Raw genomic sequence first — 130,669 nt, 5'->3', positions numbered from 1 at the left:
CCGTCTGAGCCACCAGGAATTCAGGCAATGGATTAAACAATGAGGGGTGTGGGGGTGTGTGTGCGCACGCTCATCTGTATCTGACTCTTTGTGACCTCCTGGACTGTAGCCCGCCAGGCTCCTCTGTCCATGAGATTTTCCAGGCAAGAGTACTGGGGTGGGTTGCCATGCCTTCGTCCAACTCCCCTACATTCACAACGTGTGTGTTCGTGAGCCTCTGCTCCACCCCAGGAACTGTATCTGTATTACTTGTTTCAGATTTTACTAAATCCAAACAAACTGGATGGACTGTATTTGGTGAAGCTAAACCATCAGTTCCGCTCATTCATTCATGGATTTATTCATGTAGCAAATATTTGTGGGCTGACCATTCTGTACCAGGCTCAGTTCTAGGCACCAAGGGAAAAATCAGTAAGCAAAGCAAATTTGAAAAATCTCTGCTCTTTAGGGGGCTTACATTATTGTTGAGAGACATAACAAAAATAAATAAGGAATATATATATTTATTAGAAAGTAATAAGCACTTATGGTTTCCCAGATGGGGCAGTGGCAAAGTGCCAGTGCAGGAGATGCAAGAGAAGGTTTGGTCCCTGGACCAGGAAGAGCCCCTGGAGTAGGAAATGGCAACCCACTCCACTCTTCTTGCCTGGAAAATTCCATGAACAGAGGAGCCTGGTGGGCTTTGCATGGGGTTGCAAAGAGTCAGACACAAATGAGTGTTTGAGCAAACACACACACATAAGCACTATGGAGAAAAATTAAGCACTACAGGGAAATAAAGACCATAGGACAAGGCCAAGAAAGTCAGGCCAGAGAAGGCCTCATCAAGAAGGTAACTTTGCAGCAAGGACCAAAAGAAGGTGAGGGCCTGAGCCATGCGCACAGCTGTAGGACAAACAGGAGGAGGGAATAGCAAGTGCAAAGGCCCTGAGGTAGGAGTGTATTTGGTCAAGGGAAGGCCAGAAGGCCAGTGTGTCTGGAGCAGAGTGAGACGGGGGACAGTAGTGGATGAGGCTAGAGAAATAAGAGAGTGGAGGACCTTGTCAGTCCCCACCTGGGGTGACTCGGGGAGTCCATGGAGTTGACAGATTCTTTACTGCTCAGCTACCTGGGCTCTGCAAATTATGCAGCTGTCTGGCTTGCGATCAGATAGTGGCTGGGACTGGACCATTCAGGATAGCTTTATTCACAATCTAGCATCTTGACTGGGAGGCTGGGACTCTCTCATTCTCTCTGCATGATTAGCTTGGCCTTCCTCATGTAGAAGCTGGATCCCAAGAGCGGGCACCCAAATGGCAAAGGGAAAACTTCAGAGTCCTGCCTCAGAGGTTACACAGTGTCACTTTCTTCATATTCTACTGGCGAAAGCAAAGTCACAGGGCTAACCCAGATCCAGGAAGAGGGGATGAGGAAATGGCAAGGCCTCTTTGCAACAGAGCACGTGGGGAAGAAGCCTTCTTTGAACACATACCCTCCCATTCCATGTTTGCGGCCTCTGGGCCCACAGGGTGTGCCTGCAGCTTTTGCTGCTGCCTTCTCCCTACCTCTGCCACACCTGCCAGCCGAAGCCAGTTGAATTGGTTTGTCTCAAGTAGGGTAGGGGGTCTATTTCGTCCACTTAAGCTTCGAGAATGACTAGAGGACTGGCCTTGGCCACAGAGGCTGTGAACTATGTTGATCGCTTAACCAAGTAAGGTGGTGAGGAAAGGGCAGGCCGAGCAAACAGGTGCAGTAAGCTGGGGCCATGGCTCCACCCCCTTCCCCTGACAATAGGAATGAGGAGTGCAAAGCATGTATAGAGCCTTGTCATTCAAGGAATAGTGCCCAGACTAGCCCCACCATGTAGGAGTGCGTTGGAAGTGAAGAATCTAAGCACCCAGCCCAGACCCACTCTGAGGTGGATCTGCAGTTTAACTAGACTCCTGGGTGATGTGTACACACACTAAGGTTTGAGAAGCTGGTAGACTCTAGAACAGAGTTTCTCACCTTGGCCCCACAGTGGACTCACTCGGGAAAGCTTTACAAGTCTCAGTGCCCTGGGCACACCCCAGGCCAACCAGATCAGCATCTCAGGGTGGGAGCCTGGCCTTAGGATACTTTGTTCCTCACTAGGCCCTTCCCCTGCTGAGTGAGGAAGCCAGGCTCCACACCCTTCCTGGCTTAGGACTCCTCACTGGGCAAGCCCCGCATGGCTCCCCTCGGGAGAGCCGGGAGCCGGGGCAGAGTTTCCAGGGGCATCCAACCCTCCCTCTCCTCATCAGGAGCTTGTAGACACTAGTTTTCCCAGAGCACTCTCTGGACCCTGGGGGGAAGTGCTCCCACATCCCACGCCTACCCCTTCGTTTGAAGTCAGGACCCCAAGGGGCAGCTCTCCATGCAAGTGTGAACAGCAAACAAGTCAGTCTGAACACAAATACGGCTACTTCCTAACAGGAATCTCAGTTCAGTGCTAAACAAACAGGCAGCCAGAGCGCCCCCCACCCCGACCCCTAGACCTCCAGCTGGTGGGAAGGCCCAGCCTCTGCTCCTGGCCTGGACGTGAGGTTTCCAAGGACTCCAGTGCTCCTTTCCACCCAGTTCTCTCCCCAGTCCTGGACTCGGCCTCCCGGGCCTTAGTAGGCAATGGCAAAGGCTTGCTGTCAACCCCAGAAGCCCACTTGTGGAAGAGCCTTAAAACAGCTACAAGGGCACAAGGGAAGGTCTGGGCGGGTATGAGGGCCTGAGACAAGTCTGCCCTCTTTTCCCTGCCCAACACCCTTCACGTCTGCCTGTGACTCACACGCACACCACCACCACCAAAATGATGACCTCTGTTTCCCATTCTTCTGAGCACAGAAACTGCTTTCTAGGTCTTTCTTTCATCTTCTCCCCCTCCAACTCCACCTGCTTACAAGACACTTAGAGAGGTCACACACATGATAACCCAACTCCTCTTGGGTTTTTCCATTTCATCAACACCCCTGAGTTTCTGGACCCTCGGACCAGGTTTGAACATGGTGATGCAGAGACGGGCTCAGCCTGACTGGCAGTGACTTTTTTTAAAAGACCCAATCCCTTTGTTCGCCCCTTCTAGTGGTGTTGGAAGTTCAGTCGGTTATGAGCAGTTGAAACAAGCTGGTCTTTTAAAGGCTTTACTCTGTCTCTCACACACACTCTTCTACTATAACATCATCCTGCAGTCACCCCCAAAGGGAAAAAAAGAATCCTTCCCTTTTGAAGGGGCTTCCCTGGTGGCTCAGAGGTTAAAGCGTCTGCCTGCAATGTGGGAGACCTGGGTTCGATCCCTGGGTCAGGAAGATCCCCTGGAGAAGGAAAAGGCAACCCACTCCAGTATTCTTGCCTGGAGAATCCCATGGACGGAGCTGCAGTCCATGGGGTCACAAAGAGTCGGACACGACTGAACGACTTCACTTTCCCTTTTGAAGGACTATGAAGCAGAGAGAAGAAATTAATCAATTCAATTAAATTCAATTTCAGGACTTCCCTCGTGGTCCAGGCATTAAGAATCCGCCTCCCAGTGCAGGGGACACAGGTTAGATCCCTGGTCTGGGAATATTCCACATACTGTGGGGCATCTAAGCCCATGCGCCACAATTACTGAGTCCGCGCTCTGCAGCTACTGAAGCTCACAAGCCTAGAGCCTGCACTCCACGTCGGGAGAAACCACCACAATGAAGACTAGCCCCTGCTCATCGCAACTAGAGAAAGCCTGCACACAGCAACAAAGATCTAGCACAGCCATAAATAAAGTTAAAAAAAAATTAATTACAGCCATTCAAGTTGACACTTCATTGTGGAATTTAGAGTCAGATGGACCTGTGTTTGAATTCTTATAGTTCACTAACTAAAACAAATCTTAGCTCTTCAAGATCCAGTTTCCCCATCTGTAAAATGTAAATGACAGAAAAACCATGGAGATGAATAAGATACACACCTTACACAGGGCCTGTGGTATACATGCGGGTTTGGTAGAGGACTATCCCTCTTCCTCATTCCTTTCTTTAGAAGCTGGAGGGATAAAGGAGAAATAGAATTCAGTTCAGCAAATATGTGGTAGGCGTGGCTGGTGGGTAAAATGACAAAGAAGCTGCTGACCGGGTCTGGGTTGTCATGAGGGCATGGTGTACAGTGCGCTGGAAACTGAATCCTGGACCGAGTTTTGCCTTTTGCACAAATCTCTCCCCAATTAGCGGGTTGGACTCAGTGTCCTTCTTTTCAGTACAACAGAGGGCTTTGACTAGCTGGTTGTGAAGATCTCCACAGCTCAGTTGAGGTACTTTAGACCTCCGTTCTAAAGTACTCTCAGTGGGTAGAAAATACACCAGTTCCCTGAATGAGGGCTGTTTGCCCTGGTACTCACACTTCCCCTCTGCTCACTGCTTCTTCCCTCTGCCTTCGCCCATCCCTAAACCGAGGAGTCCACATGGGTCCATACTAGCTAGCCCTTCTCTCTTCTCTCAAAGCACTTTCTTTCTGCATAATCTCCCCGTCTTCTTGCCTTGGCAGGCTTTCCTCTCTTTGGAAGCATCCGCAGAAGAAAGCCTCCTCCGAGGAGACTTCCCAGATCTTTGAAGCTGTAACTAATCTCTGTCCTTCGTACTCACATGGAACCTGCACTTTCAGTTTGCCAGTTGCATTGCTTGGCTTGACAGTTGTATCACTTAGTGGTGGCTCTCCCCTACCATGAGACTGTGAGTTCCCAGTGGGAACAAACGGTAGTCCTCCTTTCTTTGTAGCCCTCATAAACCCAGCACATAAAATAGGTCTCAAGCAAATAGATGTTTGTTGACTTCAGTCTAATTAAAGAGCGTAGAATTTCAGAGAAAGTCTTCAAAGCAGCATGCATAAGAAAAAGCTAGGAGACAGTAGGTAACTGTTAAGTGTGTTAGCGATGTGCGCCTCCTCTGTGTCGCTGTGCGTTCCCGGGAGAGAGGAGCAAACAACTTGTTTGCTCTTGGCCTGTCAGGTGCAAGGGGGTGCAGGGGGGCAGAGGAGCTGGGAAGCAGGTGTGGGGGGGAGCTGAGGCAGCTGGGCAGGAGGTGTGGGGCTTCCCTCGAGGTAGCCCTCAGGCTCTCTCTTCCTGTAGGCTGGGCTGGACTTGAGCCCTGATATGTGTGGGCCCTGCATCCCCGCTGCAATGACCTTCATATTCCCCAGTTAGCCCCTTTCTTCTGAGTGAAAAAGTCTCCCTTTGAAAAGATGAGAGAGAAAAAGAGATGGAGAAAGAATCTACCATAGAGAAGGTGGGGAAAGAGAAAAGGGACAAAGATTTTCAAGGGTGCTGGAGGAAAGGGCAGCTAAGGGGCCTCCCAACATGCTTGTTCCAACTTCCTCAGTCCCCAGTGGCCCTGGGGTCCTGACTAAGGCTCAGAATATTGGTGTGTACTGCGAGGCTTCTTCCCTCAATCCCGAGGAAGAAACTAGTTCTCTACTGCGGTGGAGAGTTCTGCTGCTGCTGCTGCTAGTCACTCCAGTCGTGCTCAGCTCTTTGCAACCCTATGGGCTGTAGCCCGCCAGGCTCCTCTGTCCATGGGATTCTCCAGGCAAGAATACTGGAGTGGGTTGCCACGCCCTCCTCCAGGGGGATCTTCCCAATCCAGGTTTTCAACCTGCCTCGCTTACATCTCCTACATCAGCAGACAGGTTCTTTGCCAAATAACAGACACTAGCATAACATTTTGTTAAATTTGAACAAACTCTGCACTTTAGTTAATAATATTGTATCACATGTTCATTCGCTGTTTCTTTTACAGCATAGTATTTCTTTATATTCTCAGAATTGGATTAGAAGTTTCAAGCTTCATTCCAAAAAGTTTTTTAAATCATTAAGATAAAATTTCTAGATTTTAGCAATAATACTAGTTGCCAAAATGCATGCAATTATATTAATTTTTTGAGTGAATATAAATCAGAAATCTAGCATTTTATTCATACTAAGCCAAACAAGTGGAATCAAAATGTTATACATTTTTAAGCTGGGCAAAAATTAATGTTTTCTAAAATATATATTATGTTATAATATGTAATTATATATTAAACATGTTTTCTAAAATATATATATTATATTATACCAGAGGCAGTAATCAAAACCATCCCCAAGAAAAAGAAATGTAAAAAGGCAAAATGGTTATCTAAGGAGGATTTATAAATAGCTGAGAAAATAAGAGAAGCTAAAGGCAAAGGAGAAAAGGAAAGATATACCCATTTGAACGCAGAGTTCCAAAAAATAGCAAGGAGAGATAAGAAAGCCTTCCTCAGTGACCAGAGCAAAAAAATAGAGGAAAACAATAGAATGGGAAAGACTAGAGATCTCTTCAAGAAAGTCAGAGATACCAAGGGAACATTTTATGCAAAGATGGGCACAATAAAGGACAGAAATGGTATGGACCTAACAGAAGCAGAAGATAGTAAGGAAAGGCAGCAAGAATACAGAGAACTATACAAAAAAGATCTTCATGACCCAGATAACCACAGTGGTGTGATCACTCACCTAGAGCCAGACATCCTGGAGTGCAAAGTCAAGTGGGCCTTAGGACAGCATCACTATGAACAAAGTTAGTGGAGGTGATAGAATTCCAGCTGAGCTATTTCAAGTCCTAAAAGATGATGTTGCTAAAGTGCTGCACTCAGTATGCCAGCAAATTTGGAAAACTCAGCAGTGGCAACAGGACTGGAAAAGGTCAGTTTTCATTCCAATCCCAAAGAAAAGCAATGCCAAAGAATGCTCAAGCTACCGCACAATTCCAATCATCTCACATGCTAGCAAAGTAATGCCCCAAATTCTCCAAGTGAGTTTTCAATAATACATGAACCAAGGACTTCCAGATGTTCAAGCTGGATTTAGCAAAGGCAGAGGAATCAGAGATCAAGTTGCCAACATCCGTCAGATCATCAAAAAAGCAAGAGAGTTCCAGAAAAACATCTACTTCTTTATTGACTACACCAAAGCCTTTGACTGTGTGGATCACAACAAATTATGGAAAATTCTTCAAGAGATGGGAATACCAGACTACCTTACCTGCCTCCTGAAAAATCTGTATGCAGGTCAAGAAGTGACAGTTAGAACCAGACATGGAACAACAGACTGGCTCCAAATTAGGAAAGGAGTACATCAAGGTTGTATATTGTCACCCTCTTTATTTAACTTATATGCAGAGTACATCATGAGAAATGCTGGGCTGGATGAAGCACAAGCTAGAATCAAGATTGCCAGGAAAAATATCAATAACCTCAGATATGCAGATGACACCACCCTTATGACAGAAAGTGAAGAAGAACTAAAGAGCCTCTTGATGAAAGTGAAATATTTTGGCCACCTAGTGAGAAGAGCTAACTCATTTGAAAAGACCCTGATGCTGGGAAAGATTGAAGGCAGGAGGAGAAGGGGACAACAGAGGATGAGATGGTTGGATGGTATCACCGACTCAATGGACATGAGTTTGAGTAAAGTCCATGAGTTGATGATGGACAGGGAGTCCTGGCGTGCTGCAGTCTATGGGGTCACAAAGAGTCGGACATGACAGAGCGACTGAACTGAACTGAACTGAACTGAAAACTCAACATTCAAAAAGCTAAGATCATGGCATCCAGTCCCATCACTTCATGCCAAATAGATGGGGAAACATTGGAAACAGTGACAGGCCTTATTTTCTTGGGCTCCAAAATCAACTTCAGATGGTTTCTGCAACCATAAAATTAAAAGATGCTTGCTCCTTGGAAGAAAAGCTCTGACAAACCTAGACAGCATATTAAAAAGCAGAGAAGTTACTTTGCTGACAAAGGTCTGTCTAGTCAAAACCATGGTTTTTCCAATAGTCATGTATGGATATGAGAGTTGGGCCTTAAAGAAAGCTGAGCACCAGAGCATTGATACTTTTGATCTGTGATGTTGGAGAAGACTCTTGAGAGTCCCTTGGATTGCAAGAAGATCCAACCGGTCAATCCCAAAGGAAATCAGTCCTGACTATTCTTTGGAAGGACTGATGTTGAAGCTGAAGCTCCAATACTTTGGCCACCTGATGCGAAAAACTGACTCCTTGGTAAAGACCTTGATGCTGGGAAAGATTGAAAGCAAGAGAAGGGGATGACAGAGGATGAGATGGTTGGATGGCATTATGGACTTGATGGACATGAGTTTGAATAAGCTCCAGGAGTTGGTGCTGGACAGGGAAGCCTGGTGTGCTGCAATCCATGGAGTCACAAAGAGTTGGACATGACTGAGCCACTGAACTGAACTGATATTATACACACTATTTATATATATATGTATACGAAAGTTTTTCTGCTATGCTTGATAAAGGCTTGAGAAAGAACAACAAAAAGGAGATGGAGAAATTGGAAAACATAAACTAAGTGAAATAGGAGCATTGAATATAAAATAGGAAAAGTGAAACAAACTAGATAAAAGTAGAAGATCATCTTACAGTCCGGTTATTTTTAAACATGGCTGCTCATTAAAAACACATCTGCAGCTTTGGAGAAAGAAAGCAACATCTGAACGTTTGTATGTTTCAAAAATTCTGAGAAAATTCTGATATGTATCTGAATTTTTAAAAGTGATTATTGGTTCTTCTCTTAAATGGTAGTTTTAGTGATATAGAATTCTATTATTTTCTATTGACCAATCAAGATAGAATGATATCAAGTGAATAATAGTTACATAATCAAAATAGTAGAAGACATTTATCAGTTTTCACAATCAATAGCCAGACAAAAGATAAAAGATAATTACAATTGCAAGCTATAATGGAAACATGATTAGCCTAACAATATCAAATAATAACATACAATTTGGGGGGTTAAGTAGAGTGATGTGGTAAGTGGAAGTGCATACATGCACATGTTTTCATCCAACTAGCCAGTTTATGTCTTTCAGTTGGTGCATTTAATCCATTTACCTTTACAGTAATGATCAATATGTATGATCCTATTATCATTTTAATTGTTTTGGGTTTATTTTGTGTAGGTCTTTTCCTTCTCTTGTGTTTCCTGCCTGGAGAAGTTCCTATAGCATTTGTTGTAAAGCTGGTTTGGTGGTGCTGAATTCTCTTAACTTTTGCTTGTCTGGAAAGCTTTTGATTTCTCTGTCAAATCTGAATGAGAGTCTTGCTGGGTAGAGTATTCTCAATTAAGTTCTTCCTTTTCATCACTTTAAACATATGCCATTTCCTTCTGGCTTGTAGAGTTTCTGTTGAGAAATGAACTGATAACCTTATAGGAGTTCCCTTGTATATTGTCATTTTTCCCTTGTTGTTTTTAATATTTTATCTTTGTCTTTAATTTTCATCAGTTTGATTACTATGTGTCTTGGTGTGTTCTTCCTTGGGTTTATCCTGCCTGGGACTCTGCACTTCCTGGACATGATTGACTATATCTTTCCCATGTTAGGGAAGTTTTCAGCTATTACCTCTTCAAATATTTTCTCAGGTCCTTTCTCTCTCTCTTCTCTTTCTGGGACCCCTACAATGCAAATGTTGGTGCGTTTAATGTTGTCCTAGAGGTTTCTTAGGCTGTCTTCTTTTCTTTTCACTCTTTTTTTCTATTCTGCTCTGCGACAGTGATTTCCACCATTCTGTCCTCCAGGTCACTTATCTGTTCTTCTGCCTCAGTTATTCTGCTACTGATTCCTTCTAGTGCATTCTTCGTCTCTGCTTGTTTGTTCTTTAGTTCCTGTAGGTCTTTGGTAAACATTCCTTACATCTTCTCAATCTTTGCCTCCATTCTTTTTCTGAGACCCTGAATTATCTTCACTATCATTATTCTCAATCATTTTTCTGGAAGGTTGCCTATCTCCACCTCATTTAGTTGTTTTTCTAGGGTTTTATCTTGTCCGTTCATCTGGGACATCACTTTGTGCTTTTTCATGCTGATTAACTCTCTGTAATGTGGTTTTTGTTTTAGTCACTACAGGACTATGGTGGGGTTTTTTTTGCTTCTTCTGTCTATCCTGTGATGGAAGAGGCTAAGAGGCTTGCATAGGCCTCATAAGCCTCTTCTGTTAAAATTAGGAAGTTGATTGTGAAGGAGTAGGACCATAAAATTTAGGATGGAGACATGTACTGACAGATTCCAGTGAACCTGGGGACCTTCAGTGCCTAAGTTCTGTTGAACCTCTTTTTTCAGTGGCAATGACCCTTCCACCCCAGTAAGGAATCTTTCTTGTCTGTGGGGCCTTAATGGCCTTCTCTGAAGTAGTGGTCTTGATTTTTCTCAGGATCTACCTCCACTGCTCATAGGCTCAAGTCCAGACAGACTTTAAAGGGTGAAATACAAAGCATGATCCATGAGAATGTGATAAACACCAAAATAATTGCATGACTTTGCCAATTTACATCAACAGAAACCTAGGGAAATGTAAAGAGCTTGAGCGTTTCCAACCATTTGTTCAGTTGGTTGATTGAAATCTGAAAGTTAGAAGGTCAAAACTTCTTTGGTATACAGTAGAAGAAAATATTCAAAGGTTAAGGAAGATTGGAATGCTACAGTAGATTTATCGTATAAGACTGATTTACCTACCACCTAAAAACGTGCTCCAGAAAGTCCAGAAAACACTCCTTTCATCAAATCTGTGAAAAACACATTCACAGGAGAGCTCTATCTTTGAAGAGGTCTATGGTGGCTATTCTCTGTTGACCAAAAATGATGGAGGAATTTACAACATTCATCTGGTTCCCCAAATTCAGTGGAGATGATGGAATCTCACATTAGCAGGGACCAAGTGATGGTACTTAATTTCCAAAGACAAAGTAGGTATAGTCACTATAATGGACTCATGAAAAAATGTGGCCCTGGTGGGAGGGATGGAGGTCATGCATGGGCTTAGTAATGGATTCCCATTCACCAACACCAGTCTGGCTACAGCCACTGCTGGGTGCCCAACCTGCCGAGAGTAGAAGCCAACACTGAGTTCCCAGTTTGGAAATCAATCGGCCACCTGGTGGCAGGTTGTTTACATAGGAAGGAACAGGGCTTTGTTCTCACTGGAATATTCAGTAACTGACATGGATTTTCCCTTTCCTGCCCACAATGCTTCTGCCAAAACCACCACCTATGAGCATAAAGGATGCCTTACCCATATGGCATTCCACATAACATTACTTCTGGTCGAAGAATTTCTTTAATAGCAAATGAAGAGCAGCAGTGGGCTCAGGCTCATGGAATCCACTAGTCTTGTCCTGTTCCTCATCAGTCTAAAGTAACTTGGCCTGAGTACAGTAGAATAGTTTTTTGAAGACTCAGTTATGGTGCCAGCTGGGTGGCAACACCTTGAGGGCTTGGGCAATGCCCTTCAGGATGCAGGGTATGCTCTAAATGAGCAACTGACATATGGTGTTCTTTCTCCCAAAGCAAGGATTCATGGGTCAGGAAGCTGAACATAGAGATGAGATAACACACAGAACTTCTCTAGCAGAATTACTGCTTTCTGTCTCTGAAACTGGGCTCTGCTATTTAGAGTACTAATATTTTCTCAGGAGACATGGAAGTGGTTCCATTGAACTGTAAATTGAAACTGGCCCTGGCTACTTCCGGCTTCTCTTGCCAGTGAATCAACAGGCAAAGAAGGTTATTGTATTGCCTGGGGTGGTTGTTCCTGACAATCAAGGGTGGGGGGTGGGGAGTATCTTAAAATCCATAGCAGAACTTAAAACCCATAGCAAAACTACTACAAACTAATACAAGGAGTGCTATTGGCACATACCAGCAACAAAGGTCACCCCATCAGGCAGGGAATATGAAATGGGGAGAGGAAGAGTATTTATAAATACCAGCTAAAACAAGACAACCTGTTGCAGGAATAAGGACAAAATTTTTCTTATTTCAATGTAAATACTTTTGTCTTTTAACCAAAATTTTCCTTCCCTTCCAATTCCTCTACTGTATAAATAAAATTTTAACATTAATTGTTACAGGATGTAATGGGTAGTGTGACTTAGCTAGAAGAGAAGTGAACATCACCAAACTACGAAAACTATGAACCTGTCACTGCAGATGGTGACTGCAGCCATGAAATTAAAAGACGCTTACTCCTTGGAAGAAGAGTTATGACCAACCTAGACAGCATATTGAAAAGCAGAGACATTGCTTTGCCGACTAAGGTCCGTCTAGTCAAGGCTATAGTTTTTCCTGTGGTCATGTATGGATGTGAGAGTTGGACTGTGAAGAAGGCTGAGCGCTTAAGAATTGATGCTTTTGAACTGTGGTGTTGGAGAAGACGCTTGAGAGTCCCTTGGACTGCAAGGAGATCCAAACAATCCATTCTGAAGGAGATCAACCCTGGGATTTCTTTGGAAGGAATGATGCTAAAGCTGAAACTCCAGTACTTTGGCCACCTCATGAGAAGAGTTGACTCATTGGAAAAGACTCTGATGCTGGGAGGGATTGGGGGCAGGAGGAGAAGGGGATGACAGAGGATGAGATGGCTGGATGGCATCACCGACTCGATGGACGTGAGTCTGAGTGAACTCCGGGAGTTGGTGATGGACAGGGAGGCCTGGCGTGCTGCGATGCATGGGGTCGCAAAGAGTCGGACACGACTGAGCGACTGAACTGAACTGTAGACTTTATATCCTCTTCTGGCAGGGGAGAGTTAGAAATGAACCTTTTCCACATGGACACCAAATTGATATGACAGATTTTCACTGTATAGAGGTCGGGATGTCATGTTAAGCAGACACAGTTTTGCTGTCATTTGCTTTCAGCCTTTGAGTGAAGTGAAGTCACTCAGTCGTGTCCGACTCTTTGCGACCCCATGGACTGTAGCCTATCAGGCTCATCCGTCCATGGGATTTTCCAGGCAAGAGTACTGGAGTGGATTGCCATTTCCTTCTCCAGGGGATCTTCCCGACCCAGGAATTGAACTCAGGTCTCCTGCATTGCAGGCAGATGCTTTACCATCTGAGCCACCAGGGAAGCTATTTGAAAGTTAAGTCTGGTGAAAACAAGTATTTATGGATGCCAAATTGACAAGGGGTGGACAATGATGGCTTTGTACTTTGTCACCTTAGCTAAGCTGGAATCATACTTTCAAGAATTTCCTTTCCTCTATGGTTCTGAGGTAGGATTGGCCACAGGAGAAATTTCCATGAAAGGTAGAAGTGAAGTAGCTAAGTTTATACTTGGAAGGTCACTGTATGGTCAGGTGTTATTGCAGCTCAAGCATAGAGCTGTGGACCTGTTGGTTCACTTTACTGGTGTGAGGCAGGAGCTGAGTCTGCAGCTTTTAGGTCTCATTGGATCTCCTTCTTCAGCTTCTTCAACTCCTGGGCTAGGTACAATTTTAGCTCTGAGATGAAAGACACCAGATTCAGCTATCGCTCTCTTACATCACGGAAGTTGGAGGCGTCAAGTTAGTGAAAGAAGTGAGTTTCGGTTTCTTCTTGTGAGTTTCAGCTCTTCCTCGAAGGTTCCAGTGATTCCATTCCTCTCCACTTCATGTCCACTTTCATTCCTCACTGCCTACCCTACCTACCTGAAGTCTCAGTACTAGAGGCAGAAGCAATATCTGTCCATGAACTGTTTAACTAGTTCCTATAGTTATATAACAGAGAAGGTGATGGCACCCCACTCCAGTACTCTTGCCTGAAAAATCCCATGGACGGAGGAGCTGGTAGGCTGCAGTCCATGGGGTCTCCACATCACCCCTAGTGGATTAAATTTTCTAATCAAATCCTGTTAGCTCTGTGGGTTGTAAATATCTTCTCTCATTTTGTGATTTGTCTTTTTATCTTTGTTTATGGTGTCTTTTATTGCACAGAGTTCTACGTTTGAATGTTTTAAACATTTATTGTGTTTCTTGTATTTAAGGAATTACTTCTTACCCTGAGGTCATAAAACTATGCCTTTTTGAAAACAAGAAATCTCCTTTTTTCTTTTCCTATATTTATAACAAAGGTCCATATCATCAAAGCTATGGTTTTTCCAGTAGTCATGTATGGATGTGAGAGTTGGACTATAAAGAAGGCTGAGCACTGAAGAACAGATGCTTTTGAACTGTGGTGTTGGAGAAGACTCTTGAGAGTCCTTTGGACTGCAAGGAGATCAAACCAGTCAATCCTAAAAGAAATCAATCCTGAATATTCATTGGAAGGACTGATGTTGAAGCTGAAGCTCCAATACTCTGGCCACCTGATGCAAAAAACTGACTCATTAGAAAAGACCTTGATGCTATGAAAGATTTAAAGCACGAGGAGAAGGGAACAACAGAGGATGAGATAGTTGGATGGCATCACCAACTCAACAGACATGAGGTTGAGCAAGCTCCGGGAGATGTTGCAGGACAGAGAAACCTAGTATGCTGCCATCCATGGGGTTGCAAGGAGTAAGACATGACTGAGTGACTGAACAACAACAAAAATGATAAATAGACACTACGACATTGGATATACATGTCTTATTCTTGACTTTAATTAGGGCTGCTTCTGAAGTTTCATTTTTAAATATAATTCTTGCTGTAGGTTTTTAATGACCATCCTTTACCTTTAGTTCAGTAAAGTGTATAATTTTTAAATGAATGAGTGTTGAATTTTATAAATTTTTTTCTGTGTCTATTAAGATCATTATATTTTTCTTCAATCTAGTTTTGTAGACTACTACTTTGATATCTACCTTTTCACTCTGAAGTTTACTAAAAATGTTATTTTTTAAATGATTGTAGAATGTTATTAAATATTCTTCTGCATCTATTTAAAGTATCACATTTTTTTCTTTATTTTGTAAATATGGTGTATACCTTAATAGATTTTATGATGTTTTCTTACACTCCCAGGACAAACCCTACTTAATCATGATTATTATTATATAAACTGCCAAATTTGATTTGCTAACATTTTATTTAACAATTCAGCACCTTAGGATCATAAGAATAATTGGTTTAAAATTTTTTGTCTCACAGTATATTATTTTCTGGTTTGGACATCAAGGTTATGCTAGCCTCAAAAGTGATTTGGGTAGCTTGCCCTTTTTTCAACTGTGAAACAGTATAAAACCAGGATTTCTTAAACTGTTGGGACTGGATTTGGGAGGTTGAAGGAAAAATGATTTGTAAAATTTTGATTACCAATTGAACAGTTAGTGGCATATTGTTTTCTATTTTTTCTAAAGTCAATTTTAAAAATTTACATATTTCTGGAAGATGTTCTGTTTTATATAATGTTTCAAATGTATTGACAATTCATGATAATCCCTAACAAAAAGATGATCTCTATTTCTAGCTTTGTTCTGCCATCATTTCCAATAATTCTTATTTTGTCTTTTCTCTTTTTACTCTTGATCAATTTTGATAGTGTTTTGTTTATTCTATTTTCTTTTTCAAAGAAGCATTTTGGATTTTATTGGTTTTCTCAACTGTATCATTGTTTTATATGCTGCTGCTGCTAAGTCCGACTCTGTGCAACCCCATAGACGGCAGCCCACCAGGATCCCCAGTCCCTGGGATTCTCCAGGCAAGAACACTGGAGTGGGTTGCCATTTCCTTCTCCAATGCATGAAAGTGAAAAGTGAAAGTGAAGTAACTCAGTCGTGTCCGACTCTTAGCGACCCCATGGACTGCAGCCCACCAAGCTCCTCCATCCGTGGGATTTTCCAGGCAAGAGTACTGGAGTGGGGTGACATTGCCTCTATCTGCCCACTATATGTTCTATGAATTGGCATTTAGATCTAAAGACTTGATCAAATTCATTTTTGATGTTTTTTTGACAAGAAAACTTCATACATAAAGTTGCATACCTTCACCAGTAGGCACATAACTTCTAGTTGTTTTTCTGATTGTGATGTTAGAGGCCACTGATGATTCTTGCCATTATGATTAATGCTGATTTCTGTCCCACCACTTTCGTTGTCTAAAACAATTTTTTTTCTAGTAAATTCTTCAGACAGATTCTGGGAACAATATTTTCTCTCTTTCTCTTTTTAGCTCTTCACAAAAACATCTTAAGAAGTTAGGAAAGCTATCCTGGCCTTTTCTCCTGTTCTGGAATAAACACTCATCTCACTTAAACATAGGCCAAGAGTTCTGTCTTTTATGTTGCAATGTGACTGCTTCTCTATCTGGACTTTTTTCTGCTATCTTTTTTTGTATTTTCTGTTTAGCATTCTTTTTAAAATTTCTGTTTGACACCTTTCCTACCTTCTAGAGAACTGATAAAATTTTCCATATACATCCTGCCCCCCTTTTAAAAACCCTTTACTGGTTTGGAAGATATGCCTTGCATTTCTATTCTTTTAGTCTTTGCCCTTAAGTAGTTAATATACATTCTTAACTATTATTTTTATCTACTAATATGTAAAATTAGCCAATATCTTATATTTTTCTCCTGAACAGGACAATGACATTAAGAGGCCCATTGCATAATGCGTTCAATCTTATTTTGCTGTGTGAAGCTTTAGCTTTTTTAATTAAAAAAAGATTCTTTTTAACAATAAGCAGTTGCTAGTTAATCATCTTCTATATTTTTCTTATAACTGTACCTCTTGGGTTTTTTTCCTTGCTAAACTACTCTTTCAATAGGTTTCTCAAGGAATGGCCTTTGGGTTGCAAACTTTCTTGGCCTTTGTGTGTCTGAAAATGTTTTCATTTTTACCTCTCTCTTGAATGATAGTTTCAACGGATATAAATTTTATGTAGACAGTTGATGTCTCTCAGTACGTTAAAGAGACTACCTCATTGGTTTTTTCCCCATTTCTTAAAAAATTGTGATAAAATGTGCAAAGAATTACCATCTTAACCAATTGTAAGTGTGCATTTAGTAGTATTAAGCACCTTTACATTGTTCTATAACCATCACAACCATCCACCCCCATAATTCTTTTCATCTTGTATACTGAAACTCTATACCCACTAAATAATAATTTCCTGTAGTCCCCTCCACCTAGTCCGTAGCAACCACCATTATATTTTCTGCCTTTATGATTTTGACTACTCTACCTTATGTAAGTGGAATCATACAGTATCTGTTTTATTGTGATAGGCTTACTACTTAGCACGAGGTCCTCAAGTTTCATCCATATTGCCGAATTTTCTTTCACTGAAGAGATATGGCCAAAATGGTGGAGTAGGAAGACCTGAGCTCACCTCCTGTCACCAGCACACGAAATTCACAACTACTTACAGAGCAACTATCTATGAGGACAACCTGAAGGCCAGCAGAAAAGATTTTTCTACAATAAAGATATAAAACCTGGAGAAGGAAATGGCAACCCACTCCAGTACTCTTGCCTGGAGAATCCCATGGACAGAGGAGCCTGGCAGGCTACAGTCCGTGGGGTTGCAAGAGTCGGACACAACTTAGCGACTAAACCACCACTACCAAAGATATAAAGAAGGACCCGCAAGACAGGTAGGAGGGGCAGAGACCTGGTATGGTCAAGACCCCCATCCCTGGATAGGAAATGCCAAAACAGGAGGCCAATCACAACAGTAGAGGTTCTTCCCAAGAAGTGAGGGGTCTGAGCCAACATTGAGGCCCCCAGGCTGGGGGTTCTGTACCAGAAGATGAGCCCCAGAACATCTGGCTTTGAAGGCTTGTATATGGGTGAGCCAGCAACAGTAGAAAACAGAGACACTGTTCTTAGAGGGCACACCAAAATATTATATAGTCTGAGATCCAACACAATGGCAATAATTTGCATGAGCATGGGTCAGACCTACTTCCTGATCCTGGGAAAACCTCCCAGAGAAGCAGGAAGCAACTGGTAGTCCCTTCTGCTGCTGCTGCTAAGTCGCTTCAGTCGTGTCCGACTCTGTGCGACCCCGGAGACGGCAACCACCAGGCTCCCCCATCCCTGTAGTCCCTTAGGGGCAGCCATTTGGGGGAGATCGTTCTACCAGGACACTGGTGTTGCCAAGTACAATTTTGGAATCCCCCTCTAATTTATAATGCTAGGAGCAGGTCAGAACCAGTTCCAAGACCCCCCAGAGCTGAGCAGCCATACATGCAAGGACCCAGCCCTGCCTGAAAAAGGGCTCAGCACCAGCCTTCCCAGCCCCCACAGGACCTGGTTCCACCTACCAGTGGCCAGCAACCACTGCCCAAGGTAGGACCTGGCAGCCAATTGGTCTGTGGGCCAACCCCGCTTACAAGCATGCCCATGGTAGTCAGCCTCACCACAACAGAAAGGCCCATGAAGCCTGCTTAGGAGGCACCCTGACAGAGGGGAGTGTATTACTGAGCCCTACAGGATGTCACCTGCATAAGATCATTTCTCCAAGATCAGGAAATGTAACCAACCTACCTAACACATAGAAATAAACATGGAGAAGTAGGAAAATGAGGAGATAGAAGAATATGCTGCAAACAAAGAAGCCACACAAAACTCCAGAAGAATAACTAAGTGAAGTCTACTTATCTCCAGATAAGCAATCTACCCAATAAAGAGTTCAAGGTACTGATCATAAAAGATGCTCAACAAACTGAGGAAAAGAGTAGATGAACCATGGGAAGTTTAATAAGGCATCAGAAATTTATAAAGAAGGATGAAAGAGATTTGAAGATAATTACTGAAGTGAAATTGTTACAGGTCATCAAGCTAAGAATTTTGAGTTGAGGGGGAATAATTCTGGATTATCTGGATGGACCCAGTGTAATCACAAGGGTCCTTATAAGAAGAAAGCAAGGGCTTCCCTAGTAAAGAATCCACCCGCCAATGCAGAAGTCACAGATTCCATGCTTGGTCCAGGAATATCCTACATGCTGCCCCAAGTCCACATGCCACAGCTAAAGAGCCTGTGCTCTAGGGCCCACAAGCCGCAGCTACTGAAGGCCACGTGCCCTGGAGCCCATGATCTGCAACGATAGACGCCACTGCAGCTCGAGGGTAGCCCCTGCTCCCCGCAACTAGAGACAAGCCCGCACAGCAACGAAGACCCACACAGCCACAAAAAACAGAACGCAAGCAAGAATGTCAGAAAAAGGGAGGGAGATTTAAAGAGGTTATGCTCCTGCACTTGAAGGAGAAAGAGGCTAGCTAATAACAAAGACATACTAGCAGCCTCTAGAAGCTTGAGAAAAGCAAGAGAACAGATTAAATAAGAAATGACTAGCAAGGAAACAGATTCTTCCCTTTGAGATTCCAGAGGGGAGACAACCCTGTCAACATCTTGAATTAGTCCTAAGAGATCCAGTTTTTACTTCTGACAACTAGAACTATAATATAATAAATCTGTGCTGCCTTATACCAAAAAAAAGAAGAAGAAGGAATCGACAGTAGATTAGATGATACAGAGAAACACTGAATTAGAAAACAGAGTAATGGAAATAACCCAAATTGAACAGAAAAAAATTTTTAATGAGGACAGTTTAAGAGACTTCTGGAACAATATCAAACATGCTAATATTTACATTCCAGAGGCCCAGAAGGAAAAGGGAGAGAAGAGGGGAGGCACAAAGAACTTACTCAAAGAATTAATAAGTGAAAACTTCCCTAACCTGGGAAAAGAAGCACATGCAGGTTCAAAAATCACAGAGTCCCAAATAAGATGAACCCAAAGAAGTCCACACCAAGACATGCTGCAATTAAAATGGCAAAAATGAAGGATATTCTATTATATTTAGACATAAATATAATTAGCTATAAATATAAAGATATTTAAAAGCAGCAAGAGAAAAGCATTAGTTACATACACTTATGACTCACACAAAAAGAAAGAAATTCAAATATAACGCTAAAGACAGTCATCAAATCAAAAAGGATGAGAGCAAAAGAAAAAGGAACAAAGAAGAACTACAAAACAACCAGAAAACAATTAAAATGGCAATAAGGGCATATCTATCAATAATCACAAAAGAATATCTTCATGGCTTCAGATAGGCAAAAAGGTTTCTCTTGAAGGACACAAAAGCAGATTGTTAAGCTTTATTACAATTAGTTATCTTGTTCATTAAAAGAAAATATTAAAAGAACGAGAAGGCAGGCCACAGAGTGGAAGAAGATATTAATGTTTGTATCTATATATACTGTAATAAAAGGCTTAATCCCAAATATCTATCTCTATCCATAACTACTCTTACAAATTAATAAGAAAAAGATTGTAGCCCAGTGGAAAAATAAGGAAACCACTGGAACAGGGGCTTCACACAAAAGGGGATATCCAAATGGCTGATATGCAAAAGCTCAACCTAAAGAGTTTTCAGGGCAATAAACGTAAATTAAAATACATTTTTCTGACCACACCAGAAGCCAACATGAAGACAGGCACTATCTTCATTCTGCTGGCTTTCATCGACATGGGGCTGGAGGTGACCTGGGCTCGGAAGTCTCCTGTCAAAGGACGACAGAGACCTGATTCTGCCCAGAGGTGCCCAAAGGTACTCCGGGAGCTTGTGCTGAAATGTGCTCAGGAGATGATTCCTGTCCCAGGGGGATGAGATGCTGCAGCAATGGGTGTGGTCATTCCTGCACAACTCCTGTCTTCCAAAAGGGTGGCTCTGGTGGCCACGGGAAAGTGGGACAGAAGGTTTATTGAGCATGCCTGGAGACCAGCCCCAGAAGATTTCTCACAAATCCATGAATTTGATGCTTGTCATAACTACAAGACTTTCACATCCATTCCCGACTCGTTTCTATACCTGGAATTGTAGCCCAGGAAGATGAAGATCTAAAATGATGGGATGACTGCTTTCTAAAGAGCCTGTGTGGAAACTAAACTAAATCTGTAGCATTAAAAAAAAAAAAAAAAGAATAGGTCACATAGCTAGGGGATTTGAACCTAGGCAGTCTGTTAACCTTTCTTGTTCTATTTACTCATACATAAACTAGGGATATTAATGTCTATATACTCATGAACTTACAGTTTGAAGAGAAATAAGTCAAACAATAGAAAACAGATAACAATGTACTGAAATACAGTGAATTATGTTTGGAAAACCCAGACCTAGAGACACAGTGACCATACTTTTTATCTAAAAATCAGCACAGACTTAACAAAGTTTTCATACATCTTCTATTTTATAAGTTTTTTCTTGTTCTTTGTCAACTCCCCCTGATTCCAGGGTGCATGCTGTTATTGTAAATAGCTTCTCTCCTCCCCACAATAGCTACCATATAGCTAAAAACTCAATCTCATTCAGCTCTTGTAAGAATCTCATTAGGTAAGTATTATTTTCTCACTTAAGAGATCATTCCCATTTTATACGAAAATGAGGCTTAGAGTGAATAGACCACTTATCTGAAGTTACAGTTCAGTGACAAAGTTGGGATTTGAGGCCAGGTTTGTCCAACTCCAAAATCCACATTTTCCATCATCTTACTTCATGGTTCCCCAACCACCTAAGTTGCTATCATTGTAGGCCCCCCCAAAACAGTGTCTGTATCCCTCCTCATAAGGCCTGCTTTTGGTACTTTAGCACTGCAGTCTGGGTGGTCCTGGGGGTAGGGTCAACACAGACTCTACCTCTTGGAGGAAAAGCTCCTCAAAAAGAAACACATTGAGGGGGACTTCCCTGATGGTCCAGTGACTAAGACTGGAGCTTGAATGCCGGAAACAGGAGTTCCATCCCTTGTCGGGGAACTAGACCCAGCGCAGCCAATTTTTTTTTTAAAGAAAGAAACATGTTGAGAAATGAAATAGTATATGTAAGATTTGAAAGTTATGGCGTCCAGAACTTTCCAACTCCCAGTGGATCTGACCTCACCAGAAGAGAGAGTCCTTCCCACCCAGGCCCTTCCCTGGCGCTCTCATTGCTGCACCCTCATTTCTGACCCTGCATTCTCTGCCACAGCACAGGAGACCTAGACCTGGGGTCAGATGGGACACCTGTTCTTCGTTTTTCCCACAATCTCATGTTGCAGACTGCCTGGGGTGGGGGCGGGCTGGGGGTGTTGTTCAGAAGGCAGAGCCAGTATTTGCTGAAATGGGAAGTGGGGAGGGACAGGAACCCAGCAAGATTTCCTCCAGCCCTTACTTAGCAGAGCAGACAGGGCATATTGGTGTTCCAAAGAGCTAACACCTATGGACAATGCCACTAAATGGCGCCTCGACCTGCTAGGGTGGTTTCGATGTTAGGCATTGATTTGAGGAGGCAGAATAAGATGGGAGCCTGGAAGGCAGGAATTCCTCCCAGTGCCACAATCACTGCATAGTGCTCACTGGCCAATTCTAAATGATTTACGTGCATTAACTCTTGTGTGACTACACAGCAACTCCATGAGGTACGTACTATTAGTATCCATTTTACAGAGGAAGACTTTGAAACAGTCTTACCCGAGGACATTGGTAAACACCGATTATCCAACTGTAAAAGGGAGATGCATATGCCTGCCTTACACCTTACATAAGGCAGGTTTTGTAGGACACCGACTCCCATGCATTTGTAATAAATTCGTATTTATAACCCTTCCTTTTTTTTTTTTTTTTGGATACCGGAAAGATTTTTCCAGTGGGGCTTAAGTAATGCGTGAGTGCAGAAAGTCCCTGGAAAGACACCAAAGAAACTGATAACTACAGCGGTGTCTCCAGGCAGGAAAAGGTGGGAAATTTACTTTTCAGTGTTTAAACAAAGTATTCCAATTATTATATATTTTTATTTTTTTATTTAAGGGCTTGCACAGTCATAGGTGAATGTGGCCAGGGCTTTCAAAGACAGTGAGCCGATGAGCCAAAACCTAAAGTCGCGGCACTACAGGGTGGCTCGCCTGGGGTCACCAGCAAGCTACAGTGAGTTTAGGGTCCTTTTCCCTACTGCACAGGATGGGGATATTTTTTACGAGGAAGGAGGAAGGGCGCTAAGGCGCCCGGGGCTTTGGAACGTCGCGGGGGTCCTGCCCGCGGGAGGTGGCGCCCACCTGGGCGATGGGAAGGAAAGGCCCGGCCAGCCCGGCCCCGCCCTGTCCAATTTAAGAGCCGCGGGAGACAGCTGTGACCGTTCCTGGCCGACAAGGCTCGCTCCCTTATTTAAAGCAGGTGTCCTCCCGCGCCTCCCGCGCTGCCCACAGCCCAGAGGCCCGAGCTCCCCTTCTTGGGCCCTTCCGAGCAGGGGCCGCGCCATGCCCAGCCCCGGGCCGCGGGACTGCCGGCCGCTCCCTCTTTCGGGGGGCGCCGGGATCCAGCCCCAGCGCTCCAGCCGCTCTCCAGGGCCCGCGTCCCCCGCCCTGCCGCCTGGCTCTGCAAATCCAGGCCCACCCCGCGCGCCCGGACGCCTCGCGTCCTCCTTTTCCGTGGAGGCCATCCTGGCCAGACCTGACCCCCGCGCGCCTACCACCTCCCCGCTGTCAGTCTCCGCTGGCGCCCACGGGGGCCTCTGGAACGTGCCCTCCAGGCCTCCCGCCCAGGCTCTGCCCGGGGCGTGCCCGCCGACGCGGCTGCCCGCCTGCCTGAGCGCGGGGCTGCACCAGCCGTGCCCCCAGCCCCCTGCGCTGCGGCCCCTCGCCTCCCACTTCTGCGGCCTCCAGGGTCTCAGCGTCACAGGTACGAGGGAGCGGACGGCCGCCACGGTGGGCACAGGATAGAGGAGAAGTCCCCGAGTTTGAGAGCCACGCGTGGTTGGAGTGGATGTCAAGTTTATGACTCTTGACCCTGCAGGTGATACCGGGAGGAGAGAGGGCCCCAGACCGGGTGGGAGACTATCCGGCCCGCTGCTGAGGTGGGAAAAGGTGTGTGTCGCGGGGTGGGTGGGTACGTGTGCAGAGAGGAAGGTGAGGCAGGCCGAGAGCGGCTCGGACAACCAGGATCAGCGCAGGGCTGCAGGCACCCTGGCCCCTCCCTGGACTAGGGAGTGGGAGAGGCCCTTGCTCCCTGCCACACCTGCTTGACACAACGCTTGGTGGAGCAGGCTTTTCCCCAGCGCGGCCAGCTCAGCAGAAGCAGCTGCTACTGGTACCCCTCAGCAAGAGCAAGGAGCTGTTGGGTGTTAGCCCACCGGGTTACAGCCTCCACTGCTCACCTCTGTGTGAGCTTGGCTTCTGCACTTTACTCCTCTGATCCAGGTTACTTCAGCTCTTAGAATGGTTCCCTGGGGCTCTGGGCCCTGGAGCACAGTCACTTAAATCCCCATGAGACTTTAGCCACTGGGGTAATTTTCTCCTTTAGTATTAACATCCACCTATATGAGCTTTTACCATTTTTGGCTATCTGGTTCATGCATCCCCATGGCTCCCATGAGGGAAACAAGAGCAAATTTAGTGCAAGCCTTATCAACCCAAACCAAGATCCTGGTAAGACAGTTTTTCTTGGGTTCCCCCCACCCTGTGTCTCCTCACCTCCCTTCAGCTGGGCATTCCTCCCACCCATGTGGGAGAGAAACCCTGGTCTCCCAAACACTATCCAAATTCTTTCTACATAATGAGAGCCACCTCTGGTGGCTCAGATGGCAAAGAATCTGCCTGCTATTGGGAGATGCCGGTTCGATCCCTGAATTGGGACAAATCCCCTGGAGAAGAGCATGGCAACACACACCAGTATTCTTGCCTGAAGAATTCCATGGACAGAGGAGTCTGGTGGGTTACAGATCACAGGGTTGCAAAGAGTTGGACATGACTGAGCGATTAACACTTTCACTTTCATGAGAGCCACAGCCCTCACTCCAAGCCACCTTTTTCTAACGTCCCCACACACCTGAGGTCTGAATTATAACTTTCTACTCTGTATTACTGTTGTCTCATTTTCAAGTTAGTTTTTTACATATACATATTGATTGATTGATTTGGCTGTGCTAGGTCTTAGTTGAGGCATGTGGGATATTTTAGTTTCAGCATGGAATCTAGTTCCCTGACCAGAGATTGAACCCAGACCCTCTGCACCGGGAGCACCAAGTCTGAGCTACTGGACCACCAGGGAAACACCTCGCTGGTTTTTGCATGGGTATTGCAGCCACACAATCAAACTTCAAAATGTTAACTATAAAGTTACAGTATGGAGAAGAGTTTACCGTTCCTTTCCCCTAGCCACCTGGTTCTCCCCACCCTACAGGCAGCCAGACACCAGTTTCTTTATTCTTCCAGTGCATTTTATACTATTTAATACTTGGACACACGTGTGTGTTAAACGCTTAGTCGTGTCTGACTCTTTGTGACCCCATGGACTGTAGCCCTCCAGGCTCCTCTGTCCATGGAATTCTCCAGGCAAGAATACTGGAGTGGGTTGCCATGTCCTTCTCCAATGGATCTTCCCTACCCAGGGATGGAACCTGGGTATCTGCATTGCAGGCAGATTCTTTACCGTCCGAGCTCACACACATGTGTATTTGTGAAAATACACGCATATATATATATATACACACACACATGCATTCTTCTAACCACCCCCCCCCATACTAGACACACTGCTCTCCACCTTACTCCTTTTATTTGACCGTGTATCAGAGATTTTTCCTCATAAGTCCACACAGAGCTTCTGTATGCCACAGAACGGTCCATTGCAAGAATATACCATATTTTAAATCTGGGTCCATTGATGATTTCTTATATTTTGCTATTAATGCTTATGTAAGCCAGCTGGGCCCAGTGGCTGGGGTCTTAGGCAGCCAGACCTCACTCCCTTCACTGGGGCAGTTTTGTCTGCTAGCCCTGGAGCCCCTCCCCAAGGTTAGTGGGAGCTGAGGAGTCTTAGCACTGCATTGCCAGAACTCTGTCTGGAACACTTCCTCCAAGCTAGCCCAATGGCTTACTTCCTCACTCCTCTGGAGTTATGAGTCAGGTACTGCCCCTGGCAGACCAATCTGCATCTCTGCTGGCCCACAGCTCTATGAATAGCACCCTTATGTGCGTTAGAAAAAGGCACCACCTAACTTCATGCAAACACAACACCTTGTCAGGGAGGAAGAACAGGCTTGCAAAGAGCAGGCAGAATTTCAGACTCCACTTACCCTCTCAGCTGGGTACCAGTGTTCAGGATACAAGCTGTACATAGTGGCCTTATTCAAGTGTCACCTTAGCGAGGTGGCTACCCTTTCCAAAGATGTTCATACCTACCCACACACACACACTGTCCTTCCCTGCTTTATTCTTCTTATTAGTGCGAATCACTTTCTGACATACTCAATATTTTACTTATTTGCCTTTTTTTTTTTTTTTTTTTTTGCTGTTAGGGATTCTCTGTTTTGTCCTGGAACCATGCCTGAATCATAGTACACATTCAAAAATTTGAATGAACAGAAAAGATGAACCTTCACTCTTTGTTCAAAAGGGGGTCCCTTCTCTGCTCATCTCATAGGGTTTTCCTGAAGTAGCCAAGGAAAGAAGAGATGGAGGTTTGGCAGCTCCTCTTAGGGCCAGAGATTATGCCACTAACCTGACTAATGGAGGCCAAAGCAGTCTCACAACACTGTCCCTTCTTTTAAAAAAATTTTGTTTTTAAATTTTGTATTGGGGTATAACCATTTAACAATGTTGTGATAGTTTCAGGTGAACAGTGAAAGGATTCAGCCACACATAAACATATATATCCCTTCTCCCCCAAACTCCCCTCCCATCCAGGCTGCCACATAACATTGAGCAGAGTTCCATGTCCTTCTTTTTCATTTGTTTTATTTCTGCGCAGTCTCTTCCCACCCTACCTTCTTGCTGTGTTGTTACCTGGCCAAGGGTAAGACAGGGCAGTGGAGCTGTGAGTTTGTTTCTCTCCTCCAAGACGACAGGGTAGGGGATTATGGCTAACCTTTCCTCCTGCTAATTGCTCTTCAGGCTTGGAGCTGGTTCACTGCCTAGGCCTCTGGGATCCTCAAGACTGGGCCCAAGCTCAGGACCTTCAGGACACTGAGAGATCCCAAAAGAGGATTCGAACCATGTTTAATTTGGAGCAGCTGGAAGAACTGGAGAAAGTGTTTGCAAAGCAGCACAATATAGTGGGGAAGAAGAGAGCTCAGCTGGCAGCCCAGCTCAAGCTTACAGAGAACCAGGTGAGAGCAGAGACTCCTGCGGGGCCCGGGCTGCACCTAAGGACAGTTACTACTCTCTCAAAAGGCCCTGAGTCGGGGCTGCGAGGAGTTTATGGGCCTCTTTCTCTGTGCCAGGCTGAAAGGGGATACGGGCCCTAACCACTGGCATACTCCCTTCTCTATATGATGAGAAAAAGTCCTATTTGAAATCACATTATGGAAACAACACGTGTTAATCTAGAACTTTATAATATAATGTTTCCATGCTAAATAAGGAGCTGACAGTGAAATTAAGTTGGTATTCAAGAGACTAAATATTAAAAATAATAAACATTCTCTTGACCCCATATTCCCCTCTGGCTACTGAATTATAGCTGCTCTTTTCACAGGCAAATTTCTCAAGAACTGGCTATGTTCTCTCCATGTCCTCACCTCCCATCTACTCTTTAGTTCACTGCAGTGTGATTTCTTTCATTCTGCCATTTCACTGAACCTTCTCATCAAGGTCTCTAATGACCTCCATGTTGCCAAAGCCACCATATGCTTTCTTCCCTCCTCTTACCCCACCGCTCAGTACAATCAACCACTCCTTCTGTTTTGAAACCCACAGTTCTCTTGGCTTCCAGACACCACACTCTCTTGGTTTTTCTCCAAGCCCTCTAGTCCCTTCTTCTCGGTTCCCTTTGTAGGCAACTCTTCTCTTTGTGGCCTCAAATTTTCTTCCCTAGCTGATTTAATCTATCCCCATGGGTTTTAAATACCATTTGTAAGCCAGTGACTCCCTACTTTGTATCTTCCACCCACCCCTCTTTTCTGACTTGTGTGTCTAACTACCTTCCTGGGGCCTCCACTTGGGTGTCTTGTGGGTAGCCATTTCAAACTTAAGAAGTCAAAACCTCAATTCTTGATTCCCGCCTGCCCCAAATCTCTCCCTTTCCCCACACATGGCATCATTGTCCACCGAGCTGCTCAAGAATCTAGTTCAGATACTTAGATCTGAGTATCTAAGATACTCAGTTATCTTAGATTCCTTTTTCTCTCCCAATTCCAATTCACCAGCCAGCCTTTTCACCTCTACCTCCAAAATACAACTGGAATCACTTCATTTTTCTCCCATTGCCACCCGTTTCAAATGGGACCGTTCTTTTCATGATACAGGGAAGGGAGTGTGCAACCCCAACTATTGCTGGATCACTGCAACAGTCTCCCCAGCTGTCTCCTCAAATCTGCTTTTATCCATTCTTCACCCACTGCCAGATTTGCAATGTACTTGATGTAAATAGGACTATGTCACATCCCACTAAAAAACTCAAAAGTGACATTTCTAATCCATGGCCTTCACAGTTTTGGGAGATCTGGTCCCCACTGACCTCCTCCACTTTCTCTTCCTTTGCTTTCCTCTTTCTCAGATGTGTCTGCCATGCTTTCCTCCTTTCTGATCCTCAGACACTCCAAGCTTGAGTCCCCTGCCCTGGCTTGCTTTTCTCTGTCCCCATCAGGCAGGCCTCTCATCCCCTGAGCCTCAGCTTAAGTGCTGGTTCTTCATGGAGGCTCAAACTCCTATTTGTACCCTCATTTGTGTTTAGATATTTGTTTCCATGTTTGTTTTCAGTCTCCCTCCACTAGACTGTGAGCTCCGTGAGGGCAGAGCTCACACTTCACTATTATCACCATCACCTGGGAAGGGCCAGCACTGCCTCAGATGTGGATGTTTAAAGTGAAGCCAGTACACAGATGCTCAGTCACGTCCGACTCTTTGCAGTCCCATGGACTGTAGCCCACCAGGCTCCTCCGTTCATGGGATTTTTCCAGGCAAGAATCCTGGAGTGGGTTGCCATTTCCTTCTCCAGACTTCAGATCAGGAGCTCAGTAAATACTTGGGTGAATGAGTGGTACTGGAATTAGAGGGAAGGGTGTGCTTCCTTTAGAATGAAGAGTAAATTTTCAGAGAGGAGTGGGCACTGTGGCAATGGGGGATGCAGTGGAAACTGTTAGTCACATTCTGATCTCTTCTCACTGCCTCAATTATAGGTGAGGGTCTGGTTCCAAAACCGAAGGGTCAAATATCAGAAGCAGCAAAAGCTGAAATTGCCAGCTACATCTGCCGTGGCTGCCTCCCCAGATGAGCCCTCCAGCAGCTCTGACACCAGCATCCAGAGAGAAGACGCCGAGTCAGGAGTGGACAGCTGAGGACTGCAACAAAGGCTCAGTCCAAGCTGGGCTAGTTCTTCCTGGAAGCACCCATCGGACCTCCTTGTTTCAATTCTTAATGAAGAGCTTGTCAGGTCAAAGGGCACCAGGAGAATCTGAACTGTAAAGCAGGAGCCCTCTTTTTCTGTATCGACCCCTGGGAGCTGTAATAATGCAAATAGTCACAGGTACAGACTTTGGCCTTCAGCTATGTCCTTGGCCAAGTTACTGAATTTCTGAAGGTTTCCCCCCCACTGGTAGAATGGGTATGTTGATAACTTTGACCTCCCAGGGCTGAGATGATGTCTGTAAAACACTTAAGAGTGTGCCAGGCTCAGCACTAAGTGTGCAGTTAGTACCAAGGCTTATAGGTCTCCTTCACCTGTGGGAGTATTACCTCAGCCCCCGCCTCTCCAGAGAGTAATCTTTGCCTGACCTGGCTGTAGAGGAGAGAGGGCCTCCCTGAATCAGCAGCTGGGCATTGCAGACTCTTCCCCACTGGAAATGGTAGAATTGAGAGCGAAGAAGGAAGGGTAGACCATTTAGCCCACTTCCTCTCACAGAATTTCCTGAAGGTTTTTAGTTTCGTCTGAACTGCTACCACTCATAGAAGGAACTCAGGCCCTGCTGCCCCTTGGAGCAGACACGCTATCCTGAACACCATCTTTTTCCCTCTAGCTACTCGACTTGACCCCCTAGCCATCTTTATATCGAGTAGAGAGATTTAACTGCGGCTTTGCCAAAACTGGCATTTTACCATAAATTCTGCTGTATTATTACCCCAACCCCTTCACAACCAGTTCTCATGGCTTCCATTCCTTCCCGGGAACCACTCCGTTTCTCTCCAATAAGTGTATATTATAGCCTCCCCTTGTGAAGTCCGCCACCAACATTTCCAGAGCTAATTTCTCTAGCACTTCACATTTCCTGGCGGGCCTCTGTTGAGGGTATTCCCTTAGAATACAGTATGACTTCTGGGTGTTGAGATGAGCTGGTGGAAGGAGGTGTGCCCTGCCACCTGGTGGTGAGAGAGAGCACGGTCCACGCTGCTCTTCAGAGTTCTTGAGGGAGGGAGAAAAGGTAGGGAGCAGCGGTCCTTGGAAAACTATCTGTCCCTGAGGCAGTGGACCATCGTCTCAAGGATACCAGGCTGCAGCTGGAGGGAAGGGGGAGGCCACGGCCCAGCTTCAAGAGCCTTCTGTTCCTGTCTTCCAGGAAATCCTTCCTAAAGCTGGATCCAGTCAACTCTATTAAAGGAACACAGCGGCAGGTGTCTCTTCCAGGAAATGTTGGCTCCCGTTTTTAAAAAATCACCAGTCAGTTACCTATTCAGCAGTTACCCGGCTCTATCTAATCCCTAAATGTCACCATGAGACCACAGCAGATGTAGACACAGGTCTTATGTCAAGTGGCACAGGATCAATAGGAGGAGGAGGGAACAAAATGAGAGACAGGGGTCAGGCCTGGCTGTGGGGACAGATGCTACAGGTCAGTCCTGAGCGAGAGACCATACCCCTCTCCCATAGTCAGGACAGTCTGCATACGCAGACTCACTTCTGTATACAACATCATGGTCCTTAGACCCTCCAGCACGCCCCCAGGCTACCGGTCCCTCTGCCCCTGAAGCATCTGAGTAAGACACTTTCAGCTTGATCTTCCATAGGACTGTCTGTCCCCTGCCAGAGTGCCTGGGGGAATAGGAAATCTTGCGCTGGACTTCGTAGGCTGGCTAAGAGTAGTAAGCTAGCTCTTCCCTTTAGGCTGAGTCCAAAGAGCGACTGACAAGACAGGCCACTGAGAAGCAGAGACAACAGACACAAACACGAATTCAGACAGAGACACACACATCAAAGCGACACACACACACTCTGGTACCGGCCACGAAGATAGAGGCAAAACTGCACAGATGTAAAAGCACAAAGGCAGGCCAGCTACACCCAGTCAACTAACCACTCGATCTACACGCACATCGCTCAAAAACTCGTGCGCAAACCGGCGCGTTAACCCGCACAGCCTCACGGACACGCACGCTGGGGGCGGGGCCTCCCGGGTCGAGGCTGGGTCAAGGGTCAGAAGGCGGAGGTACGCCCAAGATGGCGGCCTCCATGTGCGACGTGTTCTCCTTCTGCGTGGGCGTGGCGGGCCCGGCCCGGGTCGCCGTGGAAGTCCGGTTCGTGAGCAGCGCCAAGGTGAGGCCGCGGCGACCCGTGCCGGGGTCCCCCACCCAGCCCGGCCTTGGAGACAGCCCCGCGGGACACCATGCCTGCAGCTTAGAGGCTCCTCTGCCGCTCGGACACTGCTGTCCGGCTCCGGCTCGCGGCCGGGGGTCTCCGTGTCGGTCCCCGGTGCAGGCTCTCAGGGCCATCACGCGGTGGGCTGGGGCCCGCGGAGTCTTCGTGCGTGCCCCTTCCTCCCGTAGAACCGGGCCTTTCGAGCGCCAGGCCGGGGGATATTGCTGCTGGATCCTGGGAGCTGTTGGGCGGGATGTGCCGGGCAGCGGGAGCTGCGGTACTAAAAAGCGTGGGCCGTCAAGGAACTTTGAGTGAGATTTGGGTGGGGGGGTTGTGGAGAGAGGCCAGGACACATCACAAAGGGTCTTGGAGTGCTAAGGAATTTGGACTGAAGCCCGTGGTAACATTGAAGAGTTTAAATCAAGAGGACGACATTTTGTGTTTTACTATCGTGTTTTAAAGTTCATTGTAGAAAAAAATCGAAAGTGCATGTAGGGAAAGGAAAAGTAAAACACTCAAACTTGTATTTGTGCAAATATGTGCATCTTAAAGTTATATTTTTAGGCTGCTTTCTGATGCAGCAGTATGTATTTCAGTATCAATAATCCTTTTAGGTATTAATTTTTAAGAGTTGAGTAATAGTCTTTCATGGGAGGACCACTCTTCACTCAACAACTGTTCATTTATGGATCCTTATACTGTATCTTGTTTTCCATCCCTGAGGTCAAAGATGGTGAAGCTCATTGTCTGTGCACACATCCTTTTCTTCTCACCAGCACTAAGTGTTTACTTTCTTGGTTATCTTTATTAGTTGATATGTGCAAAATGATACTGCTTTGTTCTCATTTGTATTTCTTTACTAGTGAGGTTGAATAATTTATCACTTGTAGTGGCAGTGTGTATCCTTGCTCCTTGCCCTGGATGTCAGCCTTCTAGTCATCTGGCTCCTGCTCTCAGCATCATGGTATTCACACAGGTCCCCAAACCTTCCGTTGTCCTCTTCCCACTCCAGAGGCATCTGGAGCATTCCCCTCTTAACGTGGTAAATCAGCTCCCCTGTGTCCTTGGGCTCCTCACTGCCCACAACTCCATCTCCACCCTAAGGCCTGCAGTGCTCTCATTGGCTCACAGTTTGATGGTGTTTCAGTTCCATCTCTCCTAGCAAGCAGAGATAGTCACCTTTACTTTCACTTTGCTCACGTCTCTGAACCTCCTTTTTTTTTTTTAAACTTCTTCCCTCTTATATCAGTTCAGCCACTCTCCTTGCCCAGTTGTCCTGTTCTAGCCTTCCATCAAAACCCCAGCTCTGGAAGAAAGAGCTGGCTTCCCTGTCTGTCTATGCCCGCAGCTACAGAAGAATCATGTACCCAGACTTGGTGCCAAGATGGCTTATCCTTTTTGCAAATGTATTCATCAAGTGGGATTGGTTTATGATTTTTCTTTTTCCTTTATGGTATCTTCCTCTGGTTACTACATCAGAGTTATACTTGGCTTTTTGTTTGTTTTGTAAAATAGAGAAACTTTCCATTTTTTTCCCCTCTGTATTGAATAGTTTAAATAGCATAAGAATTATTTATTTGGTTCGAGAGAGCTGATTTATGAAACCATATAGACTGGGGGCCTCATGTGGGGGTGGTTTTTGACCACTTTCTGTGTTGCCTCTGGATATTGGCAAGAATGATTTTCAAAATTTTGCCAATTGCTGTGCCAGGGATATGACTGGTCAGAACAGAAACCTAATCAAATATGATAAATGTCAACCAAGATGCTGTACTAGTGCACATCAGGCAGGTGTTGGTGTTGCTTGTTAGCCTGTCTTGGCTTCCTTCCTGTTGAATTCCCTTTTGGCAATTGATATTTTTCTAGAAAACAATTTAATAAAGAATTTATTTACTAGAGTCTTAAATCTTTACTATACAAGCTTTAAAAAAAACAACAAGCTTACTTTTCAAATTGCAAATAACTGTGCATAGGCGGCATTCAGGTTCAGATTCCTTTCTCTCTGGGCTTCTTGGTAATATGAGTTAGAGCTGTTTTTTTCTTGAAACACTTCATATGTTTTGGGGATGCGTAGTTTCACAGAGGAACAGCTCTGATTCTTCCCTTTGCATTGATTACTAAATATTTCCTCCATTTGGTCCTCCAGAAAGAGGGAGAAAGAGATTAGTGCTTATCCAATATCAAGATTGATGACTGTCAGAAGTAACGTGGGTCCCTGTTCCTAGTATCTTTGCGTCCCACAGAGGAAGGCCAGGTTTTCATTTTGCTAGGTTGGGGTCACAGGGGTTACTCAGCGTGGAGGTAGGCTTCTAGAAAGAACCAAGCTGCATCCATGGCTTTGTCAACGGTTTTGTTCCAGCTGCCCTAGCATGCTGTTGGAGCTCCCAGAGTTATTCACAGGGCTGAGATTTGTGGCTCATGGGCCTGTCCAGGTCTACACAGCCTGCTGCTCTGATTCGGGGAGGTGCCCCTGCCTAGCCGAAGCGCCAGTGTTCAAAGGAATCAGGGAGCTACCCAGGAGGCCACATGACAGGACATTTCACTGCTGGCTCAGTTATTTTCGTTCTCTCCCTTTTTGTGACAGTTCATTGGCACTACTGGGGCAATTAGCAGGGGCACCAGTCCTCTAAGTGTAGAGTGGGCAAAAGTGCCCAGCTGGGCCAGTAACTGCCTGGGTTCTAAAACTGCCGCCTGAGTCCCTTTTTACATTTGAAGTGAAGTGAAGTAGCTCAGTTGTGTTCAACGCTTTGCGATCCCAAGGACTGTAGCCTACCACGCTCCTCTGTCCATGGGATTTTCCAGGCAAGAGTACTGGAGTGGGTTGCTATTTCCTTCTCCAGAAGATCTTCCTGACCCAGGCATCGAACCTGGGTCTCCCACATTGTAAGCAGACGCTTTACCATCTGAGCCACCTGGGAAGCACATTTGAGAGAAGGCAATTCAACAGTTGTTTTCTCATCTTTCATCCCATACATGGTGTCTGCAGTGCTTTAGACCAGGACTTCTCATTAACGTGCGTGTGAATCACCTGGGCATCTTGTTAAAATGCAGGTTCTGACGTGGCGGGTCTGGAGTGGGGCCTGAGGTTGTGCGTTTCTAACGTCTCCCGGGCGATCCCCATGCTGCCCGTCCGTCACCTCATTTTGAGTAGTGTGGCGCGCATGGGGCTCCTTCACCTGTGCTGTGTCATTACATCCTGGAAACTGTCGGCAGATACTATTATAGTGCTCGCTTTTCACGTGGTAGACAGATGGAGAAAGGCAGTCTGCTCAACGCTTCACAGCAAGCTAGGCTTAGGACTGGTGCTAGGGTTAGTCATTCCTATCAGTGCAACACCTGAGAGCTTGTTGGGCACCAGGTACTGTGCTAGGTACTGTGCGTGCCGAGCTGACCAGGGAAGTAGGACACATTCTCCCGCAAACTAGGCCTCCCCCTCCCACAGTGTAGGATTTCTCTGCAACCCCGAGGAGCAGCATCATGACCAGGATCCTGGAGGGGCACGTGGGGACTCAGAAGGTGGCCCTGTACCACGTGCTAGTACTGGAGGCTCCAGCCTGCTATGAACCTCTGGCCATGCTAAAAACACTCCTCTGTGTAGTCCAAAACGGTTGACGTGGTGGCTCTCTTCCCATCCCAGGCCCTGTGCCCTGGACGGGCTGGAAGGTGTGCTGCTGAATGTAGGGCAGAACTGCATTTCCGGAGGACGTGGTTATGAAGGGGGCTGACGACGCTCCAGGACTGACCCTCCTGAAGCAGAGGCCTCTGCCAAGAGGGAAGCACGTGGAGGGAGGAGCCCTTGAAGCTCTGTCCTCTGCGTTTTCTTATGGCCATCCTATTCCTTCTCTGCCCTTTTAGGGAAAGGGGCTGTTTGCCACACAGTTGATCCGGAAAGGGGAGACCATATTCGTAGAACGGCCCCTGGTGGCTGCGCAGTTTCTCTGGAATGCACTTTATCGCTACCGAGGTGAGCTCATCTCGTCCACTCTGAAGGCTGCTGTGCCCAGCAGCCTTGGTGCCTGGAGGAGAGCACGGATGTCCCTGACAGTCTCTGGGACTCCCAGTGTCGGGAGGGAAGGCACATCTTCTCTTGGAGAACTGTGCCTGAGAACCGTGCCCCTGTCTAATCTCAGGCCGTCTGGGGCTGTGAGCCTGTAGCAAAGAAGCTCTTCCAAAGGGTACCCTGGAGGAGGCCTGTCACTCAGGTGGACGCAGCGCCATCCTGAAGGGCTCTGTGCCAAAGTGGAGCCCCCACCAAGAAGAGAGCACATACCCCTGGTCAAAAAAGCCTGCATTAGGGGTCAGAAACAAGCATGCTCTTAGCTTTGCCAGCCACTTGCTTTTTTCACCCTTTCCTTGGGCTAGAGAAAAATCTGTGAGAGGAGGGTCTATCAGCTCCAGAATGTGGGGAAAGCCCAGTTTGGGGGAGGGGTGGAGAGCCCCATAGACTAAGTCCCATGGAGAAGCAAGGAGAGTCTGCTAGGCGGGGTGGGGACTCCAGAGAGGGAAGAAGGTATCATCTATCTTTGAGTGCATGTGAAATTGATTCATTCATTCCATTCTTTAACATAGTCATTTGTTTACTCACCCCTTAAAACGTCTGCTATGAGCCAGGTGCTGTCCTAGCCCTGCGGATATTGCTGTGAAAGGGCAAATGCAGCCCTTGCTCTTAGACTGTTGTGTCTGGCTCTCTCCCCCAGCCTGTGACCACTGTCTTCGGGCACTGGAGAAGGCAGAGGAAAACGCCCAGAGACTGACCGGGAACCCAGGCCAGGTTCTGCCTCACCCCGAGCTGTGCACTGTGCGCCAAGACCTGCACCAGAGCTGTCCCCATTGCCAGGTGAGCAGCCCTGGGGCCGAGCTGAAGTCCTCTCTGGGGAGACGGGAGTGAGGACGGACCTGGTCATGGCCCTCAGGGCCCCCGGTGGAGGGGAGACACTGAAAAGGCTTGGTTACTATTCCAGTTTCGTCCACCCGGTTCCAGTCCCACTGTCCAGAAAACAGGCTTGTTGGGAGCTTGCCCTCTTCCTTGGAGCCTGGCAGGGCCCCTCCCTGTCCCTGAGAAGCAGTCTCTTCTTCCCACGGCTTTAAAGCCTGGGGCAGGTGCCCCTCTCACATGCCCCCAGAGCACTGAGTACTTCCTCGTCTCATAATACCATAATGCCACTGACTGCTGCTCTGGGGCTGTTTGTGGGAGGAGTGAAGTTAGAGGAGGTGAGGCCACACAGGAGTCTGTGCCTCACCCCAGGCCAGATCCTCGGGTGCTGACCTCCACCTCCCCCAACAGGTGACATACTGCAGTGCAGAATGTCGACTGGCCGCAGCTGAGCAATACCATCAGATCCTGTGCCCAGGCCCCTCCCAGGATGACCCCGCGCATCCTCTCAATAAGCTGCAGGAGGCCTGGAGGTAGGTAGCATTTCCTCTCTTCTCTCCTTTATCCTTCCCTCCTTGCCTGTCTTCACGGTGCTCAGCAGATGCAGCCATCTTTCTTAAGTTACCACTCCCTGGATTTTTCCTCCATTCTTAGGGCTGAACAGAGATCATTTCACCTATTCCCCCTGCCTTAAAGCTGAGCTGCCAGCCCCACCATCCTCAGCATTTCACACACTCCCAGAAAGAGCCTCATTAAGCCCATAGAGATATAAAATCCTGCCCATGTCCTTGCCAGTAGCTTTCCCTCTTTGGTTATGAATGGGATTGGTAGGAAGGATTCTCTGTAGCAGTCAGACCAGGCTTTCCTGAATTCGGCTACTGGGAAGGGGATTTCTAGGCCAAACCTTTTTCTTTCTCCCCAGGAGTGTTCACTACCCGCCTGAGACTGCAAGCATCATGTTGATGGCCCGGATGGTGGCCACAGTGAAACAGGTGAGCCCGCCTGATTTTCCGGAGGAAGCTGATTCTGGCCTCATTCAACCCTTGGCCTCAGTTTCCTTCTTACTTTAAGACTCTGGCTTGGATACAGAGTTCTTTCTGGGCCTCTCAAAGAAGAGCTGCTTGCCGTGTAAACCTTAGGAGTGGCTAACCATAAATCTGGCAGGGAGAGGAGGGCTTATCTTGCCTGTGATCTTTGAGATGACTTCCTGTGCAGCAGCAGTTCATGCGTGCCATTTATAAGCATCACCTTTTCAGGATCGTCTCTCTTTAGGTACAGCAAGAGAAGCTACTCCGACCCCTTATCTAACAGTGTTGTTCCTCAGCCTCATTCTGTTTTCCCAAGTGTCGTGAATTGGCTAGCTTGGCAGCAGCTGGGGAGATGGCTGGATGTGGGCAGGGCTGGGGGGAAGAGTCTACCTAGAAGCTAATGTGTGATGGTGTTTCTCTGAGGGCTGGGGCTTTGGAATGACAGCCGACTTCCCACAAGGGCGGGAGTGACAGTAAAGAAGAGGGTGTCCGTGAGTCCATCTGTGCACATGCATGCGCGGCATGTATCAACCTGACCTTGAAGTATATTTGTTCACTACAGGCTAAGGATAAGGATCGTTGGATCAGGCTCTTCTCCCAGTTCTGTAATAAAACTGCTAATGAGGAGGAGGAAATTGTCCATAAACTCCTAGGGGACAAATTCAAGGTTGGTCTCCCCCCATGACCCTCCCACCCCTGCTAGTAGCCTGGGCTGTCTATGGCTACCTGGAGGAAGCTTCACACTTGCTCCCTTCCCAGTCACAGGAAGAAGTTTGTGCCTGGGTCCAAAAATCTATTCAGAGACTTGTATTTCTGCTGCTGTTTAACTTCATAACCTAATGTGGACTTAAAATTGCAAAGTGGGGTGATGACCAAGGATGGAGGGGCTGGGTGCCCTGATATGGGAGGCAGGACCCCATGATCAGATAGCAGTGGGCAAATCAAGTGTAATGAAAAATGGAGGGTTGGCGGGGTCTGCAGGTTAGGAAGTGGGGTGAAACAGACTTCTAGTTGTCCATGTACTGAGCACTCGCTTCAGATCAAAGAGTTACACATTCTCCCCGAGGAGAGCAGACTTCTGTGCAGGAGCTGCCTGAAGGTAGAGGCAGGTGTAAAAGGGCTTTTGGGGCAGGCCTTCCTGCACTGAATCTGGGGAAAGGAGGGGAGCGTCAAGCTGCTCTGGAGGGTGGTGCTGGTATAAGTGCTAGAAAATAGGAATTTGGGGTTTGCTACCCTGGGTTGGAAAAGGCCAGCAGACTGCCAAGGCTCTTTGGAGATCAGGACTCCATGGCTTTCCTTTGCCCCCAGGGAAAGCTCAGTCTTTAGAGCTCCCCCTTTTCCTGCCCTTACATGGTCTTCTGGGCCCTGCCTGGGTGCTAAGGGGAAACCCCAGGGCTGCAGGCCTCTCCCTGCTTTCCCTAACCCAGGGTCAGCTGGAGCTACTGCGGAGACTCTTCACAGAGGCGCTTTATGAAGAAGCACTCAGCCAGGTGAGTGCAGGAAGGCGGGACCAGTGGCCTCCCAGTCACTCCAGCCCTCTGGGAGCAACCAGGGCAGCATCTCCGCCTGGAACAGCTAAGCGAGTCTTACGGAGTTGGGGTGGGACTGACTCACAGCCAGCTTCCTCAACAGAGTTGTATCAGGAAGAAGAGCAAGTGGCTGCCCACTGAGTGCCCTTCTCCTTTCTCCCACAGTGGTTCACTCCGGATGGATTCCGGTCTCTCTTTGCTCTTGTTGGGACCAATGGCCAAGGAATTGGGACCAGGTTAGGAGAGAATGTTCCAGGGCTCTTGGACTTGTCCCTCAGGGCCAGGGTGGGAGATTGAGAAAAGTAGCCCTGCTCCTTTCAAGACTAGAGTGGGGCAGGGTGCGACTCTGGCCAGAATGCTGGACTAAACTCAGGGGCGAGGGTCAGACAGACCGAGTCTTTCTTGGGAACACTTAGTCTGTTGGGAAAGGACACACCTACCCACCCCACCCCCACCCCCTCTCTGGAGAAAGAAATGGACTTAACTTGCTTGGAGGTGGAGAGCCCTGTGAGCTGGGTCTTTCTCCTCTCCAACCACGGCTGCCTGGGACCCCCAGCTCCCTGAGCCAGTGGGTCCATGCCTGTGATGCTCTGGAGCTGAAGCCTCAGGACCGTGAGCAGCTGGATGCCTTCATTGACCAGCTGTACAAGGACATCGAGGCAGGTTGGTGAGATGGAGCCTTGGCCTCACCCGACTTCGGAAGCCCCCATCAGTCAGTTGGTGGACACAGTCTTCCCCCAGGGAGCTCTGAATTCAAGGTTGGGGAAGGTAATCCCTGTGTGACGCTTCATGCCTGTCTTCAGGGCATACACGAGAAATGGCCCTGCGGTCCATGCAGAGGCCTTGTGCGGGGGGTGGGGAGTGCCGGATTATACGTTGGTATCATGTATAGGAAAGCAAGCTTGTGCGTCAGAGAAGCATTGTCAGGTAAATGGTAGTGACTGGGTGGCAAGACAGTGGAGCCATGCCTGTCCTTATAAGCCTAGTTTCCTTTTCCTACCTATGACATGGACGTAATACCATCTGCATTCTACTGTCTTACAGCAACCGGCGAGTTTCTTAACTGTGAAGGATCTGGCCTCTTTGTGCTGCAGAGCTGCTGTGAGTCCCGGCATTGAGAAGGCGCAGCCTCATGCTGCAGTTCACCTCTGTTGGTCCCTTCTGGTAGAGATGAGTCTGGGAGTGGGATTAGGGCTGAGCTTGAGGATTTCCGCTTAGTCTCCCATATCATTTTTTCACTCATTTATTGGACTGCTCGTGCTTTCCAGTGGGCTAAGCCCGGTGCTAAGGCAGGGCACAGAGCTCTGATTCTTCCAGAGGGAACCCTGGGTCTTGCCCCACCACTGCCCTGAGTCCTGAGTGTCCTAAGAACCCAGGAGGAGCTCAGGCTGGAAGGCAGTCTCATCAGCGCCTGATGGAGGGAAGAGCCAGTTCGGACTGTTTTTCCAGGTCCCGGCCTCCCACCCTCTGCTCTCCTCACCGCAAACCTTTCCTCCCAGGCTCTGGGGACACTACCTTTCCCAAACTAGGCTCCCAGCTGTTACCGCTCAGACAGGCCTGAGTTAAGTTTCAGGCACGGGCATCCCTTTCACAGCCCTGTCCCTCCCTTTGTGAGACACTGGGAACAGCTGAGGCTCGAGGGGACCAGTGAGGAGAAGAGCAGGGCCAGGCATGGCAGGTGGGGCAGGGCAGTGATGGGGGAGCACATCTGGACCTGTGCTCTTCAGGAAAGAGCGCTGGACAGGGAGATGGGACACCGGGGCCCCAGGACCTGCACAGCCCTAGCAGGGATCAGAGAACAAGGAAAGCCGGGGCCCAGGGCTCTGCACAGTTAAGGCTGTTATTTTTCTTAGTCAGTCCTCATTACCTGCCTCTCATGACCCAGGCAACCACAGCTGTGTCCCCAATGCGGAGACCTCCTTCCCAGAAAACAACTTCCTTTTGCATGTCACCGCCCTGGAGGATATTAAGCCAGGAGAGGTGAGGGGGCAAGTAGCTGTGGGGGTGGGTGGGCAGGAGGCCTGGCCAGTTCTCTCCAGGAATCAGGAGCAGCAGTGGCTCCAGCCCCAGGTTCAGGCTGTTGGGTTGAATCCCCTCATGCTGCAGGACCTTAGTCTTGCCTGTGAGTGTGCTCTGACCCCACCTCACTTCAAAAAACAACTCCAGAAAGCCTTAGCATTGTTTGAAAGAGCACCGTGTGGCGGAGTTCTTGTCTCCAGCTACTTTTTGATCAAGGAATCTGCAGCTTCTAAGCAAACAGGAAATGGCCCTTTGTGGCTTGGACTATGGGTTGTTAATGTGGTTTGGGGTCCTGACTGTTAGAGCGGTACACAAAGCCTGCTTGAAACTTCTTTCAGGGCAAGTAGCTTCACAGCAAGATAACCTCTGCCCCAGCCACAGACAGACCTTGGCCATAGCCTGGGGCCCAACCATAGCCCCCAGTTCAGACTGTCAAAGCCTCACAGTCCCCTCCCTGCTCTGAGCACAAGGGGATGGATTGGGGTGGCCTGCCCTTTCGCTGAAGGGCAGCTCAGGCTCCTGGGGACGAGGCATTGGTTGGACACGGGGCAGAGGTTGGGGAGGCCCACATCCCACCTGTTAGGAGGCCATCAGCCCGCCTCTCTCGTGCCCCTTAGGAAATCTGCATCAGCTACTTAGACTGCTGCCAGCGGGAGCGCAGCCGCCACAGCCGCCACAAGATCCTCAGGTGCCAGCGGGGGCTGCGGTGGGCAGCGGGGCTCTGGGGTCCTCCATTCCAGTGGCTGCCTGACTGTGCCCTCACCATCATGCCCCCTCGCCCTCTGCAGGGAGAACTATCTGTTCGTCTGTTCCTGCCCTAAATGTCTGGCAGAGGCCGATGAGCCCAACATGACCTCTGAGGAGGAGGAGGAGGAAGAGGAGGAGGAAGGAGAGCCGGAAGATGCCGAGCTGGGGGATGAGATGACTGATGTGTGATGTCACCCTGCTCGGAAGTGCTGGGCCTTTCCCCAGAGCAGAGGCCTGGAAGGAACAGCCCACTCCTGCCGCCCGCTTCCCCCCATTTCAGCACTCTTTCTGCCGGAGAGTGAGACAGGCTGGACCCTAGGCCCTCTCCCCACGCTGGACCTCACGCCTCCACACTGCTGCTGCGCGGCTCAGGCTCTGCGCTGTCGCTGAGCCGCTCAGAACTGGCTTACCCCTGAGGTTCGGATGCAAGTGGCTGGAACCAAGGCCAGGGCCTAACAGTGTTCTTCCCCATGGCCCCACTTACTCATCCGCTTGAGGCTTCAGCCCTCTCAACTCAGTATGCGGGGAGGGGGGCAGTAACAAAGTGGCAACCCGAGAACAGCCTGACTCCACTGAAGGAGAGAGGGGCCAAGATGCCCTTACCGACTTCCCTACCTCCCACTGTTGCAGCCTGACCACTGGCACAGCCTAGAGAGGCAGGAGTGGGGAACTGGGCCCCACTGCACCTTCTCTGAGGTGCTCTCTGGGGAACCCTGAACCATGGGGATTACCCCCCTCTCCCCACCTCACCCACTGTTTAGACATCAGGGGAGTAGAGATTAGCCCCTCCCCCAGAATCTCTGTGCTTGTGCCTTGCCTCTAGGCCCTGGTACAGTGGCCAGCCTCACAGGGTCTGGAAGAGGTCTCTGCCTCCCTTGGGAGGGGTAGTGGGGGGACCACCACCCCTCCTCTTACCCTCCTCCATTTAGGACTCTAGCAGCATGGCTGAGACCTGGGGGGTGAAAGGTCTCAGCTCCCTAACTGAGGATGTTCTAGAGTCTTCTAGAACTTTCATCACTGAGGGGCTCTCCTAGTCTGAATCTCCGTCTTTAGGATCCCCACAGAGGAACACAAGTCTTCCAGAAACCTAGAAGAGCTGGGCTGGATACTCAAGATTAGCCCTGACTATCCTCCTCCCCAGATTAGCACCACCCCTTGCTCTTGGGTTGGAAGCTGTGGAAATTGTAACCTGTCACCCGCAATTCTTTTCTGCTCACCTTCCCTGAGGGGCCTGCCGGATGCCCCTGCTGAGGGATCCCAGGGAGGCCAGGTGCCGCCCCATGGGCCCTTTCCTGGATTGTGATCAGGTGGAATCTGCCCGACTAGCCTATTGGGTTCTTAATTCTTCAGAGCAGCCAGCACCCCCTCCTCCCCACCTGCCCACTGTTCTCAATAAAACATGAATGGTGACAGGCCTTTACAGGAATGCTTTGTGGAGGATGGCTTGACAAGCAGGCAACAGTCACGTGGATGGTGCCAAAATACATAGGACAGAGCAGGTGACGGCAGGAGATGGGAGCTCCAGCTCCCCAGTTTGGATCCATCCCTCGTCTCGTCTATATCTGCTATGCAAATGTTTCTCAGGTCTAAGAGCAGGGCTCCTCTGAGGTCCCGTGTGGATCCCCAGGACCAGGCTACAGAACGAGGAGGCTTTTCCTCAGGGGCTGAACCACCGCTTCCTGAGTTCTTGAGCAGGAGGCTGTCGGGATCCAGGATTAGCAGTCTGAGCACTGGTCCTAAAGGACTCTGGGCAAGCCTTGTACCTTCTCTGGGCCTCCGTTTCCTCCCTTCAGAACAAGAGCGTGGGACCAAGTGAGTGTTTGAAGCCCCCCACCCCACCCGTGTGCTTTACTCTAGGACACAGTTGCAACCCTGATGAGAGGCTTTATTGCTAAAAAGTCACTGAGGGTTTATTAAGTCCTCAAACACCAGCTCCTTACACCATTCCAGCAATTGCTGTGAAAGACTCTGGGTGGGGAGGCTGGAGCCAGGTGGGATGTGACAGGTCTCAGATGGCTCTCAAACCACCTGCTGTTGGCCCCTTTGGTTTCAGACCCAAGCCCACCAGCCCCAGCGCCTGGCTCTTGGCTCTTCCCATAGCATGAGACACCTTAGGGGCCCAGGGGAGGAAAGGCCAGTGGTGTGGCTTCCTTTAGCTGAGCCAAAGCCCAAGCCCTTTTCCTCTACCTGGCTCCACCAGTTCCCAAATGCTATCCCCAAATCCTGAACAGCAGAATTCCTGGATTTTCCCTTCTCAGCCCAGAGTTGCTTATGGCTGGAATGTGGGACCAACTCTTCTACCAGAAGGTCCAGGGCGGTTGCAGCAGCTCAAAGGTGGGGATGCTGGTGACATTGACTGGGATGGAAATGATGGCCCAAGGCAGCCCATGCTGTTCCAGGGAGCGGCGGATCATGTAGCTGGGAGGGCATGGAGAGAGGTGGTGATGGTCACTTTCCCGGCACCCCATCATGCCCCACTGTCCCCATTACTCTGGGAGTTCCAGAGCCTGAGGACTTTTTTGGCCCTCCAACCAGGGCACCCCAAGATGAGGCTTGTGGGTAGGGACTAGTAATTGCCCTTGACCTCCCCGAGTTGTGGCACCCAGTTTGGTGCTAATACAGCCAGAGACAAGGACCCCTCACCCATCTCGGCCAAGCAGGAAGAGGGCGGGGATGTCAGCTGTGCGCTGGGTACTGTCCTGAATCATCTCCACGTAGAAGCTGTCATTGTCAACCGCGTTGTCAGAGATGATCACTGCCCGCCCGCCGTGCTCCTGCACCACCCGGGTCTTGGAGAGGAAGGAGCAGCCCCTGGAAGAGGTGATGATGAGACCAAAGAAAAGGCAGGGTCCTAGCTATTCCCTCCCCAGACCACCACCCTGGGAGGGTACAAGAAGGATCAACCATGAAGATTATTTTTTTATAGAGGCTCACAAGTAAATGGCCAAAGGCTTGGATAATTTTAAGACATTTCTTAAAGACTCTTAAAAGACGAATTATTTAAAAACAGTTATTTCAAAGTATCACCACCAACACTGATCTCAGACTCTCCTGGTGCCTGTGCCTGTCCGCGCCTTACCCCCTCTCCACCAGCGCGATCTGGTCCTGGATGAAGAAACCGTTGCTGAGTTCCCCGCAGGCCTCTGAAGGTTCTGCAGGGACAAGGTGAATCTGCTCATACCTTGTGTGCTGAAAGATAATTAAACAGGTGAAAGTGCGGGGAGGGGTTAGGACTGAGCTGATCATCCCATTGTATCAGCTCCTCACAAAATGTGAAGGAAATACGTGATTTCTGTGTGCTGGACACTTGAGCACTTTTACTCAATTCTCACAATTGGTTGTCTATCCCACCCTCCCTTTCTTTTTCTTTTTTTTTTTTTTTGTCAAATCCTTATTTTATTTTTTTTTCCACCCTCCCTTTCACAGACACAGGGAAGTTGCTATGGACCCAGACTCACGTATTAATAGTTCAGCGGTGGAGCTAGCAGAGCCTTTGGCTTTTTTATTTTTTAAACTATTTCATGTCCCTCAGAAGACAGTTTTTCCCTCTGTGATGCCCAGGTCTGTATTATACTGAGAGGAACCGCTGGAAGCCCCTCCTTCCTGGCTCTATAGCCCCTGGAAGACAGAGCAGGATTCTGCCCCCTTCTCTGTCCCAGCACTCAGGTATTGACTGAATTGATGAAGGTCACCTCAACTTAGTAGGGGGAAATGTGGAGACAGCATCAGATATGAGGGGGCCTCCCTCAACTTACAAAGATACCACCAAAGTCCTTGGCAGGTGTGGCTGTGAAGATGTAGCGAATGTCCCCAGGACTCAGCACTTGAAAGTACAAATAATCATGGATGCGTAAGCCTGAAAGGTAAAATGTACAGGTGAGAAGCCTCCGGGGGAAAAGCTGGTTCAGGTTCAGATCATGGACTCTATGCCTTCAACAGGCTGGCTATGGTCTGGGCCCAGAGACCCAGCTTAAACAAATTGTGTCCTCGAAGTAGTTAGCATAGATGGTCTCTGCCCTGGGGAGGATAGAGCTGATGCAGACAGAGTTAGTGACCCCAGAAGTTTACAGCTGCTGCTGCTTACAGAGGTGAGCCAGGGAGACAGAGTTCCAGTGTGACCTCTCTGAGGGTTAATTCATCTTTGCTCTGAAGCAGACTTGAGAGTTTCAAGGTGGTAGATGTCATAGCTGTTGTAAAAAAAAAATCTGGTTCCACTGCCATTCCCCCCTCGTCCAGTCACTACCATTTCTCATCCTAGCTGATGCAGCTTTCTAACTGGTCTATCTTAGCCTCCATTCTTGCTCTCTAAGGTCCATTCCCCTAACAACTGCCAGGAATTTCCTTAAAATGTCTTAAAGCATATATGATCATGTCACCAATGTCAGAGCTTCAATACCCTTCAAGGACTTCCTTTGGCACTTAAAACCTAAACTCTAGTCTGCAAGGCCCTGCTTGATCTGGCCATTGGCAGCTACTCCAACCTCATCTCTTTCCTTCCTGTGTTCTAACTACACTGGCTTCCAGTTTCTTCACATCTCCAAGTCTTCTCGCAAGTTCCCTCACCATACCACACCTCTACCTCTTTACAGGGCTCACTTCTATTCATCCATCAGATCAGTTTCTCAGAGAAACCTGCCCTGTGACTGCCCTCCTTTTATGCCCATTTAAAAATGTACTTTGTCTCCAATGACACTTTTAACATAATTTGGAATTATCTTTGTTGTCTCTCTCCTGCACTAGAACAAGGACTTAAGTATGTAATTTCATTCCATACTATATCCACCTTAACCAACATAGTGGCTAGACTGTAAGCGGTGCTCTAAAAGGTTGCGTGAATGAACAACTATTTCTGGCAAGGAATTGCCAGAACAACTAGATTTTTCTGGGATGTGGATCTCTTTAGTACCAAAGTGTAATGTTTTACCTGAACTTAAGTGGGTGGTTTCCTTAGCCCAGAGAGATTGAGTAATGTGAAAGGGTGGAAACTTCTGCCACAAGTTGCTACTGTGTGTCAGGGCTGGGATCAACTGTGGCTTTAGCTGTCCTTTTCTACATCCTAATCAGCCACCAGGTAGAGGTCCACTGGTTTGGTACTGGGCTATACATACAGCCTTTTGTCCTGGGAGTGGAGGCTTCCTGTCAAACAGAGATACACTCCCAGGAGGCCCTCCTGGATTAGCACTAAAATTCCCCTCCTCCCTACACATCTTTGCCTAGCCTTTGCATCCGCTGATCCGTGTAAATTAAGTGTAGCTATACACATGTGCTCACGTATGTATATGGGTGTATGTTTACGTTCTCATGTAGGTGCAAACAGGTTTGGTGTGTGCGTATGTGCTAAGTGCGTGCAAGCCCACGAATAGCAACGTGTGGTCCCATTTATGTATGTGAGGGCTCACATATTTCCAGCTTGTATTCCTGTGAGTGTGAAAGTCACTCAGTCGTGTCCGACTCTTTGCGACCCCATGGATTATATAGTCCATGGAATTCTCCAGGCCAGAATACTGGAGTGGGTAGCCTTTCCATTCTCCAGGGTCCCCTTTACGTATGTGAGTGCTCACATATTTCCAGCTTGTAGTACCCCTAGGTGTTTCTTGTTCTTCGCCCCCCTCAGCCACCTAAGTCGGCGCTAGTGGGGGTAGGGGGAGCCTTCTTTCGACGTGGGTAGCTGGAGACTCACAGCCCAGCCTCAGGCCGCTCCCGGTTAATGTCCCTAGGGACCACTATCCACCCACTCCAGGTGCCTGTGTCTGGACCTGCCTTGCTCCGAAATCGCGGGTCCCCAAGGTGACCCGTGGCCCCCAGCCCAGGACGCGCTCAAGCTGGTCCGCCAGCCCCGCCCTGAAGCGTAGCCCCGCCCGTTGCTGCTCACCGTGGGCCGCGACGCACGCGGGGAGCCAGAGCACGAGACACCACCAGCCCGCGGCGCCGGGGACCATCTCCAGGGCCCGGCCGGGCGCCGCGCTTCTTCCAGCCACCCCGCCGCGCGTAGCTAGCCGGACTTCGGCCTGACAGCTGCTCTGGCCTCCCGCCCCCGGACCCGCTCACGCCGTCGGTTGGCTGACCGGAATGAGGCCTAGGACTGATTGGCTCTGAGGCCTGCTTATGTAGCCACATTTTCCGCCCCTACGCCCTAGCCCACTTCCTATTGGTCGAGAGAAGTGAGGCCGAGAGCTGATTGGTCTAAACTGTTAACTGCAACTGTCGGCCCCCGCCCCAGCATGTCTCTTTTTGGGTTAGACTCTGCAGGACCTTTCAGGCAAAGGGCGGGCCCCGGAGGCCGCAGGAACTGAGAATGGGAGACCCGCAGGACTCGCCTCAGCCCCGAGAGTCTTGGCTAGTCAGCTCGTGCGTTCTCGGCCGAATCCTCACCGTGGCAGCTTCGCAAGACAACGATTTATCTTCTACCTGTGATTTCCTTTTTCCCATCCTCTTGGGAAGGCATTCGTCTAGTGCCCAGGTCTCCGGCGACCCCTGCTCTGCTCATCCTCTGCCTAGTTCCACTGGCGTTTGTGCGCTCGTAGTCAGTAGGCTCTGGGGATGTGGCCTGATGTACCCGACACTCGCGGAAGCTCTGATACTGCCAAACCAGAAAACGAGCATTCGGGCCAGGTGCCCACGAGTGATTTTGGACACCTAACCTCTCAGCCTCAGTTCCCTCATCTGTAAAGTGGGCGTGATCGTGGTACTACCAAAACGATAGTGTTTAACAACGAGCTCCGTCACGTCAAATGCTTAGTAAAAGCCTGTCTCTCAGCAGTCAATAAATATATGCGTTTATTGCATCCCTTGGTCTTGGGAGATAGGGGGAATGGAATTAGTTAGTGGCTGACGCGGCCGAGCAAGGATTCTACATGCTCAAAAATAATGGCACCAAGGAAAACCGGCGAACCTTCCCTTACCAACGATTCTCTCAGCTCTCACCGAGGCCCAGCCTCTGACCCTTCTAGCCACGCCGACTCTGTGGTAGCGAACCATAGAGTGGCGGAAGTGGCCCACCCCTTCCTCTCCCGGTCCAACGGCTTTGTGAAGCTTCTGGGGATTTCTCTGGCGCGGAGCATTGTGGGGTTGCTGGGCGTCCCGGGCGCGGAGAAGAGGAGTAGCCGGCCCCTGGATAAGCTTACAAGATGATGGTGAGTCGCAGCTCAGTCATCCGGCCCCATCCGCTGCCATCTGGTCGGTAGCTGGCGCCGCCTGGCCTAGGCCAGTCTCATAGAACCTTCTCCTGCTTATTGACTCGGTTCTCACCCCGACCCTCTGTCTGTGAGGGACCCCGGCCCGCTACCGCCTGGTGGGCCCGGGCCCGGAGCAGCTGCCCTCAGCGAGGGTTTTGTGGGCCTCAAGAGGAGGCTCCGGTCGGGCCGGCTGGGGACTACAAATCCCAGGGTACTTCGGGCCCTTGAACCTGCGTCGGTCACCCGGTTTTCGGAGCCCCCCATAATCATGACCTGGGTCAAATGACTGCAGGTTGAGCGTGCATACGCGGTCCAGGGCCAGACTTGGAAGCTCTGGCTGTCTTGAAAAATGTGGATGTGAAGGAGGGTGCTTCCTAGAACCGGCAGAGGCAGCATGGGGACGGAGCCCAAGGTCTCAGCTTTGGTCTCTCATTGCCCCGCTCCCTGCCCCGTTGCTGCTGCATGATTGAAAACAGATCCCTCCGCTCGTACTCCTCTCGTCATCCCTCATTCATTAAGTAAACGCATTTCGTTGTTCAGTCGCTCAGTCTTGTCTGACTCTTTGCGACCCCATGGACTGCAGCACACCAGGCTTCCCTGTCCATCACCAACTCCCGGACTTGCTCAAACTCATGTCCGCCGAGTCGGTGATGCCATCCAACCATCTCATCCTCTGTCGTCCCCTTCTCCTGCCCTTAATCTTTCCCAGCATCACGGTCTTATCCACTGAGTCCATCTCATCAGGTGGCCAAAATATTGGAGCTTCCGCTCCAGCATCAGTCCATCAATGAATATTTAGGACTGATTTCCTTTAGGATTGACTAGTTTGATTTCCTTGCAGTCCAAGGGACTCTCAAGAGTCTTCTCCAGCACCACAGTTCGAAAACATCAATTCTCCAGCACTCAGCCGCCTTTATGGTCCAGCTCTCAGATCTGTACATGATTACTGGAAAAACCATAGCTTTGACTATACAGACCTTTGTCGGCAGAGTGATGTCTCTGCTTTTTAATATGCTGTCTAGATCCTTCCAGGAAACAAGGGTCCTTTAATTTCATGGTTGCAGCCACTATCCGCAGTGATTTTGGAGCCCAAGAGAATAAAGTCTGTCACTGTTTCCATTTTTTCCCCATCTATTTGCCATAAAGTGATGGGACTGGATGCCATGATCTTTGTTGTTTGAATGTTAAGTTTGAAGCCAGCTTTTTCACTCTCCTCTTTCACCTTCATCAAGAGGCTTTCTAGTTGCTTTCTGCCATTAGGGTGGTGTCATCGCATATCTGAGGTTATTGCTATTTCTCCCAGCAATCTTGATTCCAGCTTGAGCTTCAGCCAGGCATTTTGCACAATGTACTCTGCGTATAAGTTAAATAAGCAGGGTGACAGTATACAGCCGTGACACACTCCTTTCCCAGTTTGAATTAGTCCACTGTTTCGTGTCTGATTGTAACTGTTGCTTCTTGATCTCATGCAGGTTTCTCAGGAGGCAGTTAAGGATGGTCTAGTATACTCATCTCTTCAGCATTTTTCTACTATTTGTTGTGATCCACACAGTCAGAGGCTTTAGCATAGTCAGTGAATCAGAAGTAGATGTTTGTCTGGAATTCTCTTGCTTGTTCTGTGATCCAGCAGATGTTGGCAATTTGATCTCTGGTTCCTCTGCCTTTTCAAAATCCAACTTGTACATTTGGAAGTTCTTGGTTCACGTGCTGTTGAAGCCTAGCTTGAAGGATTTGGAGCATTATTACTTCGCTAGCATGTGAAATGAGCACTGCTGGATGGTAGTTTGAACTTTTAGTACCTACTGAATGTACTAGGCCCCTAGTACAGCTTCTGAGGTGCAATTTCTCAACCAGGAGAATGGGCAGGGCAGTGGGGATGATGTATTAGAGGCGAGAAGACCCAGCCTCTGACCCTATCTGCCCTTCCAGATGAGGCGTTAGATGGCTTTTCTAGTTGGCCACCTAATTCTGGGTCTCATTTTCTTTAGGGAAGCAGGTGAATCATGGAGGCTGTCTGTAGCTCTCCCCTCCCCCCTTCTGTGGCATCCCTTTCTCCAGCTCGGAGCTACAGGTACCTTCCATGGGCCCCAAACAACCTCAGTGGTGTCCCCTGAGTTGCTGTTGAACAGGGCCAGCTCTCAAGTGTTTGAGGTAAAACCCTGACCTGTGGTCCCTGTGCACTTGGCAGGTCGCTTGTCTGTTTTTATCCGTCCAGCTCAGTTCTCTGTTCTTTTCCTGCTTCCTCAACTGCTGCCTGACCTAGTCATAGTCAGACTGACAGCTGTCAGGTGTGCAGTCTACCAAATGCCCTGAGAATGCTGCTTGTGCCTGAGAGAGTAGGAACCTGGCATTACTCTGTGTACCCTCTCTCCCTTTCATACATCCAGTACTGCCTTTTTCAGCCGGTCTTCACTGTTACCTATTCCCTGAGGTCACCTTCATCTCATGCAGTGGCAGCATGGTAGAACACTTGAGAGTAAGGGCTCTGGAGCCGCACCGAATGCCTGTGTTTGTGATTAACTGTGCCACTTAATGGACGTGTGACTTTGAGTGTGGTTTTATATTTCCCGCCCCCAAAGTTCTTCTGACTTGTGATAAAGCCCTTCACCAGGAAGCCCCAGCCCACCACCTTGGCTTTTTCCTGAACTGACCCCTGCTCTGTTTCCTTGCTTATTGCCTTTTTATAGCTCTTCTTTTTGTGTGTGAAACTTAATTCACCAAGAACTTCTCTTGCTGTTATTGTTTGGTACCTGGTGTTGAATTGGTACCTGGTATTGAATTGGTACCTGATACTCTGGAAGCCTTTTGTGATTGAAAAAGAGGTAAGAGGGTTCCTCAAAAAGCTCAGTCCTGTGACTTGGGTCCAACCACACAGAAGGTATTGATATGCCCTTGCCTTCGTGTTCAGCACCGCGTGCCTTAGCATATGGACACCTATGGTTTTACAGGGCATCAAGCTGAATAATGCTTATTAGAAGTCTTTAAGGAGAACGAAGACCATTAAGCTGAAATTAGCAAGCCTCTCATGGTAGGTACCCTTGGCAGATTATTGGATTCTGCTGTTGTTTCTTCACTTGAGTAAAAATGCAGTTGGAAAGTAACTTAGGACACGAGCTGGGCTTGCCCTTGAAGGCCTGACAGAAGAGGCACCATCCTGGTTGACCTAGCTTGGCTCAGTCCAGCCCTGCTGCCTTTTCCTCCCCAGAGGATCTCTGTGCCCAGCCTGCCTTTCTGTAGGGCCTGTACAGCATAGGAACTTGGGACAGTGTGGTCAGCTGCTTCCAAGCCCTTCCTGCTTGTAGTGTCACCATACTGCTGATGCTTTTCCAAAGATAAGAACCAACTGCCGCCGTACTTCATGATGTGTATGAAGCACTTTCAAGTGTATTTGGCCCTTGAGTAGCTCCGGGAGTTAGGGGACCAGACTCTGCTAAGCCAAAGTTTGTATATGATTTAGTTGGCCCCCCATATCTTGATTTCTCTGTATCTGAGGATTCAACCAACCTCAGGTGGTGGTGTACTGTAGTATTTACTGCTGAAAAAAAAATTCAGGCGTAAGTGGACCCACACAGTTCAAACCATGCTGTTCAAGGTTCAACTGATAATGTAATTGGAATTTTCAGCACCAAAAGCTTCTGTATACTGCTTTATATGTGGCCAAAACTAGGCACTCTATACATTGAAATTAGTGCCTTTACACATTACCTTTATGAAGCTTGTATTTTAAGATGGATGGCAATATAAACATTATGCTTGAGAAAGAGCAGAGAGAGTTCTGGGATCCCCTGTTCCCAGCGCCCATGTTAACTACTGTCGAGAAGAATGGCAGCTGCTAACTGAGAAGAATGGCAGCTCTGAGGAACTGCTGGCCTAGTGGGAAGGAAGTGGCTTTGGTAGAACGTGGCAGTGTGGCTCTTGTAGGTGGGGTATAATTTGGAGTTAGAGATGAGAAAAATAAACATTGGATAAGTTAGACTTGGTGGGGTGAATGACTCTGTTGAAGGGACTAGGAAGAGATTAAGACTCAAGTTGGTTTTTGATTGATAATGTAAATCTCTGTTGGGGCAGGGTTGGACCAGAGATGACTTGAGGCTGCCCTGAAGAATGATTTAGCAGAACTGGGAGAAGGGGTCTTTGGGGAACCCATTTTTCTTGCAAGGGACCTAAAGGAATTCTGAGAGTACAGAGAAGCCATTAAGTAATGTATGATACGTTTGTTAGGAAAAGTTGAAACAAAATAAAATGCCCAAGTTTCAAAATTTTCTTTACTACCACTCTCTTACTTATTTGAGTTTGTTGTGCATCTTTCTAGCCTGTTTTTATGTAGTTGCTCATTATATCTTGCCTCTTATAGTTATTTTTTTGTTTTTTTACCCCAGTGTAAATTAGACTATGCCATTACTCTGCTAAAAGCTTTTCCAGGGCATCCCTTCTTTGTAGGAATAAAATCTATAAACTCCTTACCATAGTCTGCAGATGAGTAGTGATTTAATTCCTGTCTGCTTCTTCAACCTCATTCCAGTCTTTTGCTTACTCACTACCCTCCAGCTACACTGGCCAAAGAAGTCAGATTTTTAAAGACATTGTTCGGTTAATGTGGAGTCAGCCTCATGGGTTGTTTGACTTTCTAGTTTGTGAATTCCTGGCTCTTTTTGTTGGACTGAGACAGCCTGATGCTTTTCTATGTCTTCTCCACTTGAACACTTGAAATATCCCCTGGGGTAGACATGGGCAGTGACTGTCAAACTTTATATTTGCAATCCACAGTAAGAAATAAATTTCAAAGCATAGGGTTGCAGAGGGTCAGATACAACTTTGGGACTAAATAACAACATAGCCTAATTGCACACACATAACTAACATAACAAAAGTTTTGAAACAGTGTTTACACTTATCTGTTTTACATACGTAAAATCAGTCATAAGAGAATAGTGACTGTTCTGGGACCAATGCAAAGAGAGAAACACTTGTTTAGGGTATCTGGTTGGAGATTAGTCACACGAAAGCTTCATGGAACCAGCATGAGAGATGGAAACACTGCTGTACAAATTAGGGTTGTCATTTTGTGAGACAGGACAAACCTGCCATTTGTTCATCTGCCTGGCCATTTCCCTACGCTCCAGCTACCATCATTGGTAAAACCGCCTGCTTGGGCATCTCTGGGTCAACATCTGAAGCTCTTGGCATCTCATTCTGCATCAGTGCCCCATCTCCTTCTCTGCGATTAAGCTCTCATGGGGTTGAACGGGTGTTTGCTGGAGTGAGCACTAAGTACAGCCCGCTTCCTCCTTATGCGGTGGCCTAACTCCTCAACCCAAGAAACAGGTCAGAAGCTGAAAGGGCTATGCTTTTTCAACTGGGCACTGAGGAATACATTATTTGTTCTTTTTGACTAAATCAGTGCTTCTCAAACCATTTTCTGGTGTATCTGCAGAGCATGCTATCTCGGGGGGTAGAGGCTGTTTAAGGAATAGATGTAGTGGATGGACATTGGGGAAATGTGGTTTAAAGGGGCCTCCAGATTTTTTTTTTTTTTTTAGTGAATTGCTCTTTCTTCTCTAGCCCACACCAGTTATCCTGTTGAAAGAGGGGACTGATAGCTCCCAAGGCATCCCCCAGCTTGTAAGTAACATCAGTGCCTGCCAGGTGATTGCTGAGGCGGTCAGAACAACCCTGGGTCCCCGTGGCATGGACAAGCTCATTGTGGATGGCCGAGGTAAGTGCAGAGTTTCTCAGACCAGTGTGCAGAAGAGGAGGCTCCTCTAAAGTGTTTGGGGCCAGCAGAGGTTGGCAACAGAAATTCCTCTGCTTTTAAGATCGCTGAAGGATTGCTCACTGTGAAGCTACTTCTTTTCATATGTTGTCCTGAATGCTGAACCTCTTGGGAATATATGGGAAAAGCCAGGTTCAGGAATCTTGCCTTGCAGAGAGATTTGGCCTAAAACATGAAATAGAACCTTCCGAAGTTGCCTGTGGTCACTCCTGTTGTATCATGTTGCTGAGACAAATTCCGCGTTATGTTTTAGTGTATTAATTTACAAGTGAAATACCAGGGTATCAACTGTTAAGAATATCTAAATGATTATCCATTCTTATTTTTTAAAATGTTTTCTACATCCAGTAGAGGTTTGCTGTTCAGGGAAAATGAAGAGCTCATGGTTTTTGGAAATGTTTGATTTTAGGTGGCCCTTTGTGCCCAGAGCTAAATCTGTAAAAAGATCAGTTCATTCCCACCACAAGACCCTCTGTCCTGTCCCAGTAAAGTGTATATGGGCTCCAAGTCCAGCTAGAAGTCAGAATTTAAGAAAAGATCTTTACATTTTTACTTTGTGTTTGTCCCTTTAAAGGCAAAGCAACAATTTCTAATGATGGGGCCACAATTCTGAAACTCCTTGATGTTGTCCATCCTGCAGCGAAGACTTTGGTGGACATTGCAAAATCCCAAGATGCTGAGGTGGGAACACCAAGCCTGTGCCCTTCCGTGGGGGTGGAAATGCACGCCTGCTTGTTCCTTTGCTCTTCCCTCTCGAAGCATTTCGATTTTATATCTGAAACCGTAATTTCACAAAGACAGGCTCGTAAAACTATGCAGATGGAATTAATAGCTCTTTAAAATTCCTTCTGCTTCACTGTGTGTGGCTCAGATCTCAGGACTAGGCCTGTGTGCTGTCATTCATATGAGTTTCTCAGTAAATAATTTAACCTCTCATCTGTTGGTTGCCTTATAAAATGGAGCTGGAGATTGTTTCCTGTTCACTTTTTTCTTTCTTAAAAAAAAATTTATAGTGGTAAAACACACATAACATAAAATTTGCCGTTTTATGTTCCTGTCAGTGACATTAACTTGTCTTTGCCTTTTTAAAAATCATTTCTAACACTGGAGTCTTATTGAGAGAGACAAGTTTGCATTTCAGAGTGTTACAGATAACGTCCCAAAGTTATATTAAAAGGTCTATTGGGACCCTGTAGCCTGGAAAACAGTATGGCAATTTTCAACAAAGGAATACCTTTCTGTATTGGAATAGGAATTCTGTATTCTGAATAGGAATTTGGCAGCTTAAACCCTTTGCCACAGTAACTTTTTTTCTCCCTAAAATCTCTTACATTCCACAGAAACATAAGTGAGTTAAAAGTAAATTTCCTCTATATCAGAGGTTAACCAGTTTTTTAAAAAACTCTTTTTTCTCAAAGAAAAGGGGAAGCAAAGGGAAAAAAAAGCTCTTATTCTTTTTCTCCTTTATTTAAAATAAAGTTTAGATCCCATTATAGAAAATTGCCATTAAGAAAAACAAGTTCATAATCTGCTTATTCCAAATAGTGTTTAAAATACAAAAGACTTTGATCCTTAGAGGTTTGTTTTGTGAGCTACCGTAGAATTTGTTCCCATTTATCTCATACCTTTTGCTACCATTATTTGTTATTTGTGACATATTCAGTTCAGTTCAGTCGCTCATGTCCATCGAGTCGGTGATGCCATCCAGCCATCTCATCCTCTGTCATCCCCTTCTCCTCCTGCCCCGAATCCCTTCCAGCATCATATATATTAGCATTATAATTATAATATTATAAGCATGTATATTGTGTTACTGATCTTAGTACCTTTGTCCATAGTAAGTAAGTTCTTGGTTAATTTGTGTGTATGATTTCATATTCTGGGAAAATTTGTCCAGATCAGCTCTCTTTGGAGAATGGGCCTGGCTGTGGAATTAATTTTGTGGCCTAGGACCATTTGATGGGATGAATATCTACCCAGCAACACCCCAGTTTAAATGGATAGATTGCCTAGAAAACGGAGTTTGGGAGTTTTGTTCCTGAACGTGAGTGATGTGAGCTCCCTGTCATCCTGTTCCAGGTCGGTGACGGCACCACCTCAGTGACCCTGCTGGCTGCAGAATTTCTGAAACAGGTGAAACCCTACGTGGAGGAAGGATTGCACCCGCAGATCATCATCCGCGCTTTTCGCACTGCCACACAGTTGGTATGGGAGTGCTAGTGAAGCTGGGCCGTTTGGGCACCCTTTTGTTTCTCTTAGGATATGGTCTGTATTGGGTTGTGGAGGGTCTGGGGACAATATTCCTTGAATATTTTCTGAATTCTACTCCATAGAAATCTCAGTTCTACCATTCAATAGCTATTGACTAGGTATATTACTTAGTCTGTTTAAGCTTCCAGTTTCCCGACAGACCGTGATGTAGATGTACCACAGGCTGTCAGTAAGTGAGAGCTGTTTTGTTTTTATCGAGTACTTCATAGCACATCTTGAGACCTTGCTTTTATTGACCTTTGACTCATTCTTTAGCTTGGGGCAAGTCAGTTCCTCTTCACCTTACTTTCTTTACTGTCTCTGTTTTGGGATGGTGACATTAAAATGAAATCATATGTGAGAAGTATGTACGAAAGGATATCTTTTGAAGAAGATGGCTTTGGAACGATACAATGTTTAACATACGAATATGTGTATCATATATTACATAACGTACTTAATATATAAAGTACTGGAAGTTGTCACCAGTGCTGTTCTGAGCCTGCGCTTTGTCCCTGGTGCTGTTCTGTGCCTGCTCTACAGTTCTAACTTTGGGCATTTTTCTAAACTAGAGCTTTATATTTTTCTGGGCAGCTATAAGACTTAGAAATGGTATTTTGACTGTTGAGTAGAAATACTTAAGATTTGGGAGTAAAGATTAGGGACTAGCAAGAGAGATTGGGATCCACTTTTCCAGTTTGTTTTTAACGTGAGAGACTCACCCAGTTTCTGTTCTTGGCAGGCAGTTAACAAGATCAAAGAGATTGCAGTGACTGTGAAGAAGGAAGATAAAGTGTAAGTTTGCAGTGAACTTTGTCAGAACCTTGACTTCCCATGGCCAGATTGGATGCAGAAGCGTGCTGGAATACCCTGCATGGACTGGGGCTCTTGCTAAACCCCTTGCTACCCCCAGTCCGTGTAGTACAAGAGTGGCTGTAGACTGCAGTTGAAAAGCTGTCACTCATGAAGTCTTTGACTGCAGTTACCATCTGTCACTGGTAATCTGCCCTAAAGATTCAGAAGACAAAGGGTTGAGGGCTGAATTTAGAGGCTAGAATAGAAACCATCTCCACATTGCAATAGAGTCCGATAAGAGGGGCTTTCAAGGCCTGATGCAGGTCCCACCCTTGTGTCCCAGGGAGCAGAGGAAGCTGCTTGAGAAATGTGCCATGACTGCTCTGAGCTCCAAGCTGATCTCCCAGCAGAAAGCCTTCTTCGCTAAGATGGTGGTGGACGCGGTGATGATGCTTGATGATTTGCTGCAGCTTAAAATGATTGGAATCAAGAAGGTGCAAGGTGGAGCCCTAGAGGTGAGCCTGCCGAGGCCTCCCTAGGAGGCTCTTGCTTTCACGTCAACCTTGTAGGCAGCTTGGCTTAGGAGGACAGCACACGTTAGAGGAATAGAGAGAGCGCACTCAGGCTGAAAGCCAGACTGAAGCTGTGCTCCTCATACTGTAGCTGTAAGCTGTCTCCTGTAGGTGTATTTTGTAACCTCCACAGACTTGTATTACTTGTCAGCAGAATCGAAGGGTGAACTGGCTGATTTTCAGAATCTCAGTGTTAATGTCTGAGGGGACAGGGCTAGCTCTGATAAATTATCGGAAACCTTCTCAATAAATATAAGTACTTTTCAGTACATTCTTCTCCAAGTGGTACAAGCAGGCTCTCCCTTCTTTTATTCATTTATCTTGAACAGATAATACAGAAGTCAAGCTGTATAGAAAGTCCTAAAGGAAAACAGAAATGTCTCCTACACCACCCCTGCCCCAGAAACCACTCTTAACTGTGTGTATTCTTCCAGACTGTGCATCTATAAGTATAAATGTAAATATTGTTTTCTGAAACGAATGCTCACCTGTAATGCATAGTGTCCTGCAACTGGCTTGTTTATTTAACAACATATTTTTTCACTTATTTAAATTAAAATAGTGGCTAGTATCTACTGTATATGCACAACACAATTGCATTTTCATTCTGTTTGTCTCCTCTTCTTCCTGTCATGGCACATGAGAGTGGGATGAGATTCCCTTTATATAATAGAGCTGTAAAGAATCTGAAAGTCATCTGAGCCATTCCCATGCCTTTGGCCCCCAGATGGTCGTGTTTCAGCCCATTCTCTACGTCATGGCTTGCTGACATTGTCTTTACATACTGCTTTGATCTCAGTGTTCATCTTCTGTTCCAGAAACCCTTGAGATTAAATTGGCATTCACTAAACTAGGGCTCAGAACTGTAATTTTAACTGGTGAGAAAGCCAGGGGCTGCAAGCCACACATACGTTCAGCCTTGTCTCTTTTACTAGTCCTTTGTCCTGGTAATGCAATTGTTATTTTGTCGACATATAGTTGATTCACAATGTTGTATTAATTCTCCTGTTCAGTCAAGTGATTGTTAACACATACCTAATTCTTTTTCATATTCCTTTCAATTATGATTTATCACTGAATATTGAAGAGTAGGACTTTGTTTACCCATTCTGTCTAATAGTTTGCATGGTAACCCCAAACTCAACCCATTTCTCCTCCAACCCCCGACCTCCATGGCAACCACAAGTCTGTTCACTTTGTGAGTGTTTCTGTTTCATAGAGAGGTTCATCTGTGTTGTATTTTAGATTCTACATGTAAATGATATCATAGGCTATTTGTCTTTTTCTTTCTGACTTCACTTCCTGAATATACCCTTCTTTATGGAGTGGGAAATGACTAGGTCATTTAATAAGAGATCTGAGATTGAGCCTGCCTTCTCATAGTATTAAAGTCACCCCCAAGTGCTGTGTGTTTTCTCTCATGCCCTTCTGTTAAATCTACCACGTAGCAAGCTCTGTTTTGGAATGAGTGGTGTAGTAGTTCATATTTTGAGGGATTAAGATGAGAGAAGCCACAATGATAACTTGAGAACTGTGGGAAATTTCTGATTGTTATGACCTTTTATTTTCATTTCCTAAAGAGAGGAAGCATCTAGGCTACAGCACACAGGTGTTTGTGCGCTCACGTGCAGTACAGGTAGGGAGGGGTATGTGTACGTATGTGCAGTGAAGACTGGGAGGTGTCGAGTTGGAAGGACAGTACATCCCTTGGCACGTGTGCTTTGGAGGGTCAGTCCTAAAGGACAGCCCAGACAGGCCTTTCCCATGTTTAGTATCTGCAAGCTAAGTGGTTTTCCTTATCCTGAAGGGACAACCAAAATATGTTTTCATATTTTTCCTAGCATTTAGGACGATGGAAAAACTTCATTACAGTAGTGGAATAAAAACATAATTAACCCTTTCAGGTTCACAGAAATGGACATGCGTTAGTCCAGCACACCACTAACTTGATTTTATTTCATGCCAGTTCTGAACTGTTGAACCATCTGATTTTTTTAAACAGGAGTCCCAGCTTGTCGCTGGCGTCGCATTCAAGAAGACTTTCTCTTATGCTGGGTTTGAAATGCAACCCAAAAAGTACCATAATCCAATGATTGCCCTTTTAAATGTTGAGCTTGAGCTGAAAGCTGAGAAAGATAATGCTGAAATCAGAGTCCACACAGTTGAGGTAGGTCCTCCCGCTGGCAGTGGCATGAAAATGGGCAGCATTCTGGGCCAAAGCCTTGGGCCTTGGTGGTCATTTTGGGCTTAGCTTTGTTTCTCAGGTACCTTGTGGGCTCCTTTCCCCTCCGATGCCCCTGAGTATTGATGTCTAAATACTGGGCCCACTCTTCTCACTCTACTCTCTCTGACCTGGACCTAAGGAGGTTTGGATAGGGCAAACCTGCTGAAACGTTATCTTTTGGCCCTGGGGAAGGGGCTTGCAGGAGCCTTTCAGCTATAAAATGAGCCCTGTATTTTGATTCCTCTTATTTGGGCAGATGTGAGCTCTGCCCTTCTAGACTGTGTCCCATGCTGCTGGGACTGGTGTGCTCCCAACATTGGTATCAGCAAGGTTATCTCTTTGGATGTAGCATGGTCACCCAGCCATAAGCAGCTGTTCTTGGAAAATCCATCCCCAGCACAGAATGGCCTTTGAAGGAAAGGTCTTGTCACTGGGGACTCCATGGGTGCAGTGCCTCAGAGGAGCTAGAACTTAGCTGGCCAGACTGCCTCACACCTTAGCAAATACCAGCTCTGGAGTGGCTCCCAGTGCTTAGATTCCTTGCTGCTTTTGTGTTTGAAAGTTGTAGATGGTTCCTAAGTTACCTTATAGCGTCCTTGTTTATTTGAACTGAGGGGAGTCTGTTCTGTTTACCCTCTGTTAATTCGCAAATAAATCAATATTTTCTGGGTCTCTTCAGGATTATCAGGCAATTGTTGATGCTGAGTGGAACATTCTTTATGACAAGTTAGAGAAGATCCATCATTCCGGAGCCAAAGTCGTCTTGTCCAAACTCCCCATCGGGGATGTGGCCACCCAGTACTTCGCTGACAGGGACATGTTCTGTGCTGGCCGAGTGCCAGAGGAGGATCTGAAGAGGACGATGATGGTAACCAAACTTTCTCAGGCTGCTTTTAGGTCTTTCTGGCCCCAGAGGGGTTTTCACTTACCCCTAGTGTACTGGAGTGGTATATGAATCTGGGCTTGTCTTCTTAACTCTTTTTGTCATAAAACACTTCAGTTCTAGTGTGTGCATACTTACTATATAAGAGTTAATCTAACCAAACAAGTCAGGAAAGCTGATTTGTGAGGGAACCTAGCAGCAGTGCTGTGATTAGCTGGCTGAGCTCCAGTCTTGATGCTGCAGGCCGGGTTTCCTCTCTTTTTTTTTTTCGCATCTTGCACCTGTGGAATCTTAGTTCCCCGACCAGGGATGGAACCTGCACCCTCGCACTGGAAGCATGGAGTCTCAACCACTGAACTGCTAAGGAAGGCCCTCCTCCCTTTCTTCTTAAGCATCTTGCCAAGGTGCTTTAAGTTTTAAAGCACTGATCATGACTTCAGTCACTGCACTCAGCACCCTAGTTTAGGGAAGAGAGTATTGGGTAAAGCTTTCTAACTGGGCTTGTTTGCCCTTCATGTGTCTTCATTCTGTTTTATTTTCTCCTCTTCCAGAGGGAGCCTTGAGGTCAAGGGTGAGAGTGGCTCATCCAGTGTCCCTGGGGCACTGTGGCAGTCTAACATGGCAATTGGCTTTAAAACTAGGTAGCAGGATGCTTGCGTCCCACCTCCTGTGATCTGTCACTGCCGGATGATTCTGTCCTGTGTTCCTCAGGCTTGTGGAGGCTCCATCCAGACCAGTGTGAATGCGCTGTCATCAGATGTTCTGGGCCGCTGCCAGGTCTTTGAAGAGACGCAGATTGGAGGCGAGAGGTAAGTGGTAGGCCTGGGCTCCCTGTTTGCTTGGCTCATGAGACTTGCCTGCCGGCCTTGTGCCGTCTTTGGTTTGTGGCGTATATATAACAGGCCTCCCAGGTGGCACTGGAGGCACAGAGCCTGCCTGCCAGTGCAGGAGATGAAAAGCGGGTTCGGTCCTTGGGTGGGGAGGATGCCCTGGAGGAAGAAATGGCAACCCCCTCCAGTATTCTTGTGTGGAGAATCCCATGGACAGAGGAGCCTGGCAGGTTACAGTAGCGTGTGCTATTGTCTTCTGAGACTTTAATCTCTTGGGGTGTATAGTGCTTGGTTATATAAAGTGTTTCAGGAAGAAAGAAGGTCAAATCAGGTCTACAGTCTGACTCCACAGTCTTTTATGCCCCTGTGGTACAGCCCTAGACCTTCCCAAGAACACGCCTTTAAGGGCAGGCTTGGAGAACTTTAGTGAGGGACAGAAGAGCAGCTGCTGAGTGTTGGGAGGACTTGGTGAGGTCAGAACACTGTGGGTTGGCAGCAGAAAAGAGTTCACAGATACAATTTGATCCTGGGTGTAGGTACAATTTCTTCACTGGCTGCCCTAAGGCCAAGACATGCACTATCATCCTCCGTGGTGGTGCAGAGCAATTTATGGAGGAGACGGAGCGGTCCCTGCACGACGCCATCATGATTGTCAGGAGGGCCATCAAGGTACTAGACCGGGGGCTTCCAGCCTGCACAGCCTACTCTGCCTCTTGAGCTGATGCAACCCTGGATTTGTGTGGTGATCCCTTTCCTGTATAACCTGTCCTTGCATGTGGGGCATGTGGGCCCTGATTGTCTTATGGATCATAAAGAAACATCAGTCTCTCAAAATAAGTCATGTTACCTTAAAAGCTAAGACTTGTTCTTGTGAGCACCTGTGGAGCTGATGGAGTCAGCCATCCCAGGGATTGTACCAGTGCCCTCAAGGTGTAGATGACCTAGAAGAGGGTCAGAAACAATATGGTTCACCAGATTGCAGTTGGGATGTGCTAGGCGTGGTCCATGTCCTGGCTTCCTGTGGCTTGGGCTGGGGGAGGGAGTGAGGAGCCAGCCCTCCTTCTAGGCTAGGGGTCCTGTTGACTGAGTGGTCCAATTTGGCCATGGCTGGAACTTAAGAGAGGGAGCTCCTTGAATTTAGAGGTGAGTCTGGTCTTTGCAGAATGATTCGGTGGTGGCTGGTGGTGGCGCCATCGAGATGGAGCTCTCCAAGTACCTGCGAGATTACTCAAGAACCATTCCAGGAAAACAGCAGCTACTGATTGGGGCCTATGCCAAGGCCTTGGAAATTATCCCACGCCAGCTCTGTGACAATGCTGGCTTTGATGCCACAAACATCCTCAACAAGCTACGGGCTCGGCATGCCCAGGTGGGTTACTCCTTTCCTTTGAGTCCAGGGACTGGGTGGACGGGGCTAGATTCTTTGAGTGTGCTGTGCTTACTCAGGCTCTGTGTGGTCAGCCCAGGTGATGGTGCTGGAACCAAACCCAGTACCCACTGACTGCCTCCTCTGAGGTCAAAAGGAAAGCCATGGTGTCGGGACTGGTTGTTCCAGGGTTTCTTCAGTGCTTCTTGCAAGAGTCTGGTCACTCCTTTTGGTGCACTGAGGGAATGAAGAAACACGGTAGCCTCCTGCCTGGAAGCTTGTACTACCCCTGTGTGTACGCGGTTCCTCGTGGGTTCCTCCAGCACTTCAGGGCCCTGCTGATAGTCCAGCCATGGCTGTGCTACCTCCATGTAGAGCACATCTCTTGAGAATTTACTTTGTTCGTCTGCTGTTCAGCCAGCACTCGTTTAGAGATGTTTGCTAAATGCCGTGTGTTGGATGCTCGGCGTGATGACGGCAGCGCTCATTGAGCGGCCTGCTTCTGACTTGTGGCAGAACTTGAAGCAAGTCAGTTTCCTTATCTGTAAAATGGGGGCTACTGGAAGTGGTGTGATGATAAAAGGAGATCAAGGATCGGAAAGTCATCCTCTTAAGAAGCGTGGTTTGGCGTACAGTCCTCGGATGACCTGAGGTTGAGAATGGGGCCTTCCTAAGACCCAGCAGCTTGCCTGGGAGAGGCCCTGGTCCGTACTTCTCAGGTTTGGAGGGGTGGTGGAGGGCAGGGAAGGGAGGAGGCTTCCAGGCTCCCGTTGGAATGCCGTCTTCCTTAGGGAGATGCCAGAGGGTTCAGAGAGCCTGAGGATGCCTCACAATCTCAGTCATTCAGAGGATGTGCAGGAAGAAATTTGAGAGCAGTTCCATATCATTTTCCCTCTTGTTCTGCTTTTTCAGGGGGGCATGTGGTATGGGGTGGACATCAACACTGAGGACATTGCTGACAACTTTGAGGCCTTTGTGTGGGAGCCAGCAATGGTACGGATCAATGCCCTGACTGCGGCCTCCGAGGCTGCGTGCCTCATCGTATCTGTCGATGAAACCATCAAGAACCCTCGCTCAACAGTGGATGCATCCCCAGCTGCTGGCCGGGGCCGGGGTCGTGGCCGCCTTCATTGAGAGGTTCCCCAGCCCTCACACGAGTGGCCGGCAGGCTGTGCTTACTCTGTCTCGGTCAGATATTACATACAAGGAACGGGTAGTATTTGGCCCACTCTGTTCTCACTGGAGGTTATTTAAATAAAACTTGAAAAACTTAGAATCCATTTTGCACATTATTTGGGTGCAGGAATTTTACTCATAAATGACTGTGCCTCAGAATTGTAGCTTTATGTGTACTCACGCAGCAGGTAGAAAAGAGAACTCGGCCAGGGGAGGCACTCCACTTGAGCGGCTCCTGTCTGGAAGTTTTGCTTTAGCTGCTTTCTCAGTCTTAGAAGCAGCTGGAAGATATGGAGTTGCTTCCTTTTTTCCCCCTTTTTTTCTGACGTCATCTTATTTAGCCCTGACCTTGCCCGGCACTGCTCCTAGGGTTTCTCTGGGTTTCTGTTAAACACATTACATTATATCTTGTCTAACCCTTTTACTTCCATATTCTTTTGACTTGGTCCCTCAATCTTTTCTTATTTAAGATCTTGAGGTTGAAGACTCTTGAAGCAATGTTTCTAAAGTCGTCTTAGACTTCTTAGAAGGGCGTCCATTGAGGAGGTGGCTGAAGGAGCCACCTGGTCTTAATTCAGGTGCTAATGGTCCTGTGGGGGGGTCCCTTCTGCTTTCTTCTAACCAGTGAAAGTTGAAAATGGCCGGCACAGATAAAATCAGCATTCTAACTGCCTCCTCCGCTATGCTAGTCCTTCTGCTCCCTGAATCTGGGAAGCGATTTTTTTTTTTTTAATCTGAATTTAAACCACTTGGAGTTTGATGAACTCAAAAGTAGAATGAGGTGGTGGTAGGTCCACATATTGGAGTTTGGCATCCCTCCTAACTTGATCTTTTAAGTAAATTTTTTCCAGTTGTTCTACCTGTATGATGATAATAGCTGGCTCAGAGTTGTGGGGATGTTTGCAGCTACTTGTTTGATGTTAGAGCCACACAGTTTTAAGCCTAAACCACCTGTTTTCTGATTTTCATTTAAAGACCTGAGAAATCAAATCAGTAGGGGCAATCCCATTTTGTAAAATAGAATGTTGAGCCAGACCATGATGGGAAACTTGGCCTCCATCAGGCCAAAGTCGGATTGGCTGGCCGGAGCCCTCTCTGGTGCCCAAGCCAGTGAGGCGATGGGCAGGTGCGTGCTGTTCCACTGGGCTTGCCCTTAAAGATGGTTTCTGGCTGAGAGTCAGAAATGACCCCTCAAGGCTCTTTACCTGCAGACACTGAAAGCTCTGGCGGGCGCAGTAACCTGCATGGTCTTCCTCCAGCGATGTCTACCGTCCTGAGACAGGTCTTCATAATACTTCAGTTTGCCTCATTGATGCCATTCAGATCATCCACCTCCTTGCTAACTTAGTGCATTTCAGCTACAGGAAGGTTTGGTGGCAAATGTGGCCACCTACCATTTACTTTCCTGAGGCAGATATTCCAGTTTCACCATTTTTTATTGGATACAAAGCCACAAATTCAGATGCCCATTGGAGTCCTTTTAAATACATACGCTCGGGTACATTCAGCAAAGGGCATCTATGGGCGATGTGGAGCAAAGTGCTGGGATGGTGGTGCCTGGGTGGGGCAGAAAAGTGGGGCCAGGGGAGGCCCCCTGGGGGCTGGAGGTACAGGCACCACTTCAGAAACAAAACCAAAACTTGCTGTCCACCCCTCTGCCTGATGTGTTTAGGGTGAGGAAAGCTCCCCTCTCAGCTCAGGCCCACTGCACCTGGCTGTTCAGGGAAGGCATGGCGTGGGGGCCAGCTGTGGAGGTCCCCGCCAGCAGGGTTACGCAAGCCAGGCCTATTGGCACCAGCCACAAGGCGAGCCTGACCCTGAGCGCTAGGCCCTTGCCAGGGCAGAGCTGAGGCCTGGGCCCCTGCCAGCAGTGGCAGGCGAGGGTTGGACTTGCAGCGGGGAAGCCTGCCTGATTGTCGGGGCAGTCTTGGGACTGGCCAGGGTCCCAAGGGGTTGGGGTCAGACTAGGAGCTGGTTGCCTTAGTTGGCCCTGGTATTCTGATCTTCATCCAATCCTAACTAAACCTTATCCTCAGGCAAGGCTGCAGATGAACACACTTGTCCAGGAATAAATATATACACACACACACGTTACACAGCAGTATATACAGAAACGGGACCTGGGAAAAGGCTGGGTGAGAGAGCACAGCCACCAGTAGGGAGAAGTGCCAGGCCCCTGGGGAAGGGAAGTTCCATCCTCAGGGACTGATGGGTTGGGACAGATCCTAAAGCATGAGTTAACTCCTCCAGGTGCTGGGCCCTGTACCTAGTCCCCAGCTTGTTTTCACCCCAAGCCCACCAGGAATTGGGTCTTTGGCACCAGTAGTCACTCTGGAAAGATCTTCGGCTTAGCACCCAAGAGGGACCAGGCGTGGGCGGCTCCCCACCCACAGCCCAGAGGACCAGAGCCCAGGGCAGGGGCCATGCAGAACCCAGAGACAAAGCATGGAGTCAAGCCTTGCAGCAGCAGGACTTGGGAAGGAGGCTGCCTTCCCTCCCCCAGCCCCACCCCAGCAATTCTTGAAGGACTGGCTCAGACTCCACTCTGCCCTGGTCCCAAGGTGGTCTCCTGGCCTGTAAAAGCCATGGCTCTGGGCGGCCCACTTTGTCTCCCTCAGGGACCCAGATACATCATCTCCTTTGTTCTCCGCCAGTGCTGTGGGGAGGCAGCCTGAATAAAGCACGATGTCCTCCGGACAAACACCCAAGTCTCCCAGGCGCTGGGCTGGCAGGAGGTGGTAAGGACACCAAGTGGCCATCACCCAAGGGGCCTCCACACCGGCTGGGTCCCTGGGAGCAGGGCCTGCCTCGGTTTGCTCGCCCAGATAGCCCTGTTGTGCATCTCATCAGATGTGAGATATGGAAGAGGGCTCCGCGTTCGGTGAGAGATGAGGTGCCCTCACTCAGGGCTCACCCCTCTGAGGAGGGGCACAACTACCATCAAGCTGGTAAGGACCTGTGGAAGCCTGCACACCCAGTTCTCTGGGCAGACACCCAGGCTGGGGCACACAAGCCTGTCAGTCCCAGGTGTGCAGTGGGACACGCTGTGACCCACCTAGGCAGGGGCTTGGACCCATGCACTATGCATCCCCCTCGCTCAGCTGGAAAACAAAGGATGGGGGACTTGGTGGGTTTCTGGAAACAGCCCAACTCATGGAGAGGAAAACTTCCCACCAACAGGTGAGGGGCGTCCTGTTCACCCGGCTGCCCCCTGTGCTGGTGATACTCAGCGCTGCTGGTCAGAAGGGACTTAACCACCACCAGGCCTTTCAGCACCACCTTTCTCTCACTCGAGCTCGCTGCCCGTGCACCCTCACCTTTCCCAGAACTGATGGCAGGCATTCCACCAGGCATCTTCCCAAGGAGATTGCCCAAAGCCTTGTATTCAGGGATGGAGGCTTCCTGGGACAGAAAAAGCCCCTCAGTAGGACAGGCTCAGGCCAAACAAGGCATCCCTTTGTGCTTTGTCCAGGAGACACAGGGAGGGCAACACCTCCGGTCCTAGGGTTGCAGGGAGCAGGGGCTATGGTGGGTGCAGCTGGTAAAGCAGAACAGACACACCCAGGGCAGCCAGGCCAAGTGGACCTCCACCTCCCTTCTGGTCCCAGAACAGAGGAAAGTTGTGCTTCTCCTTCATGACTCCTGGGGACAGAACTGGGAGGTCAGAGCCAACAGAACCAGTTGCTCTGTTCTGGGGTGGGGATGCCACACAGCCAAGGCTTCGTGCAGAACTAGATGGAGATACCGACATGCCACCCTTGGTATTTGGAGTCTTCAAAGGGTAGGGCCAGAACAAGTCACAGGAAGAAAACAACAAAAAGAGCAAGACACAGCTGTGTGGAGAGCCAGGAGAGCTGGATACACTTCTGAGCCTGTGAGGGTCCCAGCTCTGGAGGCCTTTTGCAAGGAAACCCAGGGGTGGGTCTTGATGTCCTGATGCCAGGTTGCAGCAGAAAAGTTGGATTCCTGGAAAGGACTGGGAAACTAGAGGAGCCTGGCCCCAGCCAGAACCTAATGTTTAGGGCTGAGAGCCCATCTTATAGCGAGAGAAGGATACCCTAAGATGGATCCAGACTAATGTTTGAAAGAACTTTCCAAATGGAGGTTGGCAGGACCCACGGCCTTTGTGCCACTGTGGGAGGGCTAAGAGGAAGAACTTGGAGACCTGAGTCTTTACAGCCATAGTGCCAGGACCTGACCCTTTGGGAACCATGCAAGGGTCAGTGAGAGCCTCCATTTGCACTCTAAGCCAGTGATCCTGGTTCAGGCCCCAGCACTGCCCCAGGCAGAACACCCCCCAACATAGCCCCCAGCCCATGGACCAGTGGAGACTGAAGCGGGGGGACAAGTCTGATGTTGGGGCTCCTTCTGGGCCCCAAAGGTGTGGCTCCCCACCAAGGCCACATCTTCCAGCAAGGTAGCCGGACAAGGAAGCAAACTAAACCACCCCTCTTCCGGCCTCCTCCAGGCCCCAGCAGAGGGCAGCCAAGTGATTCCCTCTCACATGACCTTGGGGACCCAAAGGCCATCAGATTCCTGTCCAAGCACCCAGATTAGAAGTATACTTCTTGAGGACAGGAACCGCTTCTCACTGCTGACAGCATTTCCCAGAGCTGGGACCTGGCCCCTCCAGAGGCTCGGGATTGGTGAAGGTATAGAAACATGCGCCTCATAGCTCTGAATTTAGTTCTGGTGTGTCATGGGATATGTGGTGGCTGGGAGGAGTCTTATCTTTTCTACAGCAGTAAAAACTCGAAGTTTTCTCACCCTGGCAATATCCACCCTTGGGAGGCGTGGCCTGGATGTCTCGGGGAGAAGTTCTGAATAGATGTCTTGCCCTTCCAAGCTGACCCCACTACCTCACTGAACCCCCTACTTCCCACTTTCAGCTGACCACATCCCCAAGACCCCTAGGGTTATCCCTGGAGAATATGGACCCAGAGCCCTGGCAGGCTTCCTGAAGGGGATGCCCCGCAGAAGGCTGGGACTGAGCAGGGGGAAGAGAAGAGCCTCTGGGCCAAGTCTGAGCTGTCTGTTGGAGCAACCCCTCTGGTCTGGGGCCTGACAGAGGCTCCCGACCAGGAGGCTGGGCCTCACAAAGGGGAGGCCGGCCCCAACAGCCTGAGCAGCCAAGGAGCCCCTGGTGGTTACTGCAGATCCTCAGGGCGATGACACCAAGTGCTGGTGGAGACTCAGCTCTTCGCTGGCTGTGCCTAGAGGGCTGCTCCAGATGGGGGTGGGGTGGAGGTGGGGGACAGCTGTCCAAGCTCCTGCCCTGGAGAGGCAGCGCTTAGGGTCAGGCCTGCGTCCCACTGTCCCAGCAGGAGGACAGGAGACTAAAACCCCTCTCCCAGAAACCAGGGATAACACCAAGCCTCCAAAAGTCTAGTCCAGATCAGGATCCCTCTGGAGGTCCAAAGAGCGGGGCTGGCGTGGGGCTGGCAGGGGCCCTGCCGCCCCCAACCCGGGTTAGCAGCCTTCCACCTTGATGTGCAGGATCTTAGAGAAGCCGGGCCTCCGCCGTAGGGCCTGTGGACCAAGCCTGAGTTAGTTCCCCTTGGGGCAGACAGGCGGAGCCCTCCCTTCAAACACCCAGGTCACCAGTCCCAGCCGCAGGGTGCCCTGGGGGTCTTGATCAGAGCCAGCTGCTCACCTGGAGCTTTGTTATCATGTCCTCAAACAGCTTCTGGGCCTCAGGACTGCTAGGCTCTTTGAAATAATCGGCAATCCCAATCTGAACCACAATGGACTTGAGGTTCCGGCAGATGCCTAGGAAAAGGTAAGTGAGGTGGGGCCCATGCCTGACCTGGGCAAGAGACCTGTCTTCTCTCCTCTTATCAATTAATGAAATCAGAACATGCTGAGAGGCAGCTGTGTGCTAGGCACTGGGAGCAGACCCGTGCTGCCCCCGGCTCTCCTGGGCAAGGAGAGAAAGAGCGTGAGGTCCCAGAGCACAGGCTGTGGTGGACTCTGGGAGGACGAGTGGATGATAGCCAGCTGTGCAGGGGTTCCAGCAACTTCGCTGGCAGAGGGGACCGTTGTGCTATGGTCTGGGTATGTGGAGATGAATTACAGGAACAGAGAAGCTGAGGTGCAGCTGCTGAGTCTCAGCCAGCCAGAGCACTGGAGGAGTGGAGGCAGGGGGCAGATTAGTTGGGAGCAGAGGGCTTAAGGGACTGGATGTTGCCATGAAGTCAGGGCAGGAGAAGCAAGAAGGTCAGGAGGCTGAGAGGATCTAGAAGTTAAGATTTTGGAGGCCAAGCAGTTAGTTCTGATGGTCAGCCCAGGGCAGGGCCATGAGATTGAAGGGGAGGGAAGAAGAAGATCCTGGCGATGATAAGAAAGTCAAGGAACCTGCAGTGCTCAGGATATGGGGTCCTGCCAGGGGCCAAATGGTCCCCGATGAGGGACTCACTTGGGTGTGTGCAGCTCAAGCTGGGCACCTGCATCCTTAATGAAGGTGGAGGAATCATAGGGAGGGAGTGGGGGCTGGAGGGAGGTAGGGGCCAGCAGAGGCGTGCTGAAGGCTTCACCCTGAGAATTGTCCTGGGGGGCTAACACTCATTATCTCATTAACCTTCCTGCCCATTCAGCTTAGAATTCCACTTAAAAGATGGGGATACAGACTCAAGAGAAGTATAGTGACCTGCCCAAAGTCACATAGCTAATAAGCAGTAAAGACAGAATGGACACATAGGTCAGTAAGCTCCAGAACCCATGTGTTCAGCCCTTGCCCTTGGCTGGAGGCTCACGTGGGGGTAGATGGTAGATGATACTGAACAGCCCATGTCTCCAGCATGGAAAGAGCACAAGGCAACACATGTCCATTTGGCTGAACTAAACCATTCAGGTCAGATGCTGACAGGCCTTCAATGCCACCCTGGCCTCAGAAGGCACCGGTGGCAAAGCCAGGGCTAGAACCCTGGTCAACCTGACCCCAGTGTTGGCGTTTGCTGACCAGGAGCAAGAGGGAGTTGGCTATGCTACCTGCTGACAAGACGTGGTAAGAGTTGACAGTGGCACCCCACCCCTGTTCCCCATCACTCACTGTTGAAATGCAGCAGGGCCTTGGGGGTTACAGGGGTGGCTGTGAGCACCAGCATCTCCAGGCCCTTCAGGCCTTCCCGGCAGACCTCAGCCGCCACCTCCTGGGTGATCTCCGACACATGGTCCAACTCCAGCACCTGCAGCCGCATGCAGTTTCTCGCTAGGAAGAAGGAAGGAGAGGGGAGGGCCTGCTGACAAACACCCAGGTCACTTCCTGCCGCCACCCACGCCATTGCCTGAGCCCCGCTAGGATTTCAGTGATGCACCCACGCCTGCTTCCCATCACCCCCACGCCAGTCCCACGGAGAGACTCACCAAGTGATGCCAGGCCCTGCACCCCACAGCCGGCACCCCCGACCCCCAGAGCCCGGAGGTGGGGCCAACAGCGACCGATCATCTGTAGGCAGCGGTTACTGAATCGCATGGGCTGCTGGCTGGAGAATGGGGTGGAGGGAGGGTCGTCAGGGAGCCCCTGGCTGCATGCTATCCTAAGCCCGCTCCTCGGTCAGGACCCGCCCCACAAGGCGAGGGCCCCACCAACCACCCAACTGTTCAAGTCAGAAACCTGGGATCTTCCCTGACTCCTCCTCCTTCACTTCCCGCCAAGACCTGCAGATTCTGATTCCTCAACAACTCTTCAATCCACAGCTCAGACCACAATCAACATTCACCTGATTATGCAACTAGTCTCCCTGCCAGTTCATCCAGTGGCTGCCCAGAGCCACTCACTCCCACGTTTTCTCAGTCATTCAACAAAATGCTTCTCAAGTCCTGCCATGACTAAGAACAACAGAGCTGGGCCAGAATTCACCTGCAGTGTGGGAGACCTGGGTTCGATCTGTGGGTTGGGAAGACCCCCTGGAGAAGGGAACGGCTACCCACTCCAGTATTCTGGCCTGGAGAATTCCATGGACTGTATAGTCAGTCCATGGGGTCGCAAAGAGTCGGACATGACTGAGCGACTTTCACTCGCTCACTAGGGATATAGTGGTGACATATAGACATGGACCCTGCCTCCAAGAGGCACGCAGTGTAGGGGAAGACAGAGAACATTACCGGTCTGATGTAATCCCATTTGTTAAGATCTATAGTCCCCCAGTGGCTTCCCAGTGCTTTCCTGATAAAATGCAAAAACCTAAATCTCTTAGGCAAGACCTGACCTTGGCCCAGCCTTCCTTTCCAGACTTACTGCTTGTTGGGCCCTGCCCACCACTCACAGCAAACCTGCTACTTCCCTGAACACTTCATCACTTAACAACCCCCAGCTGCTGCCACGCACTCAGTACCAGGGGCACAGAAATGGACATTCACAGCCTCTGCCCCAAGAAACATGAGTCTGGTGTAAACTGAAACATTGAGAAATTATTGTAAAATTGACTAGATAGGGGCTAGGACCAGGTGCAAGAGGAATGGAGACGGGAACACTGACAAATCCTGAGTGTTAGTGATGGGATGCTGGGGACCCACGAGGCGGTGTCATGAGGAGAGAGTCTTGCAGGGCGCGAGCAGGGAGTGAAAAAGCCTGGTAGTTTGAGAATTCCAAGTAGAGCGATGAATGATCTCATACTCTGGATTCTCTGAAAACCAGCTCTTTTGTGTATTATACACTGACCTCCCTAACTGCCTTTCACGTGTCAAAGCTGGCTATCTCAGGCCAGCGTTCCTGAACACTCTGTGGGCTCTGCAGCCTTTAGGCACACATCTCAGCTGAGCCAGCTACAGGCTTAATAAGATCCACAGATCCTTGATACCACTTTTACTCTGCAGTTGAGAAATGAAGGCACGACCGCGTAGCCCAAAGTTACACTGCCCGCAAGCCAGGCCATGATCCCACGTCTGATTCTGAAGCCTAAAGACAGACTGATGAATGTGAATCTCTCACCCCAAACAGCACATGGAAGGGGCCCACATCTGCTGGGTCCTCACCCCAACTCCGGGCCCAGCCCTGCCCATCCCCACCTCGGCCTCGCTCACCAGGGGTGAAGTGGCGCCACCTGGAGGGAGACGATCTCTCTGCAGCCTGCGCCCAGGGCCCAGATGACCTCATGGCCCACTGGGTCTGTGGCGCTTCTGTTGAAAAGACAAAAGCTGGGGCCACCCACTCTGGAGGCCTCTGCTCCTTTCCTTTGGGTCGCAGAGCTCTTGGGTCCTTCTGCCCCAGAGCCCTGGGGGGAGGGGGAAGGTATGCGTATGCAGAGCTCAGGGATCCCTCTGGCCGATCCCTCGCCTCCAGCAATGGGGACCCACCTGTAGGTGACGGCCTGCAGGGCGCGGCAGTAGCAGCTAGCCAGCCACAGCGAACGGTCAGTGAGGATGTTGGGGCAGTGGGAGATGCGCAGGATCAACAGGTTTCCCCCCGCTGCCTTCAGCAGAGACTCCAGGCCTGCCTCCAAGCAGCCCCTGGGGACAGCCAAGAAGTCAGGGCACTGTCTGCAGCCAGATCCTCCTCTGGGAAGCACCCTGACATCACTCTGGGTCCGCAGCCCAGGAGTGGTCCCCCCACCCCCACCGCATGGCCTCACCGGGTACTCCGGGCATACTCCTCTTTGCTCTCCTTCTTGCCCCGCTGCCGAGGCTTCAGGTTCTGCAGTGTCAGCGAGTGGGCCTGGGTGCACCACTGAGCCAGCATTGCCAGGAACTGCAGGGAGAGAGGAGTTATCTGGGCATAATGGGATGTGAGTCTGGTTGGCAGGAGATGGACCAGCCCCAGGATGGGAGGCCTCAGGAGAACATGTCAGGGAGCCAGGTTAAAGCTGGGGTGTGGTAAGGGTTGCAAGGACCAGCCAGACCTTGCAGGGCTAGACTCTGCCAGGGAAAAGATGGGGTCACAGCAAGGGTGACTGGGAGAGCAGGACGGCAGAGAGGGACAGGCACCTTGGAACAGACGCGGGCGTTCTCAAGCAGCACCCGGGTCCAGACGGCAGGGTGGCGGGCCACGAAGCGCCAGTCCCGGCAAACCTCGGCGGCGTGTAGCAGAGTGCGCGTGTCCAGGTAGGTGAAGATGCAGAACAGGGCAGCTCGCATCTTGAGGATCTCAGGGCTGATGACCTCATTGGAGCGGGAGGGGCTTCCCCTCTCAGCTCGCCGACCCCGCCCACTGCCTCCCTCCTGGCGGGCTGCACAATACCACAGGGTCAGAGGTCAGTGGGGGGGTATATAGGTGGGGAGCTGGGGTAGGGCAGGAACTGCAGGAGGAATGGGCATGACAGAACCATGCTGGGGGACCAGAAACTGGGGAGGAGGGACAAAGGGCCTCTGCTTCCCCCTCTTTTGCATTATTATGGCCCTTCCTCAAGTGAACTTTCTTTTTAAGGTCTTATATCATGACATGGTCCAAAGTCATCCCCTAGAGGAGGCAACTGAGTCAAGATTGGAGGAGGGAAAGGGTTTGGATAGAAGCAGTGCATCTGTGAACAGAAGGCAGGTGAGGTTGCCCAGAGCAGTCACCAGGCACAGCCGTGCACCCTGACCTGAGCTTTCTGCCCCCGGACCCACCCACAGACACATGTGGCCTTGTATGGATATGGGAAAGGGCTTGCCCCACTGGCCCCCGGCTTCACTTTGAACTCCCAACTCCTCTCCTATGAATGTCACGTGAATGGATCCCCGTGTCCCAGCAGTTCCTGGCCTAAGCCTGCAGGGCCCTGCACATGTGGGAAGTCTGGGGCAAGGGGAGAGGTGGTGCAGGAGCCCAGGAGATTTACTGCCTCAGCCTTGTGTCCCCTGAGAGCGGTCAGCACCACAGAAACCCGGTCTCTCAGTACCCACCCCCTCAGGACTCACCAGAGAGCCGGCAGCTGCTCACCGGCCCAGCCATAGCAGGCCCAGGGCGGGGGATATCCGAGGGGCCCTCAGCCTCTGACTCGGTGGTTCTGGAGCCCACGTCGGAGACGTCACCTTCCTCCCCTTCCGTGCTGTGTCGACGGGGTCTGCGCTGCCAGTTCTGGATGGCCTGGCGCCGCAGTCCAGAGCTGCGAGGGGGCTGGCCCCGCTCCGAGCCGCCGTTGGCAGCCTGGACCCGCGTGCCTAAGCCCCCGGGGCCGCTGTCCTCGGGGGCCCCCTCTTCTGGCCGAGGCAGCTCCAGACTGTCACTGTCATAACAACCTGAGCTCTGAGATGCAGCTGGGATGCGACTGGAGGCCCTGGGGTGGGGGGTGGACCAGACGGTGAGGAGCAAGGGGTCCTAGGCCTGCCCAAACTCTCCATACCACCTACCACTGGCCAAGGGCAATCCACCCACCCTACTGTCCAAGAGTCCCCTCTGAGTGTGGAAAGGCAGACAGAGGTGACCCAAGGAGGATGGGGGAGGAGGAGAAGCCAAGCCCCAGAAGGGCCAGCAGAGCAGTGGATCTTTCTAGGGGAGGGTGGGCTGTGCGGGACGGGCCAGGCCCGTGGCTTACCCTGTGCTGGGAGAGGAGCCATGCCGGGACACTGCATACTTGCTAGGCATGGCTGGGCCCGCGTGGTGTTCTCGCTGTGGGCCCCCAGAGAGGGAAGGAAAGGCAGGAGGCAGAGGGGGCCAGAGGATGAGAAGGAGTGGGAGAAACAGGGTACAAGATGGAGATAAGAGATGGGGGAGAAGAGAGAGAAAAAGAAAAACAGTTGGGAGAGATGGACAAGTAGACAGACAGCCAGCCCAGAGAAGCAGGCTCACCAGCCCCCTCCCTGTACCCACCACACACCCCAGACCCCGGCTTGTGGCTCCTGGGCTCTCATTTGCAGAGATGGGCAGAGGGGAGCCCCTGCCTGAGGCCTGGGGTTGCTGGATGGTATCTCACTACAGCCTCAGGGAGGGGCTCCCCTATTCCTGGACCCCTGCTTCAGGACTGCAGTCTGCTCATGGGGAAGAGCCAAAGAAGGAAGCATGGAGTATCAGAGGGAGATTCAGGCATGTGTGAGGTGAGGTGGTAGGGGTCAGCTGGGCAGGCAAAGGAGGGAAGGCAGGTGGGCACTCACCGTCCTGCCTGGGGCCCGGGTACTGGGCCCAGCACCAGCTCCCCCACCTCCGCGGCCCAGGCTGGCACTGGGCGTGCTGCCACAGCTGCTGCTGATGACCTGCAGCTGCCGCTCGGCCCGGTCAGCCCGCTCGAGGAGCTCCTCGATGAACTGCTGCAGCCTCAGCTTGGCGCTGGCCTCCCGTGCCGCCGTCTCCTTCAGGAACTGGTCGATCTGCACCACCTCCCTGGGCCCAGAGCAGTCTCTTACCCGAATGCCCTGGCCTGGCTGCCCACCCACCCGCTGGAGGAAACCCTGAGCAGTAGGGAAAGACAAGGGCACAGCTGGCCACAGTGTCTGCTCGTGGTCACATGGGTACACGCAGAGCACACCCAGGAACACTGCCCACACCACAGCGCATACAGAAATGCAAGCATACACCCCTAGTCATACGTTCACACCCCACCAACCCAGACCCAAGCACACAAGCAGACACCCCTGCTCCCCACAGAAGTACTCACGGGCATGTGCAGTCACACACAGCCACCTCCTCCCTCCAGAAGCCCACACATCGCCCAGTAGCCAGCTCCACACACTCATGTACACATATTCATATAACGTTCATCCACAGGCACGCACAGGCTGAGGCACAGTCCTACCAACACATTCAAACACACACACACACACACACACACACACACTTTCAGAAATGCTCTCAGATGCAGAAAAGCACACTTATGGTTGCACCAACCTCCAGGAGTTGCACAGACACACAGCATACTTAAAAGAGTCATGCGAGTATTTACTCTCACATGCATTCACAGTCATTCATGCATCCATTCAACACGTATGGGCACCTTCTAGGTGCCAGGCACCGTTCTAGGTGTTGGGGCTACAGCAGTGAACAAAGCAGAAAAAAATCCCTGCCCCCATGGGGCTTATCACAATAGGGACAAATAACATCTACGTTTGAAGACCAGAGGAATGAGGAGAAGCCCAGCAAAGGCTGAGAGGAAGCCAATAGAGAGAGATGGAAATTCCAGGAGAGTATCTTTAGAAGCCAAGTTAAAAGATTTGTTTCAAGGATCAGCTGTGTCAAATGGCTGCCAAGGGGCCAAATAAGAGGATGAGTTGGCCTTCGTAACATGAAGGTCATTGATGACATGGAGGATAAAGATGTTGGTGGATGCCTGATCAGAGTGGGTTCAAGACAGAAAGTGGGGAAAGAAATCGAAGACAAGTAGAAACAATATTTTCAAGTTTTTCTCTGAGGAGGAGAGAAAAGAATGATACAATAGATAGGAAAAAACCTGAGGAGGGAAAGGAGAAAATTGAGCCTTGTCTTTGGGTTGGCAGAAGAGAAGAGTCTGATGTCACAATCAGGAAACAGCCTTGTCAAGGAGCAAAGAGATGGCCGAGAAAGACATTCACACACATGAACGCGGTCACACAGTCATGGTCTCAAGAGTCCTAGACGCACACCTTCATGCCACTCATGGCCCCACGCGCACCACCATTACATGCCAGTGGCCACAGCGCCCGCGTAATTCGGCCGCACACACAGGCACACTCACGATGGTGGCGGGAACACAGTGACGCCATCACCGACTCTGGCACGTTCGCGGACACACCCACCCACAGGGCCCCGTGGGCCACTCACTGCTGCTTGCGGCTCAGCTCCTGTTCTTTGTGCACCAGGTCCTGCTTGAGCGAGGCCAGCAGCTCCACACTCACGTCCACCTGGCGCGAGAGCTCGGAGGCGCGCTCCTCCAGCTCCTCCTTCTCACGCCCCAGCCGCGCGCTCTCCTGCCGCGCAGTCTCCAGCTCCGCCGCCTTTCGCTCCAGCTCGGCCTGCAGCCGGCCCACCTGGCCTGCGATCTTCTGCTCCACCTCCTCGCTCAGCCGCTCCAGCCGTCGGTCCACCTCCAGCTTCTCCAGCGCCCGGATCTTGAGGCGGGCCAGGCCCTCTTCGTAAGCCACGTCGGCGGGCGAGGGAGACGCGGGCGAGGCGGACGCGGGCCCGGGGCAGGGGCCGGGGCCAGGCCCGGGCGGCGGCGTCGAGCACGCCGAGGAGGCCACGGACTTGCGGGCGAACAGCTCCCCCAGCGGGATCTCGATCTCGCGGAGCGCGTAGCGCGCGGCGGGCACGAGGCCCGGCTCCGCCAGCTCCTCGCAAGGCAGGCCGGCCGGCACCAGGTCGCCGGGAAAGTGGGCGAGGGGCGCGTGGTGGTGATGGTGGTGCAGCAGGTGTGGCGCGGCGGACGACTGCCCGACTGCCTGCTCCTTGCCCTGAAAGGACGTGCTCTCGAAGACCTCGCGCCGGGCGCCCGGCACGGCCAGCAGGGCGGCGGGCTCGGGCGCCAGCGGGAAGGCCGCCGCGGCGCCGTCGCAGATGCTGTTGGTCTTGGAGAGAATGTAGAGCGTCTCGTACGTGTGGCTGTACTCCAGGTGCGCGCGCAGCGACGACAGGCTCCGGAAGCGCTTGTGCTCCCCGCAGCGCGGGCAGCGGTAGGGCAGGTCCAGCGAGGCCATGGCCCCGCTGCCCCCGTGGCGCCCGGGCTCCACCGCGGCCGCCCTGGAGGTCAGCCGGGCGCGCTCATGGGGGGACGCGGGCGAGCCCCCCTGAGGGGTCAGGCAGGCTCAGGGCGCTGGCAGCCAGGGGCAAGGAGGCTAGAAGAGAGGGGAGCAAGCCTTAGGAGGGTGGTATCCCTCCCCATCTCCAACCTGTATCCGCCACCCTTGACAAAACTGACTTCCCCGGAAAACACGTGCTCACAAGAGAGGGGCCAGGAGACCAATGGCCAGACCTCCCAGAGGAGACTGGCCTGCTCCAGTACCTGTGCATGTATGAGAGTGAGAAAGAATGAGAATTCTCTAAGGGGGAGGGGGGAAGGCATTAGTTTTATTTATAATAGTAACAACCTGGACATAACCGAAGTGCCCATCACTAGTAGAATGGATAAATCGTGTTATATTCATAATGGGATGTTACCCAGCAATAAGAAGGAACGGTTGGTACATGGAACATGGATGAAGCCATTTAATATCATGCTGCATGACAGAAGCCAGACTAGAGTGCATACTGTTGGATTCCATACACATGGAGAACAGACTAACCTGATGAGGACAGAAGTCAGAACAGAGGTTACCTCTGGGACTCATATGGACTAGAAAGGGGCAGGAGGTAACTTTATGTGATGCTGAAAATGTTCTTTATCTTGATATGAGTGGTGGCTATACAGGTATAAAGTTATACAGTGTATGCACACGTACATTTAAGTTTAGTGTACTGTATGTACCAGCTGTATGTATATCTCAAAAAAAAGAAATGCTTATTTCCATGTCTTGCAACCACACTCATCAAACCAGCGGGACTACTGGTACCATGCTGCAGTGACCAAGATGCCACCTCGCTTAATGATACTGATGTGAACATGTCACTCTTTCTGTGCCTGCTTCTGTCCCACTGTCTCTCATCCCTGCTCTGCCCTTTGCTCCAAGGGCCATGATATTTGTCTTCTCCAGGTTCCTTCTGGCACAAGTCACCGCCCTTCCTGGCACCCCACTCCTGGCCACCCTCAGCTCCTGCTGTCCGTCCTGCCTCGTCTCTCGCTTCTGGTCACCCTTCCCCTTCCTCGTGGGCGCTCTACCCTGTAACTGGCCTTCAATCTCCTCGGCTGTCACTGTGCCCTTCCAAGTCACAGGCCATCTGCTGATCAGACAATGTAGTTGTCGTCAAGTATCTTCACCTACTTGGTCTCTTGGATGATACCACTGACTGCTCCATGTTGGCAGGCTGCCGTGCAGCTGCCCTGTTTGGGCTCTCTAACATTTTCTTCTTGCTGTGTTCCTAACCGTCCTGTCTTCTGATGGGAGGCGTGCCTTCACACCCCTTTTGCCTCTATCTGGTTCACTCCCACAGTCTGGCTCACTCATATCTTTAAGCCTTTACTTTCAGCTCCAACTCTCCATCCTGACCTACTCTTAAGTTCCATTTGCCTTCTGGCTTTAGACCTGGGTGTATGAATGGATGCCTGTTCTCTATGCCAGCCCAGCTCCCAGTCCTCCTGACAACAGCACCCTGCCTTGACATTGGGGAACCATCCTTTCTTCCCCACTTTCTCAGTCCATGTGGTCTGAGTGGGAGCGGATGGTTCCCCCAGGGGTCAGAATGTGATTTAGGCCTGGCCAATCAGAGTCCTGAGATGGGCACAGATCACCTAACTTGAGTCAGTGAGTCATTTCTCCAGGACTTCTCTGGCATTACTGGGGAAAGCATCCTCTTTGGGCTCAGGTTTCTAAGCGCAGGGGCGGGCCAGGCTGTGAGGGCCATCTTTGTCTCCTTTGGGAGGAACCACCTGGGAATTAAGCCAATACAGAGAGGTAGAACTGAGACGGAGAAAGAGCGATTCCTCACACAGTTTGAGGTCCTGGTCTGTTCAGTTAGGTCAGCCAGTCAATTCCCTTTTCTGCTTTAGCCAGTCTGTACCAGGAAAAAGTCCAAACTCAGAAATTAGCTTCAGAAGTCAAATTTTTTTGAAAGAAGGAATTGGCTGAACTAAACAGGATAGTGCCACTTCCCCTGTCTGCTACACAGCAGCAAAGCAGCTGACTAAACTCTCCCACTGCCTCTAGAGGTGAGCTAGAACTTTAGGGGACCTGTAGAAAAATGTCCAACAAAAGATACTTTGGCTGAAAGGGGCTCATCTGAAAGCAGAAAGGAAGAAAACGCTGCTTTGCCCAGAGAGGCCCTTTCTGCCTGAGGCCAGTAATTCAATAGGGCTGAGAGTCAGATAATTAAGAGCCAGTTCTCTGCTGCTAGCTAAAGTCAGCTCAAGCAAAGACAGACAGGCTGGAAACACAGAGGGAGACACACCTGGAGCCTGACAGGCTCTTGACTCCTCAGGCCCTCTTGAAATCCTCCTAGCTCAACAGAGGCCACCGCGGCTTCCATTACAAGCAGGCTTCCAGTGGGTTGCAGCTTGAGGGAGAAGGGGCAGAGAGCTCTGCCTCTCACCACAGACTAGGAGTTGCATTGCCCTGCGGCAGAGCCCTACAAGAGCCACAGAACCATGGGCTCCTGGGACAAGCAGAGCACCAAGATCTGTTGCTAAGAGACAACTCCTCCTCCTCCCCCAACACCATCACCAGGGACTTGATTCAAGAATTATAACTTTCAATGAGGTCTCTGGTTTGGTTAATAGCTCTGGGGATGGCTGAATGCAGACTGACTGAGAGCTTTCTAATGATTAAAGGGATTGTATTGCCAGGAAACCCCCACAAACCTGGAAAACAAAGGCCAAGGATTACTCAACCCCTGAAGTGTTCCTGCCCCCAAATTTGTACCAATGGGAGGTGACCCCTCAAAGCCCCTTGTGCACGTGGCCACAAAGCATGAAGGATAACGGAGGCTCTCAAGACAGCAGAAGCAGAGCAGCTGCTAGGTGGGCCAGGGCACCTTGTCCACACTGACTGGTCAAGCTTGTGGTCCGGGCTATGGACCTGTGATCCTGGAGTGTTCTCCCTCCCCTCCCCCCTTCAACTGGAAAGGTTTTACTATTTCAGCTATCCGACTTTTCCTCCATTGTTGTAGTTTGGCCATAAATTGAAAGACCAGGAAGGACTAGCTCAACACCATAAGAGACAAGACTTGCGTTGGGGCTGGACGTAGTAAGTGGGGGAGAACTGGGAGCCTTTCCTTTCAGAGATGGGACAAGCGTGTTTTAAGTTTTGCGAGGGCTAACTGCATTATGATAAAACAGAAAATTTTTATATGAGAAGGGGGATCTGTTTAGATCTTGGACAGAGGTGGAAGGGAATGGACATTTGTTGGTTTTGCTGCTCAACTCCAGTCCCCCTTGGTAGGTGCACACCCCAGTTTTCCCTTGGAGAACCATTCTCTCCTCTCTGAGTCAATGTTGTTTGGCTGACCTCCATGAGCTTTGCCAGGGGAGCTCATATGACCCTGGCCTTTTCATCAGTCACAGCTGTCACTTAGTCTTGGGGAAGTTTCCTAGGCCAGGCCAAGACAGCCCTTCCAGGATCTGTGCAAAACCAGCAGGATGTGAGGCTGGAGCTGCTGGTGGCCCTTTCTGCCCTCTCTTTGGGAAAGGTGAAGAAAAAGACTCTTTATGACTCCCCTGAGCCACAGAGCCAGATGTGCCGAAAACTTTAACCCAGGACTTGTCAATTGTGTGAGGCAGCAAATTTTTTTTTGTAGATTAAACAATTTGAATTGGTTGCTAGGAATGAGGCTCTAGAATAACACAATGACCCACAGTGTCAAAAGACTAACCTTGGACTTCCCCTGACACACTCCCCAGCATCCTTGTTTCCCTCAACAGTGCCACCCACAGTCCTGGCCATCTCACTTTTGCTCCCTGCTAATCATCAAGACTGGCTGATTTTTCCTTTGAATGCTCTCAACACAACTGTTCTCTTCTACTTCATGCTCCCCCCACCCCTGAAAGTCCCTGAGGTCCAGTCTTGGGTCTCACAGCTCTCTAGCATCCTATATAAGGTACCACCAGATGCCTCTGATATGAGATAACTCCTGTTGACGATCCTTCAGTGGTGCCCATCGTCTGTCAGCTGCAGCCAAATTCCACAGCTTCATGCTTTGGCTTCGATGTAGTCTTGCCAGTTTGAAAAATGGCCTGGCTATTTCACTTGCATTTTTTTGGATTACTAATGGCTGGACATTTTTTTCCACAATTTATCAGTCATTTATATCTCTTTGGTAACTTGACTATGTACTACTTTGCTCATTTTTGTACTGAAGGTTCATCTTTGCTTACTGATTTGCAAAGGCTTTTTATAATATTGATCTTTTGTCATTTATATACTGCAAATATTTTTCTCATGTGTTGACTGGCTTTTACTTTTGTTTATAATCTTTACTGACATGCTAAAGCTTTAAAGTTTGCATGAGTAAAAGCTTTAAAGTTTGCATGAGTAAAATCTTTAGGATTTCTCATTTGGTTGTCATTCTTAGGAAGTCCATCCCTACCCAAGGATTATATAAACAGTTATATTATGTTTTCTTTTAGTACTTTATGGTCTCCCTTTTTTTTTCAGTTGCTCAGTCATGTCCGACTCTTTGCAACCCCATGGACTGTAGCCTGCCACGCTCCTCTGTCCATGGAATTCTCCAGGCAAGAATCTTTTGTGGATAGCCATTCCCTTCTGCAGGGGATCTTCCTGACCCAGGAATCAAAGCCTGGTCTCCTGCATTGCAGGCAGATTCTTTACCATCTGAGCCACTAGGGAAGCCCCTGGTCTTTTTTTGAAGTCCAGAATGTTTTTAAAATTAAGGGCTTTAAACAAACAACCATAATACTATAAATACAATGACTGGTAGCATTCAAATACTTCAGGATCTGTGGTTTCCTTTCATACAAAGGAGTTTTCATCCATCTAGAAAATTTTGATATACATAGTGAGACAGGGATTAAAAAACTTTTTGTTATGGACATTTTCACACATATCCCAAAATAAAGAGAATATGATGATAAGTCTTATGTACTCATCATCTAGCTTCAGAAATTATCAGCTGATGGCCAGTTTTGTTCATCTGTACACTGTTCTCTGACTTTACACCTCTTCCATCTCCACTGGATAATTTTGAGCAAATCCAAGTTATTGTATTATTTCATCTAAAAGTACCTTAGTATGTATAAGACAACTTAAAACTTCTTTTAAAAACTAAATATTAGTCACTTATTATCACAATATTATTGTCTTTTTATGTCTATTAAAACTCAAAAAAGGAGCCTTGAGAGGTAATCCAAAAGATGGTTCTCTGAAAAGACCAACAAAGTAAATATTCCTCTGGCAAATCTATTCACAGAGAAAAGGAAGGGAAACAAGTGCTATAGCAAAAAGAAGGATATAAACACTGACACAGAGAAGATTTTTTTTAATTACTGAAGTGCTATCAGGTACAACTCCTGGCCCAAATTTATGAAAATCTGGATTAACTGAATACTTTTCTAGGAAAATATAAATGATCAAAATTGACTCAGGAAGAAATTTTAAAAACCTGACTAGACTAATGGTTATAGATAAAACTGCAGAAGTTGGCAAAGTGATCAGGGATATATTATAAGGAGAATGTGGTTCACACACACAACTGTTCAGGAACAGGGTTATTCTTCATGCACGTTCAGTCCAGTGTCTGAGCACCTGTGTTTGCCTGTCTGTCCCAGCTAAGTGCTGGTCCTTCCTGTGGGGGAATCTGGCCTACACAGCACCTTGCTAGCCAGGCTTCTTGAAGATCAGGGGTAATCCTGGGGGCACAGGCCTGAGTATGGAGGTGCAAGCTAGAGGAAGAACGGGGTCTCTGGAATCCATGGTCTTCACCCGAGGCCCGCCCACCCCACAGTTTCCCTCCATCTCCTGGAGCTGAGAAATGACTAAAAATCATTCTTAGGAATATTTCTGCCTAGATTTTACCTACCTCCTCTGCATAAACATGAAGCTTTGCCTGAACACAAGCAAGATGTTGGAGGGAGGAGAGGAGAGAAGAGCAAAACAGAAATGTGGTCCATTCAAATTCCATCACAGTCCTATACTGTGGTCACCTGGACAGAACTGTCAGAGATTTTCCTTTGTATTCTAGTCTCCCCAAACCAGCAACCTCTGCAGACCTAAGACCTGCCTCCTTTTTCAGCCTGGCCCCGTCTCTTCACCATCCTCAGGACCTGTTATCTCCTTCCCCCATCTCAAACGTCTATCTCAAGTCTACTTTTAAGTCCAACCCAAGGTTCTCTTTGAGTAGAAGACTCAATCTAATCTAATCTGGTATTAGCTGTTTGTTTTTTTTTTTAATGGCTTTCCCGTGTGTGCGTTTCATCTCCTCAAATAAGACCAACCATCTCAAAATGTGTCTTCTTTGGCTCTTGCCCACTGCCACACTTTCACACGTTGACTCTGCCAGAAACACTGATAATCTTGCCTTTCCATGGCTTCCACTACCACGGGGTCACTGAGAGTTCCTGCAGTGAACACTATTATTTTTATCTGCTTAGCAAGTCTTCTTCATCTTCTATTAATAGCAACATCTCATCTTCTTTTGGGTGAGCTTCCCCTTCCTACTCCAAGGTGGAATTCTGACGGGGCTGCCAATCCCAGTAGGCTGGTCCCAGACCTGACCAATCATAGTACTTAATCTTGGACATGGTGGTCCCTCAGGCTGAGCCAGCCGAACTCTTCTCTGGGAATTTATATGAAAGACTAAAGAGATCTCCTTTAGTCTTATATGAAAGACTAAAGTCTCTCTGGGATCACATGCTAAGGATGATGAAGCTGTCTATGGCCCTGTGCAACTTCCACCCATCACAAGGAGAAAACTCATGTATGGTGGGGAAAAAAATGTGGCAACACTCAGAGGGAAGTCGAGTCCAGAGTTAGAGTCCTCACCCATTTTTGAGAATCTGTGTACAGTTATGTCCAAGACCCACTCATCCCTCTTTTTTCCAGTTATATGCATTAGTACATATCCTTTTTTGCTTAAAATAATTTGGGTTGGGTTAGATTTCTGTCACTTGCAATCAAAAGTCTTAACTAATACTCGTATAAATCTTTATTTCTAACCTAGAATTCTCTCCTAAACACCATTCCAACATGAATTCATTCAACATTCATTTACTGAGTACCTACCATGAACCACACCAGGTGCTATGCTGGGGATGTTGAGGACCCACAAACCTACAAGATCCAATCCTTGCCTTCAAGCAGCCTGTAATCTGGGACAGACTAAGGCATTGGATGGTGCAGTCATGAGATAAAGGCTATGCAGGAGATGGGCAAAGAAGTAGAAGCTCCTCTACACTAAGCTTGAGGAGTTTGGGGGTTGGGGAACCCCTGGGAGGAAAATGTAAGCTCCGCAAGCGTAGAGACATTATCTTTCTCGATCACTGCTATTGCCCAGCAGTGAACAACAGTGCCCACTAAGTGCTCAGGAAATGTTCATGGAATAAAGGGAAGGCGTGCATGCATGCTCTGTAGCCTCCTGGTCTCTCTTCTGTCTGTGGGATTTTCCAGGCAAGAATACTGGAGTGGGTTGCCATTTCCTCCTCCAGGGGATCCTCCTGACCAGGGATTGAACCTGTGTCTCCAGCATCTCCTCCACTGGCAGGCAGATTCTTTACCACTGAGCCAGCTGGGAAGCCCAAGGGGAAGGCAAAGGCTTAACTAGATGTAGTTGAGAGAATGGCCTACAGAGGGCCAGGGTCAGGAAGAAGGTTCTAGGGACACAACACAGAAACTGTTAGCCAAGGCAGGAGGAGTGTAGATTGTGCGAAGGCTGGATCTGGGAGCAATTTAGAAAGCTTGGCGACAGAGTGACTGTAGTGAGTATGAAAGGCGGGAGTCAAGGGTCAGGCTCAGGTTTGGGGTTTGAGGATCTATGTCGATGGGGATGAGGTTCAGTAAAGAGAGCAAATGAGTGCAGGCCGGTTTGCGGGGAGAGTGAGTTTGGTTATAGATTCCATGACTTTGAGGTTCCAGTGGGCCTTAGAAACATCTGATACATAGTTTTCAATATGGAGCTGAAAATATAGTTTTAGCAATTTAAGCTTAAAAACAAAAGTGGATGAACAGGACCAGGGAGAGGGTCAGAGAGAGGGGAGCAAAGAGGAAAAGGTGGATCCTCAGAGAGGCAGAGGCAGCGGAAGAGCCGAGAAGTTCCTAAGAACCCACAGCAACAATGGGAATTCTGGCAGGAAACCTTAGCGGGGAGAGGACATCATGGATGGAAGGATTATAGAAGACTGTAAACAACAGGAGTTGACAACTCAGGTCAGAGCAGAGGTGGGAAAGGTCCACTGGTGACTTCAGAGAGGGCCACTCTGATGAGCCTGGCTGCTGTGGGTTAAGGAGGGGATGAGGTGAGGATGTGAGTAGACAGTGAGTGGATACAGAAAGCCCAGCTGTGAAGGGGAGGAGGCTGCATGGGAAAATGACAGACTGTACTGAAGACGAAAAACACCTGAACATATTTAAATGCTTCTTAGAGATAACCTAATTTTAATCTATACCATCACTTCCGCTGGCCTGGAGTTATACATGCCTCAGACCTGTAATTTATAGCAATTCTTTTTTTTTTTTTAACTGCTTCTAGAAGCAGCAGAAAGCAGAGAGGATGAAATGGATGATATTTTAGTGTAGGCAGCTGAGTGCTTAATATGGCTAATAGTGAACTCATACCACAGTACTCACACTGAAACCTGCTTCTTCCTCCTGCTTCCCATCTTGACCAACACGCTCACTGTCTACTCAGCACCTGTGTGCAACCCCAAGGCATCCCTGAATTCTCAAGAGTCCCCCTCAGATCTCGTCAGTTACTGATTTTTGTCAACACTATCTTCTAAGTATTTGCCTCTATTTGTTGCTCTTCCTTTAGCCAAGGCCCCAGATCGCCTATCCCCCTCTATCTGGACGCTGATACCATTTCTAACTGGAGTCTCTAACTCCTCCAGCTTTGAATTCTCATGGTTTCTCAAGAAGAGAGGCAGTCATGTCATTCTTTTTCTAGTAAAGACATGTCTAAAGGCAGGCCATCTTCTGAGAGGTAAAGGCTACCCTGCCTTGCCTGCCCTCAAAGCTGGCTGGAATCTGACCACCACTCAGCTTGTCAGCCCCAGCTTATGCTTAGTGAGCCTTGTGGGGCTTAGCTTCACTGAGAAGTGCCGTGTGATGTTATATGCTTGCGTCTTGGTTCATGCTGGTCCCTCTTTCCGGGACTCCCTCCACTAACTGGTGAATTCTGCAGGCCCAGCTCAGATGCTACTCTTTCCATGAAGCCTTCTACCCCCTCCTCCAGCTCAAGTCACATCATAACATGAATCACTCCTCACCATAGCTCTTCGCACAGGTGTGAACACATGGTAACATCGCATAGTGGATGGTCATGGACTTGTTCGCACGGCTGATCCTATTCTTCACATAGATTTGGAGGGCAGGGGCAATACAACTGACTCATCCTCACACCTTCCACAAACAGAACAGACATCAGTATATTCTTAGAGGAATCACAATGAATAATGGAGGATGAACAGATTGATTTACATAACCAAAGTGATTTCCACCACTCATCATCATGGAATGGGTGAATTTGGCTACAATTTAAATCAACCCAAGAATCCCCTTGAGTAACATATTCTTCCCTGGCTCTGCAAGTCACCGCTGGGAGGTCAGACCTTGATGTGTCTTCTCCACACCATTGCTCTAGCAGAGTTCCAAGGTTTAGGACTTGCCTGCTTCATTCTATTTTATCCACCCAACAAAAAGATGTCAAATACAAGGCCCATGCCAGGCACTGAGGATACAAAGATGACTAAGACAGCAATGCTGTCAAAGTGCTTGTAGTCTAACAATCAAAACAGTGAACATTCACCTACTAATTATTCTGGTGAGATAACATGGTTTTCATTTAGTGCTCAAGACAGCGCTGCCAAGTACATAGTATCATCATTTTAGGATGAGGAAATTGAGGCTCAGAGCATCCAGATCATGTGTCCAAGACTAGTAAGTGACTGTTACAAACCGCTGCTTTGGTGGCACCCAGTGAGCCATGCCTCCCAGTATCCTTGCCCTTACGTGGTCCTCTCCCACACTGACTCAGAGCTTGGCTATGTGACTTTGGCTGGTGGGACATTAATCAAGCCTGATGCAAGCAGGGTTTGATAAGCAGTTGCTCAGAGTTTATCCTCTTGGAATAACTTCCCCTGGGGACCCAGCTGCATGTAGTTGCTCAGAGTTTATCCTCTTGGAATAACTTCCCCTGGGGACCCAGCTGCATGTAGAAAACTTGGGCTTGACCTGGGTGATTAGATGCCGTGTGTAGAGAGGCACTGTAGGATGAAAGGCCACCTTTCCAGCCAGTCTCTGAACTGTATGCACCTGAGAAGAGCTAAGTGAACCCATAGTCACAGCCAGCCCACAGACCATCATAAATAATAAATCAGTATTATTTTTAAGCCACTGTATGCTGGGGAGGTTTGTTATACACCAGAGAATAACTGAAACAGTGACAAGCTAGGATTTGAACCCTGCACTATCTGACTGACTTCAAAACCACACTCTTAAATTTCAACACTGTGTTCCTTCTGGTTGGGAGTGGCATGTCATACCAATACTATAATATTTATAGGTCGGCCCATGGTAGCACTCAATATGTTTATTGTCGAATGAATGAATGAAGGGTGTGGTGGGCCAGCAGAGAGATAGGAAAGTCCACGGACTTCAAAGGCAAGATGGCAGTGACCTTTCCACAGCCATGTTCCTCTTTCCCACTACAATTATTCCAAGAACAAATATCCCCTAAATCTAGAAATAAGTATGTGGGCGTCACCAAACTCCCTCTGTCTGTCTCTTTCTCTGTTAAATTCAAATCAGGTAAAATTGAGAATTTCAAAGAGTTTGGTTTTGATGGTCATTCCCTTTTGCCCCCAACTCTCCACCAAGCCCCTGGCATCTTTTCCCTCCTATGTTGCCTTCTAGGCCCAAAAGCTCTTTCTCCCACTTTCCATATAAAATCCACATGCAGGAAAGCAGAGTGGTGGAAATGACAGAAATGAGGAAGGAAGACTTGAATATTAGTAGATGGCATTATAGGCCAAAGACATGATGCTCCAAGCTCGGTGCTTCCAGGAGCCGTCTGCCAGCAGGTGGAGGAAGGGGAGAATGGGGAGGCAACTGGAGGTGTCCCTGTGGCTGGAGAATAAAGGACTGCCCCCTGAGTCCCCCAAGAAGGCAGAGGCTCTGGCTGTCTCCACCTGGGGCTGTGGCCCAACATCTGCCCCTCCCAGAGTAGTTCCTGTCACCTGGAAAAGACCCACGGGGTCACTGCATCCAGTCCTCTGCTTCTTGGTAGCTCTGACACTGCCTTTTCCATTCTAAGCTCCCCCTCACTCTCAGGCTCCTGCAAGCATGCACACACCTCCCAAGGTCACACACACATGGCTCCAGCACCGGGATCCCACACCCAGAAAACCACCTGGGCCCCTCACTGCAGACTCAACTAAGGAGAGAGCAGGCCCCACTCCTATGCACAGGCAGAGGATGGCAAGCGCTTACAGGCACCGTGGCACACACTGACATGCAAAGCAATGCAGTGGGGCACACATATCCAGATCACTGTGGGCACAGTCACCGGCAGAAGCACTAGGATGTGAGGAAACATGCGTGCACACGCATGCACACCTCTAAACCATCACACGTGCACACAAACCCTCCCACCCTCAGACACCCGCACAGGTGCCCAGCCAGGCCTCAACACCAAGCCCCTCCCCCACCCCTTTGCAGAAGTAGGTGGAAAGGGCTGGGGTTTGAGGGCGCTCTTTCTCCTCCCTCCCTCGGGTCCCTGCTCTCCAAGGTCCAGAGTCCCGGTGGGTTTTGAAGGCCGCCCCGCCCCCCAACCTGGCTTGAGGAACGAATGGCGAGAGGGGGGATGGGAAGCCTGGTCTCGAATCGTTCTGATTTTAAGTCCTTATATTAACCCCTTCTTTGCCTCTGGCCTGCTCCAATCCCCCGCGGTCGGGGAGCCTCCCGGGCCTCCAGAGGGCTGTGGGGGAGAAGCAAGGGGAGGAGGCAGCGGCTGGGGTCCTCCCTGCCTTCTCTCCAGGAGCGGTCCCGCAGCGCGCCCGCGACTCGCCCTTACCTCCTCCACCCCGCGACGAGGCCAGGCCCCGCGGCCCTCTGCTGGGGGTGCAGAGGCAGCCCCCGCGTGCCCGGGCCAGATGCAGGGCCGCCTCGGGGCCTCGGATCTCGCTCCCCTCCGCAGCCTCGGGTGGCCGCCGCGGCTGGCGCCCCCGCCTCCCTATCGGGGCGGGGGCGGCCAAGCCTCCCAGCCAGTCGCAGCGGGAGGGGCACACAAACAGGGTGGGGGAAGGATGGAGGAGGGAGGAGGGGGCGCGCGGCCGGAGGAAAGGAAAGGAAGGGGTAGGGAGGCGGCGAGGAGGTGGGGCAGAGCCGGCCCCTCCTCCGGGGCGGGCTCTCCTGCGAGCTGGGGAGCGGCAGATGCCGCCAGAAGCGGCTGCGCCGGGACCCCACGTTTTCCGCTGAAGGTGGCTTCGGTGGGGGCGGGGTCCGCGGCGCCGCCCTGGGGGTGCCCGGGCCTCTCCGGCCGAGCCCCCCTTGGCTCCCTGTCCTCCACGGTCGCGGCACCGCCCAGTGCACTCCCCCTGCCCCAGGCACCTCCGGTTGTGACTTCTGCTGCCCACCTTTAATCCGAACCTCTCCGCCCTAACCCTACCAGTCTGGTTTGGGCCTGCTCCCCCCCAGGCCAAACCCTGGGGTGCGGCATTCTGTGGGTCGGGAAGAGGGCCGGCGCGCTGCGCTAAGATCTGCGCCGCCGGCCCTACGCAGCCGCCTGGGATGCGCGCCTGGGGTGTGCACTCAGCGACCTCGGGTCACAGCCTTCGAGGAGACTGCCTGGGCCCATCCCCTCTGGGCATCCCCAGCGACCCAGAGGAACTAGGAGAGTCTTTGGCCAGACCCCACCAGGTCCCGGGACCCAATCTTGCCCTTGAGGGTGCCGTCTAGGAGCACATGTCCCCGTCACAAATCCTATTCGGGACCTGGAGGGGGAAGAAAGGGACAGGAGACCCCCGGTTCCTTCCCACCCACTCCCATCTCAAACTTGGTTAGGGGAGACCCCTGGCTCTATGGAACTTGAGCACCTAGAGGGCCCACCCTTGACTTGAGGCCCATCCAGCTGATAAAGCAGGAACAATCTGACTGTCCAAGCTTGGAGGAAGTTTATAGGACTGCAGTGGGTAAAATCGGATAGGGTGTTTGGGCTACTAAGCCCAGGGATGAGATAAACTGAGCTTTGGATGAGAAAAAGAAGAAGGCATTTCAGACTAGGGGTAGTGCTTGCACAAAGGCAAAGAAACTGTCTTGGGCAAAGTTGAGGGCCAAGACCATGAGGGGTCTTCTCGCAGCAGCAGAACAGAAATCCAGCATAGTCCCAGGATTCTCCAGTAAATGAGGCTGATGGGGACTCTCCTTGACCCCATCCTTTTCCTGCTAAGGCAGGGTCACTGGGCATTTAGTATCTGGAAGGATAGTTTGTGGGCTTCCCTGATGGCTCAGCGGCAAAGAATCCGTTGGCAATGCAATAGATGCAGGTTCAATCCCTGGGTGAGGAAGGTTCCCTGGAGAAGGAAATGACAACGCATTCCAGTATTCTTATATACTGGAATACGGGAAACCCATTCTTGCTGCTGCTGCTGCTAAGTCACTTCAGTTGTGTCCGACTCTGTGCAATCCCATAGACGGCAGCCCACCAAGCTCCGCCGTCCCCGGGATTCTCCAGGCAAGAACACTGGAGTGGGTTGCCATTTCCTTCTCCAATGCATGAAAGTGAAAAGTGAAAGGGAAGTCGCTCAGTCATGCCCGACTCTTGGCGACCCCATGGACTGCAGCCTACCAAGCTCCTCCTTCCATGGGATTTTCCAGGCAAGAGTACTGGAGTGGGTTGCCATTGCCTTCTCCGAGCCCATTCTTATATAATCTGAATACTGGAAACCCATTCAAATTTCCAATATTCTGGGAAATCCCATGGACAGAGGAGCCTGGCAGGCTATAGTCCATGGGGTCACAAAGAGTTGGACACCACTGAAGCAACTAAACAGCAACAGGATAATTTGTGGAGCTGTCGGGTAGCTTCTGAAGAAAGGCAAATTTAATAAGGACCCAGGCCAGTCAGTTCAAACTCCCCTCCTCCCCCACATCTTCTTTTCCTTCCCCTAGCTCCTGAATTTCTTTCCTCCTTGAGAAAATCTTCTTAGATTGAGAAAATAAGAAATCGCTTCTCTTAAGACTTGTTATAACAGCTATTAACCAAATGCTGCATACTCAGTCACTTGTCGTGTCTGACTCTTTGTGACCCTAAGGACTGTGGCCTGCCAGGCACCTATGTCCATGGGATTCTGCAAGCAAGAATACTGGAGTGGGTTGCCATGTCCTCCTCCAGGGGATCTTCCCAACCCAAGGATTGAGTGTGAGTCTCCTGCATTTCCTGCTTTGCAGGTGGGTTCTTTACCACTGAGCTACCAGGGAAGCCCACCCAAATGCTGGGCATTTCACATCATTTTTGTATATATTACTCAAATGTCAGATCTACTGAGTAGGTATTATTATTATACCCACTTTACAGATTGGGAGGCTAGAGTTCAGAGCTCAAAAAAGGGAACAGTCAGGATCTGAACTCAAGTCATTAAATTCTAAGGTCTGTGCTTGAATATAGTGCCCCCCTGACACCCCTTGGCTGTATTAAGCCCATTGAACCTTCTGCTGCCAAAATGAAGATTCTCTAAATTCACCTGCTTTTGTAGACTGCCAAAAATATTCATGTTTTTTGTTCTAGTGATGTTTGTTCTCACTCTGTGCTTCCTCTGAATCTGTAAAACCAATTTAGGGCATGCCTGTGTACATACATGTGTTTTTGTGAACGCATATATGTATATATATGCATATGCACACAGGTGTATATCTGTGCAGATGCACATGTATGCATGTGTGTGAGTGCATGAATGTGTGAATGTACGCATGTGTACATGGGGGTGTTTGTACATATGAATGTGGATGTGAGTAAATGCACATGTGTGTGTAAGCAGGCATACATGTACTAAGTGTGTATTCAGGTGTGCATGTACACACACATGCGTAAGTATATGTGCATGTGTGCTCAGGCTACATTTTATGGACAACAGTTCCTGCTTGGTTGTTATGGGAACCACAGTGCTAAAAATGTTAAACTGAATCCCACTCCATGTGGGCCAGAAAAACCAAAAGGGAGAGAGAGAGCTGAATAACAGACACATCTGGGGACCCAAAGCTGAGGCAGAGCATCATGGGCTCGGGAAGAACTGGACGGGCACAAACCAGCCAGAAGTATGCCCTACTTATGGAGCCCCTGGGCTTGGCTCAGGGCCTCAGTCTCGCTTCTTCCCATCTCCCTCCTGACCCTTTCCCAGTTTCATGCTCTCCAACCACCTTCCTTCCTTCCTCGGCCCCTTCTCTTTTCCTCTTCTCCTTTTAGGCCTTTAGGCCTTTTTGTTTTGGGCCAATCAATCAGCACAATAATTAGGCACTTAAGGTGTACCAGGCAGAAGGCCTAGTGATACAGTGGCCACACATGTGGATCAGACAAGGTCTCTGGCCTTGAAGAAGCTTAGTAGTTGGAGGATTTGGTGGGAGGATTCATGTGGGTGGAGGAGAGAGGACAGAGCGAAGGGAGAGATGACAGAAGAGGATGGACAATAAGTCTGGATCAGATACGGAGGGCTTTAACTGCAGTGTATTTTTTGTAGGAAGCTGGAAGCTGTGGTCAGTTTGGAATAAAACACTATTACATCAGTAGTGGTGTGCAGTGTGAAATGGAAGGAGAGAGAATGGAGGCAGAGGGACCACAGGAAGCGGTCTGGTCTAGTACAAGCTTGTTTCAAACAAGGCCAGAGGTTGGGGTGAAGAGGGAGGAAGTAGCACTCTCAGTTGCTTTGTCAGACTCTCCCCCATGTCCCACATCATCAAGATTCTTATTACTCTTCCCTGTCTTTCCAAGATGAGAGCCAGGATTTAAGTGAGGCTTTGTTACTGATGTGTACGTGTGTCAAATTCTTCAGGTGCACTGGAAAGGAAAAAAATTGGTAACCACAGGCCCAACATATGGTAGGCACTCAGTAATATTTGTGAAACAAATGGATATATGGAAATGGGCTGGTCTTGGCCCTGGAAAGCCCAGATTCAAGGTCCACTTCAGTCTCTCATCATCTGTGTGCTCTTAAGAAAATCCCCGAACTTCTGGGACCTCAATTTCCTACTCTGTACAATGAGGGGTCAGTCAGGATGTTCTTGTAAGGTCCTTCCAATTATTATGTGATTGTCGTAGCCAAGGTGTTTGTATATGTGGAGGGGGTGGCATGGACTCAGGTGTTGGCAATAGGCACGGAGAGGATTAATGGGGGAAATATTTTAATAGAGGAATCTGTATTTTCTGGCTTCAGTTTTCAGCAATATTGTGGAATAAACCCAAGTCCCTCCTGCTAAAGAATTCAGGGACTGATTCACAAGACATAACAGACATCTGAAATGCTCAACTGACCTTGCAAGAAAGGGAAGAAAATCTACTTGGACCAGAACAAGGGAGCTGAGACCAACAGATGAGAGAACAAGATGTGCTGTGGAGGTATGGAGAAGGAAGACCTTCCCGTATTGCTTGTCTGTCCTGACCTGGGCCCTGGGTGGAGAAGGGGAGTTGCCTCTGAGAAGCTGTAACTACCTGAGGTAGAGTTTGAACTCACAACACCTGCATAATATAAGAACCCCAAGCCAAGAAATTAACATAAAGATTGGCCTTCATCAGCTGATATTCCTGAAATGCCCGGCAGAAGCAAGCACAAAACTGCTCAGGAGAAACATACCCTCAACCCAGGCTACAGAATATTACTGACCAGGTAAATCCCCACTTAAGATGATCTCACAAGCTAAAAATGACAGTACATAGAAGGAAGCAATGTACCATGAATTAGAGTGTGTAAGACCCTTTTGAACTTCAGTAAGATCCAGGAAGTCTGAGTTGACAGCCTGGATGTGGGGGAGAGAGGGGTAAAAAATGAATCCTACAGAATTGTAGTTATTTAGGTGATTTTGAGAACCAAACAAATGGTGGTCTCCATTAGCATAAACTGGGTATACAAAAGGATGATTTGGTTTTAGACAGATTGTATTTGAAATGGTGGTGAGCATCCCCATATAACATCCCCATATGGAGATGTTCATTATTCAGAGTCATGGGCTTCAGCTGGAGTAGAGATGAGGGCTGGCTGGCTTAGATGTCATCTGTGTAGCAGATAGCTGAAAGCCTAGGAATTAACATGCTCTCCAAGGAGAGTGTTGAAATGGGGAATGAGGGTCTCAGAACTAAGTCTGGGAAAACACCCACATTTTTGAGGACTAAATTAAAAATAGGAGCAAGTAAGGAAAATGAGTTATTTGTCCCTGATTATGTTTGGGTCCTGGTTTGGGACAATTTTCTGAGTGTTTCACTTAATTCTTTCCATCTCTGGCCTATTATTCTTTTCCCTCAAAATCCCTAGGGGAAATTCCAGTAAATGGAGCAGTTTCTCTTGGGAATAAATAGGAGGGCCTTCTTAGCTGGGAGTTCTAGAACCCAGGCTGGGCCCTGGTACGAGCACCACTACTAAGTCACTTCTTTGGGGTGCAATTTTCTTATCAGTGACTTTGAGCCTAGGTGGGTGTGAGGACAAGGTGGGACACAATGGAGCTGACAGTACGTGATGGAGTGCTGCTGAAGGGGACAGGGGAGGGGTGGTCGGACACCACTCGCCTTCTGCCCTTCTTACTTGTTCAGGTTGTGTAGTTTGAAACCAGTTGCTTGAAATCGGGGTCTTTATGCTCTTTCTTACCCTACTCTGCATGGGAAGTATAGTCAGGTGGTCTATGCCTATAAAGTGAAAGGTGTGGTCCCTTAAATAGTAAGATAATGAGAGTCATCATCATCTTATGTCTCCAGGGATCTACCACTTCCCTGTTACAGTGCCTGATGCTCCACCATTTGAGACTCACTACAGGGCTAAACACTGCTCTCTATAGGCTACTCTATTAAAGTGCTGACTCTCCTAGAACTGTTAGTCGCTCAGTTATGTCCAACTCTGTCGAACCCTCCAGGCTCCCCTGTCCATGGGATTCTCCAGGCAAGAATACTGGAGTGAGTAGCCATTTCCTCCTCCAGGGAATCTTCCTAACCCAGGGTTTGAACCTGGGTCTCCTGTATTGCAGGCAGATTCTTGACTGTCTAAGCCAGGAAACCCCTCCTAGAGGAGGGAGCAGTGAATCCTTCACCACAGACTGGTTTATTCGATACAAGGTACCCAACCACATGAAAGCACTTAGCACTTTGGGAGAAAAATGGGTAGAATTCAGTGACTTGATAATTTTGTCTCTTGTCAACCAGAGTGTGGGGGTGGAGGGTGAGCACATCTGAGTTAGTGAAGGAATGAAGTGGCCAAAGGATCAAAAGCTGGGTTGATCTGGCATCTTAGGGCTGTAGGACTCTCTTAATTCAGGAATAGCTCAGCTCAGAAAAGAATGAAGTCCTCAGACAGGCTCTATCCTTTCCGTAGCAGAGAGGAGCTATCAGGGAGGAGAGATGGGGTGCACAGCAGGCTTTTAATACTCCAGCAGCTACCCAAGATGGAAAGGAAAAGTAAAAGCTTTTGGGTTGGGAATTTAGGGAGAAAGGGAGGGCCAAGATTCACCCACAACCCACCTTCCCCATCACAGGATCATACTTTCCTCACCCTCCTCCTAGCTCCACTCCCTGCTTCTGCCCTCCCCTCTTCCCCACCAAAGCCACAGATGTTCACCTGGAAGGAGAGTTAGGGAAAAGTAGCTGTGGTCATTGCATGAGTAGGTGGTAAATGAACTGCTATGGGAAAAGCAACCAATGTGACTGTGAGCCTCTGACAAACATCCTCTCCTTACTGGGCTTGGCTCTTCTCATCAGTGGTCTAGCTGAATGCTGAGTCCCTTCTGGCCCTGACAACATGTCATTCTTATACAGATGCAAACGCACTGGCTGTTATAACCGACACTCTGGGCGTTCACAAGCAGCACTGAAATACTGCAGTCTTTTGCTGCTGTTGCTACTGCCTGGAGCTCCCTCTAGCTGCCAAATCTATTTCACCTCTTGCTAAGATGCCTTTCCAAACAGCGATTTTAAGCTGAGGTGCCGCCATACTGGAGCTGGGAAAAAAGCATTGGCTTTGGAACCAGACAGATCTGAGTTTGACCCTGTCTGAGTTACCCAGAAAGTTGCATACTTTGCTTCCTTATGCTGCACTCAAGATTGCAAAGATTAAGGAGGATAATATACGCACAATGTTTAATGCCTAAGCCTCTCAACGACTCTCAAGTTCCAGAAACACCTTGAACCCTTAGGTCAGCTGTGATTAAATCCATTCGTTAATGCAGTACACATTTATTGAATGCCTATCACATGCCATTGTGCCTGATCGTAGGTGTGTAATGACTCCATGAGCATGACATCTCCTTTCTTTCCTGGCACACATCTTCATGGGGTGGGGGATGGTCAGGAGCTTGGATGGCAGATTCAGTAAGCTTTTAGCACAATAATTTTAATTGCAAAAATAAACAGTTCTGTCAACTGCTTGAGAGTAGTGTCTGCTTTACAAAAATTAACAACAAAAAGGAAATAACCCCAAAGCAAAACGTTACAACCAATGGCCGCTGAAAACGACATTGCTGTACAAAATCCCGCACGAGACCAGCTCGGCGCTACCCCAGCCTGGCTCTGGGGGTCTTCGAGGGGGCGTGGGGCGTGCGCCAGTTACAAAGAGTGTTTTAAGTTCCAAGTAAGTGCCTACTCAGTGGGGTGGCCCAAGAGAACTTCCCTCCAAAGCGCAGCTGACTCAAAAACAGCGCCTAGACCACGGGAGCTGTCCGTGGAGCTGGTGCTGAACAGGGTGTGTGCGGCGGGCGCTTCGAGGGAACTAGAAGCCGGACCAGAGTCCCGCCCTAGGGCGTGCCGGAAAAAGTGGGCAGAGGAGTGGGGAAGAGGGCGGAGGGTGGGGGCAGGTTTTCTCTTGCGCGCCAGATTGCGGCGCCCCAATCTACAAACCCATTTCACCCTCACAGGGCTGCGAAGGAGAGGCCCAACGAATAAAAGCCAAGGCCCTTGAGCCGCTCCTCGGCGCGCGCCTTCTGCTTGAGGTGCACCTTGCTGTGCCGTTTCTTCTCATCGCTGCGCGCGAAGCGGCGGCCGCACACGTCGCATGCAAAGGGCTTCTCGCCTGTGTGCGTGCGCACGTGTGTAGTAAGGTGGTCGCTGCGGCTGAAGTTGCGAAGGCAGATGCGGCACTGGAAGGGCTTGTGGCCTGTGTGGATGCGCAGGTGGCGGTTGAGCTCGTCGGAGCGCGCGAAACTGCGCACACAGCTCTCCACCGGGCAAGCAAACGCTTTTGCATGCGGCCGAGGGCAGAAGCAGCGTGCGCTGCACTTGCCGCCCCGGCGCCCCTTGCGCCGCGCCTTGGCTGGGGGGAATGGGGCCGGCGGCGGTACAGGAGGTTCGGGCACGGCGCTGCTCCCGGGGATGTCAGCCACTAGAGGTTTCGGGAAGTCCGCTGCGGCGCTGCGAAGGCCCAGCGGGGAAAGCTCAGGCTGCGTACCATCTAGAAACTCTCCGCCTTCGCCGCTACTCCCTCCCTCCCCGCTAGGAGGGGTCAGGAGCCCCGGGAGGCTCTCGGCTCCTTCTCCTAAGTCACCCGGGGCCAGCGGGAAAGTATCGTAGGTCCCCATGGTGTAAAGTCTGCTGGCAGGGCCACCCGGCAGCTCCGCGGGACAGCTGATGGACAGCAGGTCTTCAATCTTGGCCCCCATCGGGGGGAAACGGGCCTCCGGGGCGGCCTGGTAGCCTCCTTGTGACCCACAGCTCCCTGGAGCCCCGGCTGAGAGCAGCTCCCATGGAGAGTACGGACCTTTGAAGGCCGAGGCAGTGTCCAGCGCAGGGGAAGCCGGAGGAGCCCGGAGACCTGGCTTGACGTCGGGTGGGGAGAGATGAGGCTCATACAGACACTGTGAGGGGGCGCCTGCCGAGGGCGAGCCCTCCCAGAACGCCTCTGGGAAAGCAGCAGCGCCCGGATCCGGGGAGAAAAGGTCTGGCGGACCTGGCAGCAAGGCGTCGGAGCCTGCGGGAAAAGAGGCGTCCAGAGGAGACCGGGATGCTGCCGCCTCAGCGCCGGGGAAAGGTGTCAGGCCTAGGATGCCCGACATGAGGTTGAAGAGTGCTTCTGGATCGTGCGGGTGTTCGGGTACTGCCTGGATGAAGAAGCTACCACTGTAGCCGAGGCCAGGGGGAGACGTGGGCGCAGGCCCCTCCAGGAGGCAGGAGTCGGTTAAGTACTCCCCGGCGCCACAGCTGCTCAAGGCCCAGCTCAAGAAATCACCTGCTGAGGAGGGAGCAGGAATCAGCTCCGCGCACATCAAAGCGGGAGCCTCGGAGCCCGCAGCCCCTACCCAAGAAGCCCTCGGTGCTCGCTGACACACGCAAAGTGCCTTTTGCACATTCCGATCTAGCAGGAGCCGGCATACGCCCCAAGACATACATACAAACATGCACACACAAAACACACGTGCGAAAGCAAAAGGACGCCTCCATACACGCACAGGTTCCTGCGGAGGCGCTGGAGGCCTGGTGTGGGTGGGACTGGGGGTGCGCACCACAAGACCCCGAATCTCCTTCCGCCCCTATCCCTACCGCTCGAGCGTCCCCATCCCTGCCTGTTCTCAGGCACCCTGCGTCCCCGCGGTGCGCCGCCGTCTGAGCACCCCTGGCCTCGCTCCTTACCTGCCGGATAGCCGGTGGCTGCGGGTGGGTCCCTGGAGGGCAGCCGGGTCAGGTCGGTACTGGGTTCAGAGCAACAGCCCTCGGTAGACTTTACTAGGAGCGCGTCGGGGCCGGAAAACTCGCTAAGGTGGAGCATGGCTCGGCGGCGGCGGCGGCGGCGGGGCTCCCGTGGCCTCGCCCGCTGGGCTTGGGGGCGCGCGAATGGCGAGGAGCCGAAAGTCGGGGCGCCCGCACCTCACAGACCTAGATGCTCGGACTCCTGGCTCTCACCTCTGGGAAGGGGTTGGGAAGGGGTGGCTGAAGCGCCCTAGCGCTGGGAGGTGGCAGTTCCTCGTCTCTCCAAAGCGCAACCGGGCTCCCCCAACCCGCGGCCCCCCCACTTATATAGCAGCGGCGGCGCTGGCTCAGGGCTTCCGACTCCCCGGGCCACTGCCATTTCGGGAGGCCCCGGCCCTGCCGCCGTGACGTAAATGCCCAAACATGGACACAGGATGTGTGCCGGGGACTCCCGAAAAGGAAAACTCGGGCTGTGACGTCGTTGCCTCAGCCGTCGCCGGGCCCGCGCCGCTGCGTGCGCGCGCACTCCCCAAGCGTGGAGCCCCGTGCGCGCCGGGACCGCGGGCGCATCGGGCTGGGGCGCTGCGCCGCGTGGGTCTGGACGTCTAGAAAGTGCTCTTCTCTCCTGGAGGTAGACGGCGAAGGACGGCTGAAAAAGACCGCGTGACCGTAGGGATTCCATAATTTGGGTTCGAATCCTCTCTGTCAACTACTAGCTGTGTCGTTTCATCTCCCCAAACGTCAGTTTCCTCACCTGTGAAATGGGGATACACATATCTACTTCATAAATTTGCTATGTGAAAGTGAAATTGCTCAGTCGTGTCCGACTCTTTGCGACCCCATGGACTGTAGCCTATCAGGCTTCTCAGTCCATGGAATTTTCCAGGCAAGCGTACTGGAGTGGGTTGCCATTCCCTTCTCCAGTCATTGGATTAGAGCATATGAAATTCTAGGCACAGGGGCACTCCATAAACCGTAGAGATTATTGCCGTAATTCAGTATTTGCTCACGTCCGTGTGTTTTTCATTTTCTTAATAGTTTTGTTGGTTTGGGTTAGTTTGTGCTAGGAAAAATAACATTTAAATAAAAGAGTCATGTCTTGAGAGAAAATGTCAATTAGCAGAAAATTGTATATTCAAGATTGAAAAGTAAAGGTCTCTCTTTACCCACTATTTTTTTAAGAAAAAAACATGCATATGCAAGCACACACACTGTCTTGCAGTAGAATTTTCCCCAACTTGTAACAGCTGAGAGATTGACTCATGTCCAGACATAAAGAGCTTGATCCTTTTGTAAGGCTGTATAGTACTCCACTGCAAGGGCCATCAATTTGTCCCTTATCCATTAGCATATAGAAAGTTTTCAGTCCTTTGCTTGCCATCGTTGTTGTAGTCCTTGAGTGCATAAATGTGAATGTATCTGTGGGATAAGTTGCAATGAGTATAATTCTAGATCTAAGAGTATGTAAAATTTTGATACAACTGGCAGTTGTCCTCCAGAGAAGTAGGGCCGATTCCTGCTCCCCATTCCCTCACCCACAAGGTTTGAGATGCTGTTATAGTAGTCTCTTTTTTTTTTTTTTTGCCCAGGAGCACACAGAGAATTTATAGGCTATACATGCCTGGAATCAGTTCCTGGAATAATTGGGCTTCTTCTGCAAAACTTAAACAAATATATTTCCTAGTGTTAAGGAGGCTGTGGCTCTTGGCTACCGAAGGCTAGTCAGCTCTAGCAAAGAAGCCTGCCTGCCCTCCTGATCCCCTTTCTCTTCTTCTGTAGTTTTTACTTTGTTTTATTTTCTCATCTTTAACATTTTTTCATTTTATTTTGTATATTTTGTATTATAGTTCACTTAACTCCTTTCTGGACCAAATTAGGAAATTAAGAAAATTAAGTATGTTTTTCTTTACAAATAGTATCAATTCTTGAGATTCTGGGTGCCAGCTGGTACGGAGGGCAGGTCAGGATCCCCTCTTCCTTAGGAATGGAAACAAAGTCATTTAGGGATGATGGGCCCTAGCATGACTGGCAGTATATCTCCAAGCCCTGCTTGCCCAGCCTCCTTTTTCAAAGGAGAGTGCCAGGAATGCCCCAAACCCACCAAATGCTCAAGTGTTTACCCTGTGTTCATTATGCAAACATTCATTCATTTAACTTCTCAATGTTTGTTCATTCAGTGTTTATTCCTCAAGTGCCTACTATGGATCAGAAGGTAGATTTTGGTTTTTATTCTACAAAGACTGTGAGATATATCTCCATCCCCATTCCACAACAGTGCTAAAGTGTGTTCACAGAATACGGCATCATATAATCACCCCCAAAACACATGCTGACACACTTGCATTCATTTTCTTGAGCCTGGAATTCACGTATGTCCAGAATGACCTAACAAATGCTGTAGACATAGTTCCATGTTAGCAGCACATGTGTTTCCATGTAGGAAATGCAGAAACTCAGCACTTGTCTGTAAGGATTAGGCACACAGGCCACCATTTCTTTTATACTCTATTTCAGACCCTGATTTGAATCCTAATCCAAATGCATTGCCAAAGCCAGGTGAGCCCGTACCAGACACACAGGGCACACATGTCTCCAGTCCTTGCTGGCATCTTGCTGCCTGGGAGGGAGGAGGAGTGGGGAAGTTTGACTAGGCAGGTGTCCAAGGCTCCCCAGGTTGCCCCGTCGGGCCAGATTGGCCAGCCCCAGGTTCTCCGTCCCTCTGCTGTTCTTCCCTCTGCCACAGCATTCCTCCTCCTTCTTAGTCATGGATAATTCCCCTACTCCTTTGGCAAGTTCCCAGGCCATTGCTGCTCTTTGCCAAGGGCTGTCGGGCTAAGTCTGTGTTAAGACAAAAGTCCAACTTCCTTTTGTTAGAGGCCAGGCCTGGAGGCAGAGCTGGGAAGGGGAGAGAGTAGGAGAGGAGACAGGGGACACAACCTGTGTTCTGGGTGGGGCTGGCCCGCATTCCCGCCCCTGTGTCCTCACCTTCAGTGCATGCGCACACCCATATTCTCGCACATGGGACCTCTGGAGGGCAGCTGCACCTACATTTGGCTCTTTGAGGAGGAGGAGGGAATATAAAGGGGGAACAAGCATTTTGTAGCCCTTCGCAGCTCAGCCCATCTTACTCCCAAATTTTAACAGCTTAAAAATAGATCATAGGGAATTCCCTGGTGGTCTAGTGGTTAGGATTTGGCGCTGAACAAAAGCTCTATGGAATAATGAATTGAAGACCCACTTCAGATGAGGAAACACACTTAAAAATGTTTAACAACTCACTCAAGGCCACACTTCTATTCCGTGGTGGGACTGACAGTCAAGCCCAGGCTAGCCTACCCTGTCAGATAATTTAGGAAAAGATCATTCATTTTACAAAAAGATTAAAATGGCTGTATGTGGAGAATCTTCCTCTAGCTTTTCAAATGTACACACTCCATCTGGATGGGATCCATCCGTGCAAGAATTCTCTGGAGTGACTGCCATTAGGAACATGGTGGGTCATCTCAGACACGTGCTGAGGAGGACGGCATGCAAGCCTCTTGGGAGCCAGTGTGAAAGGTGGTGGTGGTGATGATGTGTGTGTGACTGTGGGGAAAGCTAGAGGAAACTTCCGGCTTCCATGGGAAAAGGTGATGGAAGGAGCGTTTGCTTTCTAGACAAGCATTGAATAGACACTCACTGAATGAATGAATGAGTGAACAAATTCATTCATCAAATGTTCATTGAATACAGCCCTGTGCCAGGCGCTGCACGGGCCCTTCAGATGCAGATGCTGATGTCTCGGGGGTGAAATTGGAAGCTCTGGATCCAGGGAGGGTGGAGGGAGAAGGATCAGAGAAGTAAGCCTCCCTTTTCTCTCTTCTGGGAAGGGCCCAGACCCTGCCATCATTCTGGTAATGCTACTGTCTCCTCCCCCACTCCCCACCTTGATCTTTCTGCTCTAAATATCATTGTGTTCAAATAATAGTGTATATTTTAAAAGACTCCAAGAAGACAGCTGCCTCAGAGTATTATTCATGAAGAGGCCAGCGCTCAGTCTCCATGGCGACTCCTGGCGCAGAATGCCGAGGAGCAGCTCCACGTCCCACTTCCTGGGGCCGTGGAGATGCAGGCACACAGCGTTTCTCTCTCCTCTCTTCCCTCCTCTAGCCCCTCTCCCTTTCCTTTCTCCTTCTCTCCCATCTCCCCTTCTGCTGCCTCTCATTATTCTCCCGAGAGGGTTTATTTAAAAGCAGGGGCAGAGGCAAGATCCAGACACCCGACTGACACAGGGTAAGGCCATTGAGGCTGCAGTGGAGATGAAGTTTGTTTCCAGCTGCAATTTCTGCAGTACCTAGCACCCCTCCCCAAGACCCTGCAGTGCCCCTATGCTTCACTGACCACTTGGCCAGAAGGAGTCCAGTATCTGTCCCTGAGGAAAGTGACCCATCATCAGGGTCCTTCTTTGTACCCCTCCTCTTCCCTGACCATGTTCAGTTGTTGGTTTATGGTTTGGATTCTCAGTATCTGTTTGTTTTTTTTTAATGACCATGAAAGTAACACAGGCTCACTGGAAAAAGACAAACATTAAAATTTATAATGTGAAAAATGATACATACAATTCTATACCCAGATATATAAAATTAAAAAGTTTCAGGTTGATTCCTTTAGGTTTTCTTCATGCATATTCACTTATCTTCTATCGATTCAGCTGTAGCATTGTTATACTTGTCATTATTTATACCAGTGGTATCATACTATACATACTCTTGTATGACATTGTACATTGAACAGTTTTTCTTTTTCCCTAATCATGGTACTGCTGCTGCTGCTAAGTCACGTCAGTCGTGTCCGACTCTTTGTGACCCCATAGACAGCAGCCCACCAGGCTCCCCTGTCCCTGGGATTCTCCAGGCAAGAACACTGGAGTGGGTTGCCATTTCCTTCTCCAGTGCAGGAAAGTGAAAAGTGAAAGTGAAGTTGCTCAGTCATGTCCAACTCTTCGCGATCCCATGGACTGTAGCCTACCAGGCTCCTCCATCCATGGGATTTCCCAGGCAAGAGTACTGGAGTGGGTTGCCATTGCCTTCTCCGAATCATGGTACAAACTAACTTAAAGTCTTATAGGTTATAACCATATATATGTATATGTATATATATATCTCCTTATATTTATATAACCTTATAACCTATAGCAATTAATAATTGCTCCAGCATATTCCATCATGTCAATATATCTAATTTTTTAACTTGACAGTTTTTTTCCACTATTATAAAGAATCTGGCTATGCACAGCCCTTTATGTGTACTTGGTGTACTGATAGGGGTAACAACACTATAATATGCTAGTTAACATTTGTATGCCACTCACTATGGGCACTATTAATTGGGCATTGAGAGCTTTACATGTACTCACAAGTCCGTGTAAATCCTCACGATGACTTGTTAAGTACTGTTAACTATTTCTGCTTCATAAATGGGGAAATCGCAGCATGAGGAGGTTAAGAAATGTACTCAAGTTTACAGGGTTAAGACTAACCTACACTGTAATCATAGAATAGATATCAAAAAGTAGAATTCCTCAAGGTAGAATATTTAAAATTACAGTGTATGTTGTCAAACCTTCCTCTGAAAAGACTGTTCCAGTTTGGGGCCAGTGAGCAGCATATGAGAGCCACTGTAAGCATTTCTAGGAAAGGTATTCCTGTGATATTTTCATTTACATTGTAAAAATTATTAGTAAGGACAAGAAACTTTCCATAGGACCTTATTATTTCCTCTTCTGTGATCTAGGGGCCTAATGCCTCATCCAAAGACATCTGAGTGGGAGCCTTTCTTGTGCTCCTTACATTCCTGCAGTGCGCACTGGAGATGAGGCAGTTCTTGCATGAACTGGTGTGGGGATGTGGGGTCTAGGGGATTTTGCACTGTCCTTATTTTTCTTTTTTTTTTTTTCTAGTTTGAGTCATGGTGGAGGTAGAGAAGAGAATAAGGCAGCTGGAAACCATTCAGGAAAAGCTTCTTAGATTCTCCCAAAGCAGCTTCTAAACTTCTCTCACAGGAGAGAGGGAGGTTATTCTTTCTCTTCTCTTCCATTCTATACTCCTCCTTGGGCAAAATCAGCATTGTACAGAGCCGATCACAGAGGAGGTATGACTAGGGTGGGTTCTAGGAGGGTCAGAGGTAGGAGGATGGACAGAATGACATCGCAATGCTGCTACCCACCCTGCAATTTGGAATCAACCTCTTTTGTCTCTAAGCCTGTTTCTCCAATCGTGAGCAATAATGGACTTGGATCTTGATATGTGCTTTTATTTGATTAGGTAATGGTGTTCAGAGCATTGGTTTTCAATTCATGAACTGAGAAGGTGAAAAAGAGGCTGAGAGTAGAGTGGGAGGCCTAGAACTCGAGAACAGAAATGGAATCAGAAAGAAAGCTGGTAAACCTCTCCAGCATACCTCTCTTCTCCCTGGCCTCCTCCTGCTTCCTCGCACCTGTGCTTATCTCATTTTTTTCTTTCTTTTTTTTTTTGAATCACCTCTCCTCCTCCATCCTGTAATAGCGTTCCTTAAACTGACTTGAGTAGATTGGTCAATGCACTGAGATCCAAAATACTCATGCAGTTTATCTACAACTAAGTCCTCTGTGTGTTCCTGAACCCTGTCCACCACTAAGCTAGGTTTCTGCTTGAAAGTGATAGAAACGCAACCTGAATTAGTTTAGACCCCAAAAGGAATTTATCAGTTCATAGAATCCAAGGGAGTGTCAAACAATGACCCTGTAAGGGAACAGAGACACAGCTGATGTCAGGAGCTGGTAGAACCAGGGGCAAAGAGTTTTTCAGATAGTTTCAACTCTTTCTCTTTTCTCTCACTTATGACTGAAAACTTGGCAACTAGCAGATTCTGAATTCTCCATGCCTATCTTCTGTGATTAATGGGTTCTCATTCTCAATTCCAGGTAGGAAACCCTCGGAAAGACCTCTGCTGTCCTACTTAAGATAATGATCTGGCTAAGGGTCAGGGTAGTACAGCTGATGAGACCACTCGAGGCTTGCACTCAGGTCTTGAGAGCCATTACTGGAGAAGGGAAGCCAGTGAGGCCTCCACCTCAGGCATTGAGGGCAGAAGCTGGGAAGCATTGGGCTCTGCAAGTTCTCCAATGCCCCTGGAGCAAGTCACCTAGTCCATCTGTCTGCCAGCTCCAAGGAGCACTGCCCAAAATAAAAATCCGTAATTAGTAATTCCTGCAATTCAGAAAACCAGTGTATTTGTTTCCTAGAATAATCTGGAGCCGTACTTGGCTTGGCAACCAGTGGGCCCCACAGATGCATGCAGTGTGCCACGTGAAGACTCCAGCAAGGACCCTTCCTCAGCCAGGGCATGATGGGGAGGCCCTGGGGCACCCCTGCCCAGGCAGAAGCAAGCAGGGGCCGAGAACAGAACCAGCTTTATCAATTGTATACTGTGGGCTTCTGAAACAGGGAGTTAGGGAACAGAAGGAACGTCAACAGGACTTCTAAATACCAGGCCCCATAAAGGCCAGACTAGGCGCACACAGCCTGCAGGATCATGGGTGATCCCATAATGGAGGAGCGACCTTCAGCCTGGAATCAGGGGGACTGATTCCAACCCAGCTCTGCTGTTAGCTTGCTCTGTGACCCTGAACAAATTCCCAGTCTTTCTGTGCTTGCATTTCCTCACCTGTGAAGCGGTAGTATGTTATTTGCTCTACCTACAGTCTGAGGACTGAGAGCTAGAAAAACAAATTAAGCAGCTGAAGCACAAGTACTTACTGTAGCAATGAGAGATGATGTGAGAAGCAGTATATCTGCTTAAGAAATAGTGCATAACCCCTGCCACCCCCAAATGTGCTCCCTGTTTTCTGGGCACCTCTTTATATGGAGCTGAGACTGGTCACCATGACCTAAATTTTATTTTCAGTATAAAACATCATCTATTTTATTATATCTCATCATTTTTGTTGGTAAGGAATTTGAACAGGGCTTGCATAGCTAATCTATTTTTCTGCTCCACATGGCTTTTTATTTTGAAAAAATTTTTTAAGTTGAAATACAGTTAACTTACAATATTGTGTTATTAATAGTTTCAGGCATACAGCAAAGTGATTCACATACACACACATATATTCTTTTTCAGATTCTTTTACACTAGAGGTTATTATGAGATATTGAATATAATTCTCTTTGCTGAAAGTAGGCCCTTGTTTTTTATCCGTTTTATATATTGTAGTGTATATATGTTAATCCCAAACTCCTAATTTATCTCCCCTCCAATCCCCTTTGGTTACTATTATTTTGTTTTTTTATGTCTGTGAGTCTGTTTCTGTTTTTTAAATAAGTTCATTTGTATCTCTTTTAGATTCCCCATGTAAGTGATATCATATGACATTTATCTTTTTCTGTCTGAATTACTTCACTAGAGTATGAAAATCTGTAGATTCATCCATGTTACTACAAATAGCATTATTTCATTCATTTTTATGGCTGAATAATATTCCATGGTATATGTGTACCATGGACTCTACACGTGGACATCACCAGATGGCCAACACCGAAATCAGCTTGATTATATTCTCTGCAGCCAAAGATGGAGAAGCTCTATACAGTCAACAAAAACAAGACCAGGAGCTGACTGTGGCTCAGATCATGAAATCCTTACTGCCAAATTCAGACTTAAACTGAACAAAGTAGGGAAAACCGCTAGACCATTCAGGTATGACCTAAATCAAATCCCTTATGATTATACAATGGAAGTGAGAAATAGATTTAAGGGCCTAGATCTGATAGATAGAGTGCCTGATGAACTACGGATGGAAGTTCGTGACATTGTACAGGAGACAGGGATCAAGACCATCCCCATGGAAAACAAATGCAAAAAAGCAAAACGGCTGTCTGAGGAGGCCTTACAAATAGCTGTGAAGAGAAGCAAAAAGCAAAGGAGAAAAGGAAAGATATTTCCATTTGAATGCAGAGTTCCAAAGAATAGCAAGGAGACATAAGAAAGCCTTCCTCAGTGATCAATGCAAAGAAATAGGGGAAAACAACAGAATTGAAAAGACTAGAGATCTCCAAGAAAATTAGAGATACCAAGGGAACATTTCATGCACAGATGGGCTCAACAAAGGACAGAAATGGTATGGACCTAACAGAAGCAGAAGATATTAAGAAGAGGTGGCAAGAATATACAGAAGAACTCTACAAAAAAGAGCTTCATGACCAAGAGAATCACGATGGTGTGATCACTCACCTAGAGCCAGACATCTTGGAATGTGAAGTCAAGTGGGCCTTAGAAAGCATCACTACAAACAAAGTTAGTGGAGGTGATGGAATTCCAGTTGAGCTCTTTCAAATCCTAAAAGATGATGCTGTGAAAGTGCTGTACTCAATATGCCAGCAAATTTGGAAAACTCAGCAGTGGCCACAGGACTGGAAAAGGTCAGTTTCATTCCAATCCCAAAGAAAGGCAATGCCAAAGAATGCTCAAACTACCACACAATTGGATTTATCTCACACGCTAGTAAAGTAATGCTCAAAATTCTCCAAGCCAGGCTTCAGCAATACACGAACCGTGAACTTCCTGATGTTCAAGCTGGTTTTAGAAAAGGCAGAGGAACCAGAGATCAAATTGCCAACATCCGCTGGATCATGGAAAAAGCAAGAGAGTTCCAGAAAAACATCGATTTCTGCTTTATTGACTATGCCAAAGCCTTTGACTGTGTGGATCACAGTAAACCGTGGAAAATTCTGAAAGAGATGGGAATACCAGACCACCTGACCTGCCTCTTGAGAAACCTATATGCAGGTCAGGAAGCAACAGTTAGAACTGGACATGGAACAACAGACTGGTTCCAAAGGAAAAGGAGTATGTCAAGGCTGTATATTGTCACCCTGCTTATTTAACTTCTATGCAGAGTACATCATGAGAAAGGCTGGACTGGAAGAAACACAAGCTGAAATCAAGATTGCCGGGAGAAATATCAATAACCTCAGATATGCAGATGACACCACCCTTATGGCAGAAAGTGAAGAGGAACTCAAAAGCCTCTTGATGAAAGTGAAAGAGGAGAGTGAAAAAGTTGGCTTAAAGCTCAACATTCAGAAAATGAAGATCATGGCATCTGGTCCCATCACCTCATGGAAGATAGATGGGGAAACTGGGGAAACAGTGTCAGACTTTATCTTTTTGGGCTCCAAAATCACTGCAGATGGTGAGTGCAGCCATGAAATTAAAAGATGCTTACTCCTTGGAAGGAAAGTTATGGCCAACCTAGATGGTATATTCAAAAGCAGGGACGTTGCTTTGCCAATAAAGGTCCGTCTAGTCAAGGCTATGGTTTTTCCAGTGGTCATGTATGGATGTGAAAGTTGGACTGTGAAGAAAGCTGAGCATGGAAGAACTGGAAAAGACCCTGATGCTGGGAGGGATTGGGGGCTGGAGGAGAAGGGGACGACAGAGGATGAGATGGCTGGATGGCATCACCGATTCGGTGAACATGAGTTTGAGTGAACTCCGGGAGTTGGTGATGGACAGGAAGGCCTGGCGTGCTGCGATTCATGGGGTCGCAAAGAGTCGGACACAACTGAGCGACTGAACTGAACTGATGTGTGTACCACATATTCTTTATCAATTCATCTGTCAGTGGACATGTAGGTTGCTTCCAGTCTTGGCTGTTGTAAATCGTGCTGCTATAACCATTGGGGTGCATGTATCTTTTCAAATTAGATTTTTCTCCATATATGCTCAGGAGTGGGATTGGTGGATCAGATGGTAAGTCTGTTTTTAGTGTGTAAAGAACCTCCATGCTGTTCTCCATCGTAGCTGCATCAATTTACATTCCCATCAACAGAGTAGGAGGGCTCCCTTTCCTCCACACTCTTTCCAGCATTTATTATTTGTGGACTTTTTAATGATGGCTATTCTGATTGATGTGAGGTGATGCTTCATTGTAGTTTTAATTTGCACTTCTTTGTTAATTGTTGATATTGAGAATCTTTTCATATAGATGGCTGTTGGCCATCTGTATGTCTTCTTTGGAGAAATGTCTATTTAGGTCTTCTGTCCATTTTTTTTGTTTTTTGGCCATGCTGTGTGATTCATGGGATTGAACCTGCGCCCCTACAGTGGAAGCGCAGAGTCTTAACCACTGGACAGCCGCAGAAGTCCCTTTTCTGTGCATTTTTTGATTGTTTTGTCTGTTGTTTTGGTATTAAGCTGTATGAGCTGTTTGTGTATTTTGGAACTTTATCCCTCGCCCATCACATTGTTTGCAAATATCTTACTATTTTCTCCCAATCCACAAGTTATCTTTTTGTTTTGTTTATGATTTCCTTTGCTGTGCAAAAGCTTTTAAGTTTAATTAGGTCCTATTTGTTTATTTATTTTTATTTCCATTACTGTAGGAGACAGATCCCCTCCCCCCAAGAAAACATTGCTGTGAATTACATCAAAAAGTGTTCTGCCTATGGATTCCTATAGGAGTTTTATAGTATCTGATTTTATGTTTAGGTCTGTGATCCATCTTGAGTTTACTTTTGTATATGTTGTTAGGGATTGTTCTAACTTTATTATTTTACATGTAGCTGTCCAGTTTTCCTGGCACACCACTTATCAAAGAGCCTGTCTTTTCTCTGTTGTATAGTCTTTCCTCCTTTGTCATAGATTAATTGACTATAAGTGCATGAGTTTATTTCTGGACTTTCTATTCTATTTTGTTGATCAATATGTCTGTTTTTGTGCCATTATCATAACTGTTTTGATGACTGTAGCTTTGTAGTACCCTCTGAAGACCATAACCTGAACTTCATGACTAGCTATTTTCTTCCAATCCTTGCTCTCCTTCACTCATTTATTTATTCATCTAAATATGTATTGAGGACTTAGCTTATCAACACTTCACAAAATCATTGCAGAAATGTGTGAAGCATGTGAAACTGGGGGAAGAACAGGGGGTTTGGTATCATAGAATGAGGCAGGAGACAGTTATCTAGCCAAGAAATTTGGGGGAGGCCTCCTCAAGGAAGTTTCGATTCTAATTGAAACCAGAAATTTGAGTAAAAAGATAGCAAAGAAAAAAGGAAAGGTTGAGTGGGGAGAATGTTCTAGGCAAAAGGATAGCATGTGGAAAGGCCCGAGTTGAGAAGGAGGAGTCGAGGAGAGAGAAGGAGTCAGGAAATTGAAGGAAGGCCATGATGGCTGGATGGTAGGGTGTAACAGAGGCTGGGAAACGGGGAAGAGAGGTTAGTCTGGAGGGGTGGGCAGCCTCAGGGTCATAGAGGACCTTTTAAAGCATGTTTAGCATCTGGACTCTATCCTTAGGGCCATAAGATGCTTTTGAAGAGGGTTAATCTGTGTAGAAGATGCAGGTTTTATTTTAGAAAAATCAGTCTGCCTCCTGTATGGAAGGTGATCTGGAGGGGAGGTCAGCTAGGAAGGCGATTGCTGCAGAAATTCAGGTGAGAGAAGTACATGAGACCTGAACTCTGGTGGCAACAGGAAAGGAGAAACTTCCCGAGTCAACAGTCACTTAGGAGCTAGTCTATCATGGACATATGTGAGTGCTTAGTTACACATGGGGCAGAAGGGAAAGGAAGGAATTAGAGTTGACTCTTGGGTTCTGGATCTGATAGTGAGGTGGTCATTAATTTAGGTGGAGAATCAGCAAGAAAATCAGGGTCCTCCAACCAAACAAACCATGTTTTCTTTGTGAAGCTATAATTTACAAGTCCCAATTTATGTACCGTAAAAGGAGCAATTCTTAAGTGTATAGTTTGATGACTTTATGCCCAAATCAAGATATAGAACATTTATATCCCCCAGAAAATTCCCTTGTGCCCCTTTCCAGTCAGGGTAACCACTTTTTTCCAACTCTGTTCCTATAGATCAGTTTTCGCCTGTTCTTGAACTTCATATACATGGGCTAATTCAGTACATACTGTTTTGTGTCTGACGTCTTTTGCTCAACACAATGTCAGAGTTATCTATGACATGTTTTGGATGTATCAATAGTTTGTTCATTTTTTGTTAATTACTGATTAGTGTGCCTTTGTTTGAACATACCGCAGTTTGTTTATCCATTCTCCTACTAATAGAAGAAGGTATTTTTTTTGGTTGTTTTCTTTTATGTTTATTTGTTTTGAGGAATCCAAAAGTTAAATGATTTAGAAATGAATGACAATGAAAAGATAGAACAGTTATAAACTCTTATGCTCTCCTATATAGCATTAAAATATACAAATAAAAGCTATGAATAAAAGATCTCATTTACTTCAGCAAAAAAGAAATTTTGTAAAAATCTAGTAATAAACTCAAGAATGTATAAGATGAAAACTATAAAAATTTCCTGAAGGACATTAAAAAATAGAATAAGTGGGGGCATATGTTTTCTCAGATGGAAAGACTCAATATTATCCATAGGTCAAAGTGTCGGTGTCAGTGGGTTCTCTATGAAGCAGACATGGAGATAGAGTCAGGAGTACATGGGGTTTACTTAGGAGCACCCCACTCCAGTACTCTTGCCTGGAAAATCCCATGGATGGAGGAGCCTGGTGGGCTGCAGTCCATGGGGTCGCTAGGAGTCGGACAGGACTGAGCGACTTCTCTTTCACTTTTCACTTTCATGCATTGGAGAAGGACATGGCAACCCACTCCAGTGTTCTTGCCTAGAGAATCCCAGGGACGGGGGAGCCTGGTGGGCTGCCATCTATGGGGTCACACAGAGTCGGACATGACTGAAGCGACTTAGCAGCAGCAACCTAAGTGAGAGATAAAAGAGAAGCCGGAGAGCCTCAGTTTGCAATGCATATCTGACAGGGTTTCAGTCAACTTGGTGATGAGTTCCAGAGCGAAAAACACCCATTATGAGCATCTTGCTCGGGAAGACGTGGCCGGTTCCCTGATACCCACTCTGTGCTCAGTCACTGGTGGGAGCCTTCCTTGAAAAAGCATGGCCTTGGCTTGAAAGCTGAGGTGAATCTTAAAGGTGCTAACGTCTGGGGGCTCCATAAGATCTGTGCTGAACAGCAAGTTCGTTCTTTTATTTTATCTTTTAACCAATTAATTATTTCCTTTTATTTTTAGTGAACTCAATAAGCAGAATCTTACATTTTATACCATGCAAGCATCCCTAGAATTTTTAAAATAAGATCTTTTGAGACTTAAAATGAGTTCTTTCAGTAAGACTATTCTGATCTCATAAATGTGGTGCTAAAAGATGAAAATTATAATCAAGAATTTAGAATTATCTATTATACTTTATTCAGAATATGAAAATTTGACTTTCCTTATTTGAGCATAGGCAAATACATTTACAGAGAAAGCAATGGCACCCCACTCCAGTACTCTTGCCTGGAAAATCCCATGGATGGAGGAGCCTAGTGAGCTGCAGTCCATGGGGTCGCTAAGAGTCAGACACGACTGAGAGACTTCACTTTCACTTTTCAATTTCATGCATTGGAGAAGGAAATGGCAACCCACTCCAGTGTTCTTGCCTGGAGAATCCCAGGGGTGCGGGAGCCTAGTAGGCTGCCATCTGTGGGGTCTCACAGAGTCAGACATGACTGAAGTGACTTAAAAAAAATACGTTTAAGTATGTGATTGTGCCTTACCCCTGTAAATAATGAGTGGGGAAATTCACTTAACCTGGAAATATGTCAAAACATTAGTCAGCAAGTCCCATCTTGAAGCAAAACCTGAGGGGGACAACTTTATAGCTGCCACAGTCACTTCTCTCCAAATTAATCTGTAAATTTAATGCAATTCCAATAAAAAATACAAAGAGGACATGATTACATACAGAAAAATCCAAGGCAATGAACAGATGAACTATGAGAAATGAGACTTTACAAAAGTTTCTTGATACAAAGTCAACATATAAAAATCTATTTTTCTATACATCAAGAATGAGTTAAGAAATGAAATATAACAGGATAAGAAAACAAAACAGAAGTTTAAAAATTCTATCATTTTCCAAAGACAAACATATGAAGTACCAAAGTATAAATATGACCAAAAAGTAAAATATAAAGAAATTAATAACATTTTACTGAAAGATATTACAAAGTTTAAATTAAGTGGGGCAACCTATCATTTATTGAAAATGAAGCAATTTTAAGGTAACAGACTTCCCCAAATTCATTGATAGTAAAAGCAAACTAAATATTAATATTATTAAAATATTATTGGCAAATGATTATGATTATGAGGCATTTATGAAAATGCAAAGAACTAAGAGAACTTAAGATGCATTTTGAAAAGAATAGGATGGGTAGATAATTCTGCTAAATATCAGAAAAAATTATAAATCTAGAGTAAATGGTATAGAATTATTGAATTATTGTAAGTAGTAGAGAAATGCATCCCTGAATTAAAAAAATAATGTCAATAAGATGTGGATTATTTTAGGAATTGGGGTGCAATTTAACAAATTAATACTAAAGTATGTTTGGAAGAATATGAGAGGATGATCAAGAAATTTTTTTATTACATTATGACTAATGCTCTATTAAGTATCAAAACCTATTAAGTTAATGTCGTGTTTGAGCAAGGGATACCCAGATAAATCTGGAATAATCAAGAAACCAGACTTCCCTTGTGGTGCAGTGGACAAGAATCTGCCTGCCAACGCAGGGGACACAGGTTGGATCCCTGGTCCCGGAAGATCCCACATGCAGGGGGTGGGGGCAACTACTGAGCCTGAGCGCTGCCGCTGCTGAAGCCTGTGTGCCCAGAGTCCGTGCTCCCTAAGAGGAGCCACGTCAGCGAGAAGCCAGAGCACCGCAAGAGTAGCCCCTGCTTAAGGCAGCTGGAGAAAGCCCACACGCAGCGACGAAGATGCAGCGCAAGCAAATGCGAATAAGTAAGGAACGCGACAGAGACGGCAGTGCAGTGGCAAAAATTAGATGATTGAATACCCGGCATTGAGAGAACAGGGTGGGCCCATAGCGGAGACGACAGAACACATACTTCATAAGACTTTCAAAAGTAAACTACAGCCGTGTCAAAAAGTATAACAAACCTGAAGCTATACAGCAACAAAAGAAAACTGTGTGAGAGGATATTTTTATAATCTTGGCATGAGGAAGGTCTTTGCAAGCATGAAGTAAAACTCAGAAGCCATATTAGAAAAAATTGGCAAGTTTGTCTATGTGAAAATTTTAAATGTTGCTTGACAATGGTCTTATACAATTTAAAACAAAGGACAGTCTTGGAGAAAACAAATCTATCTATTTAATAGCCGTGGCTTAATACTTACAAATAAATTTAAAAAGACAATCCAGTAGAAAACTAGCCAGAGGATATGCCAGGCAACTTGAAGAAGGAGCAGTATAAATGATAAAGAGAAAAAAGATGTTCAACCTCATCGTTAATAAGATAACTGCAAATTAAACAACAAGATGTAAGAGATGAAGGCTTTTACCCTTCAGATAGGCGAAAGATTAAAAAGGTAATAATATTCAGCACTGGCATTAAAAAAAGAATGAGGTGTATCTAAAGAAAGTTATTCATGATAATGCTAATTATTATACAGTCTTTTACCCCTGAGCCACCAGGGAAGCCCCATTATTATACATTTAAGTTTTTACAATATTGTTACATTTAAAAGCAACATAGAACAATACATACATAAAGTGGTCTCATTTTTGAAAAACAGTTTATGTGTATGTGTTTCTGGTGTGTGTCTTTGCATATTCCCACAGGAAGACATTAAAGGATACAGGTCAACCTGTTAAGAGTGTTTAACTCTGGGGAAGAGTTGTGGAGGGATTTCTGCAGTTTACTTTATATAACTCCTTGTTTGAATTTTTAAACATATAAAATGGCTTTAAAAATAAAAACAATAAGAATTCCCTTTGACTCAACAGCTACAAGACCTTCTAGAACTAACACCCCCAAAAGATGTCCTTTTCATTATAGGGGACTGGAATGCAAAAGTAGGAAGTCAAGAAACACCTGGAGTAACAGGCAAATTTGGCCTTGGAGTACAGAATGAAGCAGGGCGAAGGCTAATAGAGTTCTGCCAAGAGAATGCACTGGTCATAGCAAACACCCTCTTCCAACAACACAAGAGAAGACTCTACACATGGACATCACCAGATGGTCGACACTGAAATCAGATTAATTATATTCTTTGCAGCCAAAGATGGAGAAGCTCTATACAGTCAGCAAAAACAAGACCGGGAGCTGACTGTGGCTCAGATCATAAACTCCTTACTGTCAAATTCAGACTTAAACTGAAAAAAGTAGGGAAAACCGCTAGACCATTCAGGTATGACCTAAATCAAATCCCTTATGACTATACAGTAGAAGTGAGAAATAGATTTAAGGGACTAGATCTGATAGACAGAGTGCCTGATGAACTATGGATAGAGGTTCGTGACATTGTACAGGAGACAGGGATCAAGACCATCCCCAAGAAAAAGAAATGCGAAAAAGCAACATGGCTGTCTGGGGAGGCCTTACAAATAGCTGTGAAAAGAAGGGAAGTGAAAAGCAAAGGAGAAAAGGAAAGATGTACCCATTTGAATACAGAGTTCCAAAGAATAGCAAGGAGAGATAAGAAAGCCTTCCTCAGCAATCAATGCAAAGAAATAGAGGAAAACAACAGAATGGGAAAGACTAGAGATTTCTTCAAGAAAATTAGAGATACCAAGGGAACATTTCATGTGAAGGTGGGCTCAATAAAGGACAGAAATGGTATGGACCTAACAGAAGCAGAAGATAGTAAGAAGAGGTGGCAAGAATACACAGAACTGTACAAAAAAGAGCTTCACGACCAAGATAATCACGATGATCTGATCACTCACCTACAGCCAGATATCCTGGAATGTGAAGTCAAGGGTGCCTTAGAAAACATCACTATGAACAAAGTTAGTGGAGGTGATGGAATTCCAGTTGAGCTGTTTCAAATCCTGAAAGATGATGCTGTGAAAGTGCTGTACTCAATATGCCAGCAAATTTGGAAAACTCAGCAGTGGCCACAGGACTGGAAAAGGTCAGTTTTCATTCCAATCCCAAAGAAAGGCAATGCCAAAGAATGCTCAAACTACCGCACAATTGCACTCATCTCACATGCTAGTAAAGTAATGCTTAAAATTCTCCAAGCCAGTCTTTAGCAATACGTGAACCGTGAACTTCCTGATGTTCAAGCTGGTTTTAGAAAAGGCAGAGGAAGCAAGGATCAAATTGCCAACATCCGCTGGATCATGGAAAAAGCAAGAGAGTTCCAGAAAAACATCTATTTCTGCTTTATTGACTATGCCAAAGCCTATGACTATGTTGATCACAATAAACTGTGGAAAATTCTGAAAGAGATGGGAATACCAGACCACCTGACCTGCCTCCTGAGAAACCTATATGCAGGTCAGGAAGCAACAGTTAGAACTGGACATGGAACAACAGACTGGTTCCAAATAGGAAAAGGAGTATGTCAAGGCTGTATACTGTCACCCTGCTTCTTTAACTTCTATGCAGAGTACATCATGAGAAACGCTGGGCTGGATGAAACACAAGCTAGAATCAAGATTGCCGGGAGAAATATCAATAATCTCAGACATGCTGATGAAACCACCCTTATGGCAGAAAGTGAAGAAGAACTAAAGAGCCTCTTGATGAAAGTGAAAGAGGAGGGTGAAAAAGTTGACTTAAAGCTCAGCATTCAGAAAAGGAAGATCATGGCATCTGGTCCCATCACTTCATGGCAAATAGATGGGGAAACAATGGAAACAGTGTCAGACTTTATTTTTCTGGGCTCCAAAATCACTGCAGATGGTGATTGCAGCCATGAAATTAAAAGATGCTTACTCCTTGGAAGGAAAGTTATGACCAACCTAGACAGCATATTAAAAAGCAGAGACATTACTTTGCCAACAAAGGCCCATCTAGTCAAGGCTATGGTTTTTCCAGTGGTCATGTATGGATGTGAGAGTTGGACTGTGAAGAAAGCTGAGCACCGAAGAATTGATGCTTTTCAATTGTGGTGTTGGAGAAGATTCTTGAGAGTCCCTTGGACTGCAAGGAGATCCAACCAGTCCATCCTAAAGGAGATCAGTCCTGGGTGTTCATTGGAAGGACTGATGCAGAAGCTGAAACTCCAGTCCTTTGGCCACCTGATGTGAAGAGCTGACTCATTTGAAAAGACCCTGATGCTGGGAAAGATTGAGGGCAGGAGGAGAAGGGGATGATGGAGGATGAGATGACTGGATGGCACCACCAACTCGATGGACATGGGTTTAGGTGTATTCCAGGAGTTGGTGATGGACAGGGAGGCCTGGTGTGCTGCGGTTCATGGGGTCACAAAGAATCGGACACAACTGAGCGACTGAACTGAACTGAACAATAGCTACACTTCAGAAATCTATTCCAAACAAAACTTCCCATAATATATAAGTGCAGGAAGATTACTTACAGCATTGACTGTGATAGAAAAACATTGGAAACAAGCTACATATCCATTCAGAGACGACTGACTAAATGATGACTGTAGTTCATGCCATTAAAAACCCTGTAAACTATTAAAAATGAGATAGTGTACTGTTAGAAAGGTGTTTTGGTACATTGTAACAATTTGGTGCATTGTAACTAATTGCAGAACAGTATATATTTTGAGTTCACTACATTTTTGTGAGTTTTTAAAATGGGTGAATATACTTCAGACTGTTAACAGCACTAACCTTTGGAGAGTGGAGCTGAAGGGAGGGCATAAGACAGGCACAGCCGGACGTCTATTAGGAGAGGCCAGGTGCTGTGGGTGCAGCTGGGTGCAGAGGGTTTTGATCTCCCCTGCTTGTAATGTGCTGTCTCCTCAGTGCGATCGTTATTACATCCGTTAATTGCATAGACAGTACAAATACAGATCATGAAAAACAAGGCAGTATAGATGGGGAAAAGAAGGAAAAGAAAATGAAATGAAAACAGCTTGAAAAGATAAAAGCTGATGTCATCAGCTGGGCAGAAGGCAGATGTGACTGTTTCTGGTTGAACTGCTGCATCCCTATGTCACCTAGCTTCTGAGGACCTCCTTGTATTCTGGAGGCAGGGAAGTTGAACATCACAGTCCTCAGACTCCTTTTCAGCTAGAATTTTAAATGCAAACTAAGTAATACCAAGTAGCTGCGTTGTGTGAGATCTGGAAGACAGGTGTGGGACAGAAGTCATCTTTCTGCCTCTTCTGATTTTTTTTTCTGCTGCCAAACCACAGTGCTCCACTCCCTGGCTTCTTCGATGTGGAAAGGTGACTGTGTTGGCCAGTAGGGACTTCTGTTCTTTGGATTACATCTACTGTAGTGTGTTTCTGAGCTCAATAATGTTACACTCTGACAGTCGTTTCAGTCCTTTCAAAGATTTTTAAGTCCCCAATATCCTCTAATAAACCTCTTCCTCTTTAAAATACCTGAAGTAATTTCTATTTCCTTGTTTCAGTTATCTTAGTACTACCTGACAAACCACTCAAAACTCAGTGGGCTTTAAAACAGCAACAATTGTTTATTTTGCTCAGAATGTGATTTGGGCAGGATTTGGCAAGGAAAGCTCATTAGAATGGCTCTACTGAAGGCTGACTATCCGTTTTTTAAGCACTAAGTCACTTCAGTTGTGTCTGACTCTGTGGGACCCTATGGACTGTAGCCCACCAAGCTCCTCTGTCTGTAGATGGGATTCTCCAGGCAAGAATACTGGGTTGGATTGCCAACCCCTTCTCCAGGGGAGGTCTCACTTATATAGAGAGCAAATTGGGGCTGGCTGGCAGCTAAGTTGCTTCTTCTGATCCCCATGGGCCTCTCCTCACAGCATAGTTGCTGGGCTTCAAGAATGAGTGTGTGTGTGTGTGTGTGTGTGTGTGTGCGCACGTGCGATCATCTTTATCACATACCACACTTTATCACAAGTCCTGGAGCATCACTTCTGCCATACTCCAGTAGTTGAGACAGTCACAAAGATCCACTCGGGTTCGACCTACTCGGGGTCAAGGAGAGGGAACTTAAGACATCACCTCTTGATGGAAGAGTGACGAAGTTCTAGAAAAGCATGTGGGAAGGAAATATTGTGGCCATTTTTAGGAAGTACAATCTGCCACATTCCTGTTCTGAAACGTAATTGATATAGTTAATAACAAGGTTGCTTTTCTATTTAAACCTGAAGAATAAAAAGTTGGGCTAAAATTAAATTCTATAGAAACTATTGTCTGTAAATAACTAAACAAGTAACATTTAAAGAAATATACAAGAAAAGAAAAGGGGAGATTTTTACAAGATTAGGTTTTAAATAGAAAGGCTAAATATAGAAGCAAATATTTTTCTAGAAAATAAAGTTTCATACATAAGGTGTGAAGGTAGAGGAAAATAACAGAGAGAAGGTAGAACTAGAAGACTGAAAAAAAGAAGCAATAAAATAAGAACAAGGATAGAAAAAGAACAATGAAAATGGTCCACATTAAGACAACAAAACATGTTCAAAAGCCCTGCGACTGAAAGCATTAAACCAAATATATCTCTGTTAAAATAAGAAAAAATGTAACTAAAGGTCAGTTTAGGGTGGGTTCTGACCCTAGATGGAAGGAATCCCTCTTCAAAGGCCCTGTGACCTTCATGGCTGCCGCTGGTAACGCTGCCATGTGGCTTTGGAGGTCTCATCATTTGGGCTAATCTCTCGCTGAGTCTCTCATTTCTTCTCCATGCTAATTTCAGACTTCTGCCAAGGCAAATTTCCTTGGACTGTGCTGCCTCGTCCAGGTCTTTCCTTGTCTTTGTGGCCATCACAACTGGGCCATCCTCCTGGTAAGGAGACAGCAGGGTCCCCCAGAGCCACTTCTTGTGGAGGCCAATTCCCCCTGTGCAGGTGAAGGTAGAGAGACCCTGGACTTGGGCTGAATTTGTCATCAGGACCCAGGAGACCAGTATGTCCTCACAGAAGCATGCTGCCAGTACTTGGATTCCCTACTTTCTTGTATTTAATCTGCTATTGCCCTTATGGTTGTTGGGTTTTAATGGTGGTGATTAAAAGAAGATTCAGTCATCGTCAGAAGCACACACCGTCAGTTCCGAATGGGAGAGTCTGAGTTGATTCAATTCCTGGGCAGCGCTTCTATGCCATTTCCTTCGGTTCTTTTGTCCTTCTCTCCACTGGGTTGCTATCATTTCCACCACAGTGGATTCCTGTTGTTGAACTCCAAGCCCCCATCACTGTGTAAGACCCATGTTTCCTCCAGGGCTGTTTGGGAAACTCATGTGAGCAGCATTCGCCCAGCTGTTGGGTGCCAGCAGCGAATCCTCCAAAACAGTCCCAAGCAGAGCAGGAGTTGGGTGAGAGTAGAGGTGTGAGAGGAAGCCCAGCAGGCTTCAGTTACGTTGCTGAGTTTTGAGTTGCTCCTTTCCTGAAAGGCTGTGTCAGCCTACCCTGGAAACACTTCCCTGGCAGCTCCCTGTATGAGCTGCGGGCTGCCTGCTGCCAGCACCTCTGCCTCCAAACTCGCCAGCTGCCTGTGGTTCAGCTGCCTTCAAGAGCTTCATGTCTCCTGTGTTATTAGAAGCTAACCTTTCTCCCAAGCAGCAGGAGCATCATCTTTCTTCATTTGGGTGTTGGCCTTGTAGAAGGGGCTGGAGGAGGTAGGAAGGCGGGTGGGAAGAAGGAAATATTGACAATGTGATTGAAAATACTTTGTCTCCTTATGTTAGAAAATTAAAGAATGGTGGGTGTGGTGGTGGGGTTAAACAGGGAGACGAGGCCCCTGCCTGCATCTGCTTTCCTACAGGGCCCCCCATGACCAAGGGCACTGGCTTTTCAATGGCTGCCCGCCCCCGCCAGGGTGGGGTCTGTGCTGGAGGTGGGCTTCTATGCTTCATCTCTGACATAGAACCAAGAAGCAGTAGTGGACTGGTAGAGAGACAGAGCCCCAACCTGAGGGATTCAGTACGGGTTTTGACAACTTGAATGAATTGGCCCTGGATTAAATGGAATGGATTTTTTAAAAAAATTAGTGAAGATAGAGAGATGGTGAGCAGGTAGCGGGCACTGAGGCTGAATGCCTAGAAACTAATCCTGGCAAACACAGGTGAGGGCTAACTATGTGCTGTGCGTGCGTGCGTGCTAAGTCGCTTCAGTCATGCCCAGTTCTGTTCGACCTCCTCTGTCTACGCTTTTCTCCAAGAATATTGCAGTGGGTTGCTATGCCCTTCTCTCGGGGCTCTTCTCAACCCAGGGACTGAACCCTCATCTCTTTAAGTCCCCTGCATTGGCAGGCGGGTTCTTTACCACTAGCATCACCTGGGAAGCCCAACTATATGCTGCTGCTGCTGCTGCTAAGTCACTTCAGTTGTGTCCAACTCTGTGAGACCCCATAGATGGCAGCCCACCAGGCTCCCCCGTGCCTGGGATTCTCCAGGCAAGAACACCGGCGTGGGTTGCCATTTCCTCCTCCAATGCATGAAAGTGAAAAGTGAAAGGGAAGTCGCTCAGTCGTGTCCGACTCTTCGTGACCCCGTGGACCGCAGCCTACCAGGCTCCTCCATCCATGGGATTCTCCAGGCAAGAGTACTGGAGTGGGGTGTCATTGCCTTCTCCGAACTATATGCTGCTGCTGCTGCTGCTAAGTTGCTTCAGTCGTGAGCGACTCTGTGCGACCCCATAGACGGCAGCCCACCAGGCTCCGCTGTCAATGGGACTCTCCAGGCAAGAACACCAGAGTGTGTTGCCATTTCCTTCTCCGATGCATGAAAGTGAAAAGTGAAAGTGAAGTTGTTCAGTCGTGTCCGACTCTTCCTGAACCCATGGACTGCAGCCTACCAGGCTCCTCCGCCCATGGGACTTTCCAGGCAAGAGTACTGGAGTGGGGTGCCATTGCCTTCTCCAGAACTATATGCTAGTACTTGTCAACTCATTTCTCAGAGTGGACACAGCTGCCCCCTCCCAGGTGGTGGGCCCTAGGGCAGATGCAGCCCTTCACCTTTCCCAGTATCTATGCCCAGCCCGTCTATCAGTTTAGCCTTGTTAGTCTCACTCTAGTCCGGAAAAATATCTACTTCTGCTTTATTGACTATGCCAAAGCTTTTGATTGTGTGGACCACAACAAACTCTGGAAAATTCTTCAAGAGAGGAGAATACCAGACCACCTGACCTGCCTGTTGAGAAATCTGTATGCAGGTCAGGAAGCAACAGTTAGAACTGCACATGGAACAACAGACTGGTTCCAAATAGGGAAAGGAGTAGGTCAAGGTTGTATATTGTCACCGTGCTTATTTAACTGATATGCAGAGTACATCATGCGAAATGCCGGGCTGGATGAAGCACAAGCTGGAATCAAGATTGCTGGGAGAAATATCAATAACCTCAGATATGCAGATGACACCACCCTTATACCAGAAAGCAAAGAAGAATTAAAGAGCCTCTTGATGAAAGTGAAAGAGGAAAGTGAAAAGTTGGCTTAAAACTCAACATTCAGAAAACTGAGATCATGGCATCTGGTCCCATCACTTCATAGCAAATAGAGGGGGAAACAGAGAAAGGCTTTATTTTCTTGAGCTCCAAAATCACTGCAGGTGGTGCCTGCAGCCATGAAATTAAAAGACGCTTGCTCCTTGGAAGAAAAATTATGACCAACCTAGACAGCATGTTAAAAAACAGAGACATTACTTTGCCAACAAAGGTCCGTCTAGTCAAAGCTATGATTTTTCCAGTGGTCATGTATGGATGTGAGAGTTGGACTATAAAGAAAGCTGAGTGCTGAAGAATTGATGCTTTTGGACTATAGTGTTGGAGAAGACTTGAGAGTCCCTTGGACTGCAAGGAGATCAAACCAGTCAATCCTAAGGGAAATCAGTCCTGACTATTCATTGGAAGGACAGATGCTGAAGCTGAAACTCCAATAACTGGGCCACCTGAAGTGAAGAACTGACTCATTTGAAAAGACCCTGATGTTGGGAAAGATCGAAGGCAGGAGGAGAAGGGAATGACAGAGGATGAGATGGTTGGATGCCATCACTGACTCAATGGACATGAGTTTGCATAAACCCCGGGAATTGGCAATGGACAGGGAGGCCTGGCATGCTGCAGTCCATGGGTTCACAAAGAGTCTGACACAACTGAGTGATTGAATCAGACTGAATTGAGTCTCACTCTTAGGGCTTCCCTCATAACTTAGTGGTAAAGAATCTGCCTGCAATGCAGGAGACCTGGGTTTGATTCCTGGGTCGGGAAGATCACCTGGAGAAGGAAATGGCAACCCACTTCAGTATTCTTGCCTGGAGAATCCCATGGACAGAGGAGCCTGGTGGGCTACAGCCCATGGGGTCGCAAGAGTCAGACATGACTTAGCAACTCAAGAGAGAGAGAGTCTCATTCTTAGGGACCCTTGGGCCTTCTAGGAAGCCCAGGAGTGTGATTCCGATTCAGAGACTGCCTTTCCTCATGCTTCTTATCCTGGCTGCTTCTCACCCACCCTTCTTAAGCCCTCACGTATATGGCATCCCTGTCTCCTTTCTCCAAGCGCTTCACTCATGGACTTCTTCCTGAGGCTCTCCTGCCTTTCCTCTAAGCTTCAGCACAAGGTAACTCGCATTTCCAAACTAGACCTTCCCCTGCTCACTGTGCTTTTATCATCCTCCCCCCATCCCTCTCTGTTGCTTTTTTTAAGTTGCTGGTCAAATTCTGTGGTTTTGTATAAAATAGCTTTCTGTGTAGACACCTATCTCCCAGATGAAACTCCAAACCCCTTGAGGGCAGGTGCTGCCCCTTATTCATGTTTGCAGCCCTTGCAGCACCCAGCCTGGGCCTGGCACACCTGAGACGCAATGCACGTTTGACCAGGTGACTTGCCAGAGGGCTGCAGGTGATGCTTGGCCCCACAGTTTCCCGTCAAATGCCCTTCACTTTTTGCTTGAATGGAGTGAAAGCACCCTGCTGTATATTCATGTATTCATTTAATAACTGGTGTTCCAGTCTTCCCTAATCACTCCTAAATAGCAGGGTGGTGAGAGTTCCAGGATCTGGGTCCATTCACCTCCCTTTGCTCATCACTGAGACTCACATCATGGCAGTTATTTGTGAGGAAACACTTTTGAAGATATTTAAAGGGATATTTTTACCAAGTGGATTGAGGGAGGTGATAAAGTGGAAGATCTGTCTATTATATTGCCATTTCCTTAGTTAGAAAATCTATGCCCCAACCTCTCTGAGATCCCCTTCAGAATTTGGAGGTGTGGTGGGAGAGAAATGTTTATAATTCTCACATCAACCACACAATAGGATTATAGAGATGTTTACCCCTTTGTGAATCTAATATTTTCTAAACTTAAAAAAAAACCCATTTAAAAGATAGGAACATGGAGTTGCTAAAAGCTTAGCGACCCTTCCACCCCACCCCTCATCCTCCTTTAAAAGGTCTTTTTATTTAGTTGAGTTTAATAATGTAACAAGCACCATAAGTTCACCACTGAAAACTTGGCCCATGACAGTACCCCGCATCTGACTGTGTGGTCCCCCAGCCCATGGCTTCACCTTCCCTCACTCAAGGTGACTTTCCATGCTACACTCAAATCAGGTTGGAGTCAGGGACCTGCCTTGTTTTATCACTTTCTCCTCTGTTCTCATTGCCACCAATAGGGCAAGTCTACTTTGGCAATCTTAACATTTCACAATATCCTTAAATGGCCTCACTTGGCAGAGAAAAAAGCTCAGAATAAATGCTACTTCTTGTAGCATAATTTTCTATGTTTAACAGGAGTTCAAATATAGCTGAGATATTATTCATCTTGAAGCTATCACCCACTAATTCGGATATAACTTCTTTTGTCATATTCTAGAAATTCTTCCTTCTAGGATAGGACCAGGGTCGCTGACTAAGAGATCCCCACCCCACACTCCCTGCCCGCCTCCTCTCCAGTACTGATTAGTGTTTTTCCCTCAGCCTCCGCCAGGGCGCATAATGGCTCCTGAGTGACAGTCTCCATCTAGGCTCATACTTAGAATTCAGAGGCTGCGGCATAGAGTGACAGAGATGGCCATTAGTCACTCTCCCCAGCACTGAGCCTGTATCATGTTTCACAGGCGGGTTTGGAGAGGGGATAAAAAGTACGATACATGTTGCAGATCCTTTCTTGGGGAGAGGGGCTCTTAGAATAAAAGTGAATTCTTGGATACAGAATACAAACTAATGGTTAGCAATGAGGAGAGGAAAGGGAAGAAGGGCAAGATGGATGCAGAGGATTCAGAGGTACAAACTACCATATTTAAAATGAATAAGCTGCAAGAATATGTTGTATAACACAGGCAATACAGCCAATATTTTGTAGCTGTAAATGGAGTATAACCTCTGAAAATTGTGAATCACTGCTGTCACCTGAAACTAATATATTATTGTCAACTATATCTCAATAAAAAGTGCATTCTGGGAGTTGATTTGAATTAGCAGGATAAAGCCATTTGTCTCATAGACATTTTACTCTGGAGAGTCTACAAGACCTAAAGGTATCTAGACTTGAAGTGTTATAAGGAGGTTCCATCTGCCACCTAGAGAATGCAGTTTCTAAGACATTGACCACCAGGGACTCTGTCAAAGTAGAATCTGAGCCTGAAGTCCATGAGTGAGGATGGGGGTGGGGTGGGGTAGGTGGGAGCAGAGAAGTAGAAAAAGAAGAGGGAGGGAGCCGGGGAAAGGAAGGATTTGGGACTTCAACCTAAGGCTTATTCAGTCTGCACTGAAGGGCTGTATTTTTTGTTTGTTTGTTTTCCTTTCTGGCTAATGGGATCTTAGTTCCCCAACCAGGGATCAAATCTGGGCCCTGGGCAGTGAGAGTGCAAAGTCCTAGCCACTGGGCCTCCAGGGAATTCCCAAGGGCTGTATTAAGTAAAAAGTAAGGACTTGTTTCTCATCCTTCTCTGGGCTTTTGATGTCATCATGTCTGGCTACAGAAAAGATTGTTTTCTTTCTGGTCAAGACATTGCAGGACATAAGAACAGGGTGACATAAAGAAGATCATAAGCACAAGCAAGAGTTTGGGCTGGCTTTCTGCAAGCCAGAGCTCCCCTGAGATGGTGCCCTAGTGCCTATGGCTTACGACGGGCACTATGGTGAAGAGCGCTGTAGGTGGTACCCAGCCCACAGCTGCTCCTTGCCTGAGAGCTACCCCCCTAATCATAGCCCTGTGGCCCAGCAACCAGATTTGCGTTCTCTGAATCTTCCCCAAGGTAGGTGATTAGCCCAGAGAAGGAGACCTGATCCAGGTTGGACCAGTTGTGTTCTACCTTCTGGTAGAATCTGGAATGTGAAACAGACACGCATGGACTGGGAGTCCCTAAAGCCAAGTCACCTCAGTGGTGATAATCTAGAGGGAAATGGATCCTCCAGCCTCAGTCAGGCTCTCAGGCCAGCATCTTGACTTTAACCCCCTGAGACTTTCACCTGAGCCAGAACCACCCACATAAAATGCCACTGAATTCCTGACCCATGGAAACTGTGTGAGATAATAAATTTTTGTTGTTGTTTCAAGCTGCTAAGTTTGGGGGTGATTTGTTATACAACTAAGTACATATTTGTATGTATATATTGGTATATACATCTCTGTGTGTGTTTTCGCTCAGTCCCTTGCAAAGTATCCTATGCTTTGCAACCTCATGGCCTGTACCTGCCAGGTTCTTCTGTCCATGGAATTTTCCAGACAAGAATACTGGAGTGGGTTGTCATTTTTTACTTCAGGAAATCTTCCCAACCCTGGGATCAAACCCACGTCTCCTGTGTCTTCTAAATTGCTGCCCTGAGCTTGTCCCTCTCAATAAAGCACTACCATATAAGCTTTGCCTTTGCGTTGTTTGCTAGGCAGTGGGGCTCAGAAGGGGCTGAAAGGGAAATGGAAATTAAGGGATTATATGCAGGTGGATTCTCCCAACATAAATGACTTACTCTAAAGTCATGGCTTTTAGCAAAAGAGTCCCTGGAAAGTCTGAACACCCTGTAGGCAGGGACTCTACCGGGATGTGGGGACTAGAATTTCAATTTCCCATTCGTATCCCAGTGGGAACCAAGAGCACTGCCTCTGCACCAAGCAGTGTGCGATCAGGCTTCTCCTTCTAGTCTACAGCTACCAACATCTGTAACCCTGGGAAATTCACTTAGTTTCTTTGAGCCACAATTTTATCAGATCACAGATGCTGAGAACTGAAGGCTTGTTTTATAAAAAGCTGTATGTAGTGTGAAGAACACTGGACTGAGAACCAGGAGAGGTTGCCAAACCTTCAGGGGCTTAATTTCTACCTCTATAAAATGAGGTGGTACAACAACGTGACCAGCAACAAGGAAGAAATAAAATACTAACCCACACATAACAAAAGAAAAACTGAGGTGGCAGGTGTAAATAAACTTCAAGACTTCTCCTCACTCTAAATTGTGTAGTTAAAGATTTGAGACTTACTTAGGGTCACAGCATGAAGAAACTGGGGGCTAAAGCTGTTTTTCCCAACCCCTAGTCTGAGAGTCCAGTCTTGCTGCTTGAGATCTCACTGTCTTTGACTCTTTAGCTCTGCCTTCCTCTCAACTCTTTGGGTTATATAGGTTTTGGACCATGTGGGATTTGGGGTTGGACTAAGTATTTCAAGACCTTCCCAAACATATGAGGACATTGTTTATAGCACTGTGTACTTTGGAGAGAGCTTTTAAATATATTATCTGGCTAAGACCTGACAGTCTCCTAAGAACTATATGTTTATATTTACTTTCCAGATAAGAAATTGACTTTTGAAAGAGTTAAAGACTCAAGGTCCCAAGGATTGTGAGTTAGGGGTAGAGCTGG

At 47.9% G+C, this 130,669-nt stretch overlaps 6 protein-coding genes across 7 annotated transcripts; 3 read left to right on the top strand and 3 right to left on the bottom strand.

Moving 5' to 3' along the window:
- NOTO (notochord homeobox) lies at positions 22,978-30,241 on the top strand. Its single transcript, XM_018054708.1, has 3 exons — positions 22,978-23,398; positions 26,611-26,825; positions 28,836-30,241. The coding sequence occupies exons 1-3, from the start codon at positions 22,978-22,980 to the stop codon at positions 28,992-28,994; spliced, it is 795 nt and encodes a 264-aa protein (XP_017910197.1). The 3' UTR covers positions 28,995-30,241.
- On the top strand, positions 31,065-42,836 carry SMYD5 (SMYD family member 5). The gene is made up of 13 exons (XM_018055042.1): positions 31,065-31,183; positions 35,081-35,189; positions 35,923-36,062; positions 36,510-36,631; positions 37,021-37,090; positions 37,689-37,793; positions 38,554-38,616; positions 38,821-38,891; positions 39,212-39,318; positions 39,700-39,756; positions 40,541-40,635; positions 41,292-41,362; positions 41,463-42,836. The coding sequence occupies exons 1-13, from the start codon at positions 31,088-31,090 to the stop codon at positions 41,608-41,610; spliced, it is 1,254 nt and encodes a 417-aa protein (XP_017910531.1). The 5' UTR covers positions 31,065-31,087; the 3' UTR covers positions 41,611-42,836.
- PRADC1 (protease associated domain containing 1) lies at positions 43,286-47,468 on the bottom strand. Its single transcript, XM_005686372.3, has 5 exons — positions 47,294-47,468; positions 45,177-45,277; positions 44,501-44,610; positions 44,065-44,232; positions 43,286-43,839 (listed from the first exon to the last, which is right to left on the bottom strand). The coding sequence occupies exons 1-5, from the start codon at positions 47,358-47,360 to the stop codon at positions 43,719-43,721; spliced, it is 567 nt and encodes a 188-aa protein (XP_005686429.1). The 5' UTR covers positions 47,361-47,468; the 3' UTR covers positions 43,286-43,718.
- CCT7 (chaperonin containing TCP1 subunit 7) lies at positions 48,403-64,565 on the top strand. The gene is made up of 12 exons (XM_005686371.3): positions 48,403-48,554; positions 54,159-54,312; positions 54,944-55,050; positions 56,449-56,574; positions 57,362-57,414; positions 57,758-57,929; positions 59,989-60,153; positions 60,890-61,078; positions 61,805-61,902; positions 62,460-62,592; positions 63,086-63,292; positions 64,202-64,565. Exons 1-12 carry the CDS (start codon positions 48,549-48,551, stop codon positions 64,421-64,423), a joined length of 1,632 nt encoding a protein of 543 aa, XP_005686428.1. The 5' UTR covers positions 48,403-48,548; the 3' UTR covers positions 64,424-64,565.
- FBXO41 (F-box protein 41) lies at positions 65,883-91,385 on the bottom strand. Its single transcript, XM_018055040.1, has 13 exons — positions 91,110-91,385; positions 78,108-79,117; positions 76,469-76,694; positions 75,913-75,986; positions 75,296-75,654; positions 74,387-74,628; positions 74,035-74,150; positions 73,760-73,912; positions 73,487-73,582; positions 71,828-71,946; positions 71,514-71,672; positions 70,119-70,234; positions 65,883-69,994 (listed from the first exon to the last, which is right to left on the bottom strand). The coding sequence occupies exons 2-13, from the start codon at positions 78,977-78,979 to the stop codon at positions 69,935-69,937; spliced, it is 2,592 nt and encodes an 863-aa protein (XP_017910529.1). The 5' UTR covers positions 78,980-79,117; positions 91,110-91,385; the 3' UTR covers positions 65,883-69,934.
- On the bottom strand, positions 98,437-101,200 carry EGR4 (early growth response 4). 2 transcript variants are annotated; one of them, XM_018055038.1, is made up of 2 exons: positions 100,842-101,200; positions 98,437-100,443 (listed from the first exon to the last, which is right to left on the bottom strand). In XM_018055038.1, exons 1-2 carry the CDS (start codon positions 100,975-100,977, stop codon positions 99,128-99,130), a joined length of 1,452 nt encoding a protein of 483 aa, XP_017910527.1. In that variant the 5' UTR covers positions 100,978-101,200; the 3' UTR covers positions 98,437-99,127. The 2 variants fall into 2 exon arrangements, with proteins under 2 accessions (XP_017910527.1, XP_017910528.1); XM_018055039.1 differs by having other exon boundaries at positions 98,437-100,440; positions 100,842-101,186.

This window comes from Capra hircus, chromosome 11, assembly GCF_001704415.2.
Source record: "Capra hircus breed San Clemente chromosome 11, ASM170441v1, whole genome shotgun sequence".
Classification (NCBI taxonomy): domain Eukaryota; kingdom Metazoa; phylum Chordata; class Mammalia; order Artiodactyla; family Bovidae; genus Capra; species Capra hircus.
The sequence above is the reverse complement of the archived record's forward strand: the minus strand, read 5'-3'. Positions and strand labels throughout refer to the sequence as shown.

Coding starts and splice junctions, on each gene's coding strand:
- NOTO (XM_018054708.1), top strand. CDS start 22,978: ATGCCCAGCCCCGGGCCGCGGGACTGCCGGCCGCTCCCTCTTTCGGGG. Junction 23,399..26,610: donor CCAGGGTCTCAGCGTCACAG/GTACGAGGGAGC, acceptor ATTGCTCTTCAG/GCTTGGAGCTGGTTCACTGC. Junction 26,826..28,835: donor TCAAGCTTACAGAGAACCAG/GTGAGAGCAGAG, acceptor CCTCAATTATAG/GTGAGGGTCTGGTTCCAAAA.
- SMYD5 (XM_018055042.1), top strand. CDS start 31,088: ATGGCGGCCTCCATGTGCGACGTGTTCTCCTTCTGCGTGGGCGTGGCG. Junction 31,184..35,080: donor GGTTCGTGAGCAGCGCCAAG/GTGAGGCCGCGG, acceptor CTGCCCTTTTAG/GGAAAGGGGCTGTTTGCCAC. Junction 39,757..40,540: donor CTTTGTGCTGCAGAGCTGCT/GTGAGTCCCGGC, acceptor CTCATGACCCAG/GCAACCACAGCTGTGTCCCC.
- PRADC1 (XM_005686372.3), bottom strand. CDS start 47,360: ATGGTCCCCGGCGCCGCGGGCTGGTGGTGTCTCGTGCTCTGGCTCCCC. Junction 44,611..45,176: donor AGGACTTTGGTGGTATCTTT/GTAAGTTGAGGG, acceptor ATTATCTTTCAG/CACACAAGGTATGAGCAGAT. Junction 43,840..44,064: donor TTCCTGCTTGGCCGAGATGG/GTGAGGGGTCCT, acceptor ATGCCCTCCCAG/CTACATGATCCGCCGCTCCC.
- CCT7 (XM_005686371.3), top strand. Junction 55,051..56,448: donor CAAAATCCCAAGATGCTGAG/GTGGGAACACCA, acceptor ATCCTGTTCCAG/GTCGGTGACGGCACCACCTC. Junction 62,593..63,085: donor TTGTCAGGAGGGCCATCAAG/GTACTAGACCGG, acceptor TGGTCTTTGCAG/AATGATTCGGTGGTGGCTGG.
- FBXO41 (XM_018055040.1), bottom strand. CDS start 78,979: ATGGCCTCGCTGGACCTGCCCTACCGCTGCCCGCGCTGCGGGGAGCAC. Junction 75,987..76,468: donor CCCGGGCCCCAGGCAGGACG/GTGAGTGCCCAC, acceptor GGGGGCCCACAG/CGAGAACACCACGCGGGCCC. Junction 75,655..75,912: donor GGCTCCTCTCCCAGCACAGG/GTAAGCCACGGG, acceptor CCCCCACCCCAG/GGCCTCCAGTCGCATCCCAG.
- EGR4 (XM_018055038.1), bottom strand. CDS start 100,977: ATGCTCCACCTTAGCGAGTTTTCCGGCCCCGACGCGCTCCTAGTAAAG. Junction 100,444..100,841: donor AGCCACCGGCTATCCGGCAG/GTAAGGAGCGAG, acceptor CTCCCTCCTCAG/CAGGTGATTTCTTGAGCTGG.